This window comes from Oncorhynchus nerka, linkage group LG11 (genome assembly GCF_034236695.1).
Source record: "Oncorhynchus nerka isolate Pitt River linkage group LG11, Oner_Uvic_2.0, whole genome shotgun sequence".
In the NCBI taxonomy this organism is placed as follows: Eukaryota; Metazoa; Chordata; class Actinopteri; order Salmoniformes; family Salmonidae; genus Oncorhynchus; species Oncorhynchus nerka.
The window spans coordinates 71712997-71857175 of NC_088406.1; the positions used below are offsets into that span (position 1 = coordinate 71712997).

The following is a 144179-nucleotide window of genomic DNA, read 5'->3' on the forward strand; positions in this document are numbered from 1 at the left end:
GTTTTTGTTGGTTTTGGCAGAGTATCTTAAAATTTTGTAGTAGCCCTGTCTTTCATTTTTGTTCATTGATTTCACCTGTGTTAGTTACTCACCTGGTCTCATCAGCTACTTATTTAGTTCAGTTCCTTCTGTTTGTGCCTTTGTGAGGTATTGTTCGTTTCGACTCTACTAAGCCTTTTCCTAGCTCGTTTGTGAGAACCAGTTATAGCCTTCAGTCCTAGCCTTGATTCACCTGCCTGTTTGCCTACCTGTGTATGACCATTGCCTGCCTGTGACCACGATTCCTGCCTTCTGCAAAGGCGAAATAAACACCTGCCGTGCTCTGCGCGTGAATCTACACCCTTTTTCTCCCTGAGGTTCATTACAGTGACAGGAGACTGGAAAGATTTGGCATGGGTCCTCAGATCCTCAAAAGGTTCTACAGCTGCACCATCGAGAGCGTCCTGACCAGTTGCATCACCACCTGATATGGCAACTGCTTGGCATCTGACCGGAAGGCACTACAGAGGGTAGGGCATATGGACCAGTACATCACTGGGGCCAGGCTTCCTGCCATCCAGGACCTATATATTAGGCGGTGTCAGAGGAAGGCCCAAAATTGTCAAAGACCCCAGTCACCCAAGTCATAGACTGTTCTCTCTGCTACCGCTCAGCAAGCGATACTGGAGCGCCAAGTCTTGGACCAAAAGGCTCCTTAACAGATTCCACCCCAGAGCCATAAGACTGCTGAACAACTAATCAAATGGCCACCTGGACTATTTACATTGACCCCCACCCCCTTTGTTTTTACACTGCTGCTATGCATAGTCATTTTACCCCTACCTACAGTGCATGTGCAAATTACACTGACTAACCTGTACACTTGCACATTGACTCAGTACGGGTACCCCCTGTGTCACGGCCGTTGAAAGAACTGGACCAAGGTGCATATTCCTTTTATTTAAATGATGCCGACAAAAACAATAAACAATCCAAAAACCAACCGTGAAGCTTAAGGCAGTGGTGCCAACAAACAAAGACAACTGCCCACAAAGACAGGTGGGAAAAAGGGCTGCCTAAGTATGGTTCCCAATCAGAAACAACGATAGACAGCTGTCCCTGATTGAGAACCATACCCGGCCAAAACAAAGAAATACAAAACATAGAAAAATGAACATAGAATGCCCACCCAAATCACACCCTGACCAAACCAAAATAGAGACATAAAAAGCTCTCTAAGGTCAGGGCGTGACACCCTGTATATAGCCTCGTTATTGTTATGTACATTTATTGTGTTACTTTTTGATAGATTTTACTAACTCTATTTCTTGAACTGCTTTGTTGTTTAAGGGCTTGTAAGTAAGCATTTAATGGTAAGGTGACATGTGACAAAGAATTGTATTTGATTTGAGTTTCTGAAAGAAGAAGCAATGGCAAGTTGGTGCAGACTGGTCAGCAGAACGTTTGAATTCAACAATGTTTTGCATTAACATTTTTTTCCTTTTCCCCCCAACCTACTGCCCACAGACCTGTGGCGCTCACCTCGGTCATCATGAAAACCTTTGAGCGCCTGGTACTGTTCCATCTCAAAAACATCACCTCGACCCACTGCAGTTTGCCTACAGGGATAACAGGTCTGTGGACAATGCTGTCAACATGGACCTACACTACATCCTCAAACACCTCGATAACCCAAAGTCAAATGCAAGGATATTGTCTGTGGACTTTAGCTCTGCGTTCAATACCATCATCCCAGAACTGCTACAAGACAAACTCTCCCAGCTGAATGTGTCCAGCTCCATCTGTCCATCTTTATCCCTCAGCACTGGAGCGCCACAAAGATACGTGGTATCACCTCTACTCTACTCACTCTGCACCAATACCTGCACCTCCAGCAATGCATCTGTCAAACTACTCAAGTTTGCAGATGGTACAACTCTGGTCGGTCTCATCACCAACGACGATGTACTACTTGGGGCAGCAAAATCTCCCAGACAATCTCGATCCGGTTTTACGTATCCATCATTGAGTCCATCTTCACCTCCTCCATCACCGTCTGGTTTGGGTCTGCGTCTTCCCGCTGCAAGGACAAACTGCAACGCATTGTCTGGTCAGAGAGGGCCGTCACCTGCCACCTGCCCTCCATCGGGGAAAGATCATCGTCGACCCCTCCCACCCCGGTCCCCCCCTTCTCCAAAAATTCACCTCTGGCAGGCGGTTCAGGTCACTGATGACCAAAACCTCCCGCGACCTGAAAACGTTCTTCCCCCGGGCTGTGGCCCTCACCAACTGGCCATCTGGCCCATAGAGACTAAAGGACTATGCACTCAAGCCTTCTCTGAACTCTACACAAATTAACTGCACTATACTGCATTACACTCTGTCCATCTCTGCATTTAGATATATTCATACTGATGGTGTAAATTTGTACATCCACTGTATATCAACCAAATACCCACTATACATTTGTATATCTGCTAATTCTGTATTAGGTCTATGCTCACTCCACCTAGTTGTATACAGTATAATATAAGTCAACCTTGTTAAAACTCTGTTGTCTGTATTATGACTGTAAATGTTGTCAATCACTTGCTGCACCATGTCACCAAGTAACATTTTTTTTTTAAATTTGATTTTACCTTTATTTAACTAGGCAAGTTAGTTAAGAACAAATTCAATGATGGTCTAGGAACGGTGGGTTAACTGCCTTGTTCAGGGGCAGAATGACAGATTTTTACCTTGTCAGCTCGGGGATTCAATTTTGCAACCTTTCGGTTACTAGTCCAATGCTCTAACCACTACCTGCCGCCCAACATTCTGGGTATGTGTAAATGTACTTAGTGAATAAAGATGATTCTGATTCTGAAATTCTGAAACATTGTCTAGACTATACCCCAAAGAATGTAATAATAGTAGTTACAGTAGTTCACTACATACTTCAATGTAAAAGGTCTGTTCACCCGTTAGATGTGTATGTGATGAATGCACACAGCTCAATTAAATGAGAGATGTGCATGGTCATTTGTTGTATGGCAACTTCGGGAATGCATCAAGGCCAGAAAAGATGACACATTTATTCTGCAATGGTTATGAAGATGAAATAAATAGCAATTAGATTCCTGTGTAATTATTTTAGATTTCAAAACCAAAACTTGACGATTTTCTTTAACAGACAACGGCTGCATCTTATGTTTTAATTTTGTAATATACAGTATTGCAATTAATAAGCATGCCATCATATTGCAAGTAGTTACTTGCAATACAATACTTCAACCACTAGAAAATGTGCGTACGCATGGTCTGAAGTTTGGGTGGAGGTAAGGACATTCTCATGCCAAGTAAAATAAACAAAAAATTACGTTTTTATAAATGACAACTTTTGCAGGAAAATGTTTTTTTTTTTTTTTAGGTATATGTACTTACACAATGTTTATAAATGAGGCCGCTGGCACCTTGGGCTATTTATGTTCTGAATGTTTTCCCTGCATCCCATGCTGCTTTGGCATCTGGTCCAACCTGGGCAAGGGGGAAGGAAGCGTGTGCTACAAGGCAACTGGGGAATATCAATTTGTAATCTACTTGACACAATTTCGTCAAACATCCCATTATGTAGTGATGAAAACGGACATGTTAATGTGCTGATCTGGAGTCAGGGGAAGTAGCCTCTATACCCGGTGTTCCTACTAAATATTGATCATGTGTCTCATACTGCCAGGCAGCAGGAGTAAACAGGTTATTCAGTAATAAACACGTTTCAGCTCGCCTATGCTTTAGTCAACAGTATACAGCTGTAGGATCTTCATTTGAACCAGTTTAACCACTTTTGTGTGGGTTGATGCATTTTTCATAAGGGAAAATCAATTTTGAGATTGGAGATTACATACCTCAGAAGCATTTTTAAAGCTGAAGTACACTATGCATTTTAAATGTCCTGCATTGCAGGAAAGTTCTCCTGCAAAAGGGTGTTCAAATTAAGATCCTATATCTGTAGGCTAAATCTCCTAGGGGTATTCACATAAATACTGGCTAGCATTTTATATAGGGAGTAGGTTATTCCAGGCTTAGGTGTTATATCAACCTGTCTTATATTTATATCAATACAAAAACATGTTACAGTGTACTACTGTGTCAAAGGCTGGAGATGGTATTTGTTGATATTCACAAAGTACCTCAAAGTAAGAGTGCTGATCTAGGACCAGGTCTCCTCTTCCATATAATCTTATTATTTATTATTTAAAAGAAGAAACAGATCCTAGATCAGCACTCCTACTCTGAGATCCTGTGCTTTGTCTCTGAATTAACTTAGTAAAAGGAGACAGCTAACAGTCAGTTGAAGTCTCACATGTGAGGGCTTAAGGTACGTGGCAAAAAGGATATTTAGACAGTCTGTCTTCAATTTCCATCGACCTCTATTACGGGAACGAATCAAAGCAGTTAAACATTTATTTTGAGGGATCTAAAGTCCATATATTGGAGAATTTGACTTTTTTTGATGGCTCTCTCTCTCCCCATCTCTTTCTTTCTTTCACTCACTCACTCACTCACTCACTCACTCACTCACTCACTCACTCACTCACTCACTCACTCACTCACTCACTCACTCACTCACTCACTCACTCACTCACATAATCTCTCTCTCTCCTCCCCACTCTCCCTCTTTCTCTCCTATCTCGCTCGCTCTTTCTCCACATGAGGTTATTATGTAGTCTGGGCACCTGTGAAAACACTGTAACCTTTCTCAGTGTGCCCTTCCTTGGTATTGCCAAGAGGGACATACAAGCCATGGCCAGGCAGCGCCCAACAATGAATTCCTATGAAAAACATGAGTAATTGCCCTGAGGGGAGAAATAACATCGAATTGAATCAGTTTTCCAAGATCATTTTTAGTTTCCAAAATATTTGCACGTGAATTTCCACCAAATCAGACTGAAACGTATATGAGATGATGCAACCTCCATAACCCCACCTCTGTTTTTTATGTTTCTAGTGTTACTGCTGTAGGTTTGCTTTGCGCATGCGTCCATTTTCATTATTTCTCTCTGAATCACAATGTAGTTCAATGAGACAAATGGATGGATGGATTATTACATTGTAGTACATTATGGCTAATTGCTCTTTTACCAAATTGAATAAGTACATATAAAAGAAACACAAGTGTTATTAAAAGAATCTGACTGGCTGTCGGCTGTAGTTTCTAAGTAGGCTTTGGTTATGTTATTTCACAATAACTGGCATTATATATTTGAAATCAACCAGGCACATCACATTCATGTTCAACTAACTCCACTGACCCAATAACCATATGACACCTAACAGTCTTAACATGAGTTATATGTCTTATTTTCACGAAATGTAATTACGGTTGAGTACCTTAGCACCATTCCTTGACCTATATACTGCACATTAAGACTCTGGCTAGCTCCGGTTTCAAAAGAGATGAGTTAAGCCATGCTAACAACACATACCCTTTAGCTGACCTTTATGGACTAGCTAGAGAGTTAGAACCTCACAGTGAATATATATAAGTGTGTGTGTGTGTGTGTGTGTGTGTGTGTGTGTGTGTGTGTGTGTGTGTGTGTGTGTGTGTGTGTGTGTGTGTGTGTGTGTGTGTGCATGTACTACGCCCCATATGCATTATGGTGTGACGCCGAAATCCATCATGGACATGTTAACTAAAGTCGGACACACACAGTGAGACCAATATGCTCCTGGCACGGCTGAGGATCCGACTCATTTACTAAAGAAATTGTTTACGGTGGCAATCCGACAGAGGCTGTCATTAGAGTTGTGTCTTGTGTGTTCCCCAAATGAGTCACTGTGTCCAAACAAACAACCTTATTGAAACCTACACCCATGGGCCTGTTAGCCCACTGAAACATAAGACACACATAGCATGGACGACGGATACAAAACGTGCCACACACAGGCAAGGCTGTGGAAGAACACTGCTTAAATTGGTGAAAGTGGGTACTGGCCTGTACACTTGACCAGTAGCGTGGGTTTATTGCAATCCAACCGCTTGACAGCTAAATATATTCACTGAGCTAAATAAAGAAGAGGAGGTTGAGGAAGTGTCATTAGACAAAACAAACTGTGTCATGAGACAAATTAAAGACACAATAATATAGGGAAGAAATGGCTTAAAGTTGTGGGGGAAAAAACGTATTGTACTCAATACAACTGGTGACTGGTAGTATCCCGAAAAAAATCTCTTTACTATTGCTGGAATTGAACATTAGCCAGTCTATGGCTGAGAAGAAAAATGACACTACCGACATTCGAGAGTGGGACTTTAACAAAGCGGGGGATGTCGGGTTGGCTGATTAGAACTAACACCATAATTACTACATACAGTGGGGACAGTAACTCCTGCTGTTGCGGAAGTGTTTTGTTTTGGAGTTAACATGCTCCAATTCACCTGTCCCCATGAGGCACCCTGTACCTCTCCCTCTCATGATCACGTCGCTGCTGCTGCTCGAGTAATCTGCCGTACCGTCTACCGTACCGCCTGACTCCGATCACTGGAGCGGATGATGCCTCTAATCATAGTTATCATTCAACCAAGAGGACTAACTGTCACCACAGATGTTGGATGTTCATTTGATCACCCTGTTGCCGGAGAACTTTCCCGCAATGCAGGAACATTTAAACGTGTAGTGTATTTGAGCTTTAAAAACGCGTCTGAAGTTTGTCATTTCCAAATTTCAGACATCATTTTCCCTTACGAAAAATGTATCAACTCCTACAAAAATGTCCATTAATTATAATCAACATAATAATAAAAATGACCTGTTTCTGCAGGATTCTTCTCCTGCTGTAGTAAACAGACCTTAATCTTAGAGCAGATTTAGACACAGCTACTTTGAATCCTGCTTCGAAAATACATCAGGTTTAATGCCTGGAGCAAGTGAGATCCCAGAAACTACGTAAAATCTTAATAATCAGAAATTATATACAGTAAATGCATTGATTTATACCAGTGAAGTCCTTATAGTGAAAGTTCGGCAAAGACTTTAAAGGTCATGTATCATAATACAAATTTTAAAAACTATAATAAGAAACACACATTTGGGGGTGGGGGGGGGAATTGCCATCTACAAGTGGTGTATATTCCATTTTTGGGGGCAAAATTAAATTGCAACCTGGCCTTTAAAGATCCATACCCTAAAGAGAAGTCAAGCCCAGGTAAATGATTTAACCCATCACGAAACAGACATGTTTATGATCTGGTCTGTACCTATAGCAGGCAGGGATTGATTGGCGGCCATTTTGTGAGATAAATGAGGAAGAGCTGCCTGGCTGCCAGAGCGGAGGCGGGAAACTGTGGTGGTTATCTCCTCCTTGGGAACAAATTTCCTGCTCTTTTAGGCAGGTTCCCAACCATGCAGGATTAACAGCCAGCAGAGCAGACCAGGGCAAAGCTGCAGGTTGGAGTGGGTGGGTGGTTGGTTGGAGTGGATGGGTGTCTGTCTGTCTGTCTGTCTGTCTGTCTGTCTGTCTGTCTGTCTGTCTGTCAGATGTACTGTAGCTAGCTTCACTTTGGTCATGGCCCTCAAATGAACCTGTAAATACCATAGAGAAGTAATCTCTCTCTTTCTGTCTGTCTGTTGTGTCTGCTGGTAGATGTATTGTAGCTAGCTTCACTTTGGTCATGTCCCTCAAATGAACCTGTAAATACCATAGAGAAGTAATCTCTCTCTCTCTCTCTCTGTCTGTCTGTTGTGTCTGCTGGTAGATGTATTGTAGCTAGCTTCACTTTGGTCATGGCCCTCAAATGAACCTGTAAATACCATAGAGAAGTTCTCTGTCTCTCTCTCTCTCCGTCTCTCTCTGAATGCTGGTAGGAGGAGCTATATATGAGGACGGCTCATTGTAATGGCTGGAATAGGATAAATGGAATGGTATCAAACACATAACACATATGGGTACCACGTTTGACTCAGGTCCATTTATTCCATTCCAGCCATTACAATGAGTCTGTCCTCCTATAGCTCCTCCCACCAGCCTCCACTGCTCTCCACTGACTCCCAGCTGCCGATTATGTCTGGCTCAGGGGAAACTGAACTGTGATCAGGGGATACTGAATTCAGCCCATTGTATACAACTGTAGGGTGATGTCTGGCTCAGGGGAAACTGAACTGGGATCAGGGGATACTGAATTCAGCCCACTGGGTACAACTGTTATTGTTCCAGCCCAATACTTAAACAAATAATATACAAAAGTGAGAATGTTATCTCAAAGATGCAAACATGTCACACCATCATGACAACTTAAACTTGACTGTACGTATATACCCCAACCAGAAGCCATAGATTACAGGCAACATCTGCACTAAGCTAAAGGTTAGATCTGCCGCTTTCAAGAAGCGGAAGCTTATATGAAACCTCACTATCCCAAACAGGCATAGCATCAACACAGCACTAAGACTGAATTGTATTACACTGGCTCTGACGCTCGTCGGATGTGGCAGGACTTGCAAACTATGACAGACTACAAAGGGAAAAACAGCTGCGAGCTGCCCAGTGACACAAGCCTACCAGACGAGATAAATTACTTTTATGCTTCTTCGAGACAAGTAACACTTAAACATACATGAGAGCATCAGCTGTTCCGGACGACTGTGTGATCACGCTCTCAGTAGCTGATGTGAGTAAGACCTTTAAACAGGTCAACATTCACAAGGCCGTAGGGCCAGACGGATTACCAGGACGTGTACTCCGAGCATGCGCTGACCAACTGGCAAGTGTCTTCACTGACATTTTCAACCTGTCCCTGACTGAGTCTGTAATACCAACATGTTTCAAGCAGACCACCATAGTGCCTGTGCCCAAGAACACCAAGGTAACCTGCCTAAATAACTACCGACCAGTAGCACTCACGTCTGTAGCCATGAAGTGCTTTGAAAGGCTGGTCATGGCTCACATAAACACCCTTATCCCCCCCTCCTCTACCCTGTAACTATTCCCCAGGTCGTTGCTGTAAATGAGAACGTGTTCTCAGTCAACTTACCTGATAAAATAAGGGTAAAATAAAAAAATGATAAATCCCAAAAACCCTAGACCCACTCCAATTTGCATACCGCACTAACAGATCCACAGATGATGCAATCTCTATTGCACTCCACATTGCCCTTTCCCACCTGGACAAAAGGAACACCTATGTGAGAATGCTGTTCATTGACTACAGCTCAGCACGCAACACTAAAAGCTCATCACTAAGCTAAGGACCCTGGGACTAAACACCTCCCTCTGCAAATGGATCCTGGACTTGCTGACGGGCCGCCCCCAGGTGGTAAGGGTAGGTAACAACACATCCGCCACGCTGATCCTCAAAACAGGGCCCCTCAGGGTTGCGTGCTCAGTCCCCTCCTGTACTCCCTGTCCACTCATGACTGCCATGCCAGGCGCGACTCCAACACCATAATTAAGTTTGCTGATGACACAACAGTGGTAGGCCTGATCACCGACAATGATGAGACAGCCTATAGGGAAGAGGTCATGGACCTGACTGTGTGGTGCAAGGACAACAACCTCTCCCTCAACGTGATCAAGACAAAGGAGATGATTGTGGACTACAGGAAAAGGAGGACCGAGCACACCCCCATTCTCATCGACAGGGCTGTAGTGGAGCAGGTTGAGAGCTTCAAGTTTCTTGTTGTTAACATCACCAACAAACTATCATGGTCCAAACACACCAAGACAGCTGTGAAGAGGGCACGACAAAGACTATTCCCATTCAGGAGACTGAAAAGATTTGGCATGGGTCCTCAGATCCTACAGCTGCACCATCGAGAGTATCCTGACTGGTTGCATCACTGCCTGGTATGGCAACTGCTCGGCCTCCGACTGCAAGGCACTACAGAGGGTAGTGCGTTGACTAGGGTGGCAAGCGGTACCGAAGCGCCAAGTCTAGGTCCAAAAGACACATCTTAACAGCTTCTACCTCCAAGCCATAAGACTCCTGAACAGCTAATCAAATGGCTACCCAGACTATTTGCATTGCACCCCCCCCCCCCTTTTATGCTGCTGCTACTCTCTGTTTATTATCTATACTGAGTCACTTTAACTCTACCTACATGTACATATTACCTCAACTAACCGGTGTCCCCGGCACATTGACTCTGTACATTTACATTACATTTAAGTAATTTAGCAGACGCTCTTATCCAGAGCAACTTACAAATTGGTGCATTCACCTTATGACATCCAGTGGAACAGTAGTGCATCTAAATCTTTTAAGGGGGGGGGGGGGTGAGAGGGATTACTTTATCCTATCCTAGGTATTCCTTAAAGAGGTGGGGTTTCAGGTGTCTCCGGAAGGTGGTGATTGACTCCGCTGTCCTGGCGTCCTGTACCGGTACCCCCCTGTATATAGCCTCACTATTTTTATTATACTGGCTTGTAAGTAATTATTTCACTGTAAGGTCTACACTTCTTGTATTCCACGCATGTGACAAATACAATTTTTGATTTGATTTAATACGATTTGGAATGCCAGATCAGAAACTGAAATATAGCGCCATCCTGTGGATACAATTTCTCCAGTCATAACATGTTGCAATACTGTATTAAAACTGAGCTCCACTGTATCTCTCCACTGTATGTATATAGGCTATAAAGCCGAGAGAAATCACTGAATTCACCTCTATGACTTAGTGACGTGTCCAGTGTGCTAGTATTGATATATTATGGGTTATTAGTCGCTCCTATCTAAGATCAAAGGATGTAGTCAGAGGAAAAGCACCTACATCCTGTTTTGATTTCACTCGGCTAACACTACACAGCAGAATGTTTTTTTTAATCATCTGAACAAGACTTGTGTATTATCATGTATTATGCCCACTACATATCATCATTAAGGATCATTTGATCCTATCTCTGACTAAGAAAGGTTGATAGATTATGTAGCCAGTTTCTGCCAAGGGGGAAGATGTAACAGTCTCATTAGACCTATGCCCTATATGTCAGATAGCTATTAACATATATCCACTTCAGGGTCTGTGGGTGTTTTTGTCTAGTACTCAAACAACAAGTTGGCATACAGTTAGTATAACCTCACACCAGCACATTATTACAGATAAATGTGCAAAATGTCAGCCTTGCAAAGCACAGTGCCATTGTCAAAGAGCAATACTGAGATTTCAAAGTGGTAAACGATGCATACTATGCATAATATACCTGTTTTTTTGCAACATCAATAGGCCTACTGTGTATTTTATTCATGTTGAATTTAGGCCTATTAGTAAATGTCGTATTTATATAGCCCACTGCAATGTATTATTCTGTTCTACACTATATATATATATTTTTTTGCTCATGAGACGTCTCCTCCTATCCAAAAATAATTTCGAGTATTAAGTATTAAAACGGAGAAACTCAACCATACTTCAAATGTAAAGGTACCCTATTTCCAGCGCAATAGCGTACCTGTGCTCAGGAGCCTGCGACCGAACGCACTCCCCTCCCTCCCTCCACTCTCTCGTCCCCGCCACCCCTTCAGAGTTTGTATTGCACTCGTTACAGAAGGAGGGTTCATGTGCACAGAATGACGTCGCACTGCAAGTCTGTCTGACTCCTTCGCTGTTGTTATCAGTCATTCTATCGAATGGCTAGAAAATCATAAATCTGCGGAATTATGGTCCGAATGTGAGAATACCTGATGCGTCCGATCTATATGTCGCTCTCGATCGGTGTGTCCAAGCAGCGTCTTGATGTCGAGGATTACGAGTGATATAGGCTACGCAGCTCAGCAGAGTTCTAGCCTACTGTTCTGTGCGTTGAGCTGTCAGAACTGAAACTACATGTATGGAAAGAGAAAATGCAGAAAAGCTGAAGTGGGGGATATTGTAAAGAAGAAGAAATAAGGTACAGGCTTGGTTTCGTGTCTTTATTCTCTCTTCTGGATTATTGCCGCCCAGCAACACAGCCACTTGACAAATCTGAATGTCGTAATTAAGGTAAGGGCGCAGAATGATATAGCTCGAGGTAGGTAAAATACTTGTGGTTATTATAATACTTAGATGAATATGTCAACTCCCTAAACGAAATGTAAATCACTTTAATTGTCACCTGAATTATCCCCAGGAAATCTTTAACTTTGAACTATATCCTGAGGGACCGCTCGGACAGATTGTGACCTACAGTATAGGCTATAAATACAATTAAAGGCTGCTCTCTATCTCTTTCTCTCTAAACAATAAAAATAGCCTAATAATAATCATAATAATAATTGGACTTATTTGCGCCCAGCAGGCTATTGGGCGCATTTATTATGTTATCTAAACTTCAAATCAGTTGTTTATGACTTTTCAAAGATCAGTTAATAACAACTTGAACTTTGTCTCCAGTGACATTTCCATCAGATAATCATTCTTTACAATAATAATAATAATGGATAAGAGTACGGCTTGCTCTGCTGTCATTGCAGAACTGAGATATCTGAAATGACCTGCTTGCTAACTATTAATGCACTTTTGAAATAGTTTTGCACACTCTTCGATCAGTTGCCATCAATGTCAAACCTGTTATGTGCATTTTGGTAGATCAGATTGCCCCCCCAAATATTGCATAGCCTTCATCTGTCGTTACAACCTGGCATGTAGCCTACCTGTTTTTGTAGTTTGTGCGTCGACAACTATCCTATCTCATAAGCTTTCTCATTTAGTATAGCCTAACCCGTAATTTAGGTCACCTCGTCAAAATATCAGTGTTTTTCTTTAGTCCTTCTCTTTGACAGTAGGCTAAAACATAAGTTTACCAGGGCATAAGTTTAGGAACAACAACATTACAATACGCATAATATAAAAGGCTAAATGTGATAGAATGGGTCAATATTGCGCATTGAATTATTCTCGAAAGTTGTTATATGTTTTCCAGAAGACGCTCAAAGATAGATACCATTTTCAAGTTATGTCGCAGCTATGTTGTGTCTGAAAAAACAATAGGGGATTGACAGAATCGTCGGACCAATCCGTGATGAAAGTTTATGTGACGCTGTGTCTGTCTCTATCCAATGGAAGTGCCCAAGAGGAGGAAATGAAAACTATAAAACTACGTCATGTATTTTTTTTAAATCAAACTGTACTGACTTGGCGATTTAATAGTACAGTTAGTGCAATTAATCCTGCAAACCAGAAGGTATCATGTCATACATCTAAAGAAATGCATTATAAGAAGTAACTTGCAATATATGATAAGGTGTGATGGGGAATTGAGTCATAGAACGAGTATTACTCAGACATGACAACACAAATCGTTCTACTCCCCTACCACTTAAAAAAATACCCTACCACTTTGAATTCATATTTAAACAGCATTCATCAAATTAATGTATTCCTACAACCTGCAGGTAAATCAATGACCCAGCGATGGAGACCAAAAGATACCCAAGTTTCTTCGAAGGATCCACGGACACAGAGAAGAACAGATGGTCCCATGTCCCCAGCAGTGCCATGGACTACTGCTGCAGCGGAGCCGAGGAGGCCGACAGCCTGAACCTGAACAGCAACAGTGATGTCCTGATGGACATCGTCAATGTCAGCTGCTCCCCCAGCAGCAACACAGCCGACAGCAAGGAGAGTAACAATAACAACGAAGAGAAGAAGAAGCCAGAGCAGCAGCCTATTCTCAAACTGACCCAGAACCAACACCAGCCTTTTGTTCTCCCCCTCTTTAACAGTTCCATCCATGGGAGGAAGCCAGAGATGATGGACTCCAAGGAGCTGTCCAAAACTGTGGCTGAGTCCATGGGCTTGTATATGAACGCGGCCAGGGAGGCCACAGACTTTGGCGGCTTCGGCCAACAGGGGGGTCATTGTAGTCCGGGGAAGATGTACCCAGCGGGAGTTTGCGGGCGCCCCTGTCTCGAGGACAGCCAGTGTGCTGCGTCCACGGGGAGCCCCAAGTTGATGTCCCCTTCTACAGGGTTCCTGAAGCAGCCTAGCTCCACCCCAGGGGATTGCTGCTCATCTGGAACCCCATCAGGGTCAGCCGTCTTGGGCTTGTCTCTGTCCTGCAGCCCCCAGGCGCCCAGCTCCATCTCCAGCCCCGGGGGCAGCAACAACCTAGTTTCGTCCACCACCAGCCCCACCTGCTTTGGGGGGCCGTTCGCCTGTACGACCATCAGTAACCCCGTCAACCAGCATAACGCTGCCGGACCAGCTCTGGCCCACAACCACGTCCACAGAAGGAACTCGGCCACCTGCAGCCCGGCAGGCTCCAGCACGGTGGGGTCGCCTCCACTCACCAGCCCCCTCAACGTGATGCGCTCACCCATCTCCAGCCCACAAAGCATGAGCAGCGTGCGCTCCCCACCGTCATGCAGCACCTCTACCAACATGAGGTCATCGTCTGTCTCCAGTCCCACTGGCAGCACCAACAACATGAGGGCTTCATCGTCTATCTCCAGTCCGACCTCCGGGGGCCCCATGGCAATGTCCTCAAGCCCCAGGAACCCCTCTGGCGGTGGGGGTGGTTTTGCTGTGTCCAGCCCTGCTAGTGAACTGGGCCTGGTCCAAAATGACTCCAACAGTCCTGAGGGACGAAGAGACCAGCAGGACTTCAAGGAGTTTGAGTTCCCCAAGGTGGAGAGCGTGGACGGGGAGATGTTCAACGTAGGCCTGGACCACATGGGTATGGTAAAGTTCATCAAGAATGAACCCGACACGGACTATAGGAGCATGTGTCTGGGTAATGGTAGCAACAACACAAAGTGTAACCAGGCCACCGGCTGCCCCGGCAATGGCTCACCTTTCATCACACAGATCAAAAGTGAGCCAAACAAAGATTGCGGCGGATGCATGAATCCTCAGTGCTACACTGAGCAGCAGCAGCAACACTCTATGGGTCTCTTCCAGTCAGGTCCGTCCGAGATCACCTACTTGTCTCTGAGGGACAACATTGACGAATACAGTCTATCTGGGATCTTGGGACCTCCGGGCACGGAGATGAATGGCAGTTACGATGCCGGCGTGTTCCCCCACAACCTCCTGTCTAAAGTTAAACAAGAGAACAACGATGGCAGCTACTACCAAGAGAACAACAACAACGTTGTGCCCACCTCGGCCATTGTGGGTGTTAATTCAGGCGGACACTCGTTTCACTACCAGATCGGAGCGCAGGGGACAATGTCTTTCTCACGGCACGACCCAAGGGATCACGGGACGAACCCCTTGTTGAATCTAATTTCGCCTGTTACCGCGTTAATGGAGTCGTGGAAATCTCGGCCCGGCATGTCGCAGGGTCCAAGAGGAGAGGGCTATCCAGGTCACGGCTGCATGCCAGACAGCATGTCAAGGTAAGAAAGAAATCGATGTATGGACAAAAACAAACTGCATTGTGGGTACTCTAGTGCTGCTGCACAACTCCAGCACAGTAAGAGCGGCTGGCTGGCTCAGAAATGTTTGTTACTTTCAATATAGAAAAGCAGAAAACAAACAGAAAACAAACAGCATTGTGGGATTGTAGTGCTGCTGCACAACTCCAGTACAGTAAGAGTGCTGGCTCAGAAACTGTTATTATTTTAGACTTGTTACTTTATGTTACTTTAGACTTGTTATAAGACATGATGGATTGTCCACAGCATCTGCACAAAGCACACCCAGTAGTATAATCCAAGGGCTCTCATGTGCAGAGAGATGCTCCCTGCTATGTAGCTTTTGGGTGGAACTGAGTCTGTTTACTACAGTGTGACAGGATGAATGAAGGGGACAATGTGTCTGACTTAAAGACCATGTTGCTCAGGACAGAGGTTAAAGAAGGGCGTTTTCTCCGAGTTGGGGACTACCAATATACTAATAACAACAAGGCTTGGGAAAGGGAAAAGTAGCGGGATGTTGGCTTGGCTGGGAGAACAGGAACTAAGGGATGGGGTCCAGATAGCAACATCGCAACATACAGTAGAAAATAGGGCCAGGGCAGCAGTGTAACAGAGGCTAACGTTTGTTCTCTTATCAGAGCTATGTGTATGGACAAAAACACCATTTATTGTACTGTTATTGAGAGGTCCTGACGGGACCTTGTGTAATGCAAATATATTTTTACGAGCCTGGGCTGGCCATTATGTGGCGACGTCATAAATGATTATGAATGATTGATCACATGCTTTTGTTGCCAGATGTAGGAAACAAACAGTCGCCTTGCAGGGCAGAGCCCCTGCCACCAAACAAAAACAAACATGCAGAAAAACGGTTTGTTTTGCACAGGCAAATACTGTATGGCAACGTCTAACTTTGACACAGTTGTTGTTCGGACAGTTTATCTGATGTCCCAGTTGAGTGTGAAGCTAAATACAGCATTATGATATTAAGATCCAGGATGAATAAAACAAAAGTATCACAGCTATGAAACCAACCAGGAAATTGGAAAAAATTATCCAAATTTGTTGCAATTTTAGTATGTGAAGGAGTTACATAAGGAATTCCTTCCTTGCAGAAGGAGTTTGTTTACAGTTAATTTAAAGATGTGAAGAAATGATTATGGCTCTGGTATTTGGAGAGTTTGGGATTTGTTTTGGGTGTGATATATTTCTTAATTTTTGTTCATTTCACAGAGGGGATGTTTATTAATGGTGGTATAAACCACCGTGCCTCCATTTTAGCACTGCCTTACGTTGTAAAAAATATTTTGGAAGCTTTAGAAATGCATTTATTAATGTCTACATTAATTTTGCCACATGTATTATATTACAGACACCTTAATGCATAATCTTAAAATATATTATGTGAGCTAAACATTTAAAAAAAAATATATATATATATATAATCTATTTTCCTTTAGTATATATTTTTTAGCTTACTAATGTTACTTTCCCCACTATAGCAAAATATAATCCAATACATGTAATTTTGTCATTAAAACATTTAATTGAAATACTGTAGAATCCCATTCATTCCTATGGAGGACTGCTCCTACTGGGGGAAGTGCCAATATGGCCGACCGGTGACTTCAAAGCCTCTCAATGGCCAATACATAGCATCAGCAATCCAGGGTTTGTATACATCATTGGTCGTAACTAATGATTTCTCTCTCTCCCCAACCACTTTATTTGAACGCACTCACAAACAGATCTAAAACAATTATCCAGTCTCACTCAAAATAGCACCAATAGCACCATCAGGCTGGTTAAAAATGGGGCAATGGTCATGTCAGCCTTTGTCCTGAGGCTGTTATGTTGGTCCAGGAGGTTAGTCCCTGTCCCATTGACCTCCTATCGATAGACCATGCTACAATTCATCCAGTTGTTCTGGCTGTCTGATCAGGGCTATTCTTGTCATACTTGGCTATGGAATGGTCAGTCCACTTTTGGCATTCAGGAAGTACAGTAGAGTATGTGACAGGGGGTTAGGGCATGTATTCAAAAAGTGTTTTTACAGTAGGAGTGCTGATCTAGGGTCAGGTTATAAAATGTTCATAAAATGTTATTCATTATGAACTAAAAGTCGTAACTGATCCTAGATCGGCACTCCTAATCTAAAGACTCTTTGTGAATATGGGCCCAGAGACTTAGTTGAGATCAGGTGGGAATGAGTTAGATTTACATGCCATTCTGTCAGCTCAATTTCTATGGTTATATGCAAACTCATGTCATTGACTGTAACAACCCCCCCCAAAAAACTATTTTCTACTGCCCTTTATGACCTAAATACTTGACTCTGCTTGTATAACCCTCTCTAACCCGCTCTTTCAAGATATCTGGCCTGGTTTGACCCCCCCCCCCAACCCCCCCACACTGATTTGAATAACGCTGGCTCATGATTAACAGAAATCAATTTCTCTTTCAACAGTGAGAATGATTATCCCTAGGGTATGAGCAGCAAATGAACTCAATGGTTTTTCCTAAACGGTTGGCCCGCCCCTGGCTTCATTGTGTTTTAAATCAATACTGGACACAGAGGAATAGCCGGATGTTTGATTGGCAGAGAGGGAGCTGATGTCTATGTGCAGTGGAGGTACTAAACGTGTGTTTGTCTTTGCACACGTGTATTGGTGTGTGTGTGTGTGTGCGTGTGTGTGTGTGTGTGTGTGTGTGTGTGTGTGTATGTATGTGTGCGTGTGTGCCAGCTGCGCTGCCCACAGTATCTGTGGGTTTCTGTGGGATAACAAGGCATGCAGTTCCTGCCAAATGATCTGGCCGTTACCTTGGAGACAACCTGTCTTCTTCCCCTATGGTGGGAGCCAGAGCTTCAAGTGATGTTGACGGAATCACTGCCACCCTAGGCCTAATGAGATACAGCTTAGCCCCCTAATGTCAGGCAGGATGACAGTCAGAGGTGGGGCCTGGCCTGGCCGTATGGCAGAGACCCAGATACAGACACAGCACTGAAACTGCCCCTCTCTATAAAACTATACACTTGGTTCCTCACAGGAGAGGTTCAGTCAAACACGCACTGGGGAAGACTAGCCAGAGTCCTGCTGTTCTCAGGGAAACAAGAGGAGGGGTTTAATCAAAACTGCACTACAGAAGACCCATATGCTTGTGGTTAAGAAATATTGCTTTATTTAGTTATATTCCTGTGCTGAGGTTGCTTGTTCTTATGTCAAAGTTTTTTGGACTCAGTTTTACTCAGTAAACAATGTATATGGTACCTATTAATTACATTTTATTAGGGTGTTTACAATCGTTCCAAGTAGCCAAGCGTTGCCGCAGTGTGAGTTGGATTGACTTCTTGCCAGGATCACATAACCCCAAAAAGTCCAATTGCAGGAATTCTATGGTCCAGTTCAGCTCTGGGTGGGTTAGTATTGTTCCCAGGCCAGTATTTCATCAGGAGAAAGTTACATAACCGTTAAAAACCAGCAAGAAACTGGAACTTCCTTTGATCAACTGAAGCCTTGGATGGCAGGGAGGGAGGGAAGGAGGGAGAGAAGGAGGGAAAGAGAAAGAAAGATTGAAACAGAGAGACAGAGTGAGAGAGGGAGAGAATATCAAGAGAGTGAGAGAGCGCAAGAGAGAGAGAAAATCGAGAGACTGCTAGGTCGAAGTAGAAAGAGAAATCCCTGTGCAGTTAGTATTTTTTTCAGGCTTCAACTTTGGTTTCCTCTGTATATGGGGTAATGTTTTTAATTAAAAATGACTGTTCGTCGGAGGAGTCTGGATTACTCAGAGCGAAAGCGTTTTAACTTTAATTCACAAGAGCAAAAAAAAAAAAAGAGAGAAAAAGAATCTCCTTGGCCCAGAATTATTTTCCGTCAGAGCCTAGTTTGCTTCAGTGCTTTGGGAGAAACAGGTGGCCAGCTGTATACGGTGCAGAGATTGACATTTTGAACGCAGAGGATTTCCCCTGCTGTATTTAAATAAGATTATATTTGACTGTATGTTTTGTAGGGAATCCGATAGAAGTATTTACTGTTTAAAGCTTGTAGGGGACCCTACAGTCCCATGTACAATACAGTAGTACTTCAAAGTCTATGTAAAAGCTTAAAATCTTATTTTCAGTCTCGTTTCCTTACCTCCTCAATTGAGATATACACAGCCATGATCAAATGATACATTATCTGAACAAAATATATTACTATAAAATGACCTAGTTTTGGGTGCTGGATTATTTGTGTGCTCATTCCCTAAATCTCCAGATCTCTTGTCACCCTATTTAGAGAGTGCCCTGTTAAGCATTGACTGGGACTGTGCTACAGTGTGTTGACATCTCTAGAGTTTTGTTTAAAACCCTTGAGACGTCATCCTAAACGACGAGCTACTTACAGGATAAATGCTGTCAAGCACCATTAAGTCATGGACATGGTGTTAGTGTTTAAATCAATGTGGCCAGGGACCAAATTCAGATACAACCCAAAAGGCCCAGTACACTTGTAGGTACCTGGTGGCTGGGTCTAGATTAGTACCACAAACATGCAAATACAAAAAGAAAACATATTTCTCTATCACCCTCCCACTAAATGTTATGCTCATGGATAAAAGAGAGTATTGATTTAAAGTGACGCCGACATTTATTTTTTGCACATACTACATCTAGTCATTGTACTTCTATGGCACCAGCCTGGAGAAGAGGAGTAGAATCGAGTCAGGCGGAGGAGAGGAAGTGCCGGTTAAAAGAGAACGCTTTGCCTCTGGACCTGGGCCAAGTCCCAATGTTCTACTGGCAGGATGAAAGGGCAGACTCCTGAGAGAACGCTAATAGCCCTTTAATTGTATGTTCTTCTACTAAATTAATGAGTAGCATTGATTTGATTAATTCAGACGCGGCTGGATACTAATATCTAATTAAATCCACGTCCTCGTGGTGTGGTTCGGTACGGCTGGCCCCGGTGCATTGTGGGTTGTGAGGCTGTGAGGGACGTTAGTTGCTCGTTTGGGATGTGAATGTGAGACAGGGGTGTTGGGGGTCATGTCCAAGGTGTCTTTCCCTGCCCTAGCAAGGAAGGTGTTCCGTGAGGAGGTAAAGACATTGAAGCCTGGGTCTTTGCTAATTCCACGTGGTCACATGAGAACTACTGTATGTCGGGTCCTCACCTTTGTGTTTGTGTGAGTGTGTGACTTACACACACACACTATTTTATGTTGAGTGCGGTATAATGCTGGATAAAAGAGGACTTATTAAACAACAGAGCTAACAGATGGGAAGTTAGTCATAGACTGGAGAAATCACAGGGGTGATATACACCAGTCATTATTATCACTACAAGAGAGAGAGAGAGAAATGTGCTCAAAAAGAATTACTTGAAGCTATGGACTAAAATAAAATAATTATTACAGTTGTCTTATGAAATAAGTGTTGTATTATGACATTCAAAGACTGCCTTAGTTAAAAACACTGAACATGATTCTCTTCATTAAAAGATGAGAGGAGAAAGGAAGGATATGACCTTATTAATTGATACTCATACAGCGGTAACTACTAGTTTCCTACCTCCCCGTCTTTCTCTGTTGCTGCATCTCCCCCCTCTCTCACTCTCTGACTGTACATACCTCTCTCCCTTCCCCCCCTTTTCTCTCTCGTTCACTCTCTGACTGTACCTCCCTCCCTCCTTTCTCCTCTCTCTCTCTCCCTCTTACTGTACCTTCCTCCCTCCCTCCTTTCTCCTCTCTTTCTCTCCCTCTTACTGTACCTTCCTCCCTCCCTCCTTTCTCCTCTCTTTCTCTCCCTCTGACTGTACATTCCTCCCTCCCTCCTTTCTCCTCTCTTTCTCTCCCTCTGACTGTACATTCCTCTCTCCCTTCCCCCCTTTTTTCTCTCGTTCACTCTCTGACTGTCCCTCCCTCCCTCCTTTCTCCTCTCTCTCTCTGCCTCTTACTGTACCTTCCTCCCTCTCTGTACCTTCCTCCCTCCCTCCTTTCTCATCTCTCTCTCTCCCTCTTACTGTACCTTCCTCCCTCTCTGTAACTTTGTAACTTCCTCCCTCCCTCCTTTCTCCTCTCTCTCTCTCCCTCTTACTGTACCTTCCTCCCTCTCTGTACCTTCCTCCCTCCCTCCTTTCTCCTCTCTCTCTCTCCCTCTTACTGTACCTTCCTCCCTCCCTCCTTTCTCCTCTCTCTCTCTCCCTCTGACTGTACATACCTCTCTCCCTTCCCCCCTTTTCTCTCTCGTTCACTCTCTGACTGTCCCTCCCTCCCTCCTTTCTCCTCTCTCTCTCTCCCTCTTACTGTACCTTCCTCCCTCTCTGTACCTTCCTCCCTCCCTCCTTTCTCCTCTCTCTCCCTCTTACTGTACCTTCCTCCCTCCTTTCTCCTCTCTCTCTCTCCCTCTGACTGTACATTCCTCCCTCCCTCCTTTCTCCTCTCTCTCTCCCTCTTACTGTACCTTCCTCCCTCCCTGTACCTTCCTCCCTCCCTCCTTTCTCCTCTCTCTCTCTCCCTCTGACTGTTCATTCCTCTCTCCCTTCCCCCCTTTTCTCTCTCGTTCACTCTCTGACTGTCCCTCCCTCCCTCCTTTCCCCTCTCTCTCTCCCTCTTACTGTACCTTCCTCCCTCCCTGTACCTTCCTCCCTCCCTCCTTTCCCCTCTCTCTCTCCCTCTTACTGTACCTTCCTCCCTCCCTCCTTTCCCTCTCTCCCTCACTGTCCTGCCCTCCCTCTCTGTACCTTCCGCCCTCCCTCCTTTCCCCTCTCTCCCTCACTGTCCTGCCCTCCCTCCCTGTACCTTCCTCCCTCCCTCCTTTCCCCTCTCTCCCTCACTGTCCTGCCCTCCCTCCCTGTACCTTCCTCCCTCCCTCCTCCCTCCTCACTGTCCTGCCCTCCCTCCTTTCCCCTCTCTCCCTCCTGCCCTCCTCCTTTCCCCTCTCTCCCTCCCTGTCCCTCCCTCCCCCTTTCCCCTCTCTCCCTCACTGTCCTGCCCTCCCTCCTTTCCCCTCTCTCCCTCCCTGTCCCTCCCTCCCTCCCTCCTTTCCCCTCTCTCCTCACTGTCCTGCCCTCCCTCCTTTCCCCTCTCTCCCTCACTGTCCTGCCCTCCCTCCCTGTACCTTCCTCCCTCCCTCCTTTCCCCTCTCTCCTCACTGTCCTGCCCTCCCTCCCTACCTTCCTCCCTCCCTCCTTTCCCCTCTCTCCCTCACTGTCCTGCCCTCCCTCCCTGTACCTTCCGCCCTCCCTCCTTTCCCCTCTCTCCCTCACTGTCCTGCCCTCCTCCCTGTCCCTCCCGCCTTTCCCCTCTCTCTCTCCCTCACTGTCCTCCCCTCCCTCCCTCCTCCTCTCTCCCTCCCTATACCTTCCTCCCTCCCTCCCTGTACCTTCCTCCCTTCCTCCCTGTCCCTCCTCCCTCCTTCCCCTCTCTCCCTCACTGTCCTGCCCTCTCTCCCTCACTGTCCTGCCCTCCCTCCCTGTACCTTCCTCCCTCCCTCCCTGTACCTTCCTCCATCCCTCCCTCCCTGTACCTTCCTCCCTGTCCCTCCCTCCCTGTACCTTCCTCCTGTCCCTCCCTCCCTCCTTCCTCCCTTCCTCCTGTCCCTTCCTCCCTGTCCCTCCCTCCCTCCTTTCCCCTCTCTCCCTCACTGTCCTGCCCTCCCTCCCTGTACCTCCCTCCTCCCTGTACCTTCCTCCCTCCCTCCCTGTACCTTCCTCCCTGTCCCTCCCTCCCTCCTTCCTCCCTCCCTCCCTGTACATTCCTCCCTGTCCCTCCCTCCCTCCTTTCCCCTCTCTCCCTCACTGTCCTCCCTCTCCTCCCTGTACCTCCCTCCTGTCCCTCCCTCCCTCCCCTCCCTCCCTCCCTGTACCTTCCTCCCCTCCCTCCTTTCCCCTCTCTCCCTCACTGTCCTGCCCTCCCTCCCTCCCTCCCTCCCTCCCCTGTACCTTCCTCCCTCCCTCCCTGTACCTTCCTCCCTGTTCCTCCCTCCCTCCTTTCCCCTCTCTCCCTCACTGTCCTGCCCTCCCTCCCTGTACCTCCCTCCCCCCTGTACCTTCCTCCCTCCCTCCCTGTACCTTCCTCCCTGTCCCTCCCTCCCTCCTTTCCCCTCTCTACATGTCCCTCCCTCCCTGTCCCTCCCTCCCTCCTTCCTCCCTCCCTCCCTGTACCTTCCTCCCTCCCTCCTTTCCTCTCTCCCTCACTGTCCTGCCCTCCCTCCTTTCCCCTCTCTCCCTCACTGTCCTGCCCTCCCCTCCCCCTCTCCCTCCCTGTCCCTCCCTCCCTCCTTTCCCCTCTCTCCCTCACTGTCCTGCCCTCCCTCCTTTCCCCTCTCTCCCTCCCTGTCCCTCCCTCCCTCCCTCCTTTCCCCCTCTCCTCACTGTCCTGCCCTCCCTCCTTTCCCCTCTCTCCCTCACTGTCCTGCCCTCCCTCCCTGTACCTTCCTCCCTCCCTCCTTTCCCCTCTCTCCCTCACTGTCCTGCCCTCCCTCCCTGTACCTTCCTCCCTCCCTCCTTTCCCTCTCTCCCTCACTGTCCTGCCCTCCCTCCCTGTACCTTCCGCCCTCCCTCCTTTCCCCTCTCTCCCTCACTGTCCTGCCCTCCCTCCCTGTACCTTCCCCCTCCCGCCTTTCCCTCTCTCTCTCCCTCACTGTCCTGCCCTCCCTCCCTGTACCTTCCTCTCTCCCTCCCTATACCTTCCTCCCTCCCTCCCTGTACCTTCCTCCCTTCCTCCCTGTCCCTCCCTCCCTCCTTCCCCCTCTCTCCCTCACTGTCCTGCCCTCTCTCCCTCACTGTCCTGCCCTCCCTCCCTGTACCTTCCTCCCTCCCTCCCTGTACCTTCCTCCATCCCTCCCTCCCTGTACCTTCCTCCCTGTCCCTCCCTCCCTGTACCTTCCTCCCTGTCCCTCCCTCCCTCCTTCCTCCCTTCCTCCCTGTACCTTCCTCCCTGTCCCTCCCTCCCTCCTTTCCCCTCTCTCCCTCACTGTCCTGCCCTCCCTCCCTGTACCTCCCTCCCTCCCTGTACCTTCCTCCCTCCCTCCCTGTACCTTCCTCCCTGTCCCTCCCTCCCTCCTTCCTCCCTCCCTCCCTGTACATTCCTCCCTGTCCCTCCCTCCCTCCTTTCCCCTCTCTCCCTCACTGTCCTGCCCTCCCTCCCTGTACCTCCCTCCCTGTCCCTCCCTCCCTCCTTCCTCCCTCCCTCCCTGTACCTTCCTCCCTGTACCTCCCTCCCTCCTTTCCCCTCTCTCCCTCACTGTCCTGCCCTCCCTCCCCCTCCCTCCCTCCCTGTACCTTCCTCCCTCCCTCCCTGTACCTTCCTCCCTGTTCCTCCCTCCCTCCTTTCCCCTCTCTCCCTCACTGTCCTGCCCTCCCTCCCTGTACCTCCCTCCCTCCCTGTACCTTCCTCCCTCCCTCCCTGTACCTTCCTCCCTGTCCCTCCCTCCCCCTCCTTTCCCCTCTCTACATGTCCCTCCCTCCCTGTCCCTCCCTCCCTCCTTCCTCCCTCCCTCCCTGTACCTTCCTCCCTGTCCCTCCCTCCCTCCCTCCCTCCCTCCCTCCCTCCCTCCCTCCCTCCCTCCCTCCCTCCCTCCCTCCCTGTACCTTCCTCCCTGTCCCTCCCTCCCTCCTTCCTCCCTCCCTCCCTGTACCTTCCTCCCTGTCCCTCCCTCCCTCCTTCCTCCCTTCCTCCCTGTCCCTCCCTCCCTCCTTCCTCCCTCCCTCCCTGTACCTTCCTCCCTGTCCCTCCCTCCCTCCTTTCCCCTCTCTCCCTGACTGTACTTTTCTCCTTCCCTGCTGGGATCAGAATGTCTGTCCTCATTTCAACCTCTTCTTGAAACAGGGTTTGATGAAACTTGCCCAAATTTCCAGGGTGGGCCGTACTGTAGGCAGTAGGCACAGTGTGCGTGTGTGTGTGTGTGTGTGTGTGTGTGTGTGTGTGTGTGTGTGTGTGTGTGTGTGTGTGTGTGTGCTCAGACTTTATTACCTATTGCTGACATACAGAGGCTTGTCCCTGTCCGTCATTGAGCTCTTTTACATACTGTATGAAGAGAATGTAACTGTATACTTCTACCACTGCAACACAAAGCATGAGATTATTGTGACGACTGCCCTGGTTTCTATCAATAAAAGCTGTGTGAAATGGATGAGAATAGTGTCAGGCCTAGTTGATGAAAGAGTTATCAAGACACTATCATTTATATAGACGACCCCTTTAAGTTTGTTCTTCATTGTTGGTTGGTGTAGGCTACGATTCATAACAGCAGAATTCTATTGTACGATTTTGATATTACGGTAACTTAATTGTGTCCAGATGGATTTTAAGTTAGAAAATGTTTGATTTCTATCGGTTTGATGGACAAGGACATAATTCACATTCATCCGAGCTATAAAAAGCAATGTGATCCATAGTACATTTTAGATTAGTTTTCTTTGAGTGAGATCCATACTACATTTTAGATTAGTTTTCTTTGAGTGAGATCCATACTACATTTTAGTTTAGTTCTTTGAGTGAGATCCATACTACATTTTAGTTTAGTTCTTTGAGTGAGATCCATACTACATTTTAGTTTAGTTCTTTGAGTGAGATCCATACTACATTTTAGTTTAGTTCTTTGAGTGAGATCCATACTACATTTTAGATTAGTTTTCTTTGAGTGAGATCCATACTACATTTTAGTTGAGTTCTTTGAGTGAGATCCATACTACATTTAGTTTAGTTCTTTGAGTGAGATCCATACTACATTTTAGTTTAGTTCTTTGAGTGAGATCCATACTACATTTTAGTTGAGTTCTTTGAGTGAGATCCATACTACATTTTAGTTGAGTTCTTTGAGTGAGATCCATACTACATTTTAGTTGAGTTCTTTGAGTGAGATCCATACTACATTTTAGTTGAGTTCTTTGAGTGAGATCCATACTACATTTTAGTTGAGTTCTTTGAGTGAGATCCATACTACATTTTAGTTGAGTTCTTTGAGTGAGATCCATACTACATTTTAGTTGAGTTCTTTGAGTGAGATCCATACTACATTTTAGTTGAGTTCTTTGAGTGAGATCCATACTACATTTTAGTTGAGTTCTTTGAGTGAGATCCATACTACATTTTAGTTGAGTTTTCTGAGTGGATTTCCCTCCTCAGCACATCATTGTCTTCCTCCCTGCATTCTGATCTGCTCTACTGACCAAATAAGGGCATGGCTCGATTCATCATTCATGTTTAATTGGAGTTTGTATTCAAGTTCTGAACTGCTGTGTTTACTTAGTCTAGCTAGCAGCTAGCTCATCGCTGGACATGACGGGACTCGACTCACTGACATAGGCGGAAATGGATGTCATTAAGGAAAACACTTCCAAAAAATGTTAATTGTTCTGCTTCAGCAGTCCGTTAACTAGGTCAACACACACCCACGTACACATACGCTCTGTTCTCTTCAGAATATGTCTAATACATCTGAAGAAATGGCTAGCACTATGGCTATGTGATGGCATCGACCTATATTAGTAGTAGCATACTCTCACACAGAGCTTCTCTTTATATTCTAACCCGGTCTATGGGGAAACAACAACGGCTGTGTCAGTCAGTGTACTCTGTGCTTTGTCGGGTCTTGAGTTGCACCCATAAAAACCCACCCCATAAAATCCCTGGTAGATTGTTATGACTCAGGCTATTGGGAGCTCGGCTTTGTCACAAAATTCATGTATGTAGTGCCCTGGGGACAGGCTCTGATAATGTAGCACCCTGGGGACAATCTCTGATAATGTAGCACCCTGGGTACAGGCTCTGATAATGTAGCACCCTGGGGACAGGCTCTGATAATGTAGCACCCTGGGTACAGGCTCTGATAATGTAGCACCCTGGGGACAGGCTCTGATAATGTAGCACCCTGGGGACAATCTCTGATAATGTAGCACCCTGGGTACAGGCTCTGATAATGTAGCACCTTTGGGACAAGCTCTGATACAGTGACCCAGCCAAGGTAAAAGGAGACTTCCAGGGGTCTGATGACAGCCCATAGAAAAGACACTGTATCACATTACACGGAGAGCTGACACGGACGCAATTGGGTGACCAAGACTTAAAAAGGGGTAAACTGGTTTAGCAGGAATCAAAATGGCTGCCTATTGCAGGAAGGGATGGAGGGTAGGGTTAGAGAATCATCCTGTAATTGCCAGGGCTTTTGTGTTAATGACAATGACATTGGCCCACAATGGCCCCTGTTATGTAGAACAGACCCAACGGTATAGTGTACAGGTTGTGTGAAGGTATGTGTTGGGGTTACAGGCTGTTGTATTGTTGTGCACACCATGTTGTGCAATTTTTTTTTTTGACTTGACAGTGATATTTTCCATACAGCAATGGTGAGAGATATTTGTTCCCATGTCTTGTTTACGAGTGTGCCTGGCTGCCATGTCCAAATAGACTGGTGTCTTTTTAGGGGAAGACCTGGTCATAGGGCAACCTGGACCAACCTAGATCCAAAATGGCAGATCAGGATACACTAGAACCATTGCGTTCCTTGTCAATTGGCTCCGTGGACCCACACCGTTTCTCTACAGTGCACTGCCCTAGGACTGGCACCCCCTGGCCCTGGTTTTACTGCACTGTACCTGGCACAGGCCAGACATTCCCTGTTTACTGTCTGCTGTTGTTTCGGCTGACACCAGCCACTTGGTTTCAGCTGCTTGGTTCAGTCTAATCGGTTAGGGAGACAGGGCGGCTATTATTTGGATTTAGCCCTGTTAAGCAGGTGGGTTTCTGTCCCGGCTTCAATAGGAGCCATGTTTTATATACAAACTGCCTGGGTTAGTAAGCCAGAAGGGGCTAGGGTGGTTGTGTTGTTAGTTACAGTGGCCCATACTGTGAGATTATGGTTCCAGCCACAAAAGACACCTATGAAGTTATGCTAGTTTTACTTTTGAATAGTTACTATACATTATTCTCAACACAATACTTGTTGTCTTCTTCTTTGAGTAATGTATTCATTGGCAAGGTCATTGAGAGGGTAGAAGGATCCTGCATGCTTCAGGTGTCCATGCATATGATTCTTCTTGTGCTACTCCTGATTTCTAGGAGATTTACCTCCTTCAGCACACAAAACATATTTATCTTGCAGGAGCACCGTCATGTCTAAAAAAAAAAAGAAACAGAGAAAACAAAAAGTGTTTTTTCCTCTCGATGCAAATTCAAGTAATACCCGTTGCAGAGTAAATCTTCCTAATGCAAATTAGCATTTAATCCGGCGCTTAAGGCATAACTGGAGCACACATCTGGAGGGATAATTTGCAGTTTTACGGTCTAAATGGATGGCTCACTCACATACTTAGAGGCTTGGGCCAGCCAGCCAGCCAGCCAGCCAGTCGGCACTTAAAACACAGGTAGTAATGCAGCTAGCTAGCTTGCTCCTTCAACCCAGTTTTAGCTAACACAATAACTCAGTTTCAGTAAACAACTCAAAACAACAACACCTAAATTTAGGCCCTCTAGATGGCTGTGGCACATTGTTTTTGTGGAATGAAACTAGCTCCTTTAGCAGAAGCGTCAGCTAACAGCTAACACTATGACACAGCTTCAGCTAACAGCTAACACTAAGGCACCGCTAACGGATAACACTATGGCACAGCTTCAGCTAACACTATGACACAGCTTCAGCTAACAGCTAACACTAAGACACAGCTAACACAGCTTCAGCTAACACTATGACACAGCTTCAGCTAATAGCTAACACTATGGCACAGCTTCAGTAAACAACGCCAAACAACAAATCTTGCCCCAACATTGCACTGTATCCCATCTAGATATGGCTGTGACATGTTGTTTATGTGGTGCCCTCTCTGGTAGAGCCAGTCCACTTTTCTCCCCATTATTCAGAGGGGGAAGTCTGACCTATTTATGCTCAATGCATTAGCTAGCAGTGTGCTTCAGCTTAATTTTGTATCAGCCCAGGCAACAGTTGTTATCTTTGGCCTTGGGTAGACCAGGATTGCATTCCAAATGGCACCCCTTTCTCTTCAGTGCACTACGTTTGACCAGGGCCCATAGGGCTCTAGTCAAAAATAGCACACTACATAGGGAATAGGGTGCCTTTTGAGACGCACCCCAGGGCTAACAGGGCTGAGTGTCTGTCAAGCTACATCCAGGAGTGTTCATTAGGGCCTCTCTGAAAAACTAGCTGAGTAACCTGACTAAAGAGCTTGTAGACTACAAACCTTTCCATGGTAAATGACTGTGTGTCACTTTACTGGCCTTACATTTGCCATTGAAAGCGGATTGTTTTCCCAATATTCATCCATACAGTCAAATGTACCCTGACTTCCACATACCGTAGTTTCTTTGAACAGAGTAGTCTATTGTCAGTTCATTCTCTAAACCTCTCCTCTGATGTCTTTCCCAGTTTATTGACAAGGAACACGTGCAAAAGCTTCTGCAGCCGGTTTGTTTTTGGAGGAGGAGGATGTTTTCTTGGGTTGTTTTTGACACGTTTGAGATGCCTGGAGTTCTTTCTTCCATTCCAGTTTATGTACTTACACCCTGGCAACATGTGCACAGTAATTCTTCTAGAATCATAAGAACATCTGTTTCAAGAGCATAGACGTTCAGGTACTCGGCTGACACCATTCCATCAGGCCTGCGGGACAGCTTGTTTGACAGGTCGTGTGAAAGGTGTTGAGCAGACCTGTTTGAGACCAGCCCAGGGAAGGATCCGAGTCACTCACAATAGAGCCTAGAGGCGTTTCCACAATCATCAAGTAAACCAGGGGACAGAAAGAAAGAGTTTGTGGCCTACATGTGGTCTTACAGTTTAACAGCCTATATCTACAAAGGAATAGGTGGTGCGGTATAATGCATTGCCTTGGTTATTATTCTTGCCAGTAGAGCTTCCCACGCAATGTTAACCTGACACTCCTGGGCCAACGCCCTCCCTCCGATCCTATTCATCACAACCATAACTCCAACATGTCAGTCCCTGCTCACATGACAGATGCACTCCCCTAACCCTTGACCCCTGGGCCCCGAGTTATACTAACAATACTCTGTTAATAGGGCCCCTTTACCCTTCACGTGCTCATACATAGATTTTACTATGGATATTTTCTACTTCGTATGGATTATTTTGTCCATATAGACATTTCTTTCAATGACTGTCTGAATGAGAGGAATAAAACATCCGTGTACATTACACCGAGGTGTGGGAGGTTGAACAGTCCAATCACCACAATGTCCGGGTCATAGGCTCAGTCTGGAAATGTACGTTGTGTTTTTCCATTGCTTGTTATACTTCAGCCCACACCAGTTTCCTACAGTACAGTGCTGCTACGAACAGTCCATGTCCGAGGCAGTCACTAACAGATGCCATGGAGCGGACAAATCTATGTACAGTAAGATTCTGTTTATGTTGCTGGGCTGGTGTCCTCTGTGCTAAGAACAGGGTCACGGACATTCTAGAACCAGATGTTGAAAGCCAATAAAAACTGACAAGTCATACCAGAGTGACTGTCAGTTTGTCCCTGCTGTACAGTACGTGACAAATAGGTGCTCTTTCCATCTCTGTGACTGAAGTTTGCCGACACTTCTTATAAAGTCAGAAGAGCACAGATTCAAATCGAAATAATCTACTGTAATAACGGGCCAAACTACAATACAAGACTCGGAAGGCTACACATTTGAATCTAAGCCATCTACAATAAAAACGGGTCAAACTGCAACGGGTCAAACCAAACACTATCAACGAGGGCCGCTGTGTCCTGTTGTCTCCCGGCTGTGCTGTAATGTTTATTAGAATCCCCTTTGTGGTTGTATTAGACATGCTCCAGTGCCGGAGTGGCATTTTCAACATCCGAACAAAGCTACATCTCATTACATAAAATATGAAAACACACACAACCACAAATGCACACACACACACGGGCGTGCACACACACAATCGCATGCACATTAACACTGAACGCAGGCACACAAAGACACACATGCAAACGTGTGCGCGCACGCACCTGCACACATACACTCACATACTATGAAAAAAGTCCAAACACTCACAGTGTGAGGGGTGATTTCCCCATGTGATTACACTGGAAAGAGCCAAAACTCAACAAGAGAACATTTCCATACGGAAGAGGATGAAAACCTGTTAATAAGAACTGTGCACCCACAATGCATGCGTGTGTGTGTGTGTGTGTGTGTGTGTGTGTGATGGAGGTTGGACCTGGCAGAGCGGGACATGGGTCATAAAGGTTTTACTTCTTATCTCACCCCTCATATTCTCACCCGGCATATTCTAAAGTTGTTGATTATGGTACTGGACCGATTTGATTTTGAAAAGGTTGAGAGAGGAGGAGAGGAGGAGGTGAAACACTTATTCCTGTCTGCCGGCAAGATGAGCGGGAGGGAAGAAAGTAGATCAAATGAGAAAACAATTACAACGAGTCACCATGCAGGCACCTAAGGTTATTGTTTTTAATGACAGCCACATCCTGGTGCAGGAGCCAGACAACCGGACGACTAGACCACCTATGCTGCACTGCCTCAATGGGAACTGAGAATTGAGCGGTGGGGTAAGCTTTGTCCCTCATCACAAGACGAAAACAGTGTGTGTGTGTGTGTGTCTCTACCAACAAGGTGAGCATGTCTGCCGAACACATACAGATAAGCATGAACACAAGTCAAGTTTACAGAATACCGTCCCGTGCATAGCCTTTCGTTTCACCTCAGGGTGAGTGTTTAATGGGCCACCCCCTCATAGACACAGAAATGTACAGCCCTAGGAGATCTTTACTTTACATTTTCCTAGAGTATAGACTCCTCAGTACTCTTGACACTCAACAGCTGCTGCAGATGACTGCTGTCTGTGATGCTATGACACACACACACACACACACACACACACACGTAAACCCTCCGTTTCTCTGTTCACAACATTTCTAACGACGAAAGATCATAGAAACAGATTCTACTCATTAATCAGATCCTCACACATTTACTGAACAATATGTAGCCAATCTTCCATTGTCTTAGTTGAGCCAGCGCCACCCTGAAGCATATGCCTACATTACATTGGTTTTGGCCACAGGGTGTGCTAGTTCCATCTTTTTCTTTCCCAATTGTGGTAGTCAGTAAACATCTGCAGGGCCGTACTATGCCAGTCATTCCCTCTGTGGTTTACTGTGGTTTGGCTTCCTCTGTGGTCCTCTAGTCTATAGACTCACACGTGTCTGTATTGGCTGTATGACAGACTGAATGATGGGCTGTGGGTTGATGATGTGGCTGCTGATTTGGGGCACTGGTAGCAATACACAAAGTAAGCATGTACAGTATGTCTTGTTTCATGGTACAATGTGCAATTGTGTTATAATTGCGGACCTAGAATATTAAGTCATCATCGCAAATCTGCCCGAATGAAGGTCATGGTGAGATGATGAGCTTTGAAAAACCAAACTACTATCTTTGGGTTTTGGTAGCCTATATTTCTTGGCCAGTTGCGATTGATTCTTGGTTGAGAATGAGCGGACGCTGTGGTGTGGCGTTGGATTACAAATTACATCCTTATTGGAAAGATGAGAATTCTTTGCCGGAGGTCCGACCTTGAGGCCCATTAGAAATCAATAGGCCTTTGCGTCTGAATTGGCTAAATGCTTTCCTTATTAAGGACTTCTACCCCATAAGCATCATATTACCGCCAATGTCTAGTGGAAATCTGTCTGTGGCAAAGACTAGGCCGTTTGAATCAAGATCAGGTGTGGGCTCTTTGTTAAACTTAAATTGTTTTGCTAATTAAGGATTGGGCCTTTAAAAAAGGAGGGAAGTGTACACAGGAGCAATGTGGCACAGAGGGCTAGAGTCACTTACAAGGAGAGTGAATGTATGACTGGGCATTTCTTTTTTGGGACGACACCAATCTATATTTAGCAAAAGGGTAACGATATAGGGCAGATACTGAAGGACAGAGAAATGTGTCAGACATACTCTTTTACTGCACGCTACATTGCTTAGGACTGGGGAGGACATTGATGGAAATCTCGTTATCCAATGAATTAAGAATTCTATTTAGTGGGTGTGTTAGGGACATACTCTGATTGGTTGGGTTTTAATGAGTGATTTGCTTTGTCATTCTACTACTTAATACTGTGACTTGGCCTTAAAGGACCCTAGTTAACATCGAAACCTGTATAGGATTGTATTATATAGACCTAAGTCTATAATATGTGTTTTACGTTTCACGAATGTCACATAGACCGTTATTGCAGAGGCCAGCCAAGAAGGTCAAATATACTGCCATGAGCTCAATCAACCATCTACAATGAGTTAATACTATATTCAAATGACTGTCAGTAAGCTGGGACATACACTTACAATACATTTCCTGCTGCATGAGTCTGTGCATGCTACTCAAGGCCAGTGGCTGTTTTGTCCATTGGCTACTATTTTTATCCAATGAAACATATTGTACCTGAATCAAATAACATTGTATGTTCTTAAATTAGAAACATCACTGGCTTAGCTACATTACTCAGTATTTCTACAGTAATGTAGTTTGTCTCTTGTGGTTACTGTATTTCTACAGTAATGTAGTTCATCTCTTGTGGTTACTGTATTTCTACAGTAATGTAGTTCATCTCTTGTGGTTACTGTATTTCTACAGTAATGTAGTTGATCTCTTGTGGTTACTGTATTTCTACAGTAATGTAGTTCATCTCTTGTGGTTACTGTATTTCTACAGTAATGTAGTTAATCTCTTGTGGTTACTGTATTTCTATAGTAATGTAGTTCATCTCTTGTGGTTACTGTATTTCTACAGTAATGTAGTTAATCTCTTGTGGTTACTGTATTTCTATAATGCATTTGCAAGAGCTTTCTATAATTTTCACGGATTGCTCACAGTACTGTTATTTTCTAAATATGAAGTTTATGATAAATGGAGTGTATTTGCTTTGGCCCCCGATGTTTAAGTGTAGCCATATGTGAAAGCAATGTCAATTGGTTTAAGATTTAACTGTAAAGGATAATTATATATAAAATGAAATTGTTTTCTAAATGAACACATTTGTATTTGTTTTGTTATTTTTTGTTGGGGGGTTACAGGTACATTATCCATTTCAAATGATATGTTTATAAAACCTGTGCCTGTAGGCTGACACTCAAACGAAAACAATCAGTACATACAGGAAAAAAACTCAAAATAAGTGGGCCTCCACCTCCGACCTCCCATCCCATTACCCCAGCCCTACCCAGCTAACATGTCTCCACCCCCAACCTCCCATCCCATTCCCCCAACCCTACCCAGCCAACATGTCTCCACCCCCAACCTCCCATCCCATTCCCCCAACCCCACCCAGCCAACATGCCTCCATCCCCAACCTCCCATCCCATTCCCCCAATCCCACCCAGACAACATGCCTCCACCCCCAACCTCCCATCCCATTCCCCCAACCCCACCCAGACAACATGCCTCCATCCCCAACCTCCCATCCCATTCCCCCAACCCCACCCAGACAACATGCCTCCACCCCCAACCTCCCATCCCATTCCCCCAACCCCACCCAGCCAACATGCCTCCACCCCATCCCCACAACCCCAAACAGACAACATGCCTCCATCCCCAACCTCCCATCCCATTCCCCCAACCTCACCCAGCCAACATGCCTCCACCCCCAACCTCCCATCCTATTCCCCCAACCCCACCCAGACAACATGCCTCCATCCCCAACCTCCCATCCCATTCCCCCAACCCCACCCAGACAACATGCCTCCACCCCCAACCTCCCATCCCATTCCCCCAACCCCACCCAGCCAACATGCCTCCACCCCATTCCCCCAACCCCACCCAGACAACATGCCTCCATTCCCAACCTCCCATCCCATTCCCCCAACCTCACCCAGCCAACATGCCTCCACCCCCAACCTCCCATCCCATCCCATTCCCCCAACCCCACCCAGACAACATGCCTCCATCCCCAACCTCCCATCCCATTCCCCCAACCCCACCCAGACAACATGCCTCCACCCCCAACCTCCCATCCCATTCCCCCAACCCCACCCAGCCAACATGCCTCCACCCCATCCCCACAACCCCACCCAGCCAACATGCCTCTACCTCCAACCACCCATCTCATTCCCCCAACCCCACCCAGCCAACATGCCTCCACCCCATCCCCACAACCCCACCCAGCCAACATGCCTCCATCCCCAACCTCCCATCCCATTCCCCCAACCTCACCCAGCCAACATGCCTCTACCCCCAACCTCCCATCTCATTCCCCCAACCCCACCCAGCCAACAAAAGCAAAGAAAATTTAAAAAATAGGAAAATAGGTATAAATATATTGTTTATTTGTATGTGTTGGGCTTTAGCTAAGATTATTCTTTACAGAGTCAAGTATTTTGTCCAGGCCTCAATTGTTCCTTGACTAGCACCATTCATTCTTGCTGTCAATAATTCTAATGTAATAACTTCTAACAGTAACTGTATCCACTGGTGAATTGGGAGAGAGTTAATAACATCTTATTTATTTATTTATTTATTTATTCACCTTTATTTAACCAGGTAAGCTAGTTGAGAACAAGTTCTCATTTACAACTGCGACCTGGCCAAGAGAAAGCGTAGCAATTCGACACATACAAAAATACCGAGTTACATGGAATAAACAAAGCATACAGTCAATAATACAGTAGAAAACAAAACAAAACGTCTATATACAGTGAGTGCAAATGAGGTAAGTTAAGGAAATAAATAGGCCATGGTGGCGAAGTAATTACAATATAGAAATTAAACACTGGAATGGTAGTTCGGCAGAAGATGAATGTGCAGGTACTGGGGTGCAAAGGAGCAAAATTAGTAAATATCAGTATGGGGATGAGGTAGGTAGATAGATGGGCTGTTTACAGATGGGCTATGTACAGGTGCAGTGATCTGTCAGCTGCTCTGACAGCTGGTGCTTAAAGCTAGTGAGGGAGATGTCTCCAGCTTCAGAGATTTTTGCAATTCGTTCCAGTCATGGGCAGTAGAGAACTGGAAGGAAAGACGACCAAAGGAGGAATTGGCTTTGGGGGTGACCAGTGAGATATACCTGCTGGAGTGCGTGCTACGAGTGGGTGCTGCTATGGTGACCAGTGAGCTGAGATAAGGCGGGGCTTTACCTAGCAGAGACATGTAGATAACCTGTAGCCAGTGGGTTTGGCGACGAGTATGAAGCGAGGGCCAACTAACGAGAGCGTACAGGTCACAATGGTGGGTAGTGTATGGGGCTTTGGTGACAAATCGAATGGCACTGTGATAGACTGCATCCAGTTTGTTGAGTAGAGTGTTGGAGGCTATTTTATAGATGACATCACCGAAGTCAAGCATTGGTAGGATGGTCAGTTTTACGAGGGTATGTTTGGCAGCATGAGTGAAGGATGCTTTGTTGCGATATAGGAAGCCAATTCTAGATTTAATTTTGTATTGGAGATGCTTAATGTGAGTCTGGAAGTAGAGTTTACAGTCTAACCAGACACCCAGGTATTTGTAGTTGTCCACGTATTCAGAGTAAGTCAGAGCCGTCCAGAGTAGTGATGCTGGACGGGCGAGCAGGTGCGGGCAGTGATCGATTGAATAGCATGCATTTAGTTTTACTTGCCTTTAAGAGCAGTTGGAGGCCACGGAAGGAGAGTTGTATGGCATTGAAGCTCGTCTGGAGGTTAGTTAACACAGTGTCCAAGGAGGGGCCAGAAGTATACAGAATGGTGTCGTCTGCGTAGATGTGGATCAGAGAATCACCAGCAGCAAGAGCAACATCATTGATGAATACAGAAAAGAGAGTCGGCCCGAGAATTGAACCCTGTGGCACACCCATAGACACTGTCAGAGGTCCGGACAACAGGCCTTCCGATTTGACACACTGAACTCGCCTGGTAAACCAGGCGAGGCAATCATTTGAGAAACCAAGGCTGTCGAGTCTGCCAATAAGAATGTTGTGATTGACAGAGTCGAAAGCCTTGGCCAGGTCGATGAATACGGCTGCACAGTAATGTCACTTATCGATGGCGGTTATGATGTCGTTTAGAACCTTGAGCGTGGCTGAGGTGCACCCATGACCAGCTCTGAAATCAGATTGCATAGCGGAGAAGGTATGGTGGGATTCAAAATGGTCAGTAATCTAAGAGCCAACAGCTTTTTTGCGGCAGTGCTGCCTAACAGCAGTAATCGTCTCTGATTGATTGAGAGATTCAAAGATGAATTGTTCAGTAACATAATACTGTAGATGCATAGCAATTAATATTTATATTCATGCAATTCCAAATTAATTTTGTAACTTTCATATCACATTTCGACACAAAAACTTTGGCAACAGACCGTGAACTTTTGGATAGAGAATCATTTCAGCTAACATTTTTCCTATTTCACAACTGAATTCTAATTCCCCCTTCAAACATTTCATTATTTCATTACATATCTGAACTGTACAATACACCTCTCTACTCAGTTCTTATCACAGTGTGGGGAAGGACAACAAGTGGTAGAATGTGAGAAAGGATGGGGGAAATGAAGAGAGGATGAGAGAAATGAAGAGAGGATGAGAGAGCAAAATCCCTTGAGGGCAAGAGGACAACCGTAGGTCTCCTATGAATCTTTATATTTAGAAAAAAAGGGTTCTTAAATGGTTCTTCAACTGTCCCTATAGGAGAACCCGAGAACCCGTTGGGTTCGAGGTATAACTCTTTTGGGTTCCATCTAGAACCCTCTCTGTAAAGGGTTCTACATGGAACTCAAAAGGGTTATAGCTGGATCCAAGAGGGTTCTACCTAGAACCAAAAAGGGTTCTTCAAAGGGCTCTCTTATGGGAACAAGAATAGAGCACAAAAACCTTAAAGGTCCAATGCCGCCATTTTTATCTCAATATCAAATCATTTATTTTTCGAAGTACCTTACTGTAATTGTTTTCAATTAAAACGGTCAAAAAAATAAATAAATAACTTCTTAGCGAAGAGCAATTTCTCAAGTATTTTGCTAGGACTGTCTGGGAGTGGGTCTGAGTGGGGAGGGGAAAACTGAAAATTAGCTGTTATTGGCAGAGAGGCTTGGAACTCTCTTTCTTATTGGCAGGCCAAAACTCCATCCCACCAAAACAGGCTGAAATTTCAGGTGGTCTTTTCAAACAGCTCAGGGCATTGTTATAATTTTCACAGTATTATTTCAACCTAATAGTGTGTAAATATATATAATTCACATTTTTGACATTCACACTTGGCCTTTAATATAGCCCCTACATTAGCACAACTAAAACGACACTGTATCATTGGACATCTCATTGGACTTATCCTCCATCCCCTGGACCTATTATTAGATAGAAAATAGGTTTACCCAGGAAATGAATAGTAGTATTCTTGGTAATCTATGCCTTATGTGTACAAAATCAGAACATTCTAATTTCCCCCTGCCGCCATCTGTGCATACAATTGATTACATTTAGGTATAATAACAGTCGCTAAGGGGAATAGCACACAGTAACAGGACACTGAACAGTCACTAAGGGGAATAGCACACAGTAACAGGACACTGAACAGTCACTAAGGGGAATAGCACACAGTAACAGGACATTGAACAGTCGCTAAGAGGAATAGCATACAGTAACAGGACATTGAACAGTCGCTAAGGGGAATAGCACACAGTAACGGGACATTGAACAGTCGCTAAGGGGAATAGCACACAGTAACGGGACATTGAACAGTCTAAGGGGAATAGCTAACGGGACATTGAACAGGGAATAGCACACAGTAACGGGACATTGAACAGTCGCTAAGGGGAATAGCACACAGTAACGGGACATTGAACAGTCGCTAAGAGGAATAGCATACAGTAACAGGACATTGAACAGTCGCTAAGGGGAATAGCACACAGTAACGGGACATTGAACAGTCACTAAGGGGAATAGCACACAGTAACGGGACATTGAACAGTCGCTAAGAGGAATAGCATACAGTAACGGGACATTGAACAGTCGCTAAGGGGAATAGCACACAGTAACGGGACATTGAACAGTCGCTAAGGGGAATAGCACACATAGGACATTGAACAGTCGCTAAGGGGAATAGCACACAGTAACGGGACATTGGACATTGAACAGTAACAGGACATTGAACAGTCACTAAGGGAATAGCACACAGTAACAGGACATTGAACAGTAGCACACAGTAACGGGACATTGAACAGTCACTAGGGGGAAGTAACAGGACATTGAACAATCACTAAGGGGAATAACAGTAACAGGACATTGAACAGTCACTAAGGGGAATAGCATACAGTAACAGGACATTGAACAGTCACTAACAGGGAATAGCACACAGTAACAGGACATTGAACAGTCGCTAAGAGGAATAGACAGTAACAGGACATTGAACAGTCGCTAAGGGGAATAGCACACAGTAACGGGACATTGAACAGTCTAAGAGGAATAGCTACAGTAACAGGACATTGAACATAGAATACACAGTAACGGGACATTGAACAGTCACTAAGGGGAATAGCACACAGTAACGGGACATTGAACAGTCGCTAAGAGGAATAGCATACAGTAACGGGACATTGAACAGTCGCTAAGGGGAATAGCACACAGTAACGGGACATTGAACAGTCGCTAAGGGGAATAGCACACAGTAACGGGACATTGAACAGTCGCTAAGGGGAATAGCACACAGTAACGGGACATTGAACAGTCGCTAAGGGGGATAGCATAGAGTAACAGGACATTGAACAGTCACTAAGGGAAATAGCACACAGTAACGGGACATTGAACAGTCGCTAAGGGGAATAGCACACAGTAACGGGACATTGAACAGTCACTAAGGGAAATAGCACACAGTAACAGGACATTGAACAGTTACTAAGGGGAATAGCACACAGTAACAGGACATTGAACAATCACTAAGGGGAATAGGATACAGTAACAGGCCACTGAACAGTGCTAAGGGGAATAGCATACAGTAACAGGACATTGAACAGTTCCAAAGGGGAATAGCATTTAGTAATAGGACATTGAACAGTCGCTAAGGGGAATAGCACACAGTAACAGGACATTGAACAGTTACTAAGGGGAATAGCACACAGTAACAGGACATTGAACAGTTACTAAGGGGAATAGCATACATCTCGGAGCATCGTAGCACCATTAGGTGCAAAAACTCGACTTACCCAGTTGCGGCCCACTTTTTGGAAGAAAACCACTCGATTTCGTCTCTACGTTATATTGGCATCGAACATGTCACCCTCCCTAGGAGAGGGGGTGACCTTGATAATTTATTGTTAAAACGAGAGGCTGCTTGGATCTTTAATTTAAGACCCTTGCTCCCTTCGGTCTCAACGTAGACTTTGATCTGAAGCCACTCTTGTGATTATTGTGATTTTGCTACTGTAAATGTTTGTAGGCTTATGTAGCCAAATTGAATGTATGATCATACGCTATCCATCAATGTTTTTTGTATGCTATGTTAATATATGAGAATTAACCAATGATATCAGGCCACACCCGGCCATGATTACAGACACCTGTGTGTCTTTTGACACTATATAAATGAGTCATCCCGCAGTGTTTGTCATTATATCCTGATGAAGACAGCTTGTCTGTTGGACATAAATATTTTTGCATCTAAGTTAATAGAGTGTGGCTCTCCTTTATTTTTGAATAGCACGCAGTAACAGGACATTGAACAGTCGCTAAGGGGAATAGCATTCAGTAACAGGACATTGAACAGTCGCTAAGGGGAATAGCATTCAGTAACAGGACATTGAAATACATAGGATATTATGGGCTGTATACACTGTGTATATATATAGTAAAGTCCAAAATAGATTTTATTTAACAAGTAATCGTTGACTTTATACAAACAGGCAGGGGTCGTGACCTGTATAATCTCAAGGCAGACCCTTTTGAAGTATACAGTAGTAGAAGGTTACATTATGTAGTGTAAGCAACAATGTCTACAGTGCATCCGTCCGTCTTAACCTAACACTGGCTGATGTCCAGTGGCTCGGTAGACTGTGTGGTACGTGTTAAAGCCCCAGCTTTATCTGCGTTCTGTACATTCAACCCACTCTTAGAAACAGAGATTCTACACAGAGTATACAAAACATTAGGAACACGTTCCTAATATTGAGTTACACCCCCCCCTTTTGCCCTCCGGAACAGCCTCAACTCTTCGGGGCATGGACTCTACAAGGTGTCGAAAGCGTTCCACAGGGATGCTGGCCCATGTTGACTCCAATGCTTCCCACAGTTTTATCAAGTTGGCTGGATGTCCTTTGGGTGGTGGGTCATTCTTGATACACACGGGAAACTGTTGAGTGTGAAAAACCCAGCAGCGTAGGACACTCAATCAGGTGCACCTGGCACCTACTACCATACCTCGTTCAAAGGCACTTCAATATTTTGTCTTACCCATTCACCCTCTGAATGGCACACAAACAAATCATGTCTCAATTGTCTCAAGACTTACAAATTCTTAATTAACCTGTATCCTCCCCACTGATTGAAGTGGATTTAACAAGTGACATCAATAAGGGATCATAGCTTTCACCTGGATTGACCTGGTCAATCTGTCTCATGGAAAGAGCTGGTGATCCTAATGTTTTGTACACTCAGTGTATATTGGCTATGAAAGCAAAATTCATATCTACTGATACCTGGCCTTTTCACCTTGTCCCTATCAGCATGGTTCCAGCAATGATGGTGGATGCATAACCAGGCCAGCTAAGTACTTGTTTTGGTTCTGTTCGGTTCAGTAGTGTTAAAAGCCATAGACAGGGTGTTAGCCCCAATGCTGAGGACAAGGTAACCTGACTGACCTGGAATCAGCGGGAGAGCAAGTCTCACCTCAGGTCTGTTATGACCCTAATCAATATTCTGGCCTTGTGTGTGATCCCAGTCCCCTATCCTCACATCACCTACACAGGACAGCCCCTTAGGCAACAGACCCAACACAGGTTAATGCAATAGCCACGAGCAGGGGGAACGGCTCAAAACATATGGGAACCTGACTTGGACTGACCTCAGCCTATACATTACACAAGTACTACTACTGCTGTCTGTAACCTCGTTCCACACAGCCCCAATTCATTTCAATGCATAACATTTGGATAAGCAGATACCACACACACGGGTATAGAATCAGATTTAATCAGTGCAGATGGTAAACATGTGTAATGAAAGCCAGACAAAGCAGAACGGGAAGGGAGAGGTATGTTTGTGCTGGTCCACCTGTAGTCACTTACATGCCTCAACAGAACAGAGTGGAGGTATACTCTTCCTCCGTGCTGTTTCACAGTGCCAGCGCAAACGCATAGACAGATGCTACTGGGCTACGTTCCAGCTGCTGCGATCATTTGGGCCACACAAATAGCTTCTACCTTCATAGTCTGTTACTGTCAGATAGTCAATGGATAAATCATTAGAAATGGCTCCTGAGGTTCCTTCCTTGAGACTGGCTGAATTGAATTCTGGGTAATTGGATTGAATGGGGCCACCTCATTGGCCTATTTATATTGTACTTAAGGCGCTTAATGCCAATGACACTGATCTGATGGGACTGACATGAAAGCTTTTCTATCCGTAGGGCTGTTATGAGGTCTTTGGACGAGAGGGAGGGGAGGGAAAAGAAGATATACCCAGAATAGGAGAGAAACGACATCGTAGCCGCTTTTGTTAGAAAGCTCCGATGACGTGTCAATTTCAATGTGTCATTTTTACTGACGTCGCCGAAAGAACACGGCGGTTGGGGCTCGCACTCGAGCGGCAACGGCGTCTTGCGTTCCGTCTGAGACAGCTCAGGGTGCTGAAACCAAAAGAGGTTCTTCTGCAAATTTCGGAGGAACGTTTCTTTGCTAATACACGCTGCTCGACTCGAGCGAGGAGAGAAAGTATGCTAAGTACTCCCAATGTTTATTCACTTGACCGAGGATCTCCACATCGCTACAGTCCTTGGCTGGCACACACACTGCATCGGTACATACCCAGTGTTCATACAGTCATATATGATTTCCTCACTCACTACCTGTGCTACGTCTCCCTTGCAAGTTCAGTCCCGAAAGTTATCAGGCTAAGTAAACGTGCTATCAGGGTAAGTAAAAAGTTCTTCAGGCTAAGTAAACGTGCTATCAGGGTAAGTAAAAAGTTATTCAGGCTAAGTAAACGTGCTATCAGGGTAAGTAAAAAGTTCTTCAGGCTAAGTAAACGTGTTAACAGGGTAAGTAAAAAGTTCTTCAGGCTAAGTAAATGTGCTATCAGGGTAAGTAAAAAGTTCTTCAGGCTAAGTAAACGTGTTAACAGAGTAAGTCAAAAGTTATCAGGCTAAGTAAACGTGTTAACAGAGTAAGTCAAAAGTTATCAGGCTAAGTAAACGTGTTATCAGAGTAAGTAAAAAGTTATCAGGCTAAGTAAACGTGTTATCAGAGTAAGTAAAAAGTTATTAGGCTAAGTAAACATGTTAACAGAGTAAGTAAAAAGTTATCAGGCTAAGTAAACATGTTAACAGAGTAAGTAAAAAGTTATCAGGCTAAGTAAACAAGTCCTCTGATGAAATGAAGAAAAAAAATGAAAAATGTGTTATTCTGTTTGCTCAGAGATTGACATACTTTCAGAGATGAAGGTTGTAGATTAGGCAGAACATTCAAATGACTATGGGTCTATAATCTGCAATGAAGGGAGTAACAGAGATCTAATGACCCACAGTCTTGAGGGCATGAGCAGTTGACGTCAGGTAAGAGCATGGTACAGACTCTTCACCCTCGAGAGCCCATTCTTCAAGACACCGGCCTACAGGTTAATTGCATGGCTTAACACATAGCATGAACACATAGCATGCTATCTGCCCAATGGGCAGTCGGCAGGCTTGTCGTTATGCTCAAATGTACATTACATTTCCATGGATGAGGCAGAGAGAAGTGAGTCAAGTTAACACGTTTACTGAGAAGATATCATGGCAACAATGGATCAGGGTCTTTGAACTTGACCATTACAAAACAAACTCTTTACAAGACATTGTTTACTACCGTGTTTGTACGATGCCTTTCTGTAAACAGGACGTAAACAGGAAGTCAGATTACGAGCCCTGTATGCTGCCCATCTGGCCATTAACATGCATTGAGCGAGATCCAAAATCCATTTAGCTAAGAGCAAACAGGTTTCGTAATGTGCTACACTCCAAGTTATCCCGAAGCATCCAGCCATTCATACAAGTGCATCATTAACTGATTGATCTTCGGAAGCCTTTGAAAGAGGCGGCTAGTTGGATTTCCATGATGAGAATATTAAAGAGACAATCATTTACTTTTGAAGTCACCTTGATTTGGTATTAAATACGAGCAATTAACCCTGGACGACATGTAGATTTAACCAGTTAATTACTTATTCGCTTACTGCTGCGTGTCCCACTTTGATGACGACTTACTTCCTGGACAATAATACAAACATTCCATATTGATCCACTGCGTCTTACTCTTAGTTTGCTTACAGATTACTCAATAAGACAATTATCACTGAGAATGCAAGAGAGAGGGAGGGAGAGAGATAATTAAGAGAGAAAGTGATAGGAGGGGCCGAGAGAGAGAAAGTGATAGGAGGGGCTGAGGGAGAGAGAGAAAATGATAGGTGGGGCTGAGAGAGAGAGAAAGTGATAGGAGGGGCTGAGAGAGAGAAAATGATTGGAGGGGCTGAGAGAAAGAGAGAGAAGGAGAATAAGTGTGTGAGAGAGAGAGGGAGTGTAAGAGAGAGTGAAAGGGAGAGCAAAGCAAAAGTTACCTCTTCGACGTGTTGACCTTGGGCACATCAACGCTACACTCTAGGAGGACTTAGCCGCTGTCGGCTAAGCACTCCAATTGATTTCTGTACGTGGCCCAGAGTTAGATTGGATTGAATTGTTTTCTACCAGGGACAAAGAAAGGCCCTAAAGGACGTACTGTTGGTATTATTTTGGGGTTCTACATTGGTACTAACACTAAACGTTGGCCCAGTATAATAGTGTCTAGTGTAGGGCCCAACATTGTTTGTCCACAGGGGAGAAGTACACTGTTACAAATTCCCTGCCGGTTACTGTTATCAGCACCTCACAACCCTGAGCTGCACACTCCCCTCTCTATCCCCCACGACTGACCGGAGTCTGAGAGTCTAGGGGGTACCATAAACCTGCCTCTCAAATTCTCCCTGACCTGTGGGACCTGTGTCCTGATAGGTATTTTACCTTTATTTAACTAGGGAAGTCAGTTAAGAACAGATTCTCATTTTCAATGATGGCCTAGGAACAGTGGGTTAACTGCCTTGTTCAGGGGCAGAACGACAGATTTCGTACCTTGTCAGCTCGGGGATTTGATCTTGCAACCTTTCGGTTACTAGTCCAACGCTCTAACCACTAGGCTACCCTGCCATCCCCAAAATATGCCCATCCTCTTGACTCGGGTCACACAATACCATCAATTTCTCTCAAGCAGTGGCAGAGTGCAACATCTCCGTCTCTGCCCATCAACAACTGGACTCAATAACACTTTCTGGACTGGTGAGATGCTGTGCACAAAGTGAGTTGTGTGACATTTGTATATTGTATATTGACATGGTACTAACCCTAATGATTGACATGGTACTAACCCTAACCCTAATGATTGACATGGTACTAACCCTAACCCTAATGATTGACATGGTACAAACCCTAACCCTAATGATTGACATGGTACTAACTCTAACCCTAATGATTGACATGGTACTAACTCTAACCCTAATGATTGGCATGGTACTAACTCTAACCCTAATGATTGACATGGTACTAACCCTAACCCTAATGATTGACATGGTACTAACCCTAACCCTAATGATTGACATGGTACAAACCCTAACCCTAATGATTGACATGGTACTAACTCTAACCCTAATGATTGACATGGTACTAACTCTAACCCTAATGATTGGCATGGTACTAACCCTAACCCTAATGATTGACATGGTACTAACTCTGCATCTAAATTCACTACTCTTCTGCTCTAAGTGTGCACCAGTTCACTTCCCCTCATTGCGTTTAGATGCATGGGGAGGAGTGCACAAGTGTACACTTTCCTAGAGAATTGGGATTTAGGCTAACTAGTCGTTATTGCCATGGTTGAGGAGGTGATGTTTCAGTACAATCTGTAGCCAAGCCAGCATTCCCAACCAATTAAATCAACAGTGACTGTATTGTTACTGATTGATGGCCGACGGCAAGCGTCTCAGACAGACTGATTAATTTATCCTTCGTTTCCTGTTTTCCGTTAATAACAACTGATGGTATCACAATAAAACAAACAGGATTCAAAATGGAGCTCTGCACAACATCCTGACTCTGAAGGGGAAACTGGCTTTCAGGAGAAACTAGTATGCATGTTCATGTGAATTACCTTCAGTGCATACAGTATATTGGTATTTTGCTGAATTAAAAATAAATTGTCTTAAATGGCATTGCCAAAAACCTATAGCATATTTACCAAAAACCAGAACACAGGAAGAGGGATTTGTCCATATATTAAGAGTCGAATTGTCTGGCCACCAGAAAATAAAAAATCTCTACACAGTACTGTGTGTATGTTTGACAAACAGAAGGAACTAAGAGAGGAGGAGGAGGAGGAGGAAACAGCTGAAGAAAGATGTGGTGTTTACAAGACCTTGTAGAGTACAGAAGTGGTGGCAGGCACAGGCCCTGTGGCACTACAAAAAGCCAGTCCCTTGTGCGTCCAAAATGGCATCCTATTTCCTATATGGTGCACTTTGTAGTGAATAGGGTGCCATTTGGATGCAGCCACACAGAGGAGGACAAAGGAGAACCAGGGGGCAAGGACTGGCCAGAAGAGTGGATTTACAGCCAGTGTAGCACATAGGGAAATGTGAATCTTACTCCTCAGCCTGAAGTGTCGCCACTTGCACCACCGAATAGCTAGCCTTGGTCAGGCGTTTCAGGAGGGAGGTGACGTGTGCTAGCAAAGCAGAGGTCCTGGGTTCAAGTCTCAGTGTGAGCTGAATCAGGAGGAAGCTGTACTCGCTAAGCAGGCAGTGTGATGTCTGTTATACCAGGACATGAGGGGAATTCAAAGCAAAGGTCAGAGGTCATGGAGGTTAGATTTACTGTATGTTTGACATTGTATACAAACCTGGGTTGGGGTCAAATCAGAAAGTAAACCAAATTGGAATTCCAGTATATTTCTTGAATTGAAATGGAATAGACCCCAACCCTGAAAAACATTTATATATTCTGGGGGCTTTTGTGTTGGGATAAGATGTGTTAGCAGAGGGGAAAGTGGTTTTGGAAACAACCATGGCAGTTTGATATATACAGTTCAAAATATATACATCAAAAACCTATTTGAGTTGTAGGATGTCTTCTCTCCTTGTATCCTAACTGCCTGGTTCTTGCTGTGCAGAACAGAAAGCATCGACCGGGCAAAGAAGTGGACGGTAGACCCCAAAAAATGGAAGCAAAGCAAAGCATAATGTTTTTTCATCATCTGATCGGTCTAGCCAGTTGCTGATTTATTTAGAACGGGTGCAGCAGTGAATCTTTCAGATACACTTCAGAAGATACACTTCAGAAGATGTCTAACTACATCCAATCAGAGTCCTGGGGCTGTATTCACAAAACTTCTCAGAGTATGAGTATGATCATAATGAATAATATTATATGGACAGATCAGCCTAGATCAGTACTCTCAGACACTATGAATATGGGCCCTGAATGCACATCTGGCACCTATTTAGTTATTGATGCTTGTGGGGTAGAATAGCCTAGCTCTGAGTCCGGAGTGACTGTAATGTATGCCTAAGTGACAACCCGTACGACGGTAGTGGTTGCCCAAAGACAACAGATTATATATACCATTGCTGGGTAGTTTATCTAGTAGAAGTAGACTGTGACGCTAATGTGTGTGTAGAGACCGGAGGTGCTAAATGGAAAATATGACCTATTGGTTCTCTAAAGACTAGCAGCGGTAAACCAGTTCAAAGGAGTGTGTGTGTGTCACCTCCTCTGGGGTTAAACTGTAACCAGAGAGTGTGTGTGTGTGTTTTGGCCCGGGATCATCCCAGCACAGGGCACTACTTACTCTATAACACTGTGTTTTGACAAGCTTTCTTGTAAAAGTTGCTAAGGACAGGCAGACCCCAAGGGCAAAATACACACAGAGAGAGAGAGAGGGGCATATAGTCGAACCTCAAAGGCTGCCAATGTCCTATACCTGGTGTCAAAACAGCCCTATGTAGTATAGAGCACAGGGCCCATATTCAAAAAGCCTCTTAGTAGTGCTGATCTAAGATCAGGCCCCCCCCGTCGATATAATCCTAATCATTATGATCTTAAAGGCCAAACTGATCCTAGATCAGTACTAGAGCAGATGGGAGATTGCATATCCCTCGTTGTACTCCCCCCATCTTAGTATTGTATTTCTAGCTCTCAATCAACCAATTATTCTTTATTTTCCATTAACAACAGCGAAAAAGGGTTTCACAAGATTAATCAGAATTGTGAATATATAAATGCCACGGCTACAAGCAGCTTTTCCGCTGTGCGTACAAAGCCCTGTCTTTTCAATAGGAAATCCTTTGTTCGCCGTACAAATCCCCACGGTCTCCCATTTAAGCACTCCTGAAAACGAATCTCACTTGAGACTAAACTCCAGCCCACAAAGTGTAATTAAAGAGGCCAGAAATCCACAGACTGACTGCAGTAGTGAAGCGCTGTTAGGACTTTTAGGAAGAGACCCATCTCCACAGATCTAGAACCCTAGCCCGTCTCCAGCTCCTGTGAAAATTATACATTATTTTCACTTCCCACTTTAAACAAAGCAAACTCCCTTCCAAATAAAGCACTATATATATTCCCCCTCCCTCCATGCCTGAGACCTAGCCGTCTCCCATCATTCCTAAATATTTATGAGTGAACTCGGAGGGATGTCATGTATTTATCCTAATCTTCAGGGTTTTATACACCTCCAACAATGAGACGTACTGTTTGCAGAAGACGGCAGCGAAAAAGAGGGGGATGAATTGACAGTATTTCCTTGGGACGGAAAATAGTGGGAGATATTCCCGGAGGCCCCAAGAATATTTGAGTTGGGCAGTGTTCTATTTGAACTGGGGCGTTTGAGCTGCAAAGCCTGGTCGGTGTGATGATTCATTAAAAAGTGTGACGTGATAGGAATTATGATGGGGCTGCTTTGGATCAGCTGGGGAGAGAGACAGAGAGAGGAGAGAGGGAAGGGGTCAGATGAGGTGAGGGGAGAGGAGGGAGCCTGGAGAAGGAGGAAAAAGTGAGAGAGATAGAGAGAGAGAGTGAGAGAGAAAAAGAGAGACAGAGAGAGAGAGAGACAGAAGGAGAGAGAGAGAGACAGAGAGTGAGAGAGACAGAGAGTGAGAGAGACAGAGAGAGTGAGAGAAAGAGAGAGAGAGAGAGAGTGAGAGAGAGAGAGAGAGACAGAAGGAGAGAGAGAGAGACAGAGAGTGAGAGAGACAGAGAGAGTGAGAGACAGAGTGAGAGACGGACAGACAGATGGACGGACAGACGGACGGACACAGAGAGAGAGAGAGACAGACAGACACAGATAGAGAGAGAGAGAGCCTGGAGAGGAGGAGAAGGTGGGGGAGAGGAGAGAAAGGGACAGAGAGGGACAGTTGTACTAGATTACTGTTTCTGGTGCTTACATAACTGTGTGTTCTACTGCTAGGTAGCTAGGCTACTCTCATTTGTAGCAATATTTTATGAGCAGGATTTCAAGCATAGTGTACATACTGGTGCAAGCACCACCACAACACTGTCTGCTGGTAGATGTACTGTAGCTAGCTTGACCTTGGTCATGGCCATCTCTCCAGCCCGCAAATGAACCTGTAAATGCCATAGAGAAGTGCTCTCTCTCTCTCCCTCCCTCTCAACTGTACTGTACCGCCTGCCTGCTGACATCACCAGAAAATGGTGGTCCAAGGTGACATGGGCGCCCGGCTGAAAGGGCACAGCTTCTCGCGCCACTGCAAATATTTTTCACCTTATTAAATATACATCAGTAGATGAGTCCGGGGCCATATCTGAGGTAGCTCTTTCTCACCTGAGCCAAGGTTACTGTGATTGATGTTATTTCTAACCTCTTGTCTTGAACGGCCGGCTGGTTTTTAGTTTTAGGGCTTTGCCCTCCCGTCGAACGGTCGTCTGTGTGGAAGGACAGCAGGGAGAGAGAGGGACGCAAAAGGGGGGGTGTTTTTGAGGGGGTGGGGTAGAGGATAGGGAGTGTGTTCTTAGAAAGCATCCTGATCTTTGAAGCATCTCTGACTGGCTAACTGCACATGGTTCTCTCTCTCTCTCTCTCTCTCTCTCTCTCTCTCTCTCTCTCTCTCTCTCTCTCTCTCTCTCAATATATGTTTACATTGTCAAAGCAAGTGAAAAAGATAATACATAAAAGTGAATGAACAGTAAACATTACACAGTTCCATAAGAATAAAGACATTTCAAATGCCATATTATGTCTATATACAGTGTTGTAACATGTCTCTCTCTCATGTCAACCAAATGATTGGGACAGAGAGAGTCTGTGGGGTACAGCCGGGCATGGCCTGACTGCCTGGCAGTGCCTCGTTTGGGGTGCTGAACCCACTGTGTGATTGGAACTGGGATCACAGTCAATCCAGAGACATTGATGGTGAATCATTGTATTCCACACGGTTACAGTCCAAATCGAGTCTCTGTGCATTTGAATAGTCTCCATCCCATTACGGTTGCTCTGTCTTCAATACTCCTTGTTGCACAACCACCCGTGACCTTTCTCTTTGTATTTTTGAATAACACAGTCCAAATTGTGTGTAGAACTTTAATGTGACACAGCTTCGTCTTCTCATGCGACTGACTGACCGCATTATTATTGTTCTGATTAGAATCAGACGTTTCACAAGAACATTAATATCATCCACAGGAGGCTGCTGAGGGGAGGACGGCTCATAATAACGGCTGGAACGGAGTGGATGGAATGGTCGCGAACTTATGGTTTTCATGTCTTTAACACCATTCCATTCGAGCCATTACTATGACCCTGTCCTTCCCAATTACGATGCCACCAGCCACCTGTGATATCATCTGAGTTTGAGGATTTTAAACAACATATAGCACTGCTGGGATTGTGGAAAAAGCGTCATCAAATGCATTACGTTCCCTGGATAGTCTATTACTGTCTGTTTGAGGCTTTTCTTTATTATGCTTTTGTTTTTCACTGGGACGTGATTGCAGCGCGTCCTAGAACAGGTGTGGCATTGTTCGTCCAATGGCCATATGTGCCAGTAATCCGCTGACGTGCACAAATTCGATAAAGGTCATCGGGCAAGGACACATTTAGCTGTAGCAGAATCGGGTACGTGTGTGTGTTGGTGTGTGTGTGTGTGTGGTACTAATGCTCTTGTTCCTTAACATTTTGTAGCACGTCTGTGTAGGATCCTTTTGTACTACTGTGGTGGATCAGAATCTCAAAGTTGACCTTTGTTTTGAGTGTTGCCCTGGGTTAAGCCAGTCAATTGCGATTTCAAATCAGTGTTTCCCCTAGGATTTTTTTCATCTGTGGTGGCAAAGTTAGCGGATGTGGTCTTTCTGGGGCATACATCTATATTATATATATAAAAACATTTGGGCAGTGGCAGCCACGATTTAGGTTCGCCTCTGCTAAATGCATGTAGAGGAAACACCGACTATATCCATTATCCTCAGTTGAACCAGGATTAGAGAGTATTATGTTACATTTGAGTATCATAGATGTGACCTCCCTTATACTGTACTCTACCAGCCTCATATGGCTGATTGGACGTTGTTCATGTAATAACAGAAGCTGTGCAGCTACACAGGTCAGGTCAGGTCAGGTCTGTTGTTAGGCTTGTAGCAAAATGTGATGAGAAGGAAGACGTCGTCATGCACTATTCTCTCCCAACAAACACAGTTATACAACGAACATAACAAAGTTATCATATATAGGTATCAGATAGCTATGTTTGTCATTTATACAAGACCTGCCCATTTGATGGGAGGCAGGAGAGTTTCATGCATCATCAGGACATATGGTATATGGTACAGGCCTAGAGAAAAGGTACAGGTTCAGGCAAGGACAGGTACAGTAGCCAATAGCATTGTAGTCTGTAACTACATTTACTCAAAATGCCCGCAGAAACCTATATCTCAGTTGGTGGTCCAGCTATCTAGTTAGCAAGCAGCTAGCTTAATGTTAGCCTGGTGAGCTAGCTAAAACAATAAAACCTTTTAAAATGATATATTTTTGCGTATTCATACCTGACATTACACCCAGTCAGTTGATGTGTTGTTACTCTTTGAGGGAGTAATATTCAACCCAGCTTACCTGTCATAAACTCTGAGGGTTAGTTGTGCCCGGACTAGTCCATTTTAGAAATTAGTGGACGTGGAGACAAAGTACAAACTCAGAATCATCTTAGAAATACATTGTGAGATTACTACAGATAATGTTTATTCTTCATAGTCAAATGGTAATTTGTGCATTCTTGAAAATAAACATAATACATGCAATTTGTTTGCCACTCTGTCTATACTTGAAATAGCCCCCCCCCCTTGCCCAATATACATTTTTATTTAACTAGGCAAGTCAGTCAACAAATTCTTATTTTCAATAACAGCCTAGGAACAGTGGGTTAACTGCTCTGTTCAGGGGCAGAATGACCTTTTGACCTTGTCAGCTCGGGAATTCGATCTTGCAACCTTCCAGTTATTAATCCAACACTCTAACCTCTAGGCCACCTGCAGCCCCAAGACATAGCCATAGTTGTACCTGAAGTTGGACATGACTTTAAATATGCTAAAGTTGTGATACCTGCATAAGCTAAATGTATATTTGGGCGATTTTTTTAACACAGTAAACAATGCATCAAAGCATCAATTCGTGCAGGGCTCACATACATAATACTTAAATGTATGCACTCTGTAGGCCTACTGTTGAACTGCTTGGGATAAAAGCGTCTGCTAAGTGGCATGTATTGAAGTGGAGGTTGGCCTCACATGACACCTTGTTGTGACGGCTGTAAGCAGCTTACAGAGTTTTGCCTGGCCCTAGATGAGGGAATAAGTGTCTGTGGATAGGGCTTCTTGTTGGGCTCCAGAATGCAGCTATTCCATAGCTCAGCATATCAAAGTATCCAAAACAGCACCCTATTTCCTATGTAGTGTCAAGGGCCCTGGTCAAACGTAGTGCACTACGTAGGGAATAGGGTGACATTTTAGAATTCAGTCGTAGTCAAATACTACATAAAGCCTGACTGGAAAGCTTCAACAGTGCTAGGCAGTCTAGTTTGCGCTCCCAGTCCTATGCAGAATGTGCTGGCCTAGTGCTAACCACATGGCAGTGTGCCAGCTTGGCTGGCAAGCAGTCCTGTGCAGTGCCTGCCTGCCTTGTAGTTTCTTGTGGTTGCGGTTTCATACTCTGTGACTTTACTGAGATTCTCAACCCTTACACCATCCTCCTCTGATGTTTATACAGTAGGTTAGAGAATTAGGCTACAGACCTACATCCCCACACACAGAATATTTTGAAGCACAGCACTATACTGTAGGAGTATACAAACAGTATATATGTACTGTATATTGTGTACATAGTACAGTACATTAGAAGTAACCTATATCCCCATTGCATAAGACATCTCTCAACCAGTCTCCTTCGAAAACCTATTCAATCTTTTATTTAGAATTCACTGACTGGTGGTAGGTGATGGATATTGCATGTGACAGCTATGCTAATGTCTATGGTTGCTGGCAACACGTCACTGCCAGTATAGCCGAGCTTCTCCATCTGCATTGCTTGCTCTTTGGGGTTTTAGGCTGGGTTTCTGTATAAGCACTTTGTGACATCTGCTGATGTAAAAAGGGCTTTATAAATACATTTGATTGATTGATTGATTGATTGCCTACCTACATTACTGCTTTTTGTGCCCAGCTAACACCCATAGATTTAGAGCGAGGAATACTTTTTCTCTAAATATCCTCATGTTACGATGAAGGTCATTCTTTGAATACGTTTCTGCAGATTACAATGTTATGCCGAGCTTGACTGTGTGTTTTAACCATTAACGTACTAATGCACAATTCAATTCAATTCAATACAATACACAACGTGGGCTATGTTAAAGAAAGACTAGGCCTATTAAATAGTAGTGTATCAACAGGGGGGAGGGGAGGGGGGTGGGGTCAATGGGCGCGGCCTCCTCCTTAAGGCTTGTTTTTATCATGGGGCTGAGAGAGAAAAAAAATCTGTTTTAAAGCTAATTTCCTACAATCTACACATTTTTATCATGGGGCTGAGAGAAAACCAAAACATAATAACAATGGGGGCCCCATGCCATGACATTTTTTGAATTTTACATTCTCCCTGAATGTGTAGTTTTTATTTTGGTGGTTGTTGGTTCTCAAAGATGATCTCATAATAGCGCCATGATCTTTTCTACATACTTTATATCTGGTTTAGTTGTTCAAGTTAAATGAATGTAGGGGAAACACTGTGTTTGTCTTTGTATCAATGCTGAGTGATTTCCACTTGTATGCGGACATCTGGCTACTGTAGCTATAATGTTTATATTGAACTGCAGGGACTCTCAGACTCTCACATTTAACTCATTAAGATACTGCGATTGGTCAAGTTGGCTGTCTGACAAGCAGGAGGAGGAGCAGTCTGGGCCTGAGTTTGGCTGCTCATTGTTTATTGTGCTGTAGTGTAAACACAGTCTAGATGCAATCTTCAAAGCTCAAGAGGAGGTTAGGGGTCATTGTACAGATGGAATTCATAAGGGAGGCTGGCTGCTGGGTTTACTGTAGTCACGTGACTACAGCATGAAGCAGTGGAACGAATGGGACACGCCGTATACTATTAAAACATCATTTCTTTTGGAGACTCCCAAGTGGTGCAGCGGTCTAAGGCACTGCATCTCAGTGCTAGAGGTGTCACTACAGACCCTGGTTTGATTCCAGGCTGTATCACAACCAGGTGTAATTGGGAGTCTCATGGGGCGGCACACAATTGGCTCAGCGTTGTCCAGGGCAGGCCGTCATTATAAATAAGAATTTGTTCTTAACTGACTTGCCCAGTTAAATAAAGGTTAAATAAATAATGGTACATAGTTTACTTGCATGATCAACATCTGTTTTTAGCTGCACTTTTAGAGTCCTACTCTTTACATTTATGCATGCTCAGGTCATGACCTCTCCACACACTTGAGTCTCTACACTTTCTCCTTACATGTGCACAATCCATCTTACTGGCCCAATACTACTGTACTCTGTGATGCGACACAAAGTTAAAGTGTGAAATAACTGTTGCTGCAAAGTACGAGAGAGAGAGAGAGAGAGAGAGAGAGAGAGAGAGAGAGAGAGAGAGAGCTGTTAGCCTGGGTCGAGGTGCATGGCTCAGGTCAGAGCTAGGGCCTGATCCTCACAAGATAATCTTGCACTTTAGAGATTTGCTTTTCCTGTTTGTCATAGCTACTCAAAACTGACTGTGTTTTGGTCCATACCCTGGCTTGGCCTGTTGGGGCCGAACAGACAAGGCCTGGTATTGGAGCTGTAGAGAACCATGGTAGGGGGTAGGGCGAACAAAGGAGGGTGGGGGTGGCGTAGGAGGGGGGTAGGAGGGCGGTGGGGGGGGTAAACGCTAAGGGTGACAAGGGTCACAAGTTCACCTGTGTCACCGAAAGCAGAGGATTTGTTGCCTCAGAGAAACAGGCTTTAGCAGTGCAGCTTTGACGCAGCAGGTTCTGTTTATGTCTATGGGCTACGCCACTAAGCTAGATTAGTGTAAATAGTGTGCCGGGTTACCCCAAAGGTGCTGAAAACATGGCCTTTTCTTCGGTTTGATTAGATTTAACGCCTAACGCCAACTCGTTCGCTTGTTTTCCTTGCTATTGTACAGGTTTTATTTTGAGGGGGAAATACGATCAAAGTCATTGCGTTGGTGGTGTTTATTTCATGTTCTGTTCTGTTTTTAAAGCTCATTGTGTTTATGACAAGGCTTCTTGTTTGGGGTATCTCACAATTTCCCATGGCCTGGAAATCAATCCTATGCCCAGTAAGTTTATTTCTCAACAAGTCGTCTTGCCAGCTGGTTGCCGACTGTGTAGGCCCATTACTGGGAATTTTCTGGCTGCTTCCAGCACAACGTTCCTGGAAGTTTGCAGCTAAAAACAGAAACAATGAGGTTCATTAACTGATCAGAGAGCTGTACTGGACTTGTGAGGCCTTGATTCTTTGAGTCAATACAGATATTGTCTCAGCTCCAGATCAAAGTGGTTCAGACTTGGGTTGCGTCCCAAACGGCAGGGCCCATAGAGCTTTGGTCAAAAGTAGTGCAATGTAGGGAATTGGGTAATGGTGCAATTTGGGACGCATCCTTGGACTGTTGATCAAGAGGTTTTCTCTGGTCAGATACATAGCTGGCACAACCGGAATCAATCATTACTCATTATCGGCCTAGTAGATAATTCAGTTGCAAAACAACAGCAAAGATCTAAGAAGGTCTACCAAGAACCATTTGAATCTGATGAACCCTATTTGGAAGACAGGGGTTCTTTGTAAGACAAAAGGTTCTACCTAAAAACTTTAACATACCAAGAATCGTTTTTGGAGTGTTCTTTGATGATTCTTTGGGAGTCAAGAAGGGTTCTACTCTTCTGAATCTGAATAAGCTTTTGTATTGTATTTTTTTTTTTTTTTTTAACAGTGCCTGAGCATTAGTGTTTACCTCAGTGTTAACACTTTAACATCAGGAGTTTGAGTGATCTGATCAATTTAAAAAGATATGTGAGAATTTAAAAATGTTTGTACCTATATGGGAATATTTGTGCATGTATCTGGTATTCCTTTAATCATTTTACATACAGTACTGACATATATCTTTGCCATGATTTCTTTCTTTAAAAGTAGTATTTTCTGTGATTTTATTGAGCAGAGAGTAGGATAATAGAAGGGAGTATGAGTGAATTAGCAGTGTATTGTATTTATTTTTTAAATGTTTTATTTAAATTTAACCCGTATTGGATGGTACACAGCCAATTGGCCAATATTACCATGTGTTGATTTTTAAGTGTAACATTTCTAGTCTTGATTCAGAAGTTAAATTAACTTAACACTCAGTGGTGTAAAATAATCCCAGTGTTGGTGTTAGTAACCAGAGTTGAGTGTGATTGTGTCATTTTTACTATGTGTAAAGTAATACCCTCAAAACCACACCCATCATTATCATATTTCCCAGCATTCTGTATTGGAGCTTTATTTTCAGAATTCTTTGTTTCAATATTTGTGTTTTTGCATGTACATTGATTGGTTGATTAATCTTATGATACACAAAGATAAATTACATTCATTTTCCTAAACTAATCATTGATTTTAAGACTTATTGCACCCGTTACTGAGATGGTTGTTCCAGTTTAGATGATTTAGGGAGTCTCATTACTCAGTCTTGCCTATCCTGGCAGTCATTCTGAATGCAGGTAGCAGGTGATTAAAAGTTCAAATTGTTGCATATCTGGATTCCAATAGGATTTTCACATCACTTTGCAAGCCAGCATAATGTGACTTGCAGGCCTGATGGGGCCTGTAAACTAGGAGTTCCCTAACACCACTGTGTTAGGTTATAACTAGGTTTTATGATACAGTGCCTTGCGAAAGTATTCGGCCCCCTTGAACTTTGCGACCTTTTGCCACATTTCAGGCTTCAAACATAAAGATATAAAACTGTATTTTTTTGTGAAGAATCAACAACAAGTGGGACACAATCATGAAATGGAACGACATTTATTGGATATTTCAAACTTTTTTAACAAATCAAAAACTGAAAAATTGGGCATGCAAAATTATTCAGCCCCTTTACTTTCAGTGCAGCAAACTCTCTCCAGAAGTTCAGTGAGGATCTCTGAATGATCCAATGTTGACCTAAATGACTAATGATGATAAATACAATCCACCTGTGTGTAATCAAGTCTCCGTATAAATGCACCTGCACTGTGATAGTCTCAGAGGTCCGTTAAAAGCGCAGAGAGCATCATGAAGAACAAGGAACACACCAGGCAGGTCCGAGATACTGTTGTGAAGAAGTTTAAAGCCGGATTTGGATACAAAAATATTTCCCAAGCTTTAAACATCCCAAGGAGCACTGTGCAAGCGATAATATTGAAATTGAAGGAGTATCAGACCACTGCAAATCTACCAAGACCTGGCCGTCCCTCTAAACTTTCAGCTCATACAAGGAGAAGACTGATCAGAGATGCAGCCAAGAGGCCCATGATCACCCTGGATGAACTGCAGAGATCTACAGCTGAGGTGGGAGACTCTGTCCATAGGACAACAATCAGTCGTATATTGCACAAATCTGGCCTTTATGGAAGAGTGGCAAGAAGAAAGCCATTTCTTAAAGATATCCATAAAAAGTGTTGTTTAAAGTTTGCCACAAGCCACCTGGGAGACACACCAAACATGTGGAAGAAGGTGCTCTGGTCAGATGAAACCAAAATTGAACTTTTTGGCAACAATGCAAAACGTTATGTTCGGCGTAAAAGCAACACAGCTCATCACCCTGAACACACCATCCCCACTGTCAAACATAGTGGTGGCAGCATCATGGTTTGGGCCTGCTTTTCTTCAGCAGGGACAGGGAAGATGGTTAAAATTGATGGGAAGATGGATGGAGCCAAATACAGGACCATTCTGGAAGAAAACCTGATGGAGTCTGCAAAAGACCTGAGACTGGGACGGAGATTTGTCTTCCAACAAGACAATGATCCAAAACATAAAGCAAAATCTACAATGGAATGGTTCAAAAATAAACATATCCAGGTGTTAGAATGGCCAAGTCAAAGTCCAGACCTGAATCCAATCGAGAATCTGTGGAAAGAACTGAAAACTGCTGTTCACAAATGCTCTCGATCCAACCTCACTGAGCTCGAGCTGTTTTGCAAGGAGGAATGGGAAAAAATGTCAGTCTCTCGATGTGCAAAACTGATAGAGACATACCCCAAGCGACTTACAGCTGTAATCGCAGCAAAAGGTGGTGCTACAAAGTATTAACTTAAGGGGGCTGAATAATTTTGCACGCCCAATTTTTCAGTTTTTGATTTGTTAAAAAAGTTTGAAATATCCAATAAATGTCGTTCCACTTCATGATTGTGTCCCACTTGTTGTTGATTCTTCACAAAAAAATACAGTTTTATATCTTTATGTTTGAAGCCTGAAATGTGGCAAAAGGTCGCAAAGTTCAAGGGGGCCGAATACTTTCGCAAGGCACTGTATACAGTACCAGTCAGAAGATTGGACACTCTACTCATTCCAGGTATTTTCTTTATTTTTACTATGTTCTACATTGTAGAATAATAGTGAAGACATCAAAACTATGAAATAACACATATGAAATCATGTAGTAACCTAAAAAGTGTTAAACAAATCAACAGTGCTGGAAAAGTACTCAATTGTCATATTTGAGTAAAAGTAAAGATACCTTAATAGAAAGCAACTCAAATAAAAGTGAACGCCACTTAGTAAAATACTACTTGTGTAAAAGTCTAAAAGTATTTGGTTTTAAATATACTTAAGTATCAAAAGTAAATGCAATTGCTAAAATTAACTTAAGTATCAAAAGTAAAAGGAAACTATTCTAATTCCTTATATTATGCAAACCCGACAGCAAATATTCTTGGTTTTAATTTTTTTTTTTTTAACTTACGGATAGCCAGGGGCACACTACAACACTCTGACATTAATTTACAAACAAAGCATTTGTGTGTAGTGAGTCCGCCAGATCAGAGGCAGTAGAGATGACAGTGCAGGAATTGGACCATTTTCCTGTCGAAATGTAACAAGTACTTTTGGGTGTCAGGGAAAATGTTTGAGTAAAAAGTACATTATTTTATTTAGGAATGTAGTGAAGTAAAAGTAAAAGTTGCCCAAAATATAAATAGTAAAGTAAAGTACAGATACCCCAAAAACGACTTAAGTAGTACTTTAAAGTATTTTTACTTAAGTACTTTACACCACTGAAAATCTAAATATATTTCATATTTGAGATTCTTCAAAGTAGCCCTTTGCCTTGATGACAGCTTTGCACATCTCTACCTCCATGAAGCTGGTTGAGTCAGTCACCTCATGTAAAAATGAGGTAGTCACCGGTAACATAGTAGAACCATTTACAGGTGGTTCTATGAAAACCCCTCTGCAAAGGGTTCTACCTGGCACCAAAAAGGGTTCCCATATGGGGACAAACCAAAGAACCCTATATTATTCTACTTAGCACCTTTTCTTTCTACGAGTGTAGTACAGAGACATAGTTTGTGTGCTAGGTTAGACAGCAGCTCATTCAAAGCCGTATCACATGACTGAGGCCGATGGATTTTATTACTACTTCTGTCTCTCTAGACTCTCTGATGTTGACAACCGGGAATTATGGGAGTTTCGAGCCAGAAGTTAATAACAGCCTGTCACTCACATCGCCGTGGAGATTCACGCGAACATTCTTAGATGGTTTCATTATCTTAGGCAATTAGTTACAGTCAGTGCTGCATCTGTAATGGCACCCCATATTATACCATATATAGTGCACTACATTTGACCAAGGCCTATAGGTGTGACAGTGAGTGATGGAGGCTAAATTTAAGTTGCATAATGGATTACTTTGTCCTCAGGCTTAGTTTTAATCACTAGATGTCAAGGTTCTAGCTTAAAGGAGGGTTATACCAGGTCAGCTCTATGTCTCTACTAACCTTTCAGCTGGTATTCTAGGTTATTTAAGGTAAGGACAAAGTTCTCGGTCGGGAATGGGATACTGTGTTGTGAAATACTAGCATGCTAGCAGATACCCATAGACTTGCATTCATTGCGTTAACGCTGTGGACACAGAGATAAAAAGGGTATCCACTACTTCGTCTGACTCTGGGGAAGTAGATAAAGGGCCTCGTTGCCAACATCCTGAAGTATCCCTGTAACTTGCCATAAAACGGGCTATTCTCAGCTATATGTCAGGAGATACACTAGGCGAGGTGCAGTTAGACCTGTGGATCTGGTTCGGTTGTTTTGCTAGCCATGTAGGTTGTATTTACAATGGTGTTTGTTCTTCACTGGTTGCCTTTTTCTTGAGGCAACAGGTCACAAATCTTGCTGCTGTGATTGTACACTGTGGTATTTCACCCAGTAGATATGGGAGTTTATCAAAATTGGATTTGTTTTCGAATTCTTTGTGGGTCTGTGTAATCTGAGGGAAATATATGTCTGGTCATACAATGGTCATACATTTGGCAGGAGGTTAGGAAGTGCAGCTCAGTTTCCACCTCATTGTGTGGGCAGTGTGCACATAGCCTGTCTTCTCTTGAGAGCCAGGTCTGCCTTCGGCGGCCTTTCTCAATAGCAAGGCTACGCTCACTGAGTCTGTACATAGTTTAAGATTTCCTTCATTTTGGGTCAGTCACAGTGATCAGGTATTCTGCCACTGTGTACTCTCTGTTTAGGGCCAAATAGCATTCTAGTTTGCTCATTTGTTTTGTAAATTCTTTCCAATGTGTCAAGTAATTATCTTTTTGTTTTCTCATGATTTGGTTGGGTCTAATTGTGCTGCTGTCCTGGGGCTCTGTGGGGTGTGTTTGTGAACAGAACCCCCAGGACAAGCTTGCTTAGGGGGCTCTTCTCCAGGTTTATTTCTCTGTAGGTGATGGCTTTGTTATGGAAGGTTTGGGAATTGCTTCCTTTTAGGTGGTTGTAGAATTGAATGTCTCTTTTCTGGATTTTGATAATTAGCGGGTATCGGCCTAATTCTGCTCTGCATGCATTATTTGCTGTTTTACGTTGCACAAAGAGGATAGTTTTGCAGAATTCTGCATGCCTAGTCAAAAATGTTTCCTCGTCTCCAGGCGCTCTCTCTCTTCAGAGAGAGAGAGAGAGAAGAGAGAGAGAAGAGAGAGAAGATCTGTTGTTGTTATCAGGAGGGTCAGGGACAGTTTATGCGGTGAGGAGACAGCACAAACACAGATAAGATACAATAAGGAATGAAATCACAGCCCAGATACAATCGGACAGTCAATTCATGTTCTGTTGCGCAATAAAAACAAAATTGGGATGAAATACCCAGAATCCCAGATATGCCCCACATTGTACACTACCGGTCAAAAGTTTTAGAACACCTACTCATTCAAGGATTTTTATTTATTTGTACTATTTTCTACATTGTAAAATAATAGTGAAGACATCAGAACTATGAAATAACACATATGGAATCATGTAGTAACCAAAAAAGTGTTAAACAAATATTCATATTTTAGATTGGAATGTATTTCAATTAACAGGTGTGCCTTCTTAAATGTTCATTTGTGGAATTTATTTCCTTCTTAATGCATTTGAGCCAATCAGTTGTGTTGTGACAAGGCAGGGGTGGTGTACAGAAGATAGCCCCACTTGGTAGACAGCTCAATTAACCAAAGAGAAACGACAGTCCGTCAAAGGCCATGATTTGAAGAGGGAGTGGTTGCAGAATTCATTGGACAATACCCAGTAAGCAATACAAAAAAAGGAAAGGGAAAGGGGGCATACCTAGTCAGTTATCCAACTGAATGTAGTCAACTGAAATGTGTCTTCTGCATTTATCCCAATCCCTCTGAATCAGAGAGGTGCGGAGGGCTGCCTTAATCTATACACATTCAAAGGTGAAAAACTGTAGATATGTTGTCAAAAATGCAACTCAAGGCTAGAAGCATCAGAACCCATTGAAAGCAGTGTTGGCCACAGTTAACCTTTTACCACCCGTGCAACCACAGTGGCCAGTGTACAGTACTGTAACCATAGTATCACTGTAACAGAAGTCTGGTGTAGGGATACACATATCAGATTTCTGTGTGCTCAGGTACTCTCCAAACAGGCCTTATGCTAGGGTCACCTTCACAGAGGCTGAAGTAAAGTAGCTCCCTAACAACAGTCTCTAATTCCACTTCAATAGACCTCTGTGTCTCGTTGGGAGGTGGTGAGTGGGTGTCCTAATGTTTAGGCTGTCTGACTACAAGTTACATAACTCGTTTTATCCGTTCTCTATCCCTCGCTCCGTTTGTTTTACATAACATTTTTCTACATTTCGAGGTGTGGATTATATAAATAGTGTACTCTAGACCATAGCGGGTCACTGTACTGTAGCGCTATTGTTTGCACAAGTCAAGGGTACTTCTCTTTCAAGACTGTGGGTTCAGTGAGGCTATGGCTCTTGTCTGACCCCTGTAATACAGTATAGCTAAGTGGAATGACTCAGTGACTATATCGCTATCTATGTACCCAAGCTAAGCCTACACAAACACACACACGCGCCTAGTCACCTTACCCATATACATATCTACTGTACCTCTATCACTCCACTATCCCTGCACATTGTAAATATGGTATTGGAACTGACTCTATGTAGTTTCTTATTTCTTATTATTATTTCTCGTGTGTTTTTGTTCTACCTTGTTATTTTTAGTGCTATATTGATCTTGATTACTGCATTGTTGGGTTTGGAGCTTGAAATAAAGGCATTTCACTGTACTTGTGCACATGACATTAAAACACACACACACTTCCATGACCCCTATCCTTTATGTGCTCTGTGTGTGTAGTGCAGATGTGAGTGACAGACAGAGAGATAGAAAGAGAGCAGTATAGTACATGCCTGATGAGATCTTTGTCTTCTATCCAACAGGGCCCTTGTGAGGTTATCCAGGTTGTTTACGTGATATGTAATGTTAATGTACTTATCGGGGTCAACGGGTTTGATTCCCTCACATGGGTTCTGCCTTCATGGTCACAGCGATGACATCTAAAATCACCCACGTAATGCGTTTACACGAGTAAGCTTCTGAGACTGCCTCCCGTTACTTTGTCTATGACGGCAGATACCTTATTTTCTGTTCAGTTTCCACGGTAACCATTCCCGACATCCAACCTCATTTCAGAGTTCATCTGACCCCAAATGCACACTCCTTTCCTGACCTGTGTGTTCTGGTCTTGGAGGCTTACTGACAGTCTCTTTCTCTCTCTAGCCGGGCAAAATACAGAGGCAACTGACACACTAAGACAGATTTGTAGTGAATAAATCAAATACATATGGAAAAAACATCTGTATAGACAGACAATTATTGTAGGATATCCAATAGGCTGTTTATCATCCATAGAGATAAACAATCTCCAATAGTATCCTTCTATGAGGCTGCATCCCTGCCTTTCTCCCTAATACCACCACCATTAACTTTAGCTAAATCACCTTAAATCAACTTAACTCATTCTGACCAAGCATTCCTTACACAGCTGAGAAAGTGTCCAGATATTTGAAGCATTCTGAGTATTCTCAGTGTTATCCCAGTGTGACATCAAAATTAGCGTCTAGTTTGAGCGCCAACATCTGTCCTGTTGTTGCCCAATAACCCATTCGCCGAACAGTCAGTGAGTGGCTCTTTTCTGGCTTCACACCCACAATCACATCTCCAGGCCTTATCTAGTTTTCCCATTATCATATAGTCCCCTGAGACAAAATAGAGTCTCTAGTGAGATATTGCGGGGGGAAATCAATCCCATAGATATTTTACGGATTCATATGGAGCGAGGCAGGGCGAGAAATAAAGGTTGTTTGCTCAACTTATTCTGACGAGAGATTTGTGCAATGAAATAAACTGCTATTGTATCGCCTGTGTTATTGTTTGAAGATTAAAGGTAGACTACAAACAATGAAAATGCTTCCCTGGGACTTTTTGTAAAGAAATGTAATTTAAAAAAGGACTGGGGGGGGGGGCTTTGATCTTCTGGTAGCATTGGTAGTCCCCTTGAGTTAGTCTCCAATGGTACATGTCTAATGTAAAAGAGACTGGGGTCAAGAGTGAAAAGAATAAGAGCTCCCTTTTAGACATGTATCTTGAGGCTAGATATATCACCTGCTTTTGCATGCGTCTGGTGGTGGTAGAACATTGGGCTCTTAAAGGGATAGTTCAGGATTTTGGCAATGAGGCCCTTTATCTACTTCCCCAGAGTCAGATGAACTCGTGGATAAGGTTTTTATGTATCTGCTTGCAGTTTAAAGTTGCTAACTAGCTTTAGTGCAATGACTGGAAGTCTATGGGAACGAGATTCCCTTAAAACACGCCACTTTGATACAGCTACGACCGGAAGTTACTTTTTTGTAGCAGATTAGGAGAATTTATGTAGCAGGTTAGGAGAATTAGGTTAAGGTTAAGAAAAGGTTTAGGATTAAGGATAGGGAAAATGCTCTCCTAACCTGCTATGAAAACTCTGTTCCTGTCATAGCTGTATTGAAGTGGTGTGTTTGTTTAAGGGAGTCACCTATTGGAACAGCTAGCATGCTAGCATTCCTGTGGACTTAGAATCATTATGCTAATGAATGGCGACAAAAATGGTATCCACGATTTCATCTGACTCTGGGGAAATCCCGAACTAACTCTTTAAAAGTAGTTACATATATTAGGATTAATTCATTATAGACTAAGTAAGTCATATACACTGAGTATACAAAATGTTAAGGACACCAGCTCTTTTCATGGTAAATCCAGGTGAAAGCTATGATCCCTTATTGATGTCACTTGTTAAATTCACTTCACTTGTAGATGAAGGGGAGGAGACAGTTTAAAGAATGATTTTTAGGCTTTGAGAAAATTGAGACATGGATTGTGTATGTGTGCCATTCAGAGAGTGAATGGGTAAGACAAAATATTTAAGTGCCTTTGAATGGGGTATGTTTGACACCTGTTTGTGTCAAAAACGGCAACACTGCTGGATTTATCATGCTCAACAGTTTCCCGTGTGTATCAAGAATGGTCCACCACCCAAAGGACATTCAGCCAAGTTGACACAACTGTGGGAAGCAATGGAGTCCAAATGGGCCAGCATCCCTGTGGAACGCTTTCGACACCTTGTAGAGTCCATACCCCGACCAATTGAAGCTGTTCCGGGGGGCAAATGGGGAAGATGCAACTCAATATTAGGAAGGTGTCCCTAATGTTTGGTATACTCCATGTATAAAGAGTTGAACTGAAAAATTGGTAGATATTGACATTGTGATTCTGATTCATCGCAGAGTGCTGGTTGAATGTTGCGTTATATACTTATGCTAACTGCAAGGGTTGATAGCATACTTCATGTTCAAAACAACACCAGAATATCATTTCCACAGACCAAAGAAGTGATTCTGTTCATCAACTCGTACTCGGCGAAACATATAAAATGACTGATTCTTAGTGTTAGTTTGTTGCTGCAGCCTTATAAAGCACATTTGGGTGTTGGCACGGTTTTAGTCAGGAACAGATGGAAGGAGGACACTAATATCTGGCTGTAGTATTAAAAGAGGTTGAGCTCATTGCAATAAACAGACATTACCGGAGAGAGCTGTGGTTACGCTGATCCTGGTGAAAGTACAATAGAGCTCTTCATACAAATGGACAACTGTCTCTGTTTCTCCATAGAGCAGTGCCATGCAAAGTCGGGGTCGCGGGGGAACTGCAGTGGGGTCGCCAAAATGTACAAAAATTCACATTTTTGAGAAAGCTAATTTGAAAATTTTTATTTTATTGAGCAAATGTATTTATTGGTTAAAAATGAAATTACCCATTTTAAGGTTGTGTCATTATATTTGAGGTATGGTGGGGTCACAAGAAATTATTGGGGATAAATAAGGTCCCCAGAAATTCTGGCGAAAAAAATTGGGTCCCAGTTTAAAAACTTTGAACACCACTGACATAGAGGTTTCACAGTTTAACTGTATAGTAGAAATTTACTAATGAAATAAAGACATACCAACTAACAAGTATTAGATTCCAGAATGTTTGTTTGGTAGGTTCATGTAAAAACATTCCAGAAACATTCCAGAAACAGGTATGCAGAGATAGCCCATAGGGAATAGGGTGCCATTTCATATGCATCCATGTCTGTATGTATGTGTCAGTTCTCTATCCTGACTGGGCTGGGTGTTGTCTTCCTTCACTATACTACAGTTCTGTTGGAGCTGTGTGTGTGTGCACAGTCACTGCAGCCAGCCTTGGCCCGCTGTCTGTCTGCTTGTTTTATAAGCAGGAGTCGGGATGACCTACATAACTCCTCCCAGGGAGGGGAAGTCACCTTGTCGGGGACCGGCCGGCAGCGAGGCAGGGGCGGGGGCGTGGGGTGGGGGTGGGTGGATGAGTTTATTGTGACGTGGCAAGGCAACTGGCTTACTGGCCCTGTATTCACCACACATCTCTGCATCGTTTTGCTGATATTACAGAGTTCAGTCAATGCATTTTGGTGTGGGAAAGATGACTGGGTTTGTGGGAAATGAGGTCTGCTTAGCATGCTGATCATAAATAGAACCACCCACACATACACACACACACACACAGGCCCAGTGCCAGACAGATCCACTCACACACACACACGCATCTCGATAGAGACTCCTCTAATCGCGCTAAGAAATTGAATGTGTGTGTAGATGGTCAAGGTTGAATTAGATCAGCGCTCCTGATTGTATCTGCTTGCCGCTGTTAGTTTACCCCCTCCAGCAAGCCCTGGCAGGAAGTGTGTGTGTTAGAGCCAGTGTGTGTGCCTGAGTGTGTGTGTGTGTGTGTGTCTGTGAGAGAAGATAGCTCGTTTGATGAAGGATGTCGGGAGAATGCTAACCAGACAATCACCTTGTGTGTTATTGATTGAGATGAGCGAGGTAATTAGATGGAAGGAGGGGGGCTGGAGGGAGGTCGTTTTTAATGTCTTGATACGACATGTCCTGTTTTTGTACCTATCTCCTTGTTTTTGTTGTTTCGGTGGGGGGTAGGGTGTGTGTGTGTGTTTCTATGCATGTGTGTTTATTTGTGTGCATAGGTTATTTTTGTGTAAATCAGCAAAATTTGTATTATAGACTAAACATGTATTTTTTTACCATGTACAACATTTACTCCACAGCACTGTAACTTACATTAAACACTTCAAATGCCCCGGGAATAATAAGCCATCTTGTCAATAACAACGCTGTGCTCTGTCTGGTTTTTACGTCTCTCTCTACATAGACTGCTTTTGGTTACGGCTAACTCAGTATCTGGAGTAGACATTAATAACTGACATTAATGAATGTCCCGCCCTGAGAAACAAGCCTTCAATATGTTACCCACTGTACACAGTGTATTCACGACTGCTCCAGAGCATTTGAAAGGGTCACTTTCAAACCTTTCCACAGGACATCACTGTGCCGCTGTCGAGTTCCTGCCCCGAAAACTATGTCAGGTTTCACCCAGCGATTTAATCTGATCTCTGCTGATTCAGCTAAACTATTTGGAGCACCCAGGCCTGGTCCGTTTTTAAATGTTTGGGCAAAATATACACTTCTTTTCTTCCCTGCCTCCCTCTCTCTAGAGATGTATTTTATGGTGCGTGTAACTTACAGTATAGATTTGAACTTATCTACCGTAACAGCATAGCCATATCTTATCAAAGCCTCATCTTCGACCTTGCCTAAGTACAGCAGGCCAATTGACCAATGACACTGGCTACACAGTACAATATTGAGTCGTCACTCAGTATTTCTTGCGTAACCCCAGTACGCTCTGGTTAAGTTGACCTAAGGCATAGGTGAACTCGTCTGGCATATTATTAGAACATGTCCCCGTAAGCCATAATGACCCCGTAAGCCATAGTGACCCAGTAAGCCATAGCATGACTCACAATATAGAAAGGGAGAACATGATTGAGCAAACTTGTGTGATGTGTCATCACATCAACGCGTACATAAGTGGCCTACAATGCCCTGAGTCCAGTGACTAAGCGATCCACCTATGTGTGTGTGTGTGTGTGTGTGTGTGTGTGTGTGTGTGTGTGTGTGTGACTAAGTGTTCGACCTATCCGTGTCATCAATAACAAGTTAAGTCCTCGCCCCTGATTACCACCTGGAGAATCATTAACTATGGAGCAAGACTCAGTGACATAACAGGATGTGAACTCTGCAGCCAGGTCAGTCCATAGTGGGAGCTGTCCCATTATCAACTTGGCTGATAGTCTATCGACATTGGTTTGACATCTCTCTCCACATGTGGACAACGGCGTAGGTCAGACCTATAACCTTCATATCTTAGAATCCATTATTTAGGAAACAGTTGTTTCAAAGTTGACCTTAGACATCAGCGATAGGTAGTTGAAGGGGAGATATTGTTAGGTTAGCCTAGTGTAACATCTGCTAACAGTTTCTGCCTTTTGACTGTAGTGTTTCTGACTTTAATCTGTACTCTGTCATCTGGGCCAAATCAACTCCACAGTCTTGCTGTTATTTTGCACAAATACGCACACAGGCACGCACACACACACACAAACAGACAAAAACACACACACCCCTCCTCACAGCCTCTTCTCTGTCCTTTGTTTTTCTTAGCCTGCTAAAGACGTCTCCTCTGTGTTTCTGTCAGCGTCATTTCCAACTCGCTGCAGTAAATCTGACAAGTGCAAAGTCCTTTCTCTTTTCTGTTGGCAGGGATCCTCATGGTTAGCCACATTGTGCGGCTAATGTACTGTTTACGTAGTAAAATTGTGAATGTTTCACAGCATCTCAGAGGCCTCCGTTTCTGATGTTGTTGGATAACAATGACTTTGTCAGCGTTAAAGGCTAAACTGTGTCGTCTCGGTGTGTGCTTTTGTTTCAGCGCGTCGCTGAGACACCCGTCGTCCACAGCCAAAGTGTGTCTGGTTTGCGGGGACGAGGCGTCGGGATGTCACTACGGGGTTGTTACATGCGGCAGCTGCAAGGTCTTCTTCAAGAGAGCCGTAGAAGGTAGGAAAAGTATGATATGCCTTTCCGTTTGGGTCTGGGTTTGGGTGCTCACTAGCGTGCCTCCTGTTGAAGTCTGAGGAACACTCCCTTCTATGGCCTCAGACTCCAAATGGGACACAGTGTAAAGTCAAGTCTTAAAGAAAGTGTGAAATGCATTTTAAAGAGCTTCTGTTTATAATCTGCTTTTCTGTCTATAGTAGTACAGTTGTTTGGGGACAGAAATATGCCTGGTCAGAAGATGTGAATATGGCCTTTAAAGATAATTGTCGGCCATTTTGGTTGTGTGCGAAACACAACCCCTCCATTAGCGGGTTTAAACCTCGGTGCTAAGTTAAGTTAGCGCCCTGGCGCTAGGCTAACTCACACCAGTGTCCATATAGTCTTAGAGGAATAACCTCCAGGAGAAAATGCTGAGCTAGCAACAAAGTAGCCCAAACCCAAAACATACTCACCCAGAGAGAGGTGACACCAGACCAGTCAGTCTAAAGAAATACCAATAAAGTTTAAAAGGAAGTGGTAAACTGGTGTTTACGAATGACTCCATTTTTGGAGCTTCTAGATAATACCTGTCAAATATTTATAGTTTTAAACAGAAATGTATGACTCAGTCAGAAACAAATAAGGTTAAATTGCTCCGCATGTACAGTTTGTGGCCTAAGATGACTGAAAACGTCATAAAAACCTCACAAACTACATACTTCTCCCATAACAGCCCTTTATGCTGTGTTTTAGCTGGGGAAAAAACAAAAACTCATAATGCTCATTACTGTGTGTAACGTGAGGCGCTGGGCTAAATCTCACACACATACGTGAGGCGGACACACACACACACACACACACACACACACACACACACACACACACACACACACACACACACACACACACACACACACACACACACACACACACACACACACACACACACACACACACTCTCCGAGGAGGCAGGCAAGCACCAACAAGGCAGTCAGTAGGTGTTTTTTCAGCAGTCAACTGAGGAACTACAGTCAACTCCTATTGAATTATGTCTTCATTTGATGATATTTACAAACAGTCAATATATGTATCCCTATGAAACCGGACTAGGTCTCCTGGGTTATCGGATCAGAAATGATATCATTCCACTCTGAGCGTGCCTGGGAGGGCTGGGAAGAGTTAACATATAACAGCTGAAGATCTGTGTGTTTGTGTGTTTGTGTGTGGTGTGTGTGTGTGCAGCTGTTTGTGCAGAAAGCAGGCAGCAGAGTTGGCCACATGAGGTTGGTTAAGAGTGTTATCACCCAGGCCTATTCAGTCTTATTTTAGGCTCATTCAATTCCAAATGGGATACACAGTTGGAATCTGTAGACTGTTTGCCTCATGGGAAACTGCTGTGATTTCTGTGGAACAACTGCTACTTTGTTCACTTGTTCAATTAGCCCCTAAACATGTCCTCTTTCTGTGTGTTAGATAGCCATATCAAATGATCAAATCAAATTGTATTTGTCACATGCGCCGAAAACAACAGGTGTACACTTTACCGTGAAACGCTTACTTACGAGCCCTTTCCTAACAATGCAGAGTTAAAGACAAATGTATAAAACATGTAAAAGGAAATCATAATAGAAATGTAAAAGGAAACAATAAAATAACGAGACAATATACAAGGAATACCAGTACCAAGTCAATGTGCAGGGGTACGAAGTAGTTGATGTGAATGGGGGCGTTCTCGGCCCTCTGTTTCCTGCAGTCAATGAACAGCATACTCACGTAAGTGTTCCCTTTTGTCCAGGTGGGAAAGGGCAGTATGGAGTGCAATAGAGATTGCGTCATCTGTGGATCTGTCGGGGAAGTATGAGAATTGGAGTGGGTCCAGGGGGTCTGGGATGATGGTGTTGATGTGAGCCATGACCAGCCTTTCAAAGCATTTCATGGCTAAAGATGTGAGTGCCAGAGGGTGATAGTAATTTAGACAGGTTACCTTGGCCTTCTTGGGCAAAGGGACTATGGTGGTCTTCTTGAAACATGTAGGTATTACAGACTGGGTCAGGGAGAGGTTGAAAATGTAAGGGAAGACACTTGCCAGCTGGTCAGCGCATGCTGTTTAAAGGTCTTACTCACATAGGCTACGGAGAGCATGATCACACAGTCATCCGGAACAGCTGGTGCTCTCATGCATGGTTCAGTGTTGCTAGCCTCGAAGCGAACATAGAAGGCATTTCGCTCGTAGGCTCACGTCACTGGGCAACTCGCGGATGGGTTTCCCTTTGTAATCCGTGATAGTTTGCAAGACCTGCCACATCTGACGAGCATCAGAGAGGTGTAGTACGATTTGATCTTAGTCCTGTATTGAACGTTGCCTGTTTAATGGTTTGTCAGAGGGTGTAGCGAGATTTCTTATAAGCATCCGGACAAGTATCCTACTCCATAAAATTACTTAAGGAGAAGATTGTGTCACATCTAAACTGATACTGTCAGGTATTGTAGGCCATCACTCTCTCTCTTAGATGTGGAATAGCCCAGTTACAATCTATAGGAATTGTGGGTAATGTAGTGTCTTGTATATTATGTTTGAACTGACTACTCTGGTGTCTTTTCTGGTGCAGCTGCTGCCTGGTCAAACTATGTGAACTAGTGGGCTGATGTCATCAAGGTTGCTTGTACTGTAGTATGTGTGTCCTTTGTGATGTGTGCAGTGAGCCCAGCTAGCGCTTACCTTACATCAGCATAGCTGCTAAGAGTGGGAGGGTGGGGGAGAGAGGATGAGAGGTAGAGGGGGAGGGAAAGAAAGGGGGAGGGGGTGGGAAAGAGAGGTAGAGGGAAAGAGAGGTAGGGTATAAAATGAAAGTAGGAGAAAAAGACAGGGGAATTGCAGAAGAGAGACAGAGGGCAGAGAAACAGACATAGAAGGGAGGGGAGTGAGAGAATGAGGCAGACAGAAAGAATGAGAGAGCGAGTGAGAGGGAGAGACAGACAGACACAGAGGGGAGGGGCTGAGAAAGAAAGTAAGCGAGAGAGAGGGAACAAGAGCGAGAGAAAGAAAACTAAAGTGATGTGTCAGCACCGAGCTCCGGAGAGGTGTAAGTAGGACGTGAGGAGACGTTCTAGTTCTCCTCCTCCCCCTTTCTCCTCGTCCTCTCTCCTCCTCTTCCTCAATGTGAAAAACCTGGCCTCTGAGTCTGATAATGAGCTATGAGAGGAGACTGCAGGACAATGTCAATACAACGGGAGAAATAATCCATGTTTCATTTCTGTCAAGGCACCCCCCAGCTGCCTCACAGGCACGAGGCCTCCTTCTGCCTCCGCCCATTAGACCCAGTTACAGACTCAGAGTCTCAGACCCATTTACAACCCACAGCTAGTTAGTATTCTTTACTCATCGTCAGCTCACATTAAAATCCTGTGTACGCTTCCCTTCAATGATAAAGTCGAGGAGTCTATAGGCTGGTCTCAGATCTCTTTGTGTGGCATTAACCATAGGATTAGGTGATACTGTACAAACAGGTCTGGGACCATGCTACGGAGTGTGTGAGTAGTGGAAGGAACTGGAATATAATCTATAATTCAGGTTATAATTTTGGGTTGGACGTAAACTAGGTATGGACTGGGTTTGTGTGAATGGTAGTTTTTGGTGGTTTGGTAAGTGTAGCTTTAAACTGTGGTCAGCTGAACAGTATATCACTCTGATCTCAATGGAACTTCTCATATACAGGATATACACCTCTTGGGCCAGTAACCAAAATGTTGCTGGATCGAATCCCCGAGCTGACAAGGTCAAAATCTGTCGTTCTGCCTGAGCAAGGCCGTTAACCCACTGTTCCCCTGATGACGTGGATGTCGATTAAGGCAGCCCCCCACCCGCACCCCTCTTCGAATGCATTCAGTTGTACAACTGACTAGGTATCTCCCTTTCCCTTTCCACTCCATGTTGCCTCCCACCAGACTGAAACCGGATGATGTTTAATTCATTATGGAAATGTTCGCCCACTAACTGTTCCCTTAAAGATCTCTCATTTCAATGAATAAATATTCCATCGTAATTTAGAGAATAACGGTGTATGCATTTTAATATTCGTTCGTTTGTCTTTTTATATACATTTAGGTGATATGACAAATAGCCTTCTCTGTGTAGCTGAGCACAAGGCATCATTTATTGAGCTTAGCAGCTGTTGCTAAATGGAAAGGGTTACGGGGGCTTATGAATAACACCCAGAGGTATTGCTGTAGAATCATTATCTCCTATAAAGTTATAGACAAATTATCATTCATTTCTGAGCCTTGTTGGTCGTTGTTTCACCGCATACAGTACCTACAAAACTAACTTTTCAGGCTTACTGTAGTCTCTGTTACCTCACGTAGGAATTTGGTTTTGTACGTGACTTGAATTGAATTGAATTAGCATAGCAGACAATGTATATAAAAGTTTGAAAAATGTGGATACAGTACGTTTCCAAGCCAAGCATCTTCACACATTGAACTAGTCTCTACTACCCCCTCCCCACCACTACCCCTCCCCTCCCTTATCCCTACCCTATCCCAGTGTGGATATAGTACCTTTCCAAGCCAAGCATCTTCACACATTGAACTAGTCTCTACTACCCCCTCCCCTCCCTTATCCCTACCCTATCCCAGTGTGGATATAGTACCTTTCCAAGCCAAGCATCTTCACACATTGAACTAGTCTCTACTACCCCCTCGCCTCCCTTATCCCTACCCTATCCCAGTGTGGATATAGTACCTTTCCAAGCCAAGCATCTTCACACATTGAACTAGTCTCTACTACCCCCTCCCCTCCCTTCCCTATCCCAGTGTGGATATAGTACCTTTCCAAGCAAAGCATCTTCACACATTGAACTAGTCTCTACTACCCCCTCCCCTCCCTTATCCCTACCCTATCCCAGTGTGGATATAGTACCTTTCCAAGCCAAGCATCTTCACATATTGAACTAGTCTCTACTACCCCCTTCCCTAAAGCCTCCCCTCCCCTCCACCTACCCATCCCCTCCCTTATCCCTACCCTATCCCTGAAGTCATCCCAGAGACAGTGTGTTGATACAAGACAGCTGGGCTCTGTAAACCACTCCATGTGGACTGCTGCTCTGGGATGCGTCTCAAACGGCAACCTATTTCCTAAACAGTGCATAGGGCTCTGGTCAGAACTAGTGCACTAAAATAAATAGGGTGTCATTTGGGACACATCCCCTTTCTGGTCTGTAAGACTAACTGTTGAGTGCTGCTAGCTTATTATTCACATGTCATCAGTGGTTTGGCATACCGTTCTGTTTAATAATATTCAGTACAGTTCCTTTATTCCATGACTTATTATTTTACTGGATTTGACTTTATTGAACTCAAAGGTCTACTGTGAAACCTTTCAACCGTGTTACAGGCTAGCCGTGTATAGTATTGCAGTATGTGGCACGGGGATGGTTAGCATTACACTGATGTAAAACTCTCGCTCTCTCTCTGGGCATCAGTGGAAAAGTTCATCTGAGGACACGAATGGTACTGTTTATGAGTTGACTGGCAGGCCCATGCTCCAATCAGATGGTTTATATTTTGACTGACAGGTCTGTGCTCCAATCAGATGGTTTATATTTTTACTGATAGGTCTGTGCTCCAATCAGATGTGACGCCTCCTCTAGCTGGACTGGGTGCCTCAGGTTGTCTCAGGTTGTCTCATATAACAGCATCTGAAACCCAGCCATTTATTAGACTCAGTCCCTCTCAGATGAATGGCATACATGTCCTTCTATCAGACTTACAATAAACCTACATTGATGTAATGTATATTTATTACAATCATGCTATGCATTTTCACATTTTATAGAGATGTGATGTCCTTTGACTACTATGATATATTTGATATGAATTAGTCATGCTATATGCAGAATAACTGGTTAATACCCATCATAACAATAAGCATGGTGTTCCAAAATTGCATATTTATCCAAGTTGTACCATACAATGAACACCACTTGTCCCTTTAACGTAACGTAAGGTGAAGTAAGCAATCATGGATTGTATCAAAGCAGGAATTATAGCAATATAATCCATACTAACAACGTTACATAAACTAACAGGAAGTCATTAAGACCACCTCTTAGGTTGTGTTTGACCCACTTCGTTAAGGTTACCTTAATCCCGGTAAACCCAGAACTAAAATCTCACCTAATTACTGTAGGTCAGATGCTCGTAACATTTATATTTACCTAGTCTGTCCACGAGAAATTCAAGTTACCAAGTGAAAGTAGTTTTTGATCAGACACCTGTATTAGAGCCTATAGACACCTATATAATCCATGACGACAGTGCCCTCCCCTTGACCCCATTAACGACTGTCAACGTAATTAGTGAACAAGGCCAGACAGTGACTGACTGAGGGTGCAGAATTTCCTTAAGCCTCTAGTAATTATGCTAGATAATTAAAAGTAATTGTGTCATTTAATGGAAGCCGAAGCCTTTCACACCACAGTTGTATTAATTAAATGTTGCAGGCAACAACAGCTGTGAATGATGCATTGATAAAACACTAGGCCTGAATACTATATATTTTTTTGCAGATTATAGTAATCAAATCAAATCAAATGTATTTATATAGCCCTTCGTACATCAGCTGATATCTCAAAGTGCTGTACAGAAACCCAGCCCAAAACCCCAAACAGCAAGCAATGCAGGTGTAGAAGCACGGTGGCTAGGAAAAACTCCCTAGAAAGGCCAAAACCTAGGAAGAAACCTAGAGAGGAACCAGGCTATGTGGGGTGGCCAGTCCTCTTCTGGCTGTGCCGGGTGGAGATTATAACAGAACATGGCCAAGATGTTCAAATGTTCATAAATGACCAGCATGGTCAAATAATAATAAGGCAGAACAGTTGAAACTGGAGCAGCAGCACAGTCAGGTGGAAGTTGAAGTTGTAATTGGTAGTAATTGGTTTAGCAACATGAGTAAGTAGGCCAAGTACCAGGGTTACCCAAGGTTCATTCAACTATTGTCTATGCTCTGAATGCTAGTCACCTTAGTAGCAGTCCTGGTTTATCGTATAGTGCTACGTGGATGTAGGCCTACGGCTGGCCTTCAACTTGTCCAGCTCCAGACCCAAATGAGCCTACAGTATCAGCGGTTGCCAGTTACTATTAATTGGTTCATTCTAGTATTGTGCAGCTTAGATGCATGGTAGGCAGTAGTCTTAGTAGCAGTCCTAGTCCATTGTATAATAGACCTATGGCAGTGCTATGCGGATGTATCGTAACCGTGACTGCCAGTTAATATCTAGCCAACAGACCGACTGGTCCCACCGTGTTTCCTCAGTGTCCTTAACTCAACCTGACCTGAGATGACCCATGTAGATGGTGTGTGGAGCCACTCATGCCCTCGTTGCCCCGTGGCACTAAAGGCCTCGATCACCACCCATCTACTTCCTCTTCCAGGCTGATACCTTTGTTCTTTGACATCAATGCAAAGAGGGTTCCGAGCACTAGGTCGCTGGGTAGGATACACCTTAAGTGTTTAACCAAATAACACCGCCAGGCCAATCAGATGAGCTTTATCAATGTTATCACTGGCCCATTGGTTTGTGGTTGATATGTGCAGGGGCAGTGTTGATAAAGTTGTGGTGTGGGGTGTGTGTGTGTACTGTTGATGTGTGTATGGGTGTTGTGACTGCGCTTTGCAGACCGTTTTTGAAGAAAATATAGTTTGTGTGTTTTGACTGATAGGTATCTGAAATTACATTTGTGTGACTACCTTCCACACCAAGCCAGATTAAATTGCGTAGGTCTATATTATGCTAAATATGCAAGTGTGCCAATTATCCTACACCTACAGTATGCATGTCATTACATAGACTGTTGAATTATTGCATCACAAATAGTAGAATTCCTATAGAGGGACTAAGCACTGTGGTTGTCGTGGTAAAGCGGGAAGTTCAACCTGTAGGGGCGGATGTGGTTGCTGTGGTTACTGGGTTAACCTTTAGGATCGGCAGTGAGTCAGGGGACTTTATAAAAACAGCAAATCATGCGCACACTGTTGTGACAGACAGGGCAGTTGGGAAATCCAAGAGGGTTGTATATGTGTAGCTATTAGCCCCAGAAACAGGCACTGAAGCACTTTCTGATTTGTTTAATTTGGAAGAGAAGTCACGTTTGTTTTGGCCCGATGCCGGAAATGTTCATTTTCTAAACCGCTCTATAAAAGAAGCTGCCCCTTCCTTCCAAATAGAAATCAATTATATTGTCTTTGATGTTCATGTTTTTAAATGTCAATTGTAAAGTATTTTGTCTGTAATGTCTTTTTCGCTATGTGTTGGACCCCAGTAAGACTAGCTGTCACCACTGGCGTTGACTAATGGGGACCCTAATAAATCAAATGATGGAGGTCCAAGAGAACATCGGCCACTAGATGTGTGTGTGAGAGGGAAGGATGGAGAGGTAGGTTAAAGAATGGGGACTATATATATATATATCTTCACGGGTATAGACTATACCTTCATGTTGAAATAAAGCCTCATTAGAATGTCCCGGTGAGAGAATAATGACCATGGAGACATGTAAGGCTGTGAGCCTGGGGTAAAATAACAGACGTTTGAGATAATAGGGGAGTAGATAGGAAACCCAGATCAACTTGGTTGGGGGGGTGCCTATTCCCTCTCTTTGAATACAAAATGTATAGAGTGTGTGTGTTTGAATGACTTCAAGGTGTACCATGAATCTAATAGGAACGTGTTGAGAACTTATTGAAAAATACCACTGACAGACGTCGTCATTGAAAACAAATTAGTGCTTTTCATTCTGAACCTGTGTTAAATTCTCCAGCGTTTTTTAGTTTTTTTTTATCTGGTGAAAGCCATTTAGGAGCAGACTGCCTTAATCCAACAACAACAGTCGTTACACAGCTGTATGCAGCCAAGGTGGCCTATGTCAAATGTGTCGGTCTATGTCAAAAGACATTGCCTGGCTAGAATAGACATACCACTGGCAGGATCTCCGTTGTCGTCGTGTGTGAGTGTGACGCTCGGTAAACACTAAATATAGCCTAGCCTAATGACACAAGTGTCTTAGACAACGCCTCTTCACTCAATGCGGGACAGATACCGAAACACGAGCCACGGTCTCAAGTTCAGACTATTTAAATAGGAACTGCTTAAAGGCTACAGTACTGTATGGCCTAAACCTGAATCTGTGGAGGACATGGGCCTCTGACTCTTCTTTCAAGGATGTTCTGAGTATCTGGAAACCTGGGCCAAAAAAAGAAAGAAAAGCTGTTCAAAAGGGTCTCCCATAGGGAGACATCGTATTCCCCACATAGTAATATCCCCATAGCGGTTTTATGCTCCAGTTGACAGACAGGGTCCGCTCATAGGCCGGTTGCCAGATGTTGATGTCACAAATGCAGCGAAAAAGAGACATCAATGGAGTCCGTTCAGGAACTCCCTCGGTTGCCATGTAATGTAATGGAGTTCTCTCTCCTGGAGCTGGTTGAGCACTTACAGTAGTAATGTAGCTGTAGCCCTTTTACGATGATTGCAGGAGATTTTATATTGTATTAAAGTACAGCATTATAGAAAGAAAACTATGTACAAAATGTGTTTTTGGTATCATTATAAAAAGTATAATGTTGATTTGATCTGTTCCATGGTATATGAAAACATTATGATGTAATAATGGTCCACCATGTCCATCAGTGCACATTCACATTCTAGGAATGCTTTTATGGAGTACAAATAGGAGGCAATGGTTTCTTGGATTAAATCAAATCTAGTTGTATTTGTCACATGCGCCGAATACAACAGGTGTAGACCTTACAGTGAAATGCTTACTGACAAGCCCTTAAACCAACAATGCAGTCTTTTTTGAAATACCTAAAAAAAAGTAAGAGAAGAATAACAAATAAAGAGCAGCAGTAAATAAACAATAACGGGGCTACATACAGGGGGTACCGGTACAGAGTCAATGTGCGGGGGCACCGGTATAGAGGTAATGTGTACATGTAGGTAGAGTTACTAAAGTGACTATGCATAGATAACAGAGTAGCAGCAGCGTAGGGGGTACTCTTGATGGTGCAGCTGTAAAACCTTTTGAGGATCTGAGGACCCATGCCAAAACTTTTCAGTCTCCTGAGGGGAATAGGTTTTTCGTGCTCTCTTCACAACTTTATTGGTGTGCTTGGACTATGTTAGTGATGTGGATACCAAGGAACTTGAAGCTCTCAACCTGCTTCACTACAGCCCTGTCGATGAGAATGGGGGTGTCCTCCTTTTCCTGTAGTCCACAATCATCTCCTTTGTCTTGATCACGTTGAGGGAGAGGTTGTTGTCCTTGCACCACACAGTCAGGTCCATGACCTCTTCCCTATAGGCTGTCTAATCATTGTCGGTGATCAGGCCTACCACTGTTGTCATCAGCAAACTTAATGATGGTGTTGGAGTCACGCCTGGCATGGCAGTGATGAGTGGACATTTCACCTTTATTTAACCAGGTAGGCTAGTTGAGAACAAGTTCTCATTTGCAACTGCGACCTGGCCAAGATAAAGCATAGCAGTGTGAACAGACAACAGAGTTACACATGGAGTAAACAATTAACAAGTCAATAACACAGTAGAAAAAAAAGAGAGTCTATATACATTGTGTGCAAAAGGGATGAGGAGGTAGGCGAATAATTACAATTTTGCAGATTAACACTGGAGTGATAAATGATCAGATGGTCATGTACAGGTAGAGATATTGGTGTGCAAAAGAGCAGAAAAGTAAATAAATATCAACAGTATGGGGAAGAGGTAGGTACAATTGGGTGGGCTATTTACCAATGGACTATGTACAGCTCGGTCGGTTAGCTGCTCAGATAGCAGATGTTTGAAGTTGGTGAGGGAGATAAAAGTCTCCAACTTCAGCGATTTTTGCAATTCGTTCCAGTCACAGGCAGCAGAGAACTGGAATGAAAGGCGGCCAAATGAGGTGTTGGCTTTAGGGATGATCAGTGAGATACACCTGCTGGAGCGCGTGCTACGGGTGGGTGTTGCCATCGTGACCAGTGAACTGAGATAAGGCGGAGCTTTACCTAGCATGGACTTGTAGATGACCTGGAGCCAGTGGGTCTGGTGACGAATATGTAGCGAGGGCCAGCCGACTAGAGCATACAGGTCGCAGTGGTGGGTGGTATAAGGTGCTTTAGTGACAAAATGGATGGCACTGTGATAAACTGCATCCAGTTTGCTGAGTAGAGTGTTGGAAGCTATTTTGTAGATGACATCGCCAAAGTCGAGGATCGGTAGGATAGTCAGTTTTACTAGGGTAAGTTTGGTGGCGTGAGTGAAGGAGGCTTTGTTGCGGAATAGAAAGCCGACTCTAGATTTAATTTTCAATTGGAGATATTTGATATGAGTCTGGAAGGAGAGTTTACAGTCTAGCCAGACACCTAGGTACTTATAGATGTCCACATATTCAAGGTTGGAACCATCCAGGGTGGTGATGCTAGTCAGGCATGCGGGTGCAGGCAGCGAACGGTTGAAAAGCATGCATTTGGTTTTACTAGCGTTTAAGAGCAGTTGGAGGCCACGGAAGGAGTGTTGTATGGCATTGAAGCTCGTTTGGAAGGTTAGATAGCACAGTTTCCAAGGACGAGCTGGAAGTATACAGAATGGTGTCGTCTGCGTAGAGGTGGATCAGGGAATCGCCCGCAGCAAGAGCAATATCATTGATATATACAGAGAAAAGAGTCGGCCCGAGAATTGAACCCTGTGGCACCCCCATAGAGACTGCCAGAGGACCGGACAGCATGCCCTCCGATTTGACACACTGAACTCTGTCTGCAAAGTAGTTGGTGAACCAGGCAAGGCAGTCATCAGAAAAACGAAGGCTACCGAGTCTGCCGATAAGAATATGGTGATTGACAGAGTCGAAAGCCTTGGCAAGGTCGATGAAGACGGCTGCACAGTACTGTCTTTTATCGATGGCGGTTATGATATCGTTTAGTACCTTGAGTGTGGCTGAGGTGCACCCGTGACCGGCTCGGAAACCAGATTGTACAGCGGAGAAGGTACGGTGGGATTCGAGATGGTCAGTGACCTGTTTGTTGACTTGGCTTTCGAAGACCTTAGATAGGCAGGGCAGGATGGATATAGGTCTGTAACAGTTTGGGTCCAGGGTGTCTCCCCCTTTGAAGAGGGGGATGACTGTGGCAGCTTTCTAATCCTTGGGGATCTCAGACGATATGAAAGAGAGGTTGAACAGGCTGGTAATAGAGGTTGGCGGATAGTTTCAGAAATAGAGGGTCCAAATTGTCAAGCCCAGCTGATTTGTACGGGTCCAGGTTTTGCAGCTCTTTCAGAACATCTGCTATCTGGATTTGGGTGAAGGAGAACCTGGAGAGGCTTGGGCGAGTAACTGGGGGGGCGGAGCTGTTGGCCGAGGTTGGAGTAGCCAGGCGGAAAGCATGGCCAGCCGTTGAGAAATGCTTGTTGAAGTTTTCGATATTCATGGCTTTATCGGTGGTGACCGTGTTACCTAGCCTCAGTGCAGTGGGCAGCTGGGAGGAGGTGCTCTTGTTCTCCATGGACTTGACAGTGTCCCAGAACTTTTTGGAGTTGGAGCTACAGGATGCAAATTTCTGCCTGAAGAAGCTGGTGACTTAATTGGTGTACTCAATGCCATCGGAATAATCCCGGAATATATTCCAGTCTGTGTTAGCAAACCAGTCCTGTAGATTAGCATCTGCTTCATCCGACCACTTTCTTCATAGACCGAATCACTGGTGCTCCCTGCTTTAATTTTTGCTTGTAAGCAGGAATCAGGAGGATAGAATTATGGTCAGATTTGCCAAATGGAGGGCGAGGGAGACCTTTGTACACTTCTGTGTAGAGTAAAGGGGTTTAGAATTTTTTTTCCCCCTCTGGTTGCACATTTATCATGCTGATAGAAATTAGGTTAAACTGATTTAAGTTTCCCTGCATTAAAGTCCCAGGCTACTAGGAGCTCCGCCTCCGGATGAACGTTTTCTTGTTTGCTTATGGCGGTGTACAGCTCAGAGTGCGGTTTTAGTCCCAGCATCGGTCTGTGGTGGTATGTAGACAGCTACAACAAATACAGATGAAAACTCTGTAGGTACATAATGTGGTCTACAGGTTATCATGATGCTCTACCTCAGACGAGACTTCCTTAGATATCGTGCACCAGCTGTTTACATATATGCATAGGCTCCCGCCCTGTGTCTTAGCAGAGGCTGCTGTTCTATCCTCCTGATAGTGTATAACCCGTCAGCTGTATGTTCTCTTTTTTATTTATTTATTTATTTGACCCTTTTTTCTCCCCAATTTCGTGGTATCCAATTGTTGTAGTAGCTACTATCTTGTCTCATCGCTACAACTCCCGTACGGGCTCGGGAGAGACGAAGGTTGAAAGTCATGCGTCCTCCGATACACAACCCAACCAGCCGTACTGCTTCTTAACACAGCGCGCATCCAACCCGGAAGCCAGCCGCACCAATGTGTCGGAGGGTACACCGTGCACCCTTGGTTAGCGTGCACTGCGCCCGGCCCGCCACAGGAGTCGCTGGTGCGCGATGGGACAAAGACATCCCTACTGACCAAGCCCTCCCTAACCCGGACGACGCTAGGCCAATTGTGCGTCGCCCCACGGACCTCCTGGTCGCGGCCGGTTACGACAGAGCCTGGGCGCGAACCCAGGGACTCTGATGGCATAGCTGGCGCTGCAGTACAGCGCCTTTAACCACTGTGCCACCCGGGAGGCCCCCAGCTGTATGTTCTTAATGTAGTCATTCAGCCACGACTCGGTGAAACATAAGATATTACAGTTTTTAATGTCCCGTTGGTAGGATATACATGCTTTCAGTTCGTCCCATTTATTTTCCAGCGATTGAACGTTAGCTAGCAGGACAGAAGGCAAAGGCAGATTAGCCACTCCTTGCCTGATCTTCACAAGGCACCCTGATCTTTTCCGCAAAATATCTGTTTCCTTCTCCAGCGAAAGCTGGGGATCTGGGCTTGGTCGGGTGTCTGTAGTATCTCCCTCCCGTCTGACTCAAAGAAGAAAAACTCGTTGTCTAATCTGAGGCGAGTAATCGCAGTTCTGATGTCCAAAAGCTCTTTTCGGTCTTAAGAGATCGTAGCAGCAACATTATGTACAAAACAAGTTATGAAAAAACAAACAAAATAGCATGGTTGGTTAAGAGCCAATAAGACGGCAGCCTTCCCCTCCGGCGCCATCTTCATATTTATTATAGTTGAGGACTAGGAGATGAATCTGGAAATATGAAAATCTGTTAAGAGTAAGTTGAGTTTCTAAGTATGTGAACGAATAGATTCTCTGTAGAGCCGATGAGGATAAACAATATTTTTCCAGTTCATATAAAGTGTACGGGGCTAAATCCCTGGAAAAGGGATTCATCACATATTAGCAAACACACCTTTTGTAAATGTTGAGAAACATTAAATCCACACTCATCCACCAATACATACAGGAACAAACTAAATACTGTACATGTACACACAATTTGGAGTGTGTAACTTCCTGACAATTATTAACAGGATTCAAGGGAATGAGCTGGACACTGGATAGAAGGGTTCCAAGACAAGTTTTCCTTTTTTCAGAGTCTGAACCATCCAGTGAGGGGGCGGGAAGAGGGCAGGAGGGGGTGGGGTTAGCGTTGTGCGTTTCCTGTGTCGCAGTTTACTGTTTTTTAGAGCAAGAAAAATGGGCTTATGTAAGAGTCATGTGATTTAGACAGAAATAGTGGAGGACTGGAGGGAGCTAGACCTAGCTACAGCTGCCTCTCCTCTCCTCTCCTCTCCTCTCCTCTCCTCTCCTCTCCTCTCCTCTCCCTCTCTCCTCTCCTCCTCTCTCCCCTGGCAGAGATCAGACTACACACACACACTGTGCAGCTTCACACACACACACACACACACACACACACACACACACACACACACACACACGGTATGGTCACACATACTGTACATTGACGAACAGTTATGCATGCATGCACACAGAAGGCCAATGCAGCAATTCGCTTGCATGCCAACACTCCCACACAAATGCTCAGAAACGAGCATGCATGCATGCATGCATGCATGCATGCAGGTACGCACGTACAGTAGGCACTCACACAAAAACACACATACATGTACCAGTGGAGGCTGCTGATGGGAGGACGGCTCATAATAATGGCTGAACTGAAGCAAATGGAACGGCATCAAACACCGGGAAACCATGTATTTGATACCATTCCACTGATTCCGCTCCAACCATTACCACGAGCCCGTGCTCCCCAATTAAGGTCCCACCAACCTCCTGTGGCCTGTACGCAGACCCCCACTTTCATAGACACTCAGACTTTGTCAACATCAGATGAAATGTAATGAACTAAAGTCACTGTATCCTGTTTTCTGGCTGTACTCGGTGCATCTCGCTTGGCCACTTCCTGTGGCTGTGACATACCATAGTGAAGGTTTTCGGGCCATAGCTCGGGTCAGTGTGTGTGTGTGTGTGTGTGTGTGTGTGTGTGTATGACAGTCACAGTGTTTGTGTGTGTATGTATGGCTTCCGTGGTGCGGCGCAGGCGCGCTGAGCTGGCCGTCCCTGGCCTGGGGAACGAATGTGTGTGTGGGGGCGCGTGTGGCACTCTGAGGCTGGCGGACGTGTAGAGAGGAAAAGAAGAGGGGTGAATAGAGGAGAGGAAGAGGAGACGTACAGTGCTGGTCCAGTGGAGCGGAAGCTGGCTCTCTGAAACAGGAGATCATTTGGTTTAGCTGTGGGCTAGGCAGGGAGGCAGAGGGGGATTCTCTGCCTGTTAGCGTCACTGTCAGAGACTGGAGCAGCCCAGGCACTAGTCAGAGAGAGAGAGACACACAAACGGGCTGCGCGCAGGCATACACACACACACAACCAATGCCTCAGCCAACCACACTCGTGTTTAGATATAGTACCCATGTACCATACAGAGACACCATTAGTAACCATTTATAGTTCTAGTGGAATAATCACATTTGATGTTATGTGCAGTCAATTCTAAAGCCTACGTTTCTATGATGTAGTATTCATATCACAAGACCATACTGGCCAGTTGAGGAAATCCTCAGTATATGTACTGTATATGTCTGTGTGCAAGAATGGCTTAAGGTATCAAGATTTCTTGGTATTTTAGGTTGTTACAGTATATTATGGAAACACTCCAATGCATTTGAGTACAGATGTAGGATCTTAAATTTGAGCCAGTTGTCTACAGCAGGAAAATAATCCCACCAACAGGATTTCAACGATTATGTTGATTATAATTAATGGACATTTTTGTTGGAGTTGATAAAATGTTTGTTAGGGAAAATCAAATTTGAAGTGTCAGTCTAAATAACTTCAGAAGCATTTTTAAACATTAAGTACACAACGTTTTCCTGCAATAGGGTGATCAAATTAAGATCCTACATCTGTAAGTTATCCTATTGTCCTCCATATGGTTCAGCTTCCTGCCGTCTTGTTTCTCAGCGTTTGGCTCACTATTAAACTTCCTGTCTTCCTGTCTGTGTGTGTGTGTTAAGGCCAGCACAACTACCTGTGTGCCGGAAGAAATGACTGTATCATCGATAAGATCCGGAGGAAAAACTGTCCGGCCTGTCGAGTACGGAAGTGTCTCCAAGCTGGGATGAATCTCGGAGGTACGGAATCATAAATGCCAGATATCCTAAATCTGAACCGATGCATCCGAAATAACACCCTATTCCAAGGAAATGGGAGCTTTCTAGGACTAACGGCTATTATTGCTGAGCGGCCAATCAGATTCCTAGTCTGATCATAGGCGGGTTCAATGGCAGGAACCATTGCCTGTCTACGACTAGTCGTAGAACCGTAAAAACAACAAAGTTGAGGGTTAGTGTGTGGAGTCAAATTGGTGCTACTTTGAGACTTTCTGTATCATTACAGAATCCACAGCCAAGTTTGCAGGCCAATATTAACGTGTGATACAGTTTGGATACGGCCTGGGAACCAAAATAGACTTGCTTATACAGCAAGAAAGGTTTTCCGTTTTACCGCTATTGCAATATACAGAACAAATGTTTTCCTTACTGTACTTTGTCAAAGGTGGACAGTCTCCAAATCCTGATTCACTTCCTAACATACTTTCCCTCAAAGTTACCCTGGAGAGAGGCAGAAAACAGTTCTGTTAGGATATCTTGAGCACTACTACATCTGACAAACAGAAATCAAAGTGCCGATAAAATATTCTATTTGAATTTGATTTAACCTTTAACTAGGCAAGTTAGTTAAGAACAAATTCTTATTTTACATTGACACCCTCCCTAGCCACACCCTCCCTAGCCACACCCTCCCCTAGCCACACCCTCCCCTAGCCACACCCTCCCCTAACGATGCTGGGCCAATTGTGCACCGCCCTATGGTATGGTCAACATGACACTTAGCTTCCAAAAGTACAACAATTGCCAAACAAAGTTGAGCTCAAATACAGCTTGAATATTTGTAGCTACTTCAGTACGTACACTACTTTACATGCTCTCTGTCAACAGAACATCTTTTGAAACCCCATAATGCAGAAACATCATGGTAAGTTCTACTTTAAGTTGGAGCGTCATTCTCTCTTCCTCCCTACAGCGCGCAAGTCTAAGAAGCTAGGCAAGCTGAAGGGTGTGAACGAAGACTCGACCCCCACCAAGGAGGGGGGGCAGACGTGCCCTGGATCCGGAGGGGGGTACTTGTCCTCAGGAGAGAAGGAGCTGAGCACCAGCCCCACTAACGCCCTGGTGCCCCACGGCCCTGGAGGTGGGCTGGTGACCCCCTACCTGCCCCCCTCCATCTGCAGCGTGTTGGAGCTGATTGAGCCAGAGGTGGTGTTTGCGGGCTACGACAACACCCAGCCTGACACCACCGACCACCTGCTGTCCAGCCTCAACCAGCTGGCTGGGAAACAGATGATCCGCGTGGTCAAGTGGGCCAAAGTACTTCCAGGTTAGAGTGAGATACAGTATCATCCTTTTTTTCCCTAATATTTTTGATGGCTTTGTTGAAGGAGGCCAAACTACTTCCAGGTTAGACAGAAATGGGGGTTCTGGATGGGATTGGGCGGTACGGATGTAAGGAAGAGTGGCTTCCTTTCCTATACAGTAATATCTTTGATGGGGACATCTGAAACAGATAAATGTCTAGAGTCAACTTGATCCCATTCCGTTCTAAATGCTTGGGGGCAGAGACATGGGTAAATCTCGAGTGGGTGTATTGGCTGTTAGTGATTTCTCCTATCATGTATTTTATACTCCAGTGGGTGTATTGGCTGTTAGTGATTTCTCCTATCATGTATTTTATACTCCAGGGATATTTTGACATGGTGTGGTATTATTAACATTTGCGCCTTCTTAATATATTCGGCAGTAATTTTCCCGATCTCGTTAGGAAATTATTCCGCAATGCTTTAATGAGATTAGCGATAGCATCCTATTTAAAGCCTAAATGTAATCAAGATTTGGAAACTGAGCTAATTTACATTCATCAGCCTTTTATAAATAATGTAAATCGAACTCTTTTACACCAAATTTTACTTTAATATACCATTTTTTTTTTTTTTTAAAGAGGTAAGTTCCTAAAAACTGTCAGTGGGTGAAATATTCAAAAGATGCCTTACAGTCACCTCTTTGATGTAGTTTAATTCGCTGTATTGCAAATACTTGATACCTCTTCCAGGGTGTCTGCTTGCAGTATCCGGGCGTATAAATAGAAAGACAGACACAGTAGGTGGAAACCAGCCCCTCGCTCTCCCCTTTCCTTCTCTCTCTCTGAGTCTCTGACTTTGAAAGTTCCACGGCATTCAGTTTACATTTGGACTTAGCTCTGCTAATAGAAGCTCAGAAAGAGAAGACTCCCACTAATAAAGCAGACTGCTTTGCGCTACATGGCTGCTGTAGACTATAAACAAGCCCTGTACTGGACAGTCCAGTGCCACAGTACACAGGAAGCCTAGTATATGCTGTGTGCAGCATCCTGTACTGTAGTCACTGTAAACTATTGACTTGAGTGTCTTCAGTCTTCAAGCACTTTGATGGGCGACCCAAAAGTTAATATTTTAATAAGCATCTTAGACCCAGCTATAGATTCTTCCAGGGAGCACCATTGATGTACAGTAAGCCAGTTATTTGAATCAAGAGCTTTGAGTCCTTTAAAAAAAAAAAGCCACAGGCGTAGCCAGCAATACAACCCACACACTAATTCAACAATGAATTGATACCGTGACACATCGCGGGCTTGGCAGCGGCTGCATGGCTGACGACTGACATGCAAAGCCTGGAATAGTACCTAAGCTCTGATCAGTCACTTTCAGTTGCAGCATTGGCATCCTCATTGGGACTCTGCATTATAGAATGAGGAAGAGTTCATATATAATGCTCTGTATAAAGTCAGAGTGAGAGATTGGCAACTTTCCCGTTAGTCTATTTAAGGGCCCACATAGACAACAAGGCCAATAATTAGAAGCCTTGGGGGATTTTGTGTAAAACAACACAACACCGGGCGAATACTCTGCAGTGGTTTGTTCATGTCTGAACAAATATTGGTGCTGCTAGGCACCTTGCCATATGCATACACACACACACACACACACACACACACACACACACACACACACACACGAGACAGAGGAAAGACTGGGTGAATGCCTCATGGGTTGTTGTATCTGTGTCTCTCCAGGTATGTCACTGGTCCTGCATTCACTACTGTACTCAATTTAAGACTCACTACCTCTCACCATTTCCCTTCCCATCAGTCCCCTCGATTCAATTCAATAGCCTTCATTAACAGTGGATGTCAGGGACTTTCATTGCCAAATCAAACATGCAGGAACATATCACATCAATAATCGTCCTCTCTCTCTTCCAGGTTTCCGGGGCCTGCCCATAGAGGACCAAATCACCCTGATCCAGTACTCTTGGATGTGTCTGTCCTCCTTCAGTCTCAGCTGGAGGTCCTACAAACACACCAACGGACAGATGCTCTACTTCGCCCCCGACCTCGTCTTCAACGAGTAAGTCTGTCTACCACCCACCTAGTCGTCTCGCTCGCCACACTTTACAGATATGCAGTATTCAGAAAAAAAGGTTAATTCCGAACAAAGCCAAACGGCAAGTCCATAGTTCCTCCTACTTCTCTGAGCGATGACGGGCTTGAAAAAAAACTGCTCAGTATCTTCTGACAAAGTCGGATAACCCTGCTCCCTAAAGCAAAGGCTTTTGTACCGAAACGGCTCCTCGATCCCCAGAGCACAGTTGATCAGAGCGGAGAGTCAATGGGGCATGTGATCCGCTCTAATATATTTGAACAGGAGAACAGGAGGAGGAAATGTATATGGGGCAGCTGCGTATTGGAGCTGTGGTGCATGACTGGTGCATTGAAGTGGAGGGTAATGGTATGGGACCTGGACAGGTCCAGGGCTGAGGGAGAATTACTGGCCCCTACAGGTGGATGGGGAAAGTGCATCACACCCAGATTGAGTGGAATTGATAGTTGGCTTATTTGATTTTGTAAAAGAAGGACTTCAATCCAATGTTTTCTGGGACACACGCACAAAAAGACAGACAATAGTGAAGTTATTGCAGAGACCAAGTATGTTTGGATACAATGCCATTACATGTTAAGTAAAATGAGAAAGTTACATTCTATCATTTAACTAATTCCATCCATGATCATAAAGTTACCTACAGTAGATGTCTTCCTAAGCATGTGCTGCTGATACATATTCTAAGACCTTCTGAAACGCCTGTGTGTGACGCAGTTACAGTGGAACTGCCTGTCTGAGTGACAGATGGTCCAGGTATTCTGGGTGACAATCCCCATGAGAAGTATCCTACACCAACTTGATTTACTGCATGGCCTGGATGTCGGCTGGAATGTCCAGTGCTCTGTCACGAAAACCTGCATGTCACCCTAGTGTCCCCACTATCCCCAGTGTGTCAGTGACTGACCATGGTATCAGGCCAAGGTCCCCAGTTAGGAGGAAGGCAAAAGCATGTCCCTGTAGAGATAGAGACGTGTAGCGAAATGAACCCGTCTGTCGGCCTATAGAGTAGAGAAACCAACCAGTCTGTCGGCCTATAGAGTAGAGAAACCAACCCGTCTGTCGGCCTATAGAGTAGAGAAACCAACCCGTCTGTCGGCCTATAGAGTAGAGAAACCAACCCGTCTGTCGGCCTATAGAGTAGAGAAACCAACCCGTCTGTCGGCCTATAGAGTAGAGAAACCAACCCGTCTGTCGGCCTATAGAGTAGAGAAACCAACCCGTCTGTCGGCCTATAGAGTAGAGAAACCAAACAGTCTGTCGGCCTATAGAGTAGAGAAACCAACCCGTCTGTCGGCCTATAGAGTAGAGAAACCAACCCGTCTGTCGGCCTATAGAGTAGAGAAACCAACCCGTCTGTCGGCCTATAGAGTAGAGAAACCAACCCGTCTGTCGGCCTATAGAGCAGAGAAACCAACCAGTCTGTCGGCCTATAGAGTAGAGAAACCAACCCGTCTGTCGGCCTATAGAGTAGAGAAACTAACCTGTATGTCTCTATAGGAGACGTATAGAGTAGGGAAGCTACTCTATCGCTCAAACTGTCTGTCGGCCTACCTTTGTCTGCCCGTTTTATCTTGGTCTTATGGTCTGCCCGTCTGTCTGCCAGTCAGTTAACAGCATCAGTATATCAAACAATCCATACTTTCTCCACGTTTGTTCATCTCTAGTCCTCGAGGAGGAAGCAGTTTGTTCATCTCTAGTCCTCGAGGAGGAAGCAGTTTGTTCATCTCTAGTCCTCGAGGAGGAAGCAGTTTGTTCATCTCTAGTCCTCGAGGAGGAAGCAGTTTGTTCATCTCTAGTCCTCGAGGAGGAAGCAGTTTGTTCATCTCTAGTCCTCGAGGAGGAAGCAGTTTGTTCATCTCTAGTCCTCGAGGAGGAAGCAGTTTGTTCATCTCTAGTCCTCGAGGAGGAAGCAGTTTGTTCATCTCTAGTCCTCGAGGAGGAAGCAGTTTGAGGAGGAAGCAGTTTGTTCATCTCTAGTCCTCGAGGAGGAAGCAGTTTGTTCATCTCTAGTCCTCGAGGAGGAAGCAGTTTGTTCATCTCTAGTCCTCGAGGAGGAAGCAGTTTGTTCATCTCTAGTCCTCGAGGAGGAAGCAGTTTGTTCATCTCTAGTCCTCGAGGAGGAAGCAGTTTGTTCATCTCTAGTCCTCGAGGAGGAAGCCGTTTGTTAACTGTATGATTTCTATGGCTCCTTTAGTGACTTCCTTGTCTTGACATTGTTTAATGAATTCATTGCCTGGAGCTGGATAGTCCGCCCACTTGGATTTTTCATCCTAATTCAGTTAGGTCTACTGATTGAGAGAACAACAAAAAGACAAATGTGCTTGATGTCAAAGACAAATACATCTAAATTAAAGAGCGACTGCCTTCAAATATGAGTCAGAAACGGTTATTCTAGTGTCAAAAGGTGTAAATAGGATAATTTGTCATAAAGTCAGTCTCGTCTAAAATGGAGTTTGGAACCGCTGTGCGTCACATGTAAATGAAGGTTGTGTTTTGATTTGGTGATTTGTCCATTTGCCCATTACCATGGGGTGAACAGCTGCAGTGATTGCGGTCTATCCAATAGCGTAGACAGTGAGACAGACCTACCCAGCAACTCCGACTTTGTTTACATAAGACAACACACCACACATTCTTTACTTGAGAAATACTGCACCAAATACCTTAGATGTAACATTTCACTACTAAAACATTGTTGGCATAAACATAAAAATGTATGAAATATTTATTGAGTTTTATTCTGGGGATTATGAGGAAGTGAAATAGGCTTCTGCATCTACAGTGTCTCATGGGGGATAAACGTCATTAACCAAATGCAGAATCGGTCAGGAACACACTTCCAAGACTGAAATCTCATCTAATGAGCAACAGAAAAAACACACGTGCCAATCTGTGTCCAGTGGCTCTTTAAACTTAATTTATGCATGAAAGTTTGATAATAGCTTGCAATAGCTCTATTAAAACGATTGTTCTAAATTTTGGGCCCGTAGTGGGTGCATCTAAACCTAAACTGTAGCGATTGACAGAGGGTCAAGAAGGTCATGCAAAGTTCCTTCTTGACCCAAGAGGACAGAAGATAGAGGTATAAACAAGACATTGAAAGACGTTTGCCAATAATATCCAGGGACCAAGAAAAACAACTCCCAATACAAACTAGTGTATTTGAAGTGGGGGTTATAGAGTTGTAGTTGCTCTGTCTATCAGGGATATTCACAGAAGTGAAGTGAGTCTGACTTTCTACGTCCTCGCTCTTGCTTCCTGAATCTCTCCATGGCAACGGTAAGAGCCGGAGAGAGAAAAACCAGGGGCAGTGGGTTTCTTCTCATTTTGGGCAATGATTCAGCAAAATTGATTTCAGACAAAATATGTAGAGACTTTTTATAACTCAGACCCAAGGTTCTCCCAATAATTAATTGCAGTTTGCAGAACTCCAACACAATGCTACTCCTAAAACACATACATTTTTCATATGTTCTTAAGTCAGATAGACAAAGTCAGACAGACAGAAAGAGAACGAGACACACTCAGCTAAACCAAGCCTTGTGCAGCCAGATGTACATCGTATACAGTAGGGTAGCCGGGTAGCCTAGTGGGGCGGCAGGGTAGCCTAGTGGTTAGAGCATTGGACTAGTAACCGAAAGGTTGCAAGTTCAAATCCTCGAGCTGACAAGGTACAAAATCTGTCGTTCGGCCCTTGAACAGGCAGTTAACCCACTGTTCCTAGGCCATCATTGAAAATAAGTATTTGTTCTTAACTGACTTGCCTAGTAAAATAAAGGTAAAAGTAAACTAATTGTACTAATTATTATTTTAAATCTGCTTTATGCTTATAATAAGAACATATGCACCAATTCTACCTTGTTGCTGCAAGTATGTTTCAGAATGTTAAGACCGGTTCTATCCAGAGCAGAATCTCCCTCTGTCCTAGTGTTACTATGTGGTTTCTGCAGTAGTATCAAATGAGCTGCCTCCCAAATCGCACCCTAGCCCCATAGGGCTCTGGTCAGAAGTAGTGCACTAAATAGGGCACGGGGTGCCATTTGCTATGCAGCCCCTATGGTGAACTCCCTTTCAAGTGGAGCCACACCGCTTGCATTTGATTATTCGAGTCTCGACATGATGGGTGATTTAAAGTGGAGAAGGTGGCTTCCAAAACCCATAATTCCCTGGGATTTGCGGCATCTGCATAACACATTGCTCATTAGCTCTCCCTCTCCATCCGACCCAACCTACTCTACTGTCCCTGTGCCCAGTTGTTGTTGGTTGCTGTTTCTGCACGTTGACAGGATTGAGATCGACTTCTCTGATATGGTGTGTGAGTGACTGTTTAGGACGGAGTGCGTATGCTAGTGTGTGTGTGTGTTTTCATGTACCATGACTGGGGTGATGCAGTAAGTCTTACCCAGCCTTTACACAGCGTATTGAAGCAGCTAAGTCATCTGCGTTGTGTTACTGTGTGTGTGTGCGCAGTGCTCTGCACTCTAGAGGAATTTGGCTCTCAACTCATCCTATCTCAGCGAATAGAATAAACTATGTGGAAAGATGTTCCAAAGGGTTGAGGCGCAGTAGTATGTGTGTGTGTGTAGGGGGGAGGATACAAATATGTTGTATGTTATCATGTGGTGGATGGTGGGAAATGTACATAGAGTTTATATGGATGAGTCACAGTGTTTTGGGGATGTTGGCCGTTTTTCATGGACATACAGTGGGGCAAAAAAGTATTTAGTCAGCCACCAATTGTGCAAGTTCTCCCACTTAAAAAGAGGCCTGTAATTTTCATCATAGGTACACTTCAACTATGACAGACAAAATGAGAAAAAAAAACAGAAAATCACATTGTAGGATTTTTAATGAATTTATTTGCAAATTATGGTGGAAAATAAGTATTTAGTCACCTACAAACAATCAAGATTTCTGGCTCTCACAGACCTGTAACTTCTTCTTTAAGAGGCTCCTCTGTCCTCCACTCGTTACCTGTATTAATGGCACCTGTTTGAACTTGTTATCAGTATAAAAAAAAGACACCTGTCCACAACCTCAAACAGTCACACTCCAAACTCCACTATGGCCAAGACCAAAGGACACCAGAAACAAAGTTGTAGACCTGCACCAGGCTGGGAAGACAATTTGCAATAGGTAAGCAGCTTGGTTTGAAGAAATCAACTGTGGAAGCAATTATTAGGTCCTAAACGATATCTTAACCGCCATCGATAAGAAACATTACTGTGCAGCCGTATTCATTGATCTGGCCAAGGCTTTCAACTCTGTCAATCACCACATCCTCATCGGCAGACTCGACAGCCTTGGTTTCTCAAATGATTGCCTCGCCTGGTTCACCAACTACTTCTCTGATAGAGTTCAGTGTGTCAAATCGGAGGGTCTGCTGTCCGGACCTCTGGCAGTCTCTATGGGGGTGCCACAGGGTTCAATTCTTGGACCGACTCTCTTCTCTGTACACATCAATGAGGTCGCTCTTGCTGCTGGTGAGTCTCTGATCCACCTCTACGCAGACGACACCATTCTGTATACTTCCGGCCCTTCTTTGGACACTGTGTTAACAACCCTCCAAGCAAGCTTCAATGCCATACAACTCTCCTTCCGTGGCCTCCAATTGCTCTTAAATACAAGTAAAACTAAATGCATGCTCTTCAACCGATCGCTACCTGCACCTACCCGCCTGTCCAACATCACTACTCTGGACGGCTCTGACTTAGAATACATGGACAACTACAAATACTTAGGTGTCTGGTTAGACTGTAAACTCTCCTTCCAGACCCATATCAAACATCTCCAATCCAAAGTTAAATCTAGAATTGGCTTCCTATTTCGCAACAAAACATCCTTCACTCATGCTGCCAAACATACCCTTGTAAAACTGACCATCCTACCAATCCTCGACTTTGGCGATGTCATTTACAAAATAGCCTCCAATACCCTACTCAACAAATTGGATGCAGTCTATCACAGTGCAATCCGTTTTGTCACCAAAGCCCCATATACTACCCACCATTGCGACCTGTACGCTCTCGTTGGCTGGCCCTCGCTTCATACTCGTCGCCAAACCCACTGGCTCCATGTCATCTACAAGACCCTGCTAGGTAAAGTCCCCCCTTATCTCAGCTCGCTGGTCACCATAGCATCTCCCACCTGTAGCACACGCTCCAGCAGGTATATCTCTAGTCACCCCCAAAACCAATTCTTTCTTTGGCCGCCTCTCCTTCCAGTTCTCTGCTGCCAATGACTGGAACGAACTAGAAAAATCTCTGAAACTGGAAACACTTATCTCCCTCACTAGCTTTAAGCACCAACTGTCAGAGCAGCTCACAAATTACTGCACCTGTACATAGCCCACCTATAATTTAGCCCAAACAACTACCTCTTTCCCAACTGTATTTAATTAATTAATTTATTTATTTTGCTCCTTTGCACCCCATTATTTTTATTTCTACTTTGCACATTCTTCCATTGCAAAACTACCATTCCAGTGTTTTACTTGCTATATTGTATTTACTTTGCCACCATGGCCTTTTTTGCCTTTACCTCCCTTCTCACCTCATTTGCTCACATTGTATATAGACTTGTTTATACTGTATTATTGACTGTATGTTGTTTGTTTTACTCCATGTGTAACTCTGTGTCGTTGTATCTGTCGAACTGCTGTGCTTTATCTTGGCCAGGTCGCAATTGTAAATGAGAACTTGTTCTCAACTTGCCTACCTGGTTAAATAAAGGTGAAATAAAAAATGTAATAAATTAGGAAATGGAAGACATACAAGACCACTGATAATCTCCCTCGATCTGGGGCTCCACGCAAGATCTCAACCCGTGGGGTCAAAATTATCACAAGAACGGTGAGCAAAAATCCCAGAACCACATGGGGGGACCTAGTGAATGAGTTGCAGAGAGCTGGGACCAAAGTAACAAAGCCTACCATCAGTAACACACTACGCCGCAAGGGACTCAAATCCTGCAGTGCCAGACGTGTCCCCCTGCTTAAGACCGTACATGTCCAGGCCCGTCTGAAGTTTGCTAGAGAGCATTTGGATGATCCAGAAGAAGATTGGGAGAATGTCATATGGTCAAATGAAACCAGACTATAACTTTTTGGTAGAATCTCAACCCGTCATGTTTGGAGGACAAAGAATGCTGAGTTGCATCCAAAGAAAACCATACCTACTGTGAAGCATGGGAGTGGAAACATCATGCTTTGGGGCTGTTTTTCTGCAAAGGAACCAGGGCGACTGATCCGTGTAAAGGAAAGAATGAATGGGGCCATGTATCGTGAGATTTTGAGTGAAAACCTCCTTCCATCAGCAAGGGCATTGAAGATGAAACGTGGCTGGGTCTTTCAGCATGACAATGATCCCAAACACACCGCCCGGGCAACAAAGGAGTGGCTTCGTAAGAAGCATTTCAAGGTCCTGGAGTGGACGAGCCAGTCTCCAGATCTCAAACCCATAGAAAATCTTTGGGGGGAGTTGAAAGTCCGTGTTGCCCAGCAACTGCCCCAAAACACCACTGCTCTAGAGGAGATCTGCATGGAGGAATGGGCCAAAATACCAGCAACAGTGTGTGAAAACCTTGTGAAGACTTACAGAAAACGTTTGACCTCTGTCATTGCCAACAAAGGGTTTATAACAAAGTATTGAGATAAATAAGTATTTGGTCAATAACAAAAGTTTTCCACCATAATTTGCAAATAAATTCATTAAAAATCCTAAAATGTGATTTTCTTTCTCATTTTGTCTGTCATAGTTGAAGTGTACCTATGATGAAAATTACAGGCCTCTCATCTTTTTAAGTGGGAGAACTTGCACAATTGGTGGCTGACTAAATACTTTTTTGCCACACTGTACAAGATTAGTTTGGCTGGACACAATACAGTCAATGCTAATGGGAGCTTACTGAGCCATCCCACTTGGCACAGACGTCAATTCAACTTCTATTTCACATTGGTTCAATGGAATTTCATGGAACTGACTTGGAAACAATGTTGATTCAACCAGTGTGTTCCCAGTGGGAATGCTGTTTTTAGAGCTAAACGTACAGTGCTGTATAGTGAGAGCAAGAACCAGTACGCCTCAGGCACTGACCAACCATCCTTTCTCCCCCCAGGGACCGCATGCAGCAGTCAGCCATGTACGACCTGTGTCTGGGCATGAGGCAGGTGAGCCAGGAGTTTGTCAGGCTGCAGCTCACCTACCAAGAGTTCCTCTCCATGAAAGTGTTGTTGCTGCTCAGCACAGGTAAGTCAGCTGAAGGTGTGTGGAAGGGGGGGGGAGTGTGAGTTCCTTTGCCAGAAAAACATCCAACTCTAAGTGAGTGTGTGCATACAGCAGTGTGTGTGTGTGTGTGTGTGAGTGAGTGAGAAAGAGAGTCTATATGGTGTGTGTGTGTTTGTGTTGCACCAATCAACAGCTAGCTGCAGTGAGGTAGTGTGTATCAGCCACATGTCAGTATACAAGCAGGTTGACAGAGTAAATAACAGGTACATCACTTGTCATTTGTTTGCTGAGCTTGGAGTTGGAACACAAACAGGAACCAGGGAATAACAATAGATATACATACAGGGTCATGTCTATAATAAGCTGGAGTAGTATCCATTCTAGGTATGCATGGCAAGCGGAATTGGGTGACACTACAGGATGCAACGATTATGCTATACCTCTGGCACGCAACCTGTCATGAGAGAAAGAGAAGAGAGGGCAGTCGATGGAGAGCGAGAGGTAAAATTGTGAGAAAGTACACCGAGAGAGAAGAATCTCAGTGTGAGCGAGGGATTTACATTTTAGGCATTTAGCAGACAGTCGTATCCAGAGCGATTTACAGTAGTGCACACATTTTTGTACTGGTCCCCCACGGGAATCGAACCCACAACCCTGTCATCGCAAGCGCCATGCTCTAACAACTGAGCCACACGGGGCATGAAGAAAGAGACCCCCATATTGTTTCACCATATGGCAACTGAGAACAAGGTTCTTGTTGGCATCCAGCAGTAAACGCAGTCGGGGCAGAGCAGGCAGAGCTACAGGAGGGCAAGGCTACATAGGCCAGTTATGGGAGCTATTTTGGGAGGCCAGGCTTCAGCCCTCTGCTCTGCTTTGAACTGCCGCCGTGCGGATTTGTAGGAATGTTTATTAGACTTGTCAGGCAGGGCCTCCGTTTGGAGGATGCTGGGTAGTCTCACGTGGAGCCAGAGGCAGCACTACTCAGCTTTCCATGGATTTCTGCCTGATTGATAATGGAAGCCTGGCTAGGAGTGTTGTTAGAGCAAACAGAGCGGAAAATGACAAACTATTAAAGGGATGCTTTGGGATTTTGACAATGAAGCCATTTATCTACTTCTGCAGAGTCGGATAAACTCATGGATTACATTTGTACGTCTCTGCATACAGAGGAAGGTATTAGAGGTAGTTTCGCGAGCCAGTGCTAACTAGCGTTAGCAATTGTGCAAATGCTAGTTAGCAACTTCCTTCAAACTGCACAGAGAGACAAACATTGTATCCACAAGTTAATCTGGCTTTGGGGAAGTAAATACAGGGCTTCATTACAACAACAAAAATTCAGCACCTCCACCCCCAAACTACAGTGGGGAGAACAAGTATTTGATAACCTGCAAAATCGGCAGTGTTTCCTACTTACAAAGCATGTAGAGGTCTGCAATTTTTATCATAGGTACACTTCAACTGTGAGAGACGGAATCCAGAAAATCACATTGTATGATTTTTAAGTAATTCATTTGCATTTTATTGCAGGACATAAGTATTTGATACATCAGAAAAGCAGAACTTAATATTTGGTACAGAAACCTTTGTTTCCAATTACAAAGATCATAAGTTTCCTGTAGTTCTTGACCAGGTTTACACACACACACACACTGCAGCAGGGATTTTGGCCCACTCCTCCATACAGACCTTCTCCAGATCCTTCAGGTTTCGGGGCTGTCGCTGGACAATACGGACTTTCAGCTCCCTCCAAAGATGTTCTATTGGATTCAGTTCTGGAGACGGGCTAGGCCACTCCAGGACCTTGAGATGCTTCTTACGGAGCCACTCCTTAGTTGCTCTGGCTGTGTGTTTCGGGTCGTTGTCATGCTGGAAGACCCAGCAACGACCCATCTTCAATGCTCTTACTGAGGGAAGGCGGTTGTTGACCAAGATCTCTCGATACATGGCCCCATTCATCCTCTCCTCAATACGGTGCAGTTGTCCTGTCCCCTTTGCAGAAAAACATCCCCAAAGAATGATGTTTCCACCTCCATGCTTTACGGTTGGGATGGTGTTCTTGGGGTTGTACTCATCCTTCTTCCTCCAAACACGGCGAGTGGAGTTTAGACCAAAAAGCTCTATGTTTGTCTCATCAGACCACACAACAGTCTCCCATTCCTCCTCTGGATCATCCAGATGGTCATTGGCAAACTTCAGACGGGCCTGGACATGCGCTGGTTTGAGCAGGGGGACCTTGCGTGCGCTGCAGGATTTTAATCCATGACGGCGTAGTGTGTTAATGGTTTTCTTTGAAACTGTGGTCCCAGCTCTCTTCAGGTCATTGACCAGGTCCTGCCGTGTAGTTCTGGGCTGATCCCTCACCTTCCTCATGATCATTGATGCCCCACGAGGTGAGATCTTGCATGGAGCTCCAGACTGAGGGTGATCGACTGTCATCTTGAACTTCTTCCATTTTCTAATAATTGCGCCAACAGTTGTTGCCTTCTCACCAAGCTGCTTGCCTATTGTCCTGTAGCCAATCGCAGCCTTGTGCAGGTCTACAATTTTATCCTTAATGTCCTTACACAGCTCTCTGGTCTTGGCCATTGTGGAGAGGTTGGAGTCTGTTTGATTGAGTGTGGACAGGTGTCTTTTATACAGGTAATGAGTTCAAACAGGTGCAGTTAATAAAGGTAATGAATGGAGAACAGGAGGGCTTCTTAAAGAAAAACTAACAGGTCTGTGAGAGCCGTAATTCTTACTGGTTGGTAGGTGATCAAATACTTATGTCATGCAATAAAATGCAAATTAATTACTTAAAAATCATACGTGACTGTCTCACAGTTGAAGTGTACCTATGATAAAAATTACAGACCTCTACCTATTTTGTAAGTAGGAAACACTGACAATGTTGCTGGTTTGAATATTGGAGCCGACAAGGTAAAACATTTAAAAAATAATCTGTTGATGTGCACTTGCACAAGGCACTTAACCCTAATTGCTCCAGGGATTCTCCAGCGACACTGGCCATGACCCCACTCAGGGGATATGCATTAAAAACATTTGACTAAAATGTGTATCTTAAATGAGATCAATCAATGACATAACACACGTGTAATTTTAAAATTGCATTTTAGTTCCGAAATTCTAAGCATTCCCAAATGGCATTGACACTGGCCTGACATAACCCGAGTGTCAGTAAATTAATCTGAAAGCAGGAGTACTGTTGGAGTGGAAGTGGGACGGTGGGGAGAGGATGGAATATATATGAGAGAGAGGAGAGAGTAAGAGGTAGAAAGAGCGAGAGAGAAACAGCACAGAACGAACGAGAGAGCTCTCTGGTCCGTCTGTTGTTGTTGCCTCTTCCCTCCTCATCCTCTAGAGCCTCTCCAAAGAGCCCTGCTGTACTTAATAAAGTCCAGTCAAGCAATGGGCAGCACTCCAAAACCTGCTGTTTTTCTCCTACTTCCTTCAAACATGGCCCAATTGGAGGGAGAGAGAGAGTGCTGTGGTGATCTGACTGATTGTATGTGGCTGCATGAATCTGTCAGAAGTGTTTCAGTAGTGCCTGTCAGAGATTGCATCCCACTGTAGGTCTTCTTGGGGATGATGATATTGAGGTTCTCATTTTAGCATCTCAATCCTTCTAGACCGAAGTGACTATGAATTTTATGTTGTTTACTTTTTAGGTTTGTAAAAGGCTATTTCATCCTCTTAATATTTGTGACTAATAGTGAAATGAGATCTGATACTTTCGAGGCAGAGAAAACATTTCCAGCTACCAACTTCCTCCATATTCTTGAACACAGACTGTCACCAACTAATGAAGAGAGATAAGGATGTGTGTGTTGAGTTATTGTGGAAAGGTGTTTACACAGAAGTAGTTGTGTGTGGAGGTATTTGTTGTCTTTGACCTTGGTTAAGGGTTCACTTGCCCTGCAGTCTCTCATGACACCCTGTAGAATGGGTGTGATCTGATAAAAACAGATGTACCCTTCGGCTCCAAAGTGACATTGTCCTTTAAACAATACTCCGTAATAGAACGCCACCTAATAAACATTGTGGTGGATGATTGTCATAAAATGGTTTCTAGCCTTGATATGCCTTGCTTGCTAGATGGTTGCTACACTAAATGGTAGATAACATGAGTTACCCCACATAAAGTAAAGTGTTCTAAAACTAGTAAAACAAAAAAGCACAATAATCATTATATAAGCCACAATCCATTATTATAATCTGATTTATTTGTCAGATAGATAATAATCCTTTGAGTGTTATTCATTGGTGGGGCTGTTTTTGACATTGTTTTATTAAACGTTTCCAGTGCGACATCTTTCTGGATTCAGTTTTATCTAGGAGGGGAACAGTCTACAGGCATATTTGTACGGCAGCCTTTATTTATTGAAATACCCTGCATTTCCCTTTGTAAGCCGGTACATCATGGCTTGAATCAAGGCCAAGACACACAGTCTTGGAGGTATGAGCTGGTAAGACTAAAGCAGGAAGCTACATGTCTACCATGTCGTGTGTTTAACGATACCCAATATAATATAAAGGCTGTCATTGTGAAAATATCCTATGTACAGAACATATGAGGCAGAAGCAATGCAAGTATTTCTAGGTTGTGAAAAAAGAAAAGAAAAAAAAGAAAAAAAAAAGAGGTTCAACAGGTTGCAATTCATAGAAAATCCTGGGTCATATTCATTAGGGACCACCGTAGCAAAAGGTTATGCAATGGAAAATGAAAACAAGCATTTCAGGTATAAGTTCAGGTATAGATAGTCCCTCCCTATTTCAGTCAGTTGTCTTCCATTTGGTGCTTATTATTTATTAAACCCGGGCTGCTTAAGAAATATGGATGTGCGTGCGTGCGTGAAATACGGCCTCGTTGACACATCTAGGTTGGGTACCTGCGTTGAGTAATTGCCCCTAAATGAATGCCGGCCACGCCCCTAAATGACACACCGTCTGCCGGCCCTAGACTCAATGCCAACTGGAGCGGAATTAAATTAGGGACTGAGTCAGTGGGGTGAAAACAAAGGGCTCAAATGTGGCACTGGTTTTAGCATGTTCCTATTAATAAGGGCCACAAAACAAGCCACGAAACAGAAAGAACAGAATCCCTCTCGCCTTGATGCTTGTCCAGAGAGCTCTAGTTATTGCTTTGTCGTTCTTTTGCTCTTGGTCTCTGCTACGTTCTAGGCTAGGTTTTGTGTGTGTGCGTCTGCATCTCTCACGGTGTGTGTGTGTGTGTGTGTGGTGCCTGCGTACATACAACTGAGCATTGCCATTCGCTGAGCGATTTCCTCCAAGATGCAATGCTAACTGACAGGCTCTAGTCCTACTCTTGCATGTGGCTGTGTGTTCTAAGAAACAAAAAGCCCTGTCAACTATTTTCTCACATGGCTCTCAGCACAACAAGGTGTGTTTGTCTGCCACATGTTGGTTTGGGTTAAGGCTTCAAATGCAAAGCTTCAAACTAGGCTAATTAAACAAAATCAAATCAAGTGTATTTGTCATATGTACATGACACACGTGGTGTACACAGTACAAGTTAATGTTTACTTGCAGGTGCACCACATTTACTACAGACTGAGTATAGTACAGATGTAGGATATTCATTTGAGCCAGTTTGCTACAGCAGGAAAAATAATCATGCAGCAACAGGAAGTGTGAATTATTATGTGGATTATAATGAATGGACATTGTTGCAGGGCTGGTAACAGAGAGAATCAGTTGGATGGACATTTGATTTCTAAAAACGGGCTGTTTTTTTCCAGGAATTGCGTTATAGTAAAGACCACAGGCAGCTCATAGTTTCAAGTTTAGGGAAGTCTATAATTTATCCTACCATTTCTACGTTCCAGTAATGGATTATATTTTATATAAAAATGTTTGTGGAACAGTTTAATTTCAATTACATTTTCGTTTCTCAAAATTATTGTCACTTGGTTAATCATAAAAATCTGAATCAAAACGATAAAATCGAATTGTTTAAATTCAACTAAGGCACCAGCCTTTGCCATATAGACACACCGTGATCCTTTGGCAGCTAAAGAAATGAGTGCATGTTACTCAGATAGCCTATTGGCCAATGCAGCAGTAGGCCTATAACTTCCATCGTCAACTAAGTAAAACAGACCCAAAGCCAACTAATAAATAAGCCTGATGAAAATTCAGGTTCTGTCAATCGTATTAATCTCTATACTCCCCCCGTCTGCCTCCCTTTCTACCGGTCTTGAGCTATCGCTAGTAAAGTGCAATATTGTATCAACTCAGCAGGTTGGCGTGCTCGTGGGCACACGCTCCCTCAACCACTCACATCCTCATTGCTCACATGTTTCTTCCAAACAAGAATTTTGTTTTTGTCAAACTCCTAAATTATGGATATAAAATTAAGTTACAGATTTCTCTGCAAACAACGTTTCCACTCTTAGAATAATAAATGTCTGTAATACATGCATTAACAGAAATTAATGTAGCCAGATGACAGGGATGAACGGTACATTTAGTAGACCTACTGGTTACATATGTAATGGTGAATTGATTAAAAAACAAAATCTAATCAAAGGGGCAAACAATTCACACAATGAAACAATGCAGCAGACAGCGGAGCACATTCTGGAGAAAGACGCCCATATCGTCGCCACACACCACTCCCCTCGTCTCAACACTTTAAATGATACTCAAGACACATTATCTTCACACATTTAAGATAGTTTTCACTGACAACTGCAACTAAATAATCAACTAGGCCTATTGCCAAGCGCGCTGCCCAAATCGCTGGCTTCCCAAACAGGCATAGGCCTATGCATGTGATTTGAAACAATCCACAGATTTAAGTATGACGTGCCTCCTTTTGTCCAGACTATCAGATACATGACCTGCACATACGGAGACAGAGGGGTGCCGTTTCGCTCACACTGATACTTCATCTGAGATCGAGTCCGTCGGCGTGCATCTCAGTCAGATCAATATTTTATTTGGATGGGCAAGGAGGTACGCTAGGGCGGGGCCAGACCCCCTGAGGATCGCCCATAACGCCGGCCCTGCATTGTTGTAGTGGTTGATTCATACAAGGAGGTACGCTAGGGCGGGGCCAGACCCCCTAAGGCTCGCCCTTAACGCCGGCCCTGCATTGTTGTAGTGGTTGATTCATACAAGGAGGTACGCTAGGGCGGGGCCAGACCCCCCCTAAGGCTCGCCCATAACGTCGGCCCTGCATTGTTGTGGTTGATTCATACAAGGAGGTACGCTAGGGCGGGGCCAGACCCCCTAAGGCTCGCCCATAACGCCAGCCCTGCATTGTTGTAGTGGTTGATTCATACAAGGAGGTACGCTAGGGCGGGGCCAGACCCCCTAAGGCTCGCCCATAACGCCAGCCCTGCATTGTTGTAGTGGTTGATTCATACAAGGAGGTACGCTAGGGCGGGGCCAGACCCCCTAAGGCTCGCCCATAACGCCAGCCCTGCATTGTTGTAGTGGTTGATTCATACAAGGAGGTACGCTAGGGCGTGGCCAGACCCCCTAAGGCTCGCCCATAACGCCGGCCCTGCATTGTTGTAGTGGTTGATTCATACAAGGGAAAATCAAGTCTGGAATTTCAAAGTGGTATTAACAAACGTCAGAAGCGTTTTTTAAACCTCAAATACACTACACGCTTTAAATGGCCTGCATAGCCGGAAAGGTCTCCTGTAACAGGGTGATCAAATTAGGATCCTACATCTGTATGTCAAATGCAGGCCTCAAGGGTCAACACAGTGCCTCAACTCAGCCATAGGCAACCCCAAAAATAGCTTTTTTAAATTTACATTTTTAAAGGTTCCAAAACTGACCATAGAAACAGTACAAGGAGAGCAGCTTGTCATTAGCGTACGGCTGTGAGGCAGGTCGAGCTACACTGTGACACCAGAAGGATCTAGCCAGGCAGGTAGCCTATCCTCCTAGACTGGTCCTAGATCTGTTTGTGTTGTTATCTTGCCATCTCTGGATCAGATCTGGGACCAGGCAGGTCCTAGAATGATCCCCGTCCTGTTAGTGCGGCATGATAATTCTGACCATAGAGTTGGCTATACAGCACATACAGAACCGGGACCAGCTAACGCTGCGTCTGACCATAGGAGTTTCCTATACAGCACCAACAGATTTGGGACCAGCCCGGCAGGTCGCCTACTAACCTGGGCTATGGTGTGTCATCCTTCTCCCTATGAAACAGGCTGTCAATTAGACTTTAAAGTGTGTCATTTGGAACAGTTGGTTGCTCTGGTTTGAGGTAATCATTACCTGAAGCTGCTGAGTCAATTACCAACATTAGCTAGAGAACACCTGCCTTAGTGTGCCAACACTAAGTGTGTGTGTGTGGAGTACCTAACACTGTCCCGTGATATTGCACTTAAAAGTAAACAATTGTTTTTTGACCTATAGACCTGTTTTGAATATATGTCTGAATAACATGTGATGCCTCTGTATGACAATAATGTAGGTTACTGTGTACAATGATCATCTACTATAGTAGTAGCAGCTATGATAATCAACAGTGCACAGGAGGCTGCTGAGGGGAGGACAGCTCACTATAATGTCAACAATAACAAAAACCATGCTGATACAATTCCACTGATTCTGCTCCAGCCATCACCCCTCCCCAATTAAGGTGCCACCAACCTCCAGTGCAGCAGTGGAATAACAGTGGCAGAGTTGCAGGCTACTAGGGATAAAGGCACTGTGCTGGTTAGTTTGATTACTGTACCTGCTGCACTTTGTTCATCACACCACAGTGTATATCAGAAGTGTTCCTGTAGGCCTCCACTAGAAGAAAGATCTAAGAGAGACTGCGTTGGGAGACGAGGTGTTTCTTAATTCATTAGCCAGCCAGACGCAGAATGTCATTTAAGATGAGGTTGGCAGGCAGCCATATCGCCGTTAGTTTGTCCTCTACAGAGATATGAGCAAGAGAGAGAGATATAAATATAAAGATACAGAGATACAGAGATATAAAGGGTGAAATCAAGAGGACACCTTTATCCATATTGAGAAGACTTTCTAATTTCTCACTTAAAATACTCCGTACATCCTGTTTCAATATGTTGATCACGCTCTTACAGTTATACCGGCATGCTGTCCGGTCCTCTGGCAGTCTCTATGGGGGTGCCACAGGGTTCAATTCTCGGGCCGACTCTTTTCTCTGTATACATCAATGATGTTGCTCTTGCTGCGGGCGATTCCCTGATCCACCTCTACGCAGACGACACCATTCTGTATACTTCCGTGCCATCCTTGGACACTGTGCTATCTAACCTCCAAACGAGCTTCAATGCCATACAACATTCCTTCCGTGGCCTCCAACTGCTCTTAAACGCTAGTAAAACCAAATGCATGCTTTTCAACCGTTCGCTGCCTGCACCCGCACGCCCGACTATCATCACCACCCTGGATGGTTCCGACCTTGAATATGTGGACATCTATAAGTACCTAGGTGTCTGGCTAGACTGTAAACTCTCCTTCCAGACGCATATCAAACATCTCCAATCTAAAATCAAATCTAGAGTCGGCTTTCTATTCCCCAACAAAGCCTCCTTCACTCACGCCGCCAAACTTACCCTAGTAAAACTGACTATCCTACCGATCCTCGACTTCGGCGATGTCATCTACAAAATGGCTTCCAATACTCTACTCAGCAAACTGGATGCAGTTTATCACAGTGCCATCCGTTTTGTTACTAAAGCACCTTATACCACCCACCACTGCGACCTGTATGCTCTAGTCGGCTGGCCCTCGCTACATATTCGTCGCCAGACCCACTGGCTCCAGGTCATCTACAAGTCCATGCTAGGTAAAGCTCCACCTTATCTCAGTTCACTGGTCACGATGGCAACACCCACCCGTAGCACACGCTCCAGCAGGTGTATCCCACTGATCATCCCTAAAGCCAACACTTCATTTGGCCACCTTTCGTTCCAGTTCTCTGCTGCCTGTGACTGGAACAAATTGCAAAAATCGCTGAAGTTGGAGACTTTTATCTCCCTCACCAACTTCAAACATCTGCTATCTGAGCAGCTAACCGACCGAGCTGTACATAGTCCATTGGTAAATAGCCCACCCAATTGTACCTCTTCCCCATACTGTTGATATTTATTTACTTTTCTGCTCTTTTGCACACCAATATCTCTACCTGTACATGACCATCTGATCATTTATCACTCCAGTGTTAATCTGCAAAATTTTAATTATTCGCCTACCTCCTCATGCCTTTTGCACACAATATATATACTCTATTTTTTTCTACTGTGTTATTGACTTGTTAATTGTTTACTCCATGTGTAACTCTGTTGTCTGTTTACACTGCTATGCTTTATCTTGGCCAGGTCGCAGTTGCAAATGAGAACTTGTTCTCAACTAGCCTACCTGGTTAAATAAAGGTGAAGTAAAAAAACAAAAAAAGTCAAAAAAAGAGGACAACTACCATGTACTGAATTAATGGGTGAAGTGACAAAGGGTTGATGTGGTTGGTCAACAATGAAGGGAAGGAAAAAAAAAAAAAGTGTAAAGGAATTGATTAAAATACATGTTATGACAACTTATGTCATGGTTATAACTGTAGGGTGGTCAAATCAAATGTTCTCGGTAAGGTGATGTTTAGGTCAAATTGCCATGTGCTTATACAATACATTTGATGTAGTCTTGTTATGTAGGCTAGTTGTTTACACCTCTCATTAATAATTATCTTTTGGCTTCCTCTCTCCTCTCAGTTCCCAAAGAGGGCCTAAAGAACCAGGCAGCGTTTGAGGAGATGAGAGTGAACTACATCAAGGAGCTGAGGAGGTCTGTGGGCAAGGCCACCAACAACTCTGGACAGACGTGGCAACGCTTCTTCCAGCTCACCAAGCTACTGGACGCCATGCATGATGTAAGCACTGGACCCACATCACTGTATCCATAACATCAGGCACTGGACCCAGCGCTACATCACCATGCCAAGTCCCATCAACAAGCCTCCTCTATGCTATGCATATGTAACAGTATAGCTTTCATCCGTCCCCTCGCCCCGACCCTGGCTCGAACCAGGGACCCTATGCACACAGACAACTGACACCCACGAAGCATTGTTACACATTGCTCCACAAAAGCCACGGCCCTTGCAGAGCAAGGGGGACAACTACTTCAAGGCCTCAGAGCGAGTGACGTCACCGATTGAAACTCTATTAACACGCACCACCGCTAACTAGCTAGCCATTTCACATACCCAGAGCAAGTTCAAATAGCAGGTCCCCGGACTGGAGTTTAACAATGTAAGGTAGTATCTCTGAAACAACAGATTACATTCCAATGACTAGCCCTAAAGGGTGTTTATTTTGGAATGGGCAGAGATGGCCCTGTATTGGTGAATAAATGGAACATGGAGGAATCAATGTCCAGGCTCAGAGTGGTGGGTCAATACAACTGTCCCCCTAACTAAATGCACTGACTGCAGGGGTTATGCAAGGACAACTTAGCATGTGGTGAAACATTAGGAGCTAGAAGCATTAGGAAAAATACTCACAAATGCTGGGAAAAGTCCCTGATATTGGGGCTATGACAGTCTAAAATCAGTCTTCCAAACCATACTTTTGAAGGAAGTAGGATTTGAAGTGATTGACATGCATCAGAAAGGTATTGGGAAGTTCAGAAGATCATCAGGCAATAACCTTGTTCTTTTCTACACTGAAGATCATAGATCTTAATTTATGTCCCCCCCAGTCTGATTTAGTGCTTAAACCGTTCAAAAGAGACGCATTTGTAGGAAGAAAACAAAAACCGCTCTGTTTATTACAACCACATCTAGCAGCTACCAGAGGTTACGGACGTAACCCTGGTTCTATGAACCAAGCCATTATTATATTTATTCCCCCCCTCCAGAGTTTCCCTGGTGATCCCATTTTCAATTCATGCAACCCCTAGTTTGGGAAACGATGCCATATGTAAAAGAGGTATCGTCTATTGAGAATCGGTAGCACCCCCTAGTGGTACGTCAGACTCATGAGTCGTGACCCCTAACCGATAAACAATTAGTCATCAATGCCATGACAACGTTAACCTAAGGATCTGGCTATGGTAGGTGGCATCACTCTGAATAAGGTACGGTAAGGTAACCGAACACACATCAGAAAAGGGGAATGCCAATTCAAGGTTTCCCAGGGCACAAAGTTGACCCAAACTTCCAAGAACGAGGCTTTGATTGTACTGTGTATTATTCACACTTCATGATAAGCCAATGAAATCCCTATGCAAACACAGCTGGATTCTATCGAACTACAACTCTCCTTCCCGCTCTCAATGTGTATTTATTCCATTTTCTTTTTTTCTACATTTCTCTCTGCAATGTTGGGAAGGACATATTTCACTGTTAGTCTATGTGACAAATAACATGTTATTGATTGATCCCTCCCTCTGTCCTCTAGCTGGTGGGGAACCTGCTAGACTTCTGTTTCTACACGTTCCGTGAGTCTCAGGCTCTGAAGGTGGAGTTTCCAGAGATGCTGGTGGAGATAATCAGTGACCAGATACCAAAGGTGGAGTCGGGCAACACACACACCCTCTACTTCCACAAGAAGTGACTGTACTGAGTCCTTGGGAGGAAGAGGAGAGAGAATGAAATAATGAGAGGGGGAGGAGTGGGAGAGGAGGAAGGCTAAGGAAGGACCCTAGCCTCAGGAGTGGCCTAACTACTATGCCAGCCAGTCGATCTGCTGCCCACTCTCCTTTCTCAAATGGGACAGGAAGTGACACGTGAGGGACAGGAAGAGAGGTGGAGGAAGTGGAGTCCCCCACACTGCATTCTCCGTCCGCCGGTTAGAGGTGACGCTGAGTGAGTGACATCTCAGAGCCAAGGAAAACGCACTGACGAGGACTTTTTAAAAATGTGACAAAGCAGCATCCCGACCCTTAGCGTGCGCACCCCCCAAAGACTATGTTTTTCTATGGATACGAAGCCATACATTTTTTTGGTTGCGCTACAGTCCATACATTCACACAGACCCACGTGTACAGTAATGCAGCACGCACACAGGTAGACAGTAACACAGACCATCTTACCATCCTGAAAAATGTCAGATAACTGTGCTTTTGCATTGATTCATGGATACTACTACTCTGACAATATGGAAAACAATGCTTAGATGTTGCTATGCAGTGTATTGTCATTAGGTTACATGGCAACATATACTTTTTTCATGACAAAGACTAAATGTAGGGTTTCTGTGAGAGGATCAAGGTCTATTTGAACATACTCCAAGGGCTATACAAGCTTAACAATAAACTGAATAGTTGCTTAAAAAGCTAACTAATTCCACTTTTGTTCTGCAGTGGTGTGCATTACAACACCCAAATGCCCACATAACTAAAATTGTTTTAACGTTGTATAACGATCAAAAACGTAAACTCTTATTAATATGCAAAAACTTCAAAATTAAGAATTTTCAAAGTATGGTGTTGTGTGATCAAGTGTGAAAAAAGTTGAGTAACAGTTAAAAGTGAATCTGCCATGTCATACGTGAAGGCTTTCTGATATGTAGATGATTAACTACGCAACATTTGTCAATAGATTAATTCCATCCATAATAGGTGCGGGAGTATGGAAACACCTGATGGATTCACAATGACGACTTTCCCTCACATCTTAATGCATTTGACGGCGGTACACCCAGTTAATTATCCAGGGGTTCTCAACTTTTTGGGGCTGTGACCCCTTTTTCATAGCAAATTCATCAGGAACCCATTCATAATCAGAACACAACTATTGACTAAAAATATTTTTTACTAGGACTTTGGCAGTGCATGTCTGGACGAACCAAGTCTTGGGCCATGGGAAAGACTATTTTAAAAAGGCCCTTGGCATCGGAGAGAAAACTTTGCCTTTTTCAAAGGTAATTTCCTGCAATTCTACACATTTTGTCATGGGGACGATTTTTCGTTGTTGTAGCTTTAAAGCTAATATCCAAAAATTCTACACATTTTGCCATGAGGCAGAGATAAAACTTAGCTGTTTAAAGCTTGAATTACAGTGCATATAAAAAACATTTTGGGGTATACAAGAATTTGGAATATTGATAATTTTGATTGAGTATTGTGGATACCAATATCCCTGTGAGCCTCCCAGGCTCATGTTCCCCAGGGTTAAGAACATCAGTTGTACAGTAGATTAATAATATGTATTACACCCTTTATATAGTATTATTCCACAGATCCCTTGGCCCAGATTTGTTTAGTCTGTTAGTAATAACAAAAAGTACAAAAAGAAATGATATATTTTGAGATGTGGAGCCCACTTTGAGAACCCCTGAGTTATACAGTATAGTGAAAACATCAGAGCACCCATTTCTTGGTCTATTTCTACGTACTTACAGTGCATCCAAACCAGCACCCTTTGTGAAGTCAACCGACACTTATCTACCGTTTCCAGAAATAGTAATGAAGCATTTTCTAAGAGTGTTGTTGCAAAGGTTTTCGGTTTCATAAACCAGACAATTTACACCTACGGTGCTTCTTTTTGTAAACGCAAAGACGACGAAATAAGACTTTTCTGGTAACTAACATTATCAGCATTAGATACAGGGTTGGGTAGGTTACTTTCTAAATGTAATCTGTTACTAGCTACCTGTCTAAAATGTTCATCAGTAACATATTTTCATATTACCCAAACTCAGTAATGCAATCTGATTACTTCCAGGTACTTTTGGATTACTTTACCCTTAAGAGACATTAGAAGATGACAAAAATAATCCATCAAACGCATGTGTGTGTCATCAGTGGTCTCCGACTTGTGATCAGACCCGCTCAGGTGGAACAAACTTAAACTTGCGCCTTTCTCATTAAGAAAACAAAGGTGTCGTAATGGATTTTTCACAAACATCTATTCTGAATTTAAAAGTAATCTAGGTTTTTAAAAGTAGGCATTCGTAATCTGATAATATTTGTGCTGGTAAAGTAACTGATTACAGTTGCATTTTTTTGTAATCAGATTACATGTAACTCCCCAACCCTGATTAGATACAATAACCTTCAAACATACTGTATGGCGTTGATATTGGAACTGGATGTTGGAAAATGCCATTACTCTACAGTCACAGTGCTTTCAGTAAATGAATAATGTGTTCAAATTTACCTGGCAAGCGGCAAATACATACAGTAAATGCAATGGCACTTGCTTAGGTTACAGTCACATTTCCCCCACTGTTGTACAGAAACTGTTTTGGAAGTATGTTGATACTGCTGATAAATGATTGACTCATTGCATTGACCACCTGTCCTGATTTTGTGTTGTCCATCTTGTCTTTGGGCCAACTCTAGATGTATGGCCAGTCATCTGGACCATTCTTACCAGACCTGGGTTCAAACTTGATTTGAAACCTTTCAAACTACTTAGAGCGTTTGCTTTAGTCTGCCGGGACTGTCAGGTGGGTGGGGTTTGCATTTCAATTGGTTCCATTGCAAAAGTCAAGCTCAATTAAGTACAGCTAAAGAATTTGAAACCATTTCTAATAGTACTTGAACCCATGTCTTATTCTTACTTGTTTCACACCAGATTGACTGACTGCTTAACCATTGTGGAACACTATGATGCTACTGAATAGCGTGAGATAGAGAGTCGTTTGAGAGGAAAAACAGAGGGGGCGTTTGGTTCCATCGTTTCACCTCATTTGTGAGGGTGTGTGGGTTGTTTTTTTCCCCCCTGGCAAGCACGAGCAAAGTTGATCTGCTTTTTTCGAGGGCATTGTTAGTTTTCCTACGTTCTATAGGATTATGCGGAATATCCTAATTGCCTGAATTAGATTTGTACAGAAGAGATGTGACAATTGAGGCATTAACCCAGCTAGAACGTTGTGTGTCTGGTTGATAACTAAATGTGAATAAAAACGAAGAGACCCTGCATGAATAAGGCCTATAGTTTAAAGGGATAGTTCACTTCAAAAATGTGAACTCCCCTTTAAGGTGCTGTTGGTGTTTCACTATAGGTTCTACTTTGTAGGAAGCTGTCCAGAGTTGGACATAGAGAACAGACAATGGCAGGAGGATCACGATTAAAGAAAAAGCCAGTCCCTATGCTTAAACGGTCTCATTTTGCAGACTGTCCATCCATGTCCCTTTTGTACATTGCTGTGTTGAAGTTGTGAACTGAAGGACCCTAAAGACACGCTGTAAAGAACTGCTATTCTTTTTCTTCTTGTTTTACTCCTTTACACTCTCCTTTTTATTTAAAAAAAATAGTGTCAAAAAAGGTTCATAGGACGAATGGGAAAAGTATTTTTGAAAGAATTATATTTTGCTGGAAGCAATATTTAAGTACTTTGTCTAAAAACAGAACTTTTTTTGTAAAGTGAAATGTTTATGCATGCTTTTTTTGATGAGATGTTTACATTGTATTTAAGAAGGGAAAATTGTGCCTTTTTATCTCACCTGATTTAACATTTTACAGTATATATTGTAAATAATACAGAAAGTCATTATGTTTGAGTAGTGTAAAAAACATTTATACTTTAAAGGAATAATCTGGTCAGAAACTATTTTGGTATTGGTTTCATTAGTCCACGGTTAATCGTTTAAAAGAAATACAATTTAAAAAAAAGTTTACTTCATCAGTCAAGTTGGCAAGATGTAGAATTTGAACCGTCTTTCAACTCGGAATTCCAAGTTGGAAACTCTGGCATATTTCTAGAGCTCTGACTTCCTAACCCTGAAGATCACCAACATGATTTTATCCTGTTTTTGTCTTGAAAGCACCAAAGTTACTTTGCTTATTGAAAAAAGTATATCTTAAACTTGACTGCTGACATGCAAAACATTGAGACTGTATCAACAGGGGACTAATGAAACAAATTAAAATCGATAGTTTGAGTGGATTTTTCCTTTAATTTACATATTGTTGGAATATCTGCAGTTCATGCGGCTCCCACTTTATGTTGTCATTTTGGGTCATAGAAAGAAATGGCACAATGTTCACACAAAAAAGCTAGCCTGCTCCCAGATCCGTTTGTGCAGTATTGTCAACTCTTGCCAGCCATTGTGATGCCAAACATGATAACGATTGGCAGGAGTTGGCAAGACAGTACAAACAGATCTGGGACCAGGCTACACAAAGCCAACGGGTTAGAGTGAGTTATGAAAGTACCAAACATTGTGACAGACACTTTACTACCTGAATGTTAGAGAAAGAACAGAAATGTCGTCGTCTTTTCTTCTTCCTTTACAAATAATGTTACCTGTTGATCTGATTTGTACTTTTATTTTGCATTTTATGTCAATGTGACTTAAAAAAAAAAAAAAAATAGGCAAACATATGTCATTTCTTTGTTAGAGAGAGTAGACAGTACCAAACTATGGATCAATGAGTTCTTGCTGTGGACATGATTATCTCCCAAACCCCTTGGCGATATGTGATTTAATAGCACCACACTAAAATCAAGCAATCAAAAAAAACTGATTAAAGCTGAAATAGAGTAGGTTGAAAACACTCTTGCCTCTTCAGCTATTAAGGTTCCAACTCACAGGTTGATGTGGTCACCACACTTGGGATTCATTTGACTACACTTCCAATCCATTTAGGAAATAATCTGGACATACCATTTGAATTGGAGGAAAGGGCTGATTGGGATATAACTCTTGGGTTGACTGAAAGTGACACCTAAATGAATTCGACTCCAATACTGTTGATAATATAGAACCCAAAACGTGCTACCCTGGGATTTCTAGAAACAACCATTTGTATCATTGAGATATGGATGCATCATGACTGTTCACAGGTTTAGTTGGCTTGGTCTCAGGTTTTGCAGTGCTCCCAATGGAAGTTCTCCTGTATATGGCTTACTGCCTTGCTCAGAAATAAGTTAGTGGTTATCTGCTCATCCTTCTACAGTACAACACTATGCATTTGTACAAAGGGATTTCCCACCATCTCATTTACAGTATGCATATAGAATAACAAATGAGGACGTTCAATTCTGATATATTCTAAACAAAAAAGCGTATTGCTCATATTTTACAGCATTCATTTATCTCTGTGCAAGGACATGGATGTACAGTAAACTCCAAAAGTATTGGGACAGTGACACTTGTTTTAGCTCTACTTCAGCACTTTTGGATTTGAAATGATGCAATGACTATGAGAGGTTAAAGTGTATCATAATGCTAGGATATGGGACCAAATACTGAACTTTAGACTACTTTATTACACAAGTGAATTTGTGCTATTACTTTTGGTCCCCTAAAATGGGGTGGGGGACGACGACGACGACTATGTACAAAAAGTGCTGTACGGTTCACCCGATGAAAATACCCTCAAATAAAAGCTGACAGTCTGCTCTTTAACCTCCAGTCATTGTATCATTCCAAATCCAAAGTGCTGCAGTACAGAGCCAAAATAACCAACAATGTGTCACTGTCCTAATACTTTGAGCTCACTATGTAGCTTACCAGCGATTTCTGTCCTACTTCACCGATTATTGGACATTTACAGTTGTAATGGAGCCACAGCATTAAACATTTGTTTGAACAAACATTAACCCCGTATATTGAGACTAAGCCATATCCCCAAAGCCACATCCAAGCTCAGCATTTCCTATTAATAGCACCTGGTTTGTTTTTATCCCAAAATACATTTTTAATCCAATGCTTTGTACAATATTTGTCAGCAACTATCCACAGTACATGAATATCCTTCAGCGTGAATAAAAACAACTAGTTCCTACTACAAACTGTATATCTTGAAGCAGATATTTGCCATTACTGTTTGCAAAACTATCAAGAGATTCCAATAAAACCGTTAACAAATAATGTCATTTTTTGATTTGCAGTTTGTAAGTAACATCGAGTGTGTGCATGCGTCAGAAGACCCCAATGAGATTGTCTGAAAGAGGAAAACCAGAGGGAATGCACACAGCTCGGGCCACTGGCTTATCCAATCTGTATATATAGATCCAGGACTGGGAAAATTGGAGTAGGAGGATGGGAGGAGGGATAGAGAGCCAGATGACTAATTAAGATGTGCCAGGAAGAGAAGAAAATGAGAGTTGAGAGACAGAGGGAGAGAATTTAGCATGTTATTCAAATGATTGTTTGTTTCGCTAACATGAACTGATCAAATATTTTTTTAGCTCATACAGACTTAAGAATTCAATAGATAATGAAAGAGGGATGGAGATGGAAAACAGCAGAGACAAAAAAAAAAGCGAAAAAGAGATATTTATAATATTATAACCCTCTTCCGCCAGCCACCCTTGTAGACAGAATCACCATTAACCTCATTAATAGCTGATCTGAAAATACTCCCGGATGCCAGAGTGCAGCAACAGAACCCAGTATTACTTTTGCTCATTTCGCTCTCTCGAAAAATCCACAGCCCACTTTCAAATCTCCCCCAGATTTCCAATCGCTTTCACTGTGTAGTCGTGCCAGATAAACAGAATCTATTGGATCAGTCCCATTTCACGGCTGCACCCGGCACACATGGCGGCTTCTGTGGCCCCCTTTCTCTCTCAGCTACCTCTTTTTCCCTCTCTCAACATTCTACAGAATCTGTTTCACATTTATTTCTGTTTCTCTCATTTCTTCATCTGTTCTTCTCACCCTGCATTAGTTTTTATCACTTTCATTTTTTTGCCGTTGCCTAAATCGCTCTGGAAAAACTTTTCCCACCAAGATAGAATATCTAAATATTAGCCTGGTTCAAGGGAATTGAGATTGTTATCCTAATACACTAGAGCAAAATCACATTGTGTACATCATATTCTTCTAAATGCTTACTTACGGGCCCTTCCCACAATCCAGAGAGAAAGAAAATAAATAGAAAACCCTCACAAAAATACAAGTAATAGATACATAATGAGTAACGTGGCTATATACACAGGGTACCAGTACCGAGTCAATGTGCAGGGGTACGAGGTAATTGAGGTAGATATGCACATAACTAGGAATAAAAGTGACAGGATAGATAATTAACAGTAGAAGCAGCATATGTGATTAATCAAAATAAGTTAGTGCAAAGAGGGTCAATGGTCACACTGGACAAAAACAATTTCTAAAGATTTGACTGAATTACAGTTCATTCTGTATAAGGAAAGCAGTCAATTTAAATAAATTGATTTGGCCCTAATCTATGGATTTCACATGACTAGGAATACAGATATGCATCCTGTCATTACTGAAAGAGATCATGATACCTCACTTCTCAAAATAGGGCTACTTAATGTTAGATCCCTTACTTCAAAGGCAATTATAGTCAATGAACTAATCACTGATCATAATCTTGATGTGATTGGCCTGACTGAAACATGGCTTAAGCCTGATGAATTTACTGTGTTAAATGAGGCCTCACCTCCTGGCTACACTAGTGAGCATATCCCCCGTGCATCCCGCAAAGGCGGAGGTGTTGCTAACATTTACGATAGCAAATTTCAATTTACAAAAAAAAATTTCGTCTTTTGAGCTTCTAGTCATGAAATCTATGCAGCCTACTCAATCACTTTTTATATACTGTTTACAGGCCTCCTGGGCCATATACAGCGTTTCTCACTGAGTTCCCTGAATTCTATCGGACCTTGTAGTCATTGCAGATAATATTCTAATCTTTGGTGACTTTAATATTCACATGGAAAAGTCCACAGACCCACTCCAAAAGGCTTTGGAGCCATCATCGACTCAGTGGGTTTTGTCCAACATGTCTCTGGACCCACTCACTGTCACAGTCAACGCTGGACCTAGTTTTGTCCCATGGAATAAATGTTGTGGATCTTAATGTTTTTCCTCATAATCCTGGACTATCGGACCACCATTTTATTACGCTTGCAATTGCAACAAATAATCTGCTCAGACCCCAACCAAGGAACATCAAAAGTCGTGCTATAAATTCACAGACAACACAAAGATTCCTTGATGCCCTTCAGACTCCCTCTGCCTACCCAAGGACGCCAGAGGACAAAAAGTTAACCACCTAACTGAGTATCTCAATTTAACCTTGCGCAATACCCTAGATGCAGTTGCACCCCTAAAAACTAAAAAAATGTCTCATAAGAAACTAGCTCCCTGGTACACAGAAAATACCCGAGCTCTGAAGCAAGCTTCCAGAAAATTGGAACGGAAATGGCGCCACACCAAACTGGAAGTCTTCCGACTAGCTTGGAAGGACGGTACCGTGCAGTACCGAAGAGCCCTTACTGCTGCTCGATCATCCTATTTTTCTAACTTAATTGAGGAAAATAAGAACAATCCGAAATTCCTTTTTGATACTGTCGCAAAGCTAACTAAAAAGCAGCATTCCCCAAGAGAGGATGACTTTCACTTTAGCAGTGATAAATTCATGAACTTCTTTGAGGAAAAGATTATGATTATTAGAAAGCAAATTACGGACTCCTCTTTAAACCTGCGTATTCCTCCAAACCTCAGTTGTCCTGAGTCTGCACAACTCTGCCAGGACCTAGGATCAAGAGAGACGCTCAAGTCTTTTAGTACTATATCTCTTGACACAATGATGAAAATAATCATGGCCTCTAAACCTTCAAGCTGCATACTGGACCCTATTCCAACTAAACTACTGAAAGAGCTGCTTCCTGTGCTTGGCCCTCCTATGTTGAACATAATAAACGGCTCTCTATCCACTGGATGTGTACCAAACTCACTAAAAGTGGCAGTAATAAAGCCTCTCTTGAAAAAGCCAAACCTTGACCCAGAAAATATAAAAACTATCGGCCTATATCGAATCTTCCATTCCTCTCAAAAATTTTAGAGAAGGCTGTTGCGCAGCAACTCACTGCCTTCCTGAAGACAAACAATGTATACGAAATGCTTCAGTCTGGTTTTAGACCCCATCATAGCACTGAGACGGCACTTGTGAAGGTGGTAAATGACATTTTAATGGCAACGGACCGAGGCTCTGCATCTGTCCTCGTGCTCCTAGACCTTAGTGCTGCTTTTGATACCATCGATCACCACATTCTTTGGAGAGATTGAAACCCAAATTGGTCTACACGGACATGTTCTGGCCTGGTTTAGATCTTATCTGTCGGAAAGATATCAGTTTGTCTCTGTGAATGGTTTGTCCTCTGACAAATCAACTGTAAATTTCGGTGTTCCTCAAGGTTCTGTTTTAGGACCACTATTGTTTTCACTATATATTTTACCTCTTGGGGATGTTATTCGAAAACATAATGTAAACTTTCACTGCTATGCGGATGACACACAGCTGTACATTTCAATGAAACATGGTGAAGCCCCAAAATTGCCCTCGCTAGAAGCATGTGTTTCAGACATAAGGAAGTGGATGGCTGCAAACTTTCTACTATTAAACTCGGACAAAACAGAGATGCTTGTTCTAGGTCCCAAGAAACAAAGAGATCTTCTGTTGAATCTGACAATTAATCTTAATGGTTGTACAGTCGTCTCAAATAAAACTGTGAAGGACCTCGGCGTTACTCTGGACCCTGATCTCTCTTTTGAAGAACATATCAAGACCATTTCGAGGACAGCTTTTTTCCATCTACGTAACATTGCAAAAATCAGAAACTTTCTGTCCAAAATGATGCAGAAAAATTAATCCATGCTTTTGTCACTTCTAGGTTAGACTACTGCAATGCTCTATTTTCCGGCTACCCGGATAAAGCACTAAATAAACTTCAGTTAGTGCTGAATACGGCTGCTAGAATCCTGACTAGAACCAAAAAATTTGATCATATTACTCCAGTGCTAGCCTCTCTACACTGGCTTCCTGTCAAAGCAAGGGCTGATTTCAAGGTTTTACTGCTAACCTACAAAGCATTACATGGGCTTGCTCCTACCTATCTCTCTGATTTGGTCCTGCCGCACATACCTACACGTACGCTACGGTCACAAGACGCAGGCCTCCTAATTGTCCCTAGAATTTCTAAGCAAACAGCTGGAGGCAGGGCTTTCTCCTATAGAGCTCCATTTTTATGGAACGGTCTGCCTACCCATGTCAGAGACGCAAACTCGGTCTCAACCTTTAAGTCTTTACTGAAGACTCATCTCTTCAGTGGGTCATATGATTGAGTGTAGTCTGGCCCAGGAGTGGGAAGGTGAACGGAAAGGCTCTGGAGCAACGAACCGCCCTTGCTGTCTCTGCCTGGCCGATTCCCCCTTTCCACTGGGATTCTCTGCCTCTACCCTGTTACGGGGCTGAGTCACTGGCTTACTGGGGCTCTCTCATGCCGTCCCTGGGGGGTGCGTCACCTGGGTGGGTTGATTCACTGTTGTGGTCGGCCTGTCTGGGTTGGCGCCTCCCCCTTGGGTTGTGCCGTGGCGGAGATCTTTGTGGGCTATACTCGGCCTTGTCTCAGGATGGTAAGTTGGTGGTTGAAGATATCCTCTAGTGGTGTGGGGGCTGTGCTTTGGCAAAGTGGGTGGGGTTATATCCTTCCTGTTTGGCCCTGTCCGGGGTGTCCTCGGGTTGGGGCCACAGTGTCTCCTGACCCCTCCTGTCTCAGCCTCCAGTATTTATGCTGCATTAGTTTATGTGTCGGGGCTAGGGTCAGTTTGTTATATCTGGAGTACTTCTCCTGTCCTATTCGGTGTCCTGTGTGAATCTAAGTGTGCGTTCTCTAATTCTCTCCTTCTCTCTTTCTTTCTCTCTCTCGGAGGACCTGAGCCCTAGGACCATGCCCCAGGACTACCTGACATGATGACTCCTTGCTGTCCCCAGTCCACCTGGCCATGCTGCTGCTCCAGTTTCAACTGGCCTGGGCCCTAGGACCATGTCCCAGGACTACCTGACATGATGACTCCTTGCTGTCCCCAGTCCACCTGGCCATGCTGCTGCTCCAGTTTCAACTGACCTGAGCCCTAGGACCGTGCCCCAGGACTACCTGACATGATGACTCCTTGCTGTCCCCAGTCCACCTGACTGTGCTGCTGCTCCAGTTTCAACTGTTCTGCCTTATTATTATTCGACCATGCTGGTCATTTATGAACATTTGAACATCTTGGTCATGTTCTGTTATAATCTCTACCCGGCACAGCCAGAAGAGGACTGGCCACCCCACATAGCCTGGTTCCTCTCTAGGTTTCTTCCTAGGTTTTGGCCTTTCTAGGGAGTTTTTCCTAGCCACCGTGCTTTTACACCTGCATTGTTTGCTGTTTGGGGTTTTAGGCTGGGTTTCTGTACAGCACTTTGAGATATCAGCTGATGTACGAAGGGCTATATAAATAAATTTGATTTGATTTGATTTGATGTGTTGGTCACAGATACCTTAAAAAGTAGGTGTGGATCAGAAAACCAGGCAGTATCTGGTGTGACCACCATTTGCCTTATGCAGCACGACATCTCCTTTGCATAGAGTTGATCTGTTGATTGAGGCCTGCCCACCGCCACCATGGGGCACTCTGTTCACAACTTTGACATCGGAAAACCGGTCGCCCACACAAGGCCATACAGTCTGCCATCTGCCCGGTACAGTTAAAAACAGGATTCATCCGTGAAAAGTACACTTCTCGAGCATGCCAGTGGCCATCGAAAGTGAGGATTTGCACACTGAAGTTGGTTATGATACCGAACTGCAGTCAGGTCAAGACCCTGCTGATCTCAGACGATCCCACAGGTGAAGAAGCCGGATGTGGAGGTCCTGGGCTGGCGTGGTTACACGTGGTCGTGAGGTGGCTTATGGTAGACAAATTAACATTAAATTCTCTGGCAACAGCTCTGGTAGACATTCCTGCGGTGAGCATGCCAATGGCATGATCCCTTAACTTCTGTGGCATTATGTTGACACAAAACTGCACATTTTAGAATTACTTTCATCTCCAGCACAAGGTGTAATGATCATACTGTTTAATCAGCTTCTTGATAAGCCACACCTGTCAGGTGGATGGATTATCTTGGCAAAGGAGAAATGCTGACTAACAGGGATGTAAAGTAATTTGTACATACAATTTTAGAGAAATAAGCTTTTTGTGCATATGTACATTTTCTGGGGATCTTTTATTTCAGCTCATGAAACACCACTTTATATGTTGAGTTTATAGTTACTCAAATAGCTACCCAGACTAACTACTTAGCAGGTCTTATGGTTTGGGGTAGACCCCGTTTAAGAGTCCTGTTGGTTCCAGACCTGGTGCATCGGTACTGCTTCCCGTGCGGTAGCAGAGAGAACAGTGACAATTTTTAGGGCCTTCCTCTGACAGAGGCTCTGGGTGGCAGGGAGCTTGACTCTAGTGGTGTACTGGGCCGTATGCACTACTCTGTAGCGCCTTGCGGTCGGATGCCAAGCAGTTGCCCTACCAAGCAGTAAGGCACCCTCCGTTTCCTGTAGTCCACGAGCAGCACCTTTGCCTTGCTGACGTTGAGGGAGAGGTTGTCCTTGACCTCCTCCCTATAGGCTGTCTCATCGTCGGTGATCGGGCCTACCACCGTCATGTTGTCAGCAAACTTAATGGAGGAGGTGGAGAACAGCTGACGTGCGGCCAAAAACTGCTGTCCGAGGAAATTAAAAAGATCCAGCTAGATTTTTACTGTATCAAAATACACAACTATAAGTGGCGACATGGATGATTGGGCTATACTGTAAATTAATCTCACGAATAGACGGACGGGCAGAGAGACAGCCAACTTGTTCTAAGTAAGCAGCAACACAAGCTCATTTTCATCCCCGCTCATTCAAGTCCTATTATAAGTAATATTGGGGAAGATCCAACAGGAGTGACTACAGTTCTTAATTACCTCAGCAGGGAGAGTGAAAGAAGAAGTGGAACAAACAGACGCTGAGTGAGAGAGCGAGAACAGGGCAGACAGAGGCTGACCACACCGCTCGGGTTGCAAAATACAATGTCCACATGCATGTTACTCAATCATTGCATTTAACATTTACATTTAAGTCATTTAGCAGACGCTCTTATCCAGAGCGACTTACAAATTGGTGCTTTCACCTTATGACATCCAGTGGAACAGCCACTTTACAATAGTGCATCTAGGTCTTTTAAGGGGGGAGAAGGATTACTTTATCCTATCCTAGGTATTCCTTAAAGAGGTGGGGTTTCAGGTGTCTCCGGAAGGTGGTGATTGACTCCGCTGTCCTGGCGTCGTGAGGGAGTTTGTTCCACCATTGGGGGGCCAGAGCAGCGAACAGTTTTGACTGGGCTGAGCGGGAACTGTACTTCCTCAGTGGTAGGGAGGCGAGCACCCACACTCCTCACGAGCGTCTGAGTAGCCAGGCGCTAAAATAGAACTTAGTTCTAATTATGACTCTTGAAGCGCTGCAAGTCCTGCCTCTCTCATATCATTGGTTTTTAGGAGCATATACCCACATGCCACTGTTCTTCAGGTAAAATAACCAAATGTTTATATCCCAGGACAAATTAACAGCAAACTCGCCAAATTGCCATAAATGTTTGCTTATCGAATGGTCTCGATATTAATATATTTGGTTCAGAGTTCGTTTTGATATTTCAATCTGCGTGCCCTGATCACGTCTGGTGTGGGGGGACAGAATTCAACATGGGAGCGAGTGGTCTGGTCAGCATGTGAGGCAGTAAGATGGACACAGATGCAAAAAAGAGAGATGAGACGAGAGGAGAAAATGAGCAAGGTAAAGAGACAGATCGTGAAGACAGAGCGAGAAGGACAGAGGGGCTGTATCGAGGCAGTCTGACACTGAGAATAATTTGACCATATCATTAGCTCAGCCTCGTTTGATTATGTAACCGCTGCTGTCACAGCCTCTTGTCGAGCCATGACGCCTCCGTCGCCATTACTCCCCCCTCACCCACAGACCACCCTGTACTTTTAGCCTAAACAGCTGACCCAGCTAGTCGGCATGCACTGCTCTCCAGTACAGACTACGTAAGAGTGGATGTCTTATGGTGCTTTCAAGACAACTGGAAACTCTGGGGGGGAAGAAAAGAACACTAGGTAAAATCATGACATCAGTGATCTTCAGGTCGGAAAGTCGGCGCTCTAGAATAGGCCCATGTTTACGAGCATTCAAAACGATGTCTCCCAGTCGGAGCTAGTCCACCCCTCCCATCTTATTCCAAGCTGGCATGTATGCACTGAAGTCAGATTTCTGAGCTCCCTGTGGTTTTGAACTCGGCAAGACTTGGAGGCCAACGACGCGTGATAATTATGTAACATGCATAGTGGCCCACTGGAAGCAGTTTGACTGGGACTAGAGCTTTCAGTTGGTGTATCCTAATGTATAATGCAGACTTAAGTAGGCCTCCATTATAGTGGAAGACCGACTACTGCAGACAGCCGGGCTGTAGCAGACTGAATCAGTGAGGAAAAAAATCTCTGCAGTGTCTGTAGAGAAATAGTCTGCTGAATATCCTGATGCCTATGACTCAATAAGTAGAAAGCAAACATTCAGTAAGACTTCAAATGATTTCAATGTACTTAAAACAGTTAATTTGTACCACTAGAACAAGCAAGTAGAGGTTGATTCAGAAAACTTCAGTAGACAAAGATGTCAATTTCTTAATGATTTTTGGGCCCCCAAAATGATAACAATGGAATAGAATATATCAAAGGTTCTTCCACAGAAAGTCCTGACAGTCCAACAAACTTAATTGAAACGATTCAGTAGTTGCCATTTCACTTTGTTATATAAAAATATTCTTTTGGGAGGACCATTTCAGTTTGCGGTGTCCGTTATCAGAAGAATACATAATGGGGTAAAGAATAAAAATGTCTTTATTTATTTAACATTGATCAAGAGGACATCCAATGTTACAAAATTGAAATGGATGCCAAGACCTTTAGAAATGTCATGAATCACTGTCTTAAATGACTTCAATAGCAATGCAAAATGAGAGAACAAAAGCTCTTAGAAAAATGAAACCGGCTTTTTTGAACGGCAATAGAATAAAAGTATTGTGATGTGTTTAGTACACTTACAAATTGTAAAAACCACTCAAAATGAAACCACTAAAAACTTTAATTCCGTTGACCACTAAAAAAAAAGGGCTTCAGAATAGAATATACTTGGCATTTTGTGTGGCCTTTTAAAATAACTCTATACACAGCCATAGACAATATTTGGAAAATACTGCATTTGTGGTTGTGGTAATAATAATAATATTATATTGTCTCGTCAGTCAATTTGGTACAGAATAATACAAATTAAGATGTGAACGGCATCTAATTTGTAAACTCTGTTCAGAAAGATTTTGAACATCGTCGAATATGGATCTATAAACCCGGTTTTCAATAAAACCCCACTTTGTTTAGCACATTCCCATACATCATTGCTGCATTGAGTTGAACATTCAGTCACACCTAAATAATTGATTAGAACGTTAGATATTCTTTATGTCCTTTAGGCAAGCCATTTCTGTATTTTGAAACAAAATTAGCATTCCTGCAATATTTTGTTTACATTTTATTTGATCTGAGAAATTAAGCTAATTGATCGCACCCAAATTGTCCCTTCTAATTTACAAGACTCACATATGCAATCAATATAGTACCGAACAGCCAATTTGGACCAAAGGTTTTCCTATCATTGAGCAAGACATGGGGAATCCAATAAAATGATCCAAAGTCACCCAAGGACCCCCCAAACCAATGGTCATTATACAGTATCAGTTCTGTCAAACTAGTATGGAGCTGCAGCTTGGAGTATTGCTTCTTCATTCTATGTAATCTATTCCCTCTGAATCAGGTTTTTTTTTCCCGTTCAGAGAAATTTGCCATTTGAAATCACTTGTATTATTTACCAAATATTAGTCTGAAAGTACTAGGTTTTGTCAACTTGATGTTCCTACTGCCACACCCCTTTGTAAATATTGCTTGTCTCGTGTTTATTAAACTAATCACAACATTTTCTTTGCAACTTTGGGTAGAAAACCAAAAGCTACTGCTCACGATGAAAACAAATAGTAGTCATCCTCACAAGTCAAGACAGTCCTCCATGAAAGCAATTCAGTTAGTCTTTGTCTTAGCAGCCTAATGATTCAACCCAACAAATGGCAGCTCTGAGTGGGCAACACCTATGGTGCAATTGTCATGAAAACTTTTCCTACAAGCACAAAACTTGTAGGAATGGGCTAGTGACTAAAATGTGACAAACCCTAACAAAACAATTAAACTATTGCATGGCAGTGGTGTTGCTTAATTATTTGAAAATATATATATGTTGTGTGATTAGCAACTTGTACCATTAAACCCCAAAAAATACTAGTGTGTGTTTGAGACTTTTCCCATTGAAGAGCATAAGATTGAACCCATTAGAACTGCTGTAGCCTAATGGTTTGTTTATTCACCAGGAATGGCGAAACTAATCCAGACCTTTCTTAAAGGGAATAAACCACAGAGGGGCTGTTTCCTGGACACAGATTAAGCATAAGAGAAGGACAACCGGAATTGCTATCATGGAGGACTGGCTTGAATTATGAGGATGGCCACAATTTAGTTTCATCATGAGCAAAAGCTATTGGTTTTTCTATCCAAAGTTGCATGCCAATTTTGTGACCCATGTTAATTAACACACACAAGAGACCAGCAACATGTATAAAAGGGTGTGGCAGTAGCAGGAACAGCGGCAATTAGTAGGCAAAACCTGGTACTCACACTAATTTATGGTAATGCCGCCGACTTGAAATATTTAATTTCTCTGAACGGGGGGGGGCACGCACCAGATTCACAGGAAATACTTTACATAGGATGAAGTTGCAATACTCCAAGGCCGCAGCTCCATACTACTTGCTAGACAGAGAACTGATACTGATTGTTGGGGTGCAATTGGGGAGGAGTATGTGGGTGGCTATTGGATTCCTCATTTCTTACTCATTGGTGGGAAGAACTATGGTCAAATGATGTTACTATATTTATTGAAGAGGATTTAAATCCTATTTTAAATGGCCAATTTGGGTGCAATCAATTAGCTTAAATTCTTAGATCAAATTATATTTCAACAAAATAATATTTCAGGAATGCTAATCTTATGTTTGTAACTACAGAAACGATTTCAGCACAATCTGAGATGGTGCGTGACGAACTCCTCCTTGTGCTTTTTGAAGTGGAAACGACCCGATAACGAGTCTAAGTTCGGACATCATTGAATGTCTAGGTCAACAAGTATGCAGAGGAAGTGTGTCAACCATAGAAATATAATTACTAGAACAGTTTTTGTATTTCTATGGTTTGATCGAAGGAGAACCATTCCAATATGACTGCCTCTACAGCATGTCAGTGTACAATCAGTCACAACGGTGGATACTTAAAAAAAAAAAAATTGTGGTAAAACAATAAAAATGCAATCCATGTGCCAATTAAATATATAATATTATACCAAAGCACCTCTTGAAAAGTATTCCAGACATTCTTCACGGAACACAACTCTTTAGCATTTTCCAAACATACCCGTTCAGTAAATACATGTCAACTCTGTCTTGGTGTTGTAAGGCACCTTAAAATGTTTCTTTCTTATATCCAAGATAGATTGTACATCATTGCTGGGGGGTATATCATTATTCTGCATTCAAGTTGATGAACGCATAGTAGTCACCGGGCAGGGAACGCGAGAGTTGAAGGCATAAGAAAAAGTATGAATTTGAGAATGGGAGTGTCTCAACATCGACTTCATGGATACCATGTATAAGGTGACAGTTGGGCGAGATACCGCCATAGATGGTGGCAGGCCAGGCGACCCTTGAGTTTGGCATACAGCATCTAGACGTAGATTGTCAGGGATGACGAGACCCCTCTTCCACTAGCCTGGTCCAAGATCTGTTAATCAGGACTTCAATGTTTTGCTGTATAGCAAACTTCCACAGTTTGGTAATGGCTATGACCATATAAAGGCATACAGCACAAACAGCTCTGGGACAAGGCTAGTCTACAGCATCTCCACATAGTTTTCAGGGATGAGGCCTTTCTTCCCCTCCAGCTCTCCTTCCAGCCAGCCAGGTTCTCTGGAAGGTGCCACTGCAGATGGGAACAGAAGGTACCAGGAGACAGGGTGAGATAGGAGTAAACACAGTGTGTTTCATCAGTGTTAGAAAACAGATGGCTGTGTCAGTGAGAGAAAGTTTTGCTCAGAGCTTTATAGTTGACATAGAGTATATAAACAACCATCATCTCAGCAAACACTGACATTGTGGTGGAAATAAACATTTTACTTTCTGTGCTCAGGAAATACCGAACGTGATGCGCAATGTCCCCGTGCCACATCATCCTCATTTTGTCCATTCAGGTAATGTACCCCATTTGCTGGGAGAATGACTCGAGGGTATCGTTGTAGGCTGCATAAAACGTATTTGGCACAGAAAAGCTTTTCAGAGAACAGGGACATGTTAATTAGGCACTAAATGGATTAAAACAGACATACAGGGAGGGACTTCTCCAATCAGAATTCTTCATTTTAGTTCTGCATTGCAAAGTGTTTGAAAACGTTTTTAAGTTGGTCTTCCCATGGTGCCGGACCATCTTCAGACTGAATATGAGATGAGTCAGAGGTATATTGGCAGCAAAATACAGCACCAATGGATTCCTACCCAAACTGTATATTTGACTAAAGTGAAATGGGCTGAGATATGTTGATGCATAACTAAAGTATTTTCTATCCCATTGCTCTAAAACGTTTATACTACGTGATACAGTGCATTTGGCTCCCTTGCTTGTGGTGTACATTATTTAATGCGATACGATTTCTTATGAGATGGAAAACCCAAGATGATATTAAATCAAGCTGTGCCATTATTAAAACTATTGATAGAAATAGGTTGAGACCATGTTTGGTTAGGTATGCGCAAGCCAATATAGGTCTCTAGTCAAGAGATTACCCATATTTGCCCTCATACTGTAACATCTATTGACAAGGGTTCTATCATTTGTCGACCCATGCACTGCCAATTGACTGTGTGGCTTTGAGATGGTTGGATTCTCAATACGAGACAGTGAATCATTTTTCAAATATTTTTGGCACGAGGGCGTACATTTTATATTTTCCGTCTGAGTTACAATCTCAAACACCTCAGTTAAACTCAATTGGAAAACCCCATACCAGATATTATTTTATTAGTAGCGTCTCCCTTGCCTGACCACTCACCCTGAATTTAATTCCTCTGCTCTATTAAATTGCTATATACATTCAGTCTGAATCTGACATCCTAGAAATCATTGAGGGGAGTTATACAAAACAAATTTTTAAAAATCAGCGATTCAGTCTAACAAATCACAGTTGATAAAGTCATCATGGAGGCTGGCTCTGGCCCAACCCATCGGTTTTTGGGACAAATCAAAACGGCATTTTGAAATCATAGGGCAAATCCAGACTCATCGTGGAGAGGAAACATCATTTTGGCAAGAGGCATTTGGATGGGAAGCTAGGCAAGTGTCTTGCATCTTCAGGAACCCCAGCCCATATGCATACTTGAGTAAGCCCTAGTCACATTGTATCATAATTACATAATCCTCTTGTTGTAAAGACTCGTGTATCAAATCCATTTCCCTTGACTGACTAGAGCTCTGTCGAGTCCTTTCAGATGGACTGGAGAGTCACTCTACCCCTCCTCTCTCACTCAGTCTGATTCAAGATCAGATTGGGCTGTCCTGTTACCGGTTCCCTCACGGAATCCAATATGCCGGGCGGTTCTTTGAGATTTCGGGAGTGAGCGACCGTTGTCGGAGCGATAACACTTACCGGCGCTGAATATTGCTCCGACCTGGAAGGATAACTCAGATTCGTGCTCGGCCTCGCACGGGTACACCGCCATGGCTCTCTTGCCGCCGCCACCGGTGACACTGAAAAATGAAGACAATCAGTGAGCTGGCGGGGCTTTGGGGAGGGAGATCAGAGGATTACTCCACGGTTCAATCTGGGCTAGGTATTCAGTACTGAAACAGCAGGGAGAAAATGAGCAAAAGGACTACGGGTATCTCAGGGGCTGGCGCGAACCAAGAGGACTACGGGTATCTCAGGGGCTGGCGCGAACCAAGAGGACTGTTGTCTGGCCGCTCTCTGAACCTGGCGAGCGAGTCCACACCACCGTCCCCCTCTGAGACACAGGGTCAGTGTAGATGCATCTCAGACTGCAGACATTCGTCAGGCCACAGCGATAGACAACCATTATGGTTCTACTGAGATAAAGAGCAGGGCAATTCTAAAGCAGGTTTCTACACACACAGAACAGCCAAATGGAATTCTTGAGTTCCTCTCCTGGCACGGTTTTATGAAAAATTCTACCCGTAGTGGTTACAGACACACTTAGAGTGAATGTGAGGTAAAAGGGTTGTCTAAGACATATGCATGCATAGCCCTGCAAAGGTTCGAGAAGATGCTTTTCTGGCCTTGACAAAAAACATGTTTATTCTGCAAGGTTTTTGTTGTTGTGTTGCAAACAGTAATGCCTGCTGCCAGTTGAGAACTATGTAGAAAACTCAGCCTTCAATACCTCATATCCTGACAAATATTTCATATACCTACACTCTGCAACAACAACGTTGGAGAGCGCTGGAGACCAAAACATAATATCTATTCAAACTGAAAAACTTCTGCGGATGCCAAGTTGTCACCGCAACAATCTTCACCTGCACTTTGGGATTTGTTCTTTTGAATAGAGGGTTTTCTTACTGCATCTGGAGGAACAGGCCTTTTGTATATATATTAAATAACATAATGGATTGCCCATAACGACTTGGCCATGTGCAATTTCCTCAGCATAATTTGAAAGCTTGAATTAATCTTTGTCTGGTAGGTAGCCCAGCTATGGATAACAGTTATGGGCTACATGTCTACAGAGTTCCCACAGAGTCCATTCAAATACCTGTGTGTGCGCGCGCTTACCCGTCCACGGTCTTGTCCCCATCAGAACTGGCTTTGGTCAGGGCTCCAGAGTTGAGCCGCGAGGCTGCTACAGCGATGCAGGCCCTGCAGTCAAACAGAGGGAACAACAAACATCTATAACCAGATATCAAATACCTACAGTAGCGTCACAATGACACCAGACAGTGGTCTGCCAACACAATGTCAGTGACCACTGCATCCACCCAGTAGTGGGTCTTAGGCTTCACACAGGCCAGGGAAAAGACTATGAACTCAGATTGTTGCGGCATGTTTAACTGAATAGTTACTGTCCTCCCATCTGTATTTTACTGCAGTGAGAAGGTCTAGGTGACCGCCATCGTTAAGTTGAAAAGTGAATTCCCTTCTCAAACGCATATTTCAAGTTGTTTAAGTTAAACATGCTTAATTCCCTGTAGTCACCAACAATTTTTTTTTTTTTAAGTACACAGCCATCTCAAAACAACTACTATAAGTTACACTGAAATCATTAGCAATTGTTCGGGAGTGAGAGGTAGAGTGTGAGGTTTTAATGGCTAGTGCCCTTGAGCTGTGGGGGTAAAGCCAGAGGGGATTTCAGCAGGGGACAGTGTGTGGCAGAGAGAAGAGGCTGGGAAGAGCACCACACTTAACAGCTAGTTACTTTCACATGCAGCCAATTAATATTCCACCTCCAGAATCTACACAGCCTTGGCAAGGCTTACAGAAACGCACAGGTTTTGTTCTAATTACCTTTGTTTGTACAGTTTTTTTTTTTTTTAAACAATTCTGTAGTGAAGGGCACATTTAGAAAATTCTACACAAGTTTATTTATGTGAGATAAAAAAATTTTTTTTTAAGGACAAAATCAGTGTTTCAAAAAGGAAAGAGCAAAACAAAATGAGAGAAGTGGCCCTTTGTGAAGCACAGCAGGGCACAGAATCAAGGGTCATTATTTTAGAAAAAAACAATTGACAATTCAGATCTAAAAAGAAAGTCTCATATTGGGGCTGAATTAACAGTTTATTTGATAATGCCCTTGACTCCCCTGTCTGACTACCACACCATCTCAGGACAATTCAACAGCCTTTAACATGATTGCGGAACAGAGAGAGGGGGGAACACAGATGAGCGGCACAACCTATGAATAAAACATAGAGCAGGTGCATAATTATTCAAATCCGGGGAAGTTCACAGCTGTCCTCAATTAATGAAGCACTGTTTGAATATTTATGTCCTACATCGTAACCACTTATTTTCCTGATATTTGATGTATGGATTAGTCCAATGGTATAAAAGAACATGCGATTGACCAAAAAAAAAAATTGTATTTTCCCACCAGGAACAACTTCCACTGTTCTCAGGGCAGACAAAAAAAACAGAACCAGTATCGCCAAGTTAGAGAATGTTCTAGAGAACCATTACTAGAGGTCACAGCCCATAACATCTTCACTAAATGGATATAAGAGGACACCCTATAGACATGACCATTCACATCAATCCTATTAACCATTACTAGTAAAGATCTCATATTGTGCCATACGCTCTTTACTGCTAGGGGGACGGCAGTGGCAGTGTGTGTGTCTGCGCTCTTTTATGCTCTCTGCGTCAAGTCTCGTCCTACTTTAACCTCCAGAGACTGAGCAGGGCCAGCCAGGGCACAGAGAGGCTGAGAGGGACAGCCAGCGTCAAGCCGCCCTCCCTCCTTCCCTGCCCGGTGCCCATGCTAATACAGCGCAATGAGTAAATTGCTTCTAGCCGCTGCTCCCATAGAGACACTAAAATACAATTAGAGGGAGCAGCTTGGGAGGGCCTGGGGGGCAGGGGTTACAGGTGGGATGGGAATGAGGGAACATAGTCCTTACCTCTCTCTGGCCATGACTTCTGCTATCAGAATACGAAGACCGTATTGAATAGACTGGTCTCGATGCACAAAAGTCTGTTGTTTGATTGTGTTCATCTCTGTCTGACCACTTCAGGTGGTAGTCAGGGATGCATTTGTGGTCGTCAGGGCTACAGGCATTTTAACATAGCGGGAAAAGGGAACCTGGACACTGGCCACAGTAGACACATTTAAAATGTAGGTGTAGATGCATGACGTGTTCGGAATTCCATGATCAGAAAACGAAAACTGCATTAACTCTCAAGTGTAGACATGGCCTCTCCATCTATCTGTCCCCCTCTATACAACCTCTCCCTCCATCAGGTTCTAGTCAGGTCCAGTCAGTGCAGTGGATGCCGGATGGTGTGGGTGATTTATAGCTATGCAGACTGTGTGTGTGTGGAGAGGGACCACTGGTGTCTCAGCTGCTCCACATCAGCATGGGGGGGGGGCACTGCAGTGCAGAAAATCCACTCATTAACCTCAGTGTGCTGGCCCTCTGCCTTGGCCAACAGCTGAACAGGAGCACTGTCACTTTGCTCACCTGAGGGTAGGTGCTGAGATGCACTCTTTACTGCTAAGGTAGGGGGATGAGGGGCAGAGTGGATGTGTGTAGGTGCTTGTGTCCACACACAGTATACAGGCACTAAAACAGGCAAACTCACACAATTGCATGTTAGTGTGTAGACAAGGGTACGCTCACCTCACACGCAAAAACAGATACTCAAATCGAAACCTTAAGTCAAAAGTTGACTTTACTACACAAGCGAAGACTATTAATGAAATGGCAACTATGAAGATCTGGAAAAGACCTGTCAATTAAATAGATACTGAAATGATTACAGGATGAATGGTTGGGAAAGTTCAATGAATTCAACATGGTTGCCCTAGAAACCAGTCACATGAACAGAGTGGAAAATGGATTTATCCAAAAACAAATTACAACTAAGCCAGACACAGGAAAATACATTTTTTGGTGTCTCGTTAACCAAAATATCACAGAACCTCAAATTACACATCAGTTGTTTTTAAATCTACAAAAATGTGTTTCCTATTGAAATATGATTACAAACACAACTTCCAATACATTGGGAACACCTGCTCTTTCCATGACAGAGTGACCAGGTGAATCCAGTTGCACTTGTTAAATCAACTTCAAAAGTCAGTGTAGATGAAAGGGAGGAGAAGGGTTAAAAAGATTAAGCCTTGAGACAGACATGGATTGTGAATGTCATTGAGGGTGAATGGGCAAGATGAGACTTAACCCCTTTTCAATGACACTCAAATCTAACTGCCTGAAGCAAGGATATGAATATTCTTGATACCATTTGAAAGGAAACACTTAAGGTAGTGAAAATGTAGGAGAATAACACAGATATGGTAAAAGATAATACAAATAAAATATGTCTTTTTTGTACCATCTTTGAAATGCGAGGAAGGCCATAATGTATTATTTCAGCCCAGAAAAATTGGTTTGGGCTACTAGATGGCAGCATTGTATGTGCAAAGTTGTAGACTGATCCTATGAACCATTGCATTCATCTTAAAAACGTATCAAGACTGCCAAATGTGCCTAATTGGTGTATTAATAACTTTAAGTTCATAATTGTGCACACTCGTCAAACAATAGAATAGCTAATACCAATGTAAATTGACAATACAACCCCATGCTAATCGCATTAGCCTATGTTAGCTCAACTGTCCCGAGGGGGAACCGAACAGGGTATGGCGGTATGTGCCTGGCGCACCAGTTACAGTGCGTCAAGAACTGCAATGCTACTGAGTTTCATGCTCAACAGTTTCCTGTGTGTATCAATAATGACCCACAACCCAAGGACATCCAGGCAACTTGACACAACTGTGGGAAACAATGTAGTAAACATGGGCCACTATCCCAGTGGAATGATTTAGACACCTTGTAGAGTTCATGCCCCAACTCAATATTAGGAAGGTGTTCCTAATGTTTTGTACAGTGTATGTCTGAAGTTAGATTTTCAGTGGAAGCATACTTAAAAATAAACCTATAGTAGAATAGAATTGCTAGGCTGTGTCCATTTTGTGAAAAACTGAAACGTGTCCAACTGCCCATCTAAACCCCCCACAAATAAACACACACGTCGAGAAGCACAGGGTAAGCCCCAGAGCAGTGCCTCTGATTGAGAGCAGAGCAGTGCCCCTGGATCAAGAGCAGCTTAGGCGTTAAGTGCCTTTGCCCAAGGGCACAACAGCAGGACAGGAGATGATACCTGGGATAAGACACTAGCAGACCTCCGGCCAGCAGTTCAGCTCTCACTAGTTTTATAATCGTGTGGCTATGGGGGCAGTCACTGTACAAAAGAGGTGCACTGCTGGTTCTCATTACCGTATGGCAGGAAAGGAATTCAACCCCACAGCCTCCAGGCCTGGTAGGGTCTGTGAATGGGGGACTTTCTATTGGCCCTCTTTCTGGGCTAAGAGAGACTTTCCACATCACTGATTGGAGGAGTGGTGGGCAGGGTCTCATATGTATAAACTGTACTCTAAAGTGACTAAGATGCCTTCGAATAGTATAGTGTGTAAATATTGCATCACCCATCTCATATGTATATACTGTATTCTATATCACTCAGTCCAATGCTGCCGCTCTGACATATGTATATATTCTTAATCCATTCCTTACTTAGATGTACCCAAAATACACATGTTGTGAAACTGTTAGATATTACTGCACTGTCGGAGCTAGAAACACAAGCATTTCGCTACACACACACACAATAACATCCACTAAACACACGCATGTGACAAATCCATTTAATTTGAGCTGGTAAGCACCAAAAAAACAACTCTGCCATCAATCTGGGTGGGCAGGAAACCCTGTTCTATGATCCACGGCTGTCCGCCATGACAGAGGGATGGGGGAGAATTACAGTCTCACTCTCCAGGTCTGGAAATGACTGCCACAGGGATATCCAGATGGTGAATTTGGGGGATGAGATGAGACTGAAGTTAGCAGAGATGATAAATCAGAAAATAGTGTCTGATGTAGAGAGTTCTAGTTCAACTTGTGTAGAATGTTTTTTCAGGTTAAAGCTTAGTTTAGCTTACTAATTCGGTACAATTCCAGGTATTGAGCAGTAAGCACTACATCACTGACTTCCCATTCCGGTGTCGAGGCTGGTTAAGTAGTTATTCTAGCCTGGTCCCAGATCTGTTTGTGCTGTTCTGGCAACTCCTAAGGTCAATGTCACTGTCAAGCTAAACAGGAATTGCCAAGGCAGCACAAATTGATCTGAAAACAGGCTACCTGTTGTACACACATTCCACCTCCCACGCCTTTTTTGGGTGGAGTGTGGCGGTGCCGTGACCTCCGCCAGAAAGGTGCTCCCTGCCACGCTCTCACACACGGCAGTCTTCATAAAGGTCAGAGCTGAGCTATAAGAGTGAACTAGAATATCTCCCAAAGCCAATACGATTTACACGGCTGACGCACCGCCACAGTCTCCCAAACAAATAATGGCGATATTCACGACCCCCTCCCGGTCACTCCTTCCGTTCCACTGGAGGAGAGGCGAAGCCACGAAGTGGGAAAACATGGAAAAAAAACGAGTCTTGGTTATGTAACCCACTGTAGCTCCGTCTGTCTACCATGGCGATTCGGAGCCAAGGCTAGAGGTGCGACACAGACGAGCACGACGCACACACACACACAGAGACGTTGAAAACCAAAGAGAAATTATTTTTTCCTCAGTTAAGTACGTGTTAATTGTTGTTTTACAGCTCGTATGTCTTGTGAGAAGAACTCATTGCACTCTGAGCATCTCAGAGAGGGAAACTGGGCGAGGGGTAGAGGGAGTCAGAGAAATGAAGTTTATTTCACAAGGTGAATCTGCAGACATGTGACACTGCAGAGACAAAAAGCAGCCCAACATCAGCAGTCTAACCCAATATTATTATTAGCTCTCGCATCAGCATTCAAGGCAAGCTGTGGGCTGGAGACAACTAAAAGAAACCAAGGACTTCAGAGAGAAGGGTTGGATAGAGAGGGGTGAGAGGGGGAAGAGAGCGAGCGCGAGGAGAGCGAGGAGTGAGAAAGCAAGGAAATTGAAAGATATGCCTATGTACGTGGAGGCTGGGAGGGGTAGACAGGAGGAAGTGGGCATCAAATTTACTTTGCACCACATAAAAAATTATAATAATAAAATGCATATTTTCTTGGGCAGGTTATATATATATATTCAGTTCAAAGAGTTTCTCAGAGACAGAGATAGAGTTTCAATTAAAGAGATATGAAGGTTTGCTGTATGAATGGAGCCAACAACATCAACATGTCCCCGTCAGCGACTAAGTGGTGTGAGTAGAGAAAACACTCAATCCCACTGCAACACGTCAGCTCTTCCAGACTGTCTGAGTTTGAGAGGGTGAAGCCAGACGGCTACCGATCTTAATGTGGATGGTAGTGGGGGGGGGTTAGGTAGACTGATGCTGAAGTTAACCGCAGGCATTTCTCCATGTAGACCCACTTACCCTGGGCTGTCTCCTGTGCTGAGGCTGGCGAGAATGCGACCATGGTTGGCCTTCTCCGGAGGCGTCCCCGAGGCAGTCGACTGGGACGACACAGACTCGTTGCTGCCTAGCGACGCCTCATCCGAGTTGGAACCGACATCAGGTGACGTCGGTGACACTGAGGAGAAGTAAGGCTGTTAGTCATTGAGAGCAAATTGTTGGACGAGAACGTCTTTGTCCATTATTTAGGGGAGCAAGGCTAAACGTGGCTCTGTGGATGACCCTGTGCCGCTACAGCAGCTGAATGTAGCAGTGGACGACCAGGAGATCACCATGACTAAGAGACGCTAGGAGGTTCCAGGCCAAGTAAAACTCTTAGTTCCTGCTTTTAAAAACAGAGGGACAGACGATCCTAAGCAGCAATGAAAAGTTAAAGGAAGTTGCTTGTTTAAATTTGGAAGTGTCGTTTCCTTTCCCACCACACCGATCAAAGCAACAGGGTGGCCATTCTGGATTATGAGAGTCTATATTGAATGAGTGACGTTTAGGCAGGCAGGCAGGCAGCCCCCCCCCCCCCCGGACTCCACTAAAAGCTAATGGCTGACAGTGCTGTACTGTGGAAGAAAGTTTCAGTTTGTCGAAGACAATCATGATCATAAAATGTCTTATAGATCAGATGACATTGATTATATGAAAGACACATACATACATGATTATATGACATCTAGCCCCGATTGTATCGAAACAAAGTCTACAACTACAAGAAGCCGTTTAGCTTTCGTAGAAAAGCAACTGTTGCTTGTTGGTTGCACTGAGCACAAGATGGATGACTTTCTGGGTTTTAGAGCCTCTGGAACCAGTTAAACCCGTTCTCTTCTACCATTATTAAAAACATTCACTACCGTCAGCTGTATAGAGTTAAGAAGAAGCATCTATCAAGAGGATATTGCAGTCGAACAAAACTCATTTTCCATGTTTACACGATCCAAATGAGCTATTCAGAATTACTTCATTACTTTTACTAGAAAACACAGCCCAAATAGAAGCAAATCATCAAAACCAGAGACTTCTTGTAAAAAGGAACATCTGCTTTGTACACAATGACTGTGCCATTATGTGGATTAATTACCTTACACATCTTTTATTTTATTTTTTAAAGTCACAACTGGGTTGATGGAAACAGGAAATGCTGGTATTGTATAAATGCTGGCAGACAATTTGTTCATTCGACATGTCGGTAATATTGATATAATAACTATCATATCACAGTAAACTTGGAGTTAAACAATACGTTGACACAGGAAAGCATGCAGTTTTAGGTTACAGATTAAATAAGCTACGATGAACTTCACAGGGTGGTGAAAGTGCACGGTGATGAGATTGATGCTCTTTCCAATAAAAAAAGTATTCTGCTGACATGATCATTGCTGTTCGACAAAAAAAATAACCTTGTTCTTATCCATAATAATCTTTTAGGTAGCCCATCCACACTGAGCTGTTGGCTAGAGCGTACATAAAACCAGAATAGGAACACCTGCTATATAACGTAACAGTTTGTGACAAAACCATCAGTAGAGTTAATAATTCAATGGAAACCATTTTTTTTGGTACATGGGAATTTAACTGCAAAACTATTTTTTTTTGATGTGCACTGACATCCACGCACAGCCTTTTCTGCACAATGAGTCAGTTTGATGGAAACGTCGGGTGGGAGATGAGCATATCGTTTTACACAGATTTGACAATATTCGCATGAAAATCTGTCGCTAATTGGATGGAAACCAAGGTACTGTAGCAAAACCTATAATACAGAAAGCGCAAACAAGTGTTTAGTATTGGACAAGTTCAAGTAGTCTTCCATTTGATGACCAATGAACACAAACCTGGCTACCGCTAAAAGCTAAACACAGGATTGAACTGGCCCAGAAAATGAGCAAAAGTACCTGGTTAATTGTCTTGCAAATGAGACAGGATTGTCTTCCAAACCCTGGCAGTCATATAGTTTAATAACGTGTCAAAATATTGTTAAAAAGTATATGTTCTGCTTCACCTGAGTTTTGACAAAATGTAAGATTTCAATCACAGAGAGAAAATAGAGTAAGGTATAAAACAAAACTTGATCGTGAATGATTTGATCCAGGAAAATATGATATTCCTGGCACTCCAAACTGCCGTGTCCTCAGAAACCCAATACCTGTTGGCCAGTTGCCCCATTGCAAATGTGTTAATAAATTTCCCTTTCAAGGGGCTGAAGCTACGGCCACACAAAGACGGGTGAAAATGGATGAGAAACATATCTTCCTCACGGTCCATTGTAGTCGGTCAAATGTTTAACTCATTTCAACTTCACACACACGAGTTGCATATGTAAAAATGAGACAAATCTATGGATGCCATCAGTTCTCTCCGTTCTCCTTCAAACATTATCAGCCCCATAGAAAAAAGCCCTTGGCTTATCAGTTTTCCATGGATACAAAATCTAGGTGCGGACGCAGCCTTCAGCGTAGTCGCCCATATCTACTGGGTATATTTGCCCACACATATATTTAAAAATTAAAATGTTCTCCGCCAGGTAGTTAGACATCACTTTAAAAACATCCAGACCCAGAACACAATTTGGTTAAAGATAGGATTATATATTTTTCATCCCAGATATTAAAATACCCCAAAAGTAAAAGCCTGGAGCAATATGGCAGGAGGAATCAGTCTGGTAAGCAGATTCAGCCTCCTTTAGGTCATGTTCCAGGAGGAGGATCTGATGGGGGCTGGGGATCTGGGGTTTACAGTAGGGCAGCAGGTTAAGTCACCAGGCTATCCTGGTAGAGCAGTGTGGGAGGAGGCGCCTGGTACAGTAGTGGTACAGCTGTCCCCTTTATATTAGTGATGATCTATAAAGCGATTGTGCAGGTTTTCTAAGGCACAACACTAGCTTCATGACTGCTTTATATAGTACAGGAACCTTTACTGGGATCGCCGAGTCAACTACTTGTCATGAGAGTAGGGGTCCCTCATTCCAACTCAACCTTTCAGCAAGGCTGGCTAAGGCTGTAACGTTAGGGCTCTGTCTCTTACCTGTCTGCAGGTCCACTTTCTTTGGGTTATAGACGGCAAGGGGTCGGTTCTGTCGAACAGACAGTTTCTTGGACTGCCTGGTGGGGCCAGAGAGCCCTGGGGAAGACGGGCCTGGGACATCTCCAAAGATCTGAAACAAGAAGAGAAAGCATCTGTGAGTGGCGGGGATACTGTGTTTGCATAACGAAAATGTGTTTAACCTCAAAGCAAAGATGGAGCATATTGAGCAGAGGCATGTCCTCATTTGAACTTAGTAAAATGTGTGTTTTGAAGAGCTCATATTTGACAAGTCAGATAGCAAAGCACTTTAGCCCAGCAGCATGCGTATCTCTAGGGACAGTTGAGATGCTCTTTGCTCACTTATTGCGTACTAAGAAAACACACTGGATCTTCCTTTGCAACTTACATCAGGGTTAAAATAAACTCAGACCCCGAAACACTAAGACCAAATCCAGTCTAGGGATTCTGCTGAAAACAGCATGTTTATTAGGGCACCCACATTTTACAATAGACAAAAATGACTGTTTTCATTGGACAAACTCTCGGTTTTAGCTCCGTTTAGTGCCTAATGAACAGGAGCCAGAGGTGGCTAGGAGCGGCTGACCCACTGACGGGCAGTAGGTCTGGATTGGAGGCGGCTCACAGTACAGCTTGTTTACATAGCAGATGTTTTTACATACAGACTAACTTCAGATGTGGAGTTGAAAGAATTTAGGTAAAGAGGATGAGGGAGGGGAGAGAGCGAGAGAAAAGTAAAAAGAAGTTGGGAGAAAAAAGTATGTTACAGTGAGAGAAATCTGATATGGTTGAGAGCAGCAGAGTTTCAGCAATCTCTCCCCCTACCATCTCTGCAGATGGATGTGAATGTAAAACACTCTCTGCTAGCATCTGGGGGTATCAACAGTCTGGCGAGAGAGAGGGGGAGGGAGAGAGGGGAGGGAGGCGCTGGACCTGAGAGGAAAGCTAATGTCTGTCTGTCTGGCTGCAAAACTCCCTCACCTCTCGTCTCGCAGCGCAGCGCTTTTCTTAAAGCTTCCAAGGGTATTTCATTCTGGCTCTGACACCAAGTCGTCCATCACCTTGTGGTGTGTATGGTGAAGTTCTGGAACATTTATGGAAGTGTCTCCTCACCAAAACTTTAATTGCTTGGTGGTTGAAGGTTGAGCGCTTTCTATTATTTGGACTATTAGAAATAGAGGATCAAGTCATAGTCAATTCATGTTTGAGTTTAGGGGTACTCTTGGCATCTTATAGCTGACCAGAATACTTAGCACAGATCACATACTAACCTCAGCCCTTTCTGTTTTGGCTGTGGGAATTGAGCCCCTCTATAGATGTAGGCAGATGACTATTTACATTAAGAGCAGATTACAGTTCTGTCGTAGCATGGCTCAAAACGGGACTTAAACCCTGTAGGTTAGGCAAAGGACCTTCCATGTACCCTTGTAGATGTCAGAGTACCATGACATACTGGATATTGTTTTGAAGCACAAAAAGGGGCAACATGAGAATCCCTGCTTTGTAAGTCAACCACTGGGCCGATGGAATAAGCTGCTTTAGTTTCATTTGTCTTAGAGCCCTAGCCCAAGACAAACAGGGATTTCATTAAGTTTTACTTTACTCATAAAATGTGAAGAATATTGCCTAAAATGTCAGAGCAATGTCCTCAAAATCCCATTGCCAGCACTGGAGAAAAGTCTCAGCAGTGCGTTTAGCGGTGGGTTTTAGACAAGCTTTCCTCTGGTTGCAGCTTTGAGGAACAATATTAGAGGATGGGTCTATAGATATTCCTGTGGTCAGAGGGACAAGCTCAGGAGCGGTGGTGGAAAAAGTACCCAATTGTCATACTTGAGTAAAAGTAACAATACCTTTAAAAAATTCATCAAGTAAATCACCCTGTAAAATACTACTTCAGAAAAAGTCATTTGGTTTTAAATATACTTAAGTATCAAAAGTAAATGTAATTGCTAAAATATAAGTATCAAAAGTAACTTAAGTATTCCAATTCCTTATATTAAGCAAATCAGACAGCATCATTTTCTTTTAAATTCTCTTTTTTCAAATTATGGATAGCCAGGAGCACACTCCAACTGACATAATTTACAAATGAAACGTGTTTAGTGAGTCTGCCAGATCAGAGGCAGTATGGATGACCTAAAGATGTTCTCTTGATAAGTGCGTGAATTGGACCCTTTTTCTGTCCTGCTAAGCTTTCAAATGTAACGAGTACTTTGGGTGTCAGAGGAAAATGGAGTAAGAAGTACATTATCTTCTTAAGGAATGTAGTGAAGTAAAAGGTGTCAAAAATATAAATAGTCAAGTGCAGATGAGTAAAAATACTGAAGTAGTTTTTTGTTGCAAATACATTACACCACTGCTCAGGAGTGCGTTCGGACGTCTGTTTCGTTCAAGAGAAGAACCCAGTGGTTACCTTCTCGTGTTGCTCGATGAGGATCTCCACCACAATGTTCTGGAACTTGAGGTCCATGATGGCAGCCACAGTATCCTCCTGGGGCCTCATCAGGGTGGGACCAAACACCACACCCAGGTTGGCCACCGTCATCAGGTTCAACTTACTGTGGGCCGCCACACTGCATGGGGAGACCAGGGAGGATAACAATTCATGAATTCATAGACAATTGATTTAGAGTGCTTTTCCCTGACGTTTAAAAATGTTTTCCATAGGGGGAATACATATACTCTTTAGAAGGCCTGCATACT

At 43.7% G+C, this 144179-nt stretch overlaps 2 protein-coding genes across 5 annotated transcripts in view; one reads left to right on the top strand and one right to left on the bottom strand.

Moving 5' to 3' along the window:
- Positions 1-11492: 11492 nt before the first annotated feature.
- LOC115137495 (mineralocorticoid receptor-like) lies at positions 11493-117095 on the top strand. 3 transcript variants are annotated; one of them, XM_065024906.1, is made up of 9 exons: positions 11493-11936; positions 13328-15274; positions 69916-70052; positions 86570-86686; positions 87639-87992; positions 89910-90054; positions 98203-98333; positions 109040-109197; positions 110729-117095. In XM_065024906.1, the coding sequence occupies exons 2-9, from the start codon at positions 13347-13349 to the stop codon at positions 110882-110884; spliced, it is 3126 nt and encodes a 1041-aa protein (XP_064880978.1). In that variant the 5' UTR covers positions 11493-11936; positions 13328-13346; the 3' UTR covers positions 110885-117095. The 3 variants fall into 3 exon arrangements, with proteins under 3 accessions (XP_064880978.1, XP_029529682.2, XP_064880979.1); XM_029673822.2 differs by having other exon boundaries at positions 69916-70043; XM_065024907.1 differs by having other exon boundaries at positions 11493-11844.
- Positions 117096-125934: 8839 nt separating this feature from the next.
- The window catches only part of LOC115137497 (rho GTPase-activating protein 10-like), a 64855-nt gene continuing 46610 nt past the window's right edge, over positions 125935-144179 (bottom strand). The window contains exons 18-23 of one of the 2 annotated variants that reach the window (XM_029673823.2): positions 143890-144049; positions 141459-141588; positions 138408-138564; positions 132047-132130; positions 130904-131004; positions 125935-129186 (exon numbers count right to left, since the gene is read on the bottom strand). In XM_029673823.2, the coding sequence (XP_029529683.1) occupies positions 129098-129186; positions 130904-131004; positions 132047-132130; positions 138408-138564; positions 141459-141588; positions 143890-144049 (721 nt within the window). In that variant the 3' untranslated portion in view covers positions 125935-129097. Of the gene's footprint in view, positions 129187-130903; positions 131005-132026; positions 132131-138407; positions 138565-141458; positions 141589-143889; positions 144050-144179 lie in introns of those variants that run through there. The other variant, XM_029673824.2, reaches the window with a different exon arrangement.

What these genes read in the sequence shown, in the direction of transcription:
- LOC115137495 (XM_065024906.1), top strand. Translation starts at nt 13,347, where the DNA reads ATGGAGACCAAAAGATACCCAAGTTTCTTCGAAGGATCCACGGACACA. An exon ending in GTGGGCCAAAGTACTTCCAG is followed by an intron (nt 87,993 to 89,909) that starts GTTAGAGTGAGA and finishes TCTCTCTTCCAG; the next exon opens with GTTTCCGGGGCCTGCCCATA. An exon ending in CCCGACCTCGTCTTCAACGA is followed by an intron (nt 90,055 to 98,202) that starts GTAAGTCTGTCT and finishes TTCTCCCCCCAG; the next exon opens with GGACCGCATGCAGCAGTCAG.